The sequence below is a fragment of the Pistacia vera genome, unplaced genomic scaffold (assembly GCF_008641045.1).
Source record: "Pistacia vera cultivar Batoury unplaced genomic scaffold, PisVer_v2 Contig568, whole genome shotgun sequence".
Classification (NCBI taxonomy): Eukaryota; Viridiplantae; Streptophyta; class Magnoliopsida; order Sapindales; family Anacardiaceae; genus Pistacia; species Pistacia vera.
Genome location: NW_022196410.1, coordinates 472,202 through 616,288, shown reverse-complemented (window position 1 = coordinate 616,288; position 144,087 = coordinate 472,202). Strand labels below are relative to the sequence as shown.

Genomic DNA, 144,087 nt, shown 5'->3' with positions numbered 1-144,087 from the left:
TTTTAATGGTTCTCCAAGCACTCTAACTTGCATATATCATTCAAGAAACCTTCTAATACATTTTGTGAGCTTTCAACTTGTGATTAATCATTTTATTCATACCCTTGCTACACTTTAAACTTGAGTTATTGTGGATTGGGTTGTGAGTGAGCTTTAAACTTGTGTATCTACTCTTTGGGAAAGTTTTTCACTTGTATAATCATTCCTTTGTATTGTTTTGTTGATAGTGTGGTCCACTCTTGGGTTTTTGAGTTGAGAGAGAGGTTTAATTGACACGTTTAAAGTCAATTAGGTTGAAATGTTTGGGATAACACTTGTGTAAATGTCTAGTTGCATCTTGAAAGCCAACTTGTGTGAAGCAAAATCTTAGTCTTGGTTGAAGACTAAATGTGATAGAGGAAATTTTTCAAAGGAGATTCTTGAAGGAGTGGACGTAAGCCTTGGAGTGCTGAACCTCTATAAATCTTATGTTTGAATCTTCTCATCTTTTCTCTATTTGTTTTGTGCAATTTATTCTTTCATTGACATATTATAATTATTGCATTTTTTGTGCTTTTATTAAATTACATTAAATGTGATAAATCATTAATAGGATTTTTATTTCAGAATCAAAATAAAAAATTGACCATAATCTTTAGATTGCCTAATTCACCACACCCACCCCCCACCCCCAAGTCCATTTCGATCCTTCACTTTGATTTTCAATATCCCCATAAAAAAATTAACCCAAACAACCAACATTAACCATCAATCTACATAAATATTATTGTATTTGGTACAAATTGTAGTTATGAAGAATGGGTTAGATAGGGTTTCAGGGTTGTAGAATGAGTTTTGATTAAGGGTTTAAGGAATTGTGAATCGGGGCATTTTCATCTTTTAAAATTGTGTTAGATGAAAATTTTCTATTTTGTGAGATGCTTTTCCAAAATGGCCAGTTCTCAATTCTCACCCAAAAATAGAGCCAAATAATATAATTTCCCTTTAAATTTTGTAACTCCTATGCAATTTGTATGTTCTTAATACAATGATTTTATTAATAAGGTTTTCAAATCTTTTTAAACTCTAATAAGTTACGTACATATTTTATTTAATTTATCAGTTTGAATGAATTAAATTCTTTGCTATTACTAACTTGTAATTCAAATTAGTTTGCGGCGACTGATTTCTGAATTCAATGTATGATTAGTTTTTTCCAGATTTAATGACAGATTTATTAGAATATAATTATGACTTAACAGTCATATGTTCCAATATAAATTGAGGTGCTCTTCAGTAGTTGAGAGCTACAACCATATGCTCATTTTCTCTCTCTTTTTCTAGCTTGCTGCCATGAACACATTGTTATCTTTCCATTTCTCTTTTCGTTTGTTGTTCAAGAATTATGTATTTGGGTTTGTACCCTTATAGAATTTGGTTATTGCATCCTAGAGGTCTTATCGCTATTCAAACCTTGTTGCATAAGGATACTATCGTAGATGCAAAAAATCTACCGTTACGGAAATAAGGTATGATCTTGTGTGGTTGAGGCCACCAACAATCCGCTGTACCTGCACATACAAGAAAACAAGTGTAAAGAGAACAAAAAACACCGGGGTGGTGTTTGCCGTAGGCACTCCGACGGTCAAGTCAGAAAGGCTGAATGAGGCTAATTTAGTGAGGGTAATGAAAATAGAAGGTTACCAGAAGTCTAGTCAGAGACTATAACTACGGCTGTGATGCGAAGTTCTCAAGAGTGGGAACTACGGTGTTAGAAGGTGTAATCTTTCGTGTCTGTGGGAGGGTTGGCCTCTGTTTAAATAGTAGCTACAGGATCTTCGAGTCCTAGTAGGATTGTGAGTCTTTAGGAGTTGAGGTTTTGTAAAAAAGAAGAGCCGTTGACTCCCTTACCTTAGTGGGAAAGAGAGTCCCAACGGGTCTAAGATACGAATCTTAGACAAATTAGGATAATAATGGATCTCTTCGATAGAGTTCGGATAGTGCCAGAGTAAGTAGGCATCCCTGGGCTCCAAGTAGACCCTAAGTCCAGTAGGTGGTCTAGGATCAATGGGCTTGGACCTAGGCAAGCTGATGATGAGGTCCAAACGAATCGGGACCTTTTATTGATTGGGCTCAAGCGGTGAGCAACATGGCAGATATAATGGGCGGGCCTAATATGCGAACTCTATTGCAAGCCTAATCAGAATTGGGCCATGGCTCTGAGCTTTGTTGAAGGAGTCTTCGTTTTTAGGCCTATCTAGGTCGATGACATTTTTGGCCCTAACAGTTTGCCCCCCACTCTCTAAGTTAAGGAGTGCTCAGCTTAGAGAGTAGATGTTGCGTGAAGGTGTGCTTAGTCATCCTTCATGACTGACCGGTTGAGTATGTCAATGTGCTGCTTCTATTTATGGAACCAAATAGTATAGCTTTTATTGTAGGTGACGCACTCAGCATACCAGGCCGAGTGGGTGGGTGGAGGTGAAACACAAACATGCCCTTACTCGACGTATCTAATCGAGTGAGAAAGTGGAGTTGACCTTAAAAAACTCGCCCGGTGCATCGGATCGAGGGAAAACATGAAAGAATCTGTTAGAGGTGTCCTCACTCGGTATGTCGAACCGGGTAAGAATTGAGAAGATATGTGAAATGTCCCATGAAAGTGTCAACACTCGATGTATCACACTAAGTGGAATACGTTAGGGTCATTCTGGTGTGGTGCCTTCAGCTGATTGGTTGAATCCGAATGAGTAGGTGTATGCGCACTCCCTAGCACGTGGCTGGCTCATTCGGTCGGGCTAACTAAGTGATTGGATGCTCTATCACTTCTTGGTAGAATTTGTCACGAGGCCGAAGGGCCAGGGTTAAGTAATACTTCTGATCATTCCGTTTGGTCGGGAGGGCCGACTGAGTGGGTGTGAAATGTTAGAAGGTGTTTGCCTGTCTATAGGAGATGAACAGTTCATATATAAGAAACGCCTACTCGGTTAGGTTGGCTGAACGATTGTACTAGACGCGTACATCTAGTCATGTCTTTCGAGTGCTCATGGATTGGCGACACATGTGCTGTGGAGATCGCTCCTCTGTTTGGGTGAGAAAACGAAAAGTTGCTCTGTCCCGTAACCAATCTAAGGTCGCCATGTGTATCGTTTGCCAGCTTTTGTCCATAAAATCGATGAGGCGACTGTTTATCTTCATTTCGTCTCGCATTTTCTTTCTTTGCATTTTCTTCCCCTTTTCGACTTTTTTCAGCAGCGGTGGACATGCTTTTAGGGATTCCGACCATTTTCACGATAAATACTGGTTTCTTGCGCTGTTTTCCGTTTCCTTTCTTCTTTACTTTGTTTTTGTGGCATTTTTGGAGAGATTTGAGTGGAGTTTGGTAGAGATCCTTTTATCTTTTGGAAGGGTTTGAAAAAATAGGAGGTGTCGTGTTCCTTCGTTTTGAGTGGGGTAGATTCAGTGGCGACTTGGTTGTTTGGTTTGAGATTTGGAGTGAACGAAGAATTTATTTTTTGTCTGGGTTTGAAGGTTCTGGTTTTTCTGGGTTTAAGGAAGACAGAAGATGAAATTGATTTACGTTGGCTTCCCATTCGGCTCATCTCGGTCTGTTTGACCGGGTTGAGCGAGGTGGTTTGAGTGAAGAAGTTTGGTTTTTTTGGTAAGGGCTAAGTCACGTAGGTCGTTCGGTCTCCTAGATCAAGTGGAGAGGGAACTGAATGGCGGGTCTTGAGGTAGTAGGTATTTGGTCATCCTAACCGAGCCAAAAGCTTTTTAGAGGCAAAGAGTCAGATTGGTTTTAGAGCCTATCAGTCAGTCACTTCGGGCGAGTGGAGCTTTTGAAACTGAAGATAAGATTTGGCATTGGAGAACCAATCGATTGCCTGGGTCGATAGCTAAGGAGTTGAATGTCGCGATCAGAGTCAGGTGACTCGAGTGGGGCGGAGATGGAAGTTGGGAATGAGTATGAGAAGGCCCTAACAATGGTAGTGATGCCAGAGGGTGGAGATGTTCCAGTCGATATAACGAAGGGGGTGAATGTGGCTGCTCTCAGGCTGAGCGGTGCTGCTCTGAGTGACAATGATCTAGACGGGCAAGGGACGAGTGGGGATGGCTTAGATCATGCCGAATGGGTGGAGGCTGCTGATAACGTTAGAGGTCCTCTGCGTGTAAAATCAAGTGATGTTCGGACTGCACGAGTTGTTGTACTCCTATTTCCTAAAGAAGAGCGACAAAGATAAGGGTAGATACACTATCACTCTCAGGCATGATCGGACCGATCTTGTCACCGACCTTTAGTCAAGTGACAAGAAATGGAAGAAACGCTTTTTCTTCTTGAGGGGTGAAGGAGTCTTTGGAGAAAGAGGTCAGAGTGAGATACCGTATACCTGGCGGGCAACTGTTGAGGAACTTAATCTTTACTCGTGCTTTGATTATTAAAGTATTATTTTGTTTTTCCTTTGCAGATCCTGATTTCAATCAGGCCGGACAGAGTGGGGACGGGTTGGACGTGTAAACTAGAAAGGTTCTTGCCATTCCCAAGAAGCAGAGAGATTGACGAGTAATGTTGGACGAGGCGAATTTGAGAGCGAGTCACTTATGGGCTGGAGTTGGGGAAATTCAATGAGGTATCCGTTTCCCTTCGTTGAAGTAGACTTGGCTACTGCACTCATATCTGTTTAGTAAGTCAGGCCTAAACCCGTTAACTGTTAAGGAATTTACGATTGTAGAGATGCTTATGAAGAAGTTAACCATCTCGAGTGTGAGTGAGTCTATTGCGAGGCGTCGCGAAAAGAGAAAGAGGGACTCTTTGATTAGCTAGGAAATGAGGGTGGAGGATGTGGTTGTGACTCCACCTAGACAGCCAGCTGCGACCGGGGCTGGGTCATCCAAGGCGGTTGTCTTGGATGAGGAGACTGAGATGCTTACTTTTAGTATCCCAGCCTCTGCGTTAACCTATTCAGATGTCGCTTCCATGAGCAAGTTGGCTAATTCGTTCCTGTTCCCAGCGGATAAGAGTCGATTGAATCAGATAGGCGCGGTTGCGGCTGCTGATTGGGGGGTTTCTCACACTTTCTAGGTATGAACCAAGCTTTTATCTTACTGTACTTGTAGTGACTGACCATTGATCGGATGATTTTATTATGCAGGCTTTCACAAGTAGCCTGGACCTCAGGAAATCAATCGTGTCGCAGGAGAAGAAAATACAAGACATTTCTAAGTCCAACGCCAATCTGCGACACAGAGAGGCGACGGCCCAGAAGGCTGAGCGGGAAAGCCAGCAGCGAGTGCGAGAGGTCGAGGCCGAGTTGGCACGATTGAGGAAGGAGCTGGCCGAGAAGAATGCAGAAGTTAAGTCGTTGAGGGAATAGTGCCTCACCATTGCCGACGACATCATCATCAGGGCTAGAGAGAGCTGATGCTGGATTACAAGGTCGAGAACACTGCCCACTAGAACCTGGATGAGGACATCTAGCTCTTACGGGAGATGGAGGTGGAGGAGGCTGCTGGTCGAGTGGGTTATACGGAGAAGCAGGTCAATGATCAAGTATTTGACCTTGCTAGCCAGCCAGGATGGTCAGTTATCGATGATGTCGATGACCAGCTGCGGGGACAACTATTGGGGCTAGAGACAGGGTGACTAAGTCGAAGATGGGTGAGACGACTCGTACTAATGATGTGGGGCATGATGCCTCTTAGGCTTGTTTTTCCTTATGTATTTCTAGGGCCTGAGTTGCCTTTTCATGGCATATGTGCCTTTTTGTATCTGATACTTAGCCGTTTGGGGCTTTTATGTTTCAGCTTATGTTTCCATTTTACCTTTTTCTTCATGGATGGATAGATGGAATGTTTGTGGATGTATGGGGGTTGAACCCTCTTTCCTAGGTAATCGCCTCGTAGATGTATCTTGTCTAAGCGAAACATTGTAGTCGAGTTAGCATGGTGTGATTCAAGTGTGCAAACCAATACAGCCAGTTTGAGTCGACTGATTGTGTTTGTGATGTAGACAAAGCCAAGTGGCTGAGTTGCTAATGTCGCTTGAAGGTAATTTTATAGGACTGTGTCGGTATGGACCGACTGGACTTGTAAGCCATTGAGTTATTTTTGGTGTAAATTTGCATGAATTTTTAAGTCAGTTTTGACCTACTACATGTGTAAGTTGATGAGTCAATCTGAGCCGGTTGAAGGTGTGAGTTTGCGTGAATTGTTAAGTCGGTCTGTGCTGACTAAAGGTGTAAGTCGATGAATTGCTGTGTCAGTCTAAGCGGACTAACGGTGTAATTTGATGTTCTTAATTTATTGGTGCAGGCCATGAGGTCGAATGAATGTGAATTAGTCAGTGATGTGGCCGAGTCGCTGTAAACTGAAGGTAAATGCCAATATATCGCTAAATAGTTCTTTTATTGAATTCAGGCCATGAGGCCAACTAAAGGTGAGGGAGGTGGACAAACCCATTCATCCTTTTTAAAACAGAAACAAGAATAAATAATTGACATTGAGACAAATTGGACTAAAAAGAGTAGTGTATAAGGTGGATTGCATTCCAACTATTGCTGTTGTCTTTGCCCTTAGGGGTTTGAAGTCTGTAGGCACCATTTCTTACTTCCTTGGCCATCTTGTAGGGTCCTTCCCAGGTAGGGCCGAGCTTGCTAGAGTTGATCTCCTTAGTGTTTTGAAAGACTTTGTGGAGGACACAGTTGCTTTCTTTGAAAGTTCTTACTATGACATTATGGTTGTAGTGTCGAGCAGCCTCCTGCTGGTAGATAGCATTATAGATGTTTGCTCGCTCGCGTAGTTCATCGACTATGTCCAAGTTGTGACAAAGATTCTGGCTGTTGGCTTCTTCATCTGACCATTGGAGTCTGGTTGAAGGGACCGATACTTCAGCTGGGATGACTGCCTAGGATCCATATGTAAGGGAGAAAGGGGTTTCGCTAGTGGACGAGCGGCTGTTGTTCGAGAGGACCAGATGACCCCTGGTAGTTCATCTGCCGATGCACCCTTAGCTTTTTGGAGGCGCTTCTTTAAAGTTTGCATGATTGTTTTATTTGATGATTCAGCTTAGCCGTTCGATTGGGGGTTGCGAGGGGTAGAGAAGCTGAGCTTGATCTCCCATATGTCACAGAAGTCTCTGAAGCTTGAGCTGATGAATTGGGATCCATTGTCGGTGACTATTTCCTTTGGTATTTTGAATCTGTAGATGACATGTTTCTAGATGAAGGCTTTTACCTCTCGGTCTTTGACTTAGCCAAGTGTTTCGGCTTCGATCCACTTAGTAAAATAGTTGATGATCACCAACATGAAGATTCGTTATCCGGGTGCGATCAGGAGTTTTCCAACACTGTCCAGCCCCTACTTCATGAATGGCTAAGGTGTTAGCATGTGATCGGGTTTATGCAGCGGAAAAGCACAGTTTTAAAACAAATAAAAACCGATCATATGCTTTAATCCCAAATCTGGGTACAAATTATAATGTTTACAAGTTTTGCGTTACAACAATATGATAAATCCATACAAGGATTCAGAATGCTTACACACGTTTGGAGGCTCCTTCAAATATCTTTGATCACGCTCACAAACACTGTTCACATCAATACTGTTCACTGGCTACTGTTCATCGATACTGTTCACCGGACACTGTTCATCAACACTGTTCATGTGATTCTTCGTTAATCGATCCAAAGTAGGATCGCACTCACGAAAATCCACACGAAGACAATCCGCAGAACCCCTGATTATTTTGCTAGAACAATCAAAGGGCTTCAAGAATCAAGAAAGAAGAAAAAGAAATTTTTTTCTTTTCACTCAAGAGTGAAACGTGAGAGAGAGTAAAAAGGGTGGCTACGGTTTTTTAATTTTATTGAATGAATGAATTCCCCTCATGTTTTAATTTTAAGTTGCATTTATCTAGTGCAACAAATAAAACCCTTAATATTAAAATTAAATATAGGCAACAACCTCAGCAAATTTAATTGCACTGTGAGATTACCAAAATACATTTTCGTCCTAAAAGACGAAAATACCCTTCTCACAAATTGATTTTTAAATTATCTTCTAAGTGTGTGACCCGTAGGCTCCTCATCATATTGGCAGTGTGTAGTATCGCGATTAACACCAATTAATCATCTCACTACACACAAACCAAGATTGGCCCCTAGCAAGGCATCATGGCCACCCGATAGATTCGGATTCAGCGAAACCGTAGCCTGTAAACGGTATGGTTACCGTGCAATCCAATCCTTTCATCATCTGTTGTCTCATCGAGACTAAGGTATAGAAATAGTGTTAACCTCAGATGTCCTCGACATGTTTGTATTAAGTTAATGGACCAATGACCGGAATAATAAATTGGATTGAGCATCAACTCAATCCCACTGTGGCCACAAATTTATTGTCATTGCCATTTACTGAATTACGTAGTGAGATAACTTCTTTTGTATCCAGGAGTGATGAATCATTTGTTTATCCACCATAGTCTCGATACACTTCTCAATGTTGCTAATCACTACTGTATTGATAGTTCTGAATATAACTACGTTGGACTAGTGCCAAACTGCACCAATTGGTGCACAAGGCGCTCTGGTGATCTCAAGTCTAAGGATCACATGCTTCACCATCCGTTAGATGATTTATTCCATAGATACTTTGGTTACCATCCATATGGAATCCTCTAGTGGGTCTGTCCAGTGAACTTGCCTTTAGCAAGCACCCATGCGTTGCACTAGGTTGCCAGCAAACAGCCTTGATAAGTGAGATCAGTCACTGCCTTTCGACAGGGTCGTTCAATGCTATGACTTCCTTAAGGAGTTGGCCCTCGTATATGGTGAATCTTGCCGCTTTTGCTCTTAGGCGGCATGTTTTATTCTGTCAGCTGGAAGCTCATCGTGTTCCAAGTATCTGATTATTGGGGTCATCTAAGAGTCGGCTAGTTCTGTTAGTAAACGGTCCCGTATACCCAGCGGAAACAAAAAATTAATATAACAGGATCGTTTACATGAGCCAAGATCAAGGGTATAATTTTACAATTCATATTAAAGCAAGAATCTGCAGAAATTAATAATCTGTGTTTAGAAACCATACGCACGTTTGGAGGCTCCACCATGATTGTCTTTGAACGTTTTTGCTACCGATCCAAGTGTAGGATCGAACCCACGTAGTCCACACGAAGACAATCTCAAAGGAACCAAAGAGGTATTTGTTAGATCCTCTTTGGCTTCAAGATTAAGAAGAAAAGAAATCAAATTAAATTGATTTAGGCCAAAGAAAGGTTTCTGGCATGGGAGTGTCAAATGGGGGCTGCGTGTTTTTGTTTTACAAAGAAAAAAATCTGTTTTTATTAATTAACACACTTTTCTTTTTTATAGTAAAAACAATTTGCCCTAATCCCATACGGAATAGGCTTGGGCTTCAACCCAAACGCCCCATGTTGCCAAACACTCCCAATTTGATTTACCATCATTATCTCAATTAAAATCAATTAATATATATATATATTAACATTTAACAATAATGATAATATATTTAAATATGTGCGAACACACATTTAAACGTAATTTCACTTATTTAATTTTTCTAACAAATTAAATAAAGGCTACGACCTCAGCAAATTTAATTGCACTGTAAAATTACCAAAATACCCTTTCACCTTAAAAGACGAAAATGCCCTTCTTTCTTCTTGGATCTTAAATTGTCTTCTATGTGTGTGATCCATAGGCTCCTCATCATATTGGCAGTGTATAGTATCGCGATTAACACCAATTAATCTTCTCACTAATACACAGACCAAGATTGGCCCCTAGCAATGCATCATGGCCACCCGATAGATTCGGATTCAGCAAAGTAGCTACCTGTCAATGATATGGTTACCATACAATTCGATCCTTTCATCATACGTTATCTCGACGAGACGAAGGCATAGAAATAGTGTCAACCTTCGGTTACTCTCGATATTATTTATTCAGTTTCTGGACCAATGACCCGTATTATAAACTGGATAGAGCAACAACTCAATCCCACTGTGGCCACAGTTTTAATGTCATTGCCATATACTGAATTGCATCATAAGATAACTTTCTCCCATACCCGGGAGTGATGAATCCTCTGTCAATCCACCATAGTCTTGATACACTCTTTGATGCAGCCAATCACCACTGTATTGACAGCTCTGAAAAGAACTGTGTTAGGCTAGTGTCAAACTACACCAATCAATGCACAAGGCGCTCCGGTGATCTCAAGTCTAAGGATCACATGCACCACCATTCGTTAGAAGATTTGTTCAATAGACACTAGGGTTACCATCCATATGGAATCCTCTGGTAGGTCAGTCTAGTGAACTTGCTACGGTGTAATCGCCTACAGCAAGCACCCATGTGTTGTACCATATTATCACCAAATAGCCTTGACAAGTGAGATCAATCACTGTCTTTCGACAGGGTCGTTCAACACTATGATAGCCTTACCGTATTATCTGTGCCCTTACTTTAGAATAATACTAGGGCTACGGACGTTTCTAGAATGGCTACCTTATTTGCTCATATGGTTCTCACTATCAAGATTTGAAACACTTGATACCCTCGTCACAGTTCTACCATTCTAAGGACATATATCAATACATATTGCAATAATAATGATTTACGCGATATAGAATAAAATGCCTCTTATTGATTAATGAACATTATTACAAAGAGTCAATTCTACAATAATTGATTGGCTCTAGGGTATCTACTCTAACAAGTTTGACATCCATTACTTCCTTAGGCTCTTTCGGGTTGGGCAACTTGCTCGTTGGATGTTTCTTCTAGTCGGTTAGCCATTGGAGGAACAGTAGCGGGATGGATGACTGGGAGGAACCTTGAAAGGTTGAGTCGAGATTGGCAAGGGCATCAGCATGGGTGTTCTTTGTTCTTGGGTGTTAGAGAATTCTTCAAAGGCAAACTAGATTTCTTTGACCAAGTTCAAGTAAGTTGTCATCTTCGAGTCTCGGGCCTAGTAAGTGCCTTGCAGTTGGTTGACTACGAGTTGAGAATCATACTTTACCTCTAGCTTTCTTACTCCAATCTCCTTAGCTAGAGAGAGTCCAACGATCAGGGCTTCATATTCGGCTTCGTTGTTTGTGCACTTGAACCCACACCATATAGCCCACTAGATGATATCCCATTCTAGTGTAATAAGTACAATGCCGAGCTCGTTTTCATTCACATTGCTTGAGCCGTCCACTGAGAGAGTCAACTTTGAAGACGACTGGCTATTCATGCACAAGAGCTCTTTTTTCGCTTGGACGGTAGTGTTAGGAGTGAAATCAGCAATGAGGTCCGCCAACGCTTGGGATTTGATGCCAGTGCATAGTTGGAAGGATATATCAAACTCACTAAGCTCTACTGTCCATTGGGTGAGTCGACCTGATAACTCTGGCTTATGAAGTATCTTCTTGAGTGGGAAGAAGGTGAGGACGACTATAGAGTGGCATTGAAAATATGGTTTGAGCTTCCTAGATGCATGGATGAGGGCGAGTGCTAATTTCTCTAGCTGGCTGTATTGTGTCTCAACATCAAGAAGTGATTTACTTACATAGTAGACTGGTAGTTGCTTTGCATTGTCTTCTTGGACTAATATTGCTGAGACGGTTATCTCCGAGACTACTAGATAGGCATAGAGCTTTTCCCCAACCATGGGCTTGGAAAGAAGGGGGGGGGGGGGGGGGGGGAGGTTAGGTACCTCTTTAACTGTTGTAGGGCCTCTTTGTAGGTGGGGGTCCACTTAAATTCTTAGATTTCCTGAGTGCAGCGAAGAAGAGGTGGCACTTGTTAGCAGATTTGGAGATGAAACGGCTTAAAGCAGCTATACGCCTCGCAAGGTGCTGGACATCTTTGATGCAAGTTGGTGATGGTATGTTCAAGACCGCCTGGATTTGGTCATGATTGGCTTCTATCCCACTATGAGTTACCATGTATCCCAAGAATTTTCCTGACGAGACTCCGAACGAACACTTAGCTGGGTTTAGCTTCATATTGTATTTCCTTAGGATAGCGAATGCTTGGCAGAGGTGGTCGAGGTGCTGCTCGACCATAAGGGACTTGACGAGCATGTCATCAATGTATACTTCCATGGTGTCTTAAAGGTGTTCAGCAAACATTCTGTTGACCCGTTACTGGTAGGTGGCCCCGACATTCTTAAGGCCAAAAGACATTACTTTGTAGAAATAGGTTCCCCTCTCTGTGATGAAAACTGTATTTTCTTGGTCATCCCGATGCATCAAAATCTGGTTGTACCTTGAAAAGGCCTCCATAAAACTTGGGAGTTTGTGACCTACTATCGCATCGACCATCATGTCGATATGGGGGAGTGGGAAAGAGGCATTGGGACATGCCTTATTCAGATCTGTGAAGTCTATGCAGACCCTCTATTTTCCTTTCTTTTTCTTCACGACCACTACGTTTGCTAGCCTGTCAGGATAATGGACTTCTTTGATCAATCCGTTACTCAGCAGCTTGTCAACTTCCTCATTAATGACCCGATTGCATTCTGAAGCGAACTTCCTTTGCCTTTGCTTCACTGGAGGGTGATCGGAATCTACATGAAGGTGGTGGACGATTGCCTTAGGGCTAACGCCCGTCATGTCTGTGTGGGGCCAAGCGAAGCAATCCTAATTCTGCTTGAGGAAGTCTATAAGTCGTTCTCTTATCTCGGGCTTGAGGCAAGAGCCTATGTGGGTTTTTCGGTTGGGGTGGTCCGAATGTAGCTGTATTTCATCCAACTCTTCTATGGATGGTTGATCTGACTCGATCGAAAGGGTTGGATGGATCTATAATTGCTATGACGCATGACTTTTACCTTTGAAGGCATTCTTATAGCAATCTCTGGAGGCTTTAGGATTACCCTTGATTTCTCTTACTCCCTACTTTGTTGAAAACCTAATAGTTTGATGGAAGGTGGATGGGACAGCTCGCATATCATGGATCTAGGGTCGACCTAGGATGACATTGTATGGTGAGGGGCAATCAAGTACTAAGAAGATGGTTCGCTTGTTGTTTCCGCTGGCGTAGATAGGCAAAGCAATTTCATCGATGGTCTATTTTTGCTCAAAACTGAACCCGACCAGGATGGTTGGGCGTTTGTTGATGTTTGATTCATCCAGTCCCATGGCTTTCACTGCTTCAAGGAAGATGATGTTTGCTGAGGATCCCTCGTCTACGAATACTCTCTTGACCAGGATGTTGGTGATTTGAAGGGAGATGACCAGAGCTTTGTGATGAGGGGTAGCTAAGGTGGCTGGCTTGTCATCTTCAAACTGAATGATCTGGTTGGTATGTGCTCAAGGGGATGGATGGATAGACTGGATTTTCAGGTGATGGCTGGCTCGAGCGTAGCGCTTGGCTGAGGAATAACCCACCCCATCGATTTTCGACCCTCAAGAGATAATAGAGCAGAACCCCTTCGGTGTCGGTTCCTATGGAGCGGGAGATGTTTCTTTCAAGCTTTTTTGGTCTACTTTATTCTTTCATTTATCTATCAACAGGTCCTAAAGATGTCCTATCTTCAATAGTGTTGTAACTTCCAATCTTAGGGCGATGCAATTGGTGGTGTTATGACCATGGTTGCTGTGAAATTCCCACCACTTGGTCGTGTCCCTCTTTGCGTCAGGATTGAGCTTGGCTGGCCACTTTACGGTAGATCCTATCCCTCTCATGATTGCCATAAGCTGAGCTGGTTCAACGTTGAGGTTGTATTATGGAATCTTGAACTGGTTTGATCAGGATGACCTATTTGGGGCTTTGGTCGGCTGACGATCATATGGTTTTTTGATTCTACTTGGATTGTGGGGAAGGGGTTGATAATGGGGCTCAAACGATCTAAACTCTAGCCTTCTTACACTCCACCTTTGATGACAATTATCATATCTAGCATGCCTCATTTGGTTCGCCTTATCTTCCTCCTATCTGATCTGTATCACTGCTCTAGCCAGGGCGTCTTCCATTGTGGTGCAGCCAAATTTTGTCAAGTCTTTGTATAGTTCTCCCTCTGGGAGGAGACCTTTTCTAAAAGCATCTACAGTTGTCTCTGGATTACAGGATGGGATGAAGATTTTTTCTTTATTAAGTTTGCTGACGTACTCTCTCACTGGCTCCTCCATCTTCTGGTAAACCCTGTATAGGTCGATTGACAGTTTCTCAAGTTTTTACTGCTGGCAAATTGTTCAACGAAGGTGTCAGTGAACTGGGCGAATGAACTGATTGAGTTATTTGGAATGTTAGTGTACCATTAAAGGGCTAGACCAGAGAGGCTGGAGCTGAAGCTTTTACACATGCAGGTCTCCGTTAGTGTTCGGGGTATTGAGGCAGCAAACATCCACTACTTGTATGAGGCTATGTGGTCATCCGAGTCGGTTGTGCCATCGTAAGGCTTCATGCTTGGGATGGTAAATTTATGCGGCATCTTGGCTAGAGCATTTGCATCCACAAAGGGTGAATTGGCATAGTTGTGAGGTTGACTCTTTTTGGTTGGGATTGACACTCTAGGTATACGCCTCATCATTGCCTCTATTTCGGTCAATCTTTTGGCCAATATTTGTTGCATGGGTGAGGCGGGGGCCACTCGGTCAACTTGGTTTGTCATATGACTCGCACTCGGCATGTTTCGTGGAGTCAAGTCATGTGGGGTAGTTTGGTGAATTGTTCCATCGTGTGCCGCTTGGTAATTTGGATCTCCATTCATTCCCTCAGGTTGGATGGTTCCCACTATAGCTGATCGGGTGTTTCAGCCTGCATAGATGGTGAGAGATGTTATTTGGGTGTCACTCGGTCCGTGGGGATGGATGGACTCAAGTGGGGTGGACTGAAGGTGAGGGAGTCCACTTGACCCGAGAGGGTGAGTTGGGCTGAGTGGGTTTCGGGTATGAGTGATTGGTTGGAGGTGAGGCAAGATGTTGAGAGTAGGTGGTTCTTGTTACGGTAGACTTTGTGCTACTTGGATGCCTTGATCTTTTACCTGGGGTGGGTTGGTTGGGTGCGGCCCCTGTTTGTTGTCCCAATTTAGTTAGACTCTGGGCTGGGCCACCCACTAGCGTTGAATGGAGTTGACGTGACTAAGTATCTGGAATGGCCAATCTGTTATCTAGAGTCTGGAAAGATTGCATGGATGGAATCAATACGCGAAAACGATTGGGTTGTACTTGACAAGGCTGACGCTCAAGGTCAGAAAATTGACTCACATTTTTGACCCGGATGGAGGCGTTTTTGGTCTGGATGGCGGCGTTCTCGGCTTCCAATGCTGCCACCTTGTCTAAGTGTTGTTCCATAAGGGCAGTCACAGCTTCGAGTCTGGCCTCAAGACTAGGAGTGGTGTTATTTGAATTTTCAGCCATAGGGAGTTTCCTTGCGAAGCAGGGTTTGAAAGACGAATGATTGCCAAAGGCCCCACGGTGGGCACCAAATTGTAGATGCAAAAAATCTACTGTTACGAAAATAGGGTTTGATCCCATGAGGTTAAGGCCACCAGCAATCCGCTGTAGCTGCACACGCAAGAAAACAAACGTGAAGCAAACAGAAAACACCGAGGTGGTGTTTGATGTAGGCACTCCGACGCTCAAGTTAGCAAGGCTGAATGAGGCTGATTTAGTGAGGGTTAGGGAAAGAGAAGGTTACTAGAAGTCTAGTCGGAGACTATAACTATGGCTGTGATGCAAAGTTCTAAAGAATGGGAACTATGGGGTTAGAAGGTGTAATCTTTCGTGTCTGTGGGAGGGTTGGCCTCTTGTTTAAATAGCAGTTGTAGGATTTTCGAGTCTTAGTAGGACTGTGAGTCCTTAGGAGTTGAGGTTTTGTAAAAAAGGAGAGCCTTTGACTCCCTTACCTTAGTGGGAAAGAGAGTCCCAATGGGTCTAAGATACGGATAATAGACGAATTAGGATAATAATGGATCTCTTCGATAGAGTTCGGATAGTGCCGGAGTAAGTAGACAACCCTGGGCTCCAAGTAGACCCTAAGTCCAGTAGGTGGTCTAGGATCAATAGGCCCAAACCCAGGCAAGCTGATGATGAGGTCCAAACGAATCGGGACCTTTTATTGATTGGGCTCAAGCGGTGAGCAACATGACATGTGTAATGGGCGGGCCTAATGTGTGAACTCTGTTGCGAGCGCAATCAGAATTGGGCCATGGCTCCGAGCTTTGTTGAAGGAGTCTTCGTCTTTGGGCCTATTTGGGCCGAGGACATTTTTGGCCCTAACAGGTTTGTACCCTTATAGAGTTTGGTTATTGCATCCTAAAGGTCCTATCACTTCAAACCTTGTTGCATAAAGATACTATAGTAGAGGGGCAAAATTTTATGTTTAGGCAGTGCAATGTTTTGCACACCTTGATCGACTTTCATGATTCATTAGTTTCTATTTTCCAACACCTGCGTTTTCAATAGCCCAATCTTGGACAAATATGTTAATATTTATAAACAAGTGACAAGACACATGGCGTAAAGGAAGATAAAATCTCTAATAAACGATGAAGAGCTTGCCTTCCACTCAATGTCACTTTCTCACAACCTACCACCTAGGAGAACATCTTCTCTAATACACTTCATATAACCTACATCTTTGGAGAACATATTCTCCATCACTTCTCAAAACCTACAACACATTTCCATTACTTCTCACGTAATGTAGCCAAAATTTCACCAATAGTCACCATCTCACATGCCATTATGCCTCAAAAACCATGACGTGCAGCCTTGAAAATTCTTTCCACATTCAAGGACATACTATTGGAAGTGCCTCATCAATTATCCCATGAAATATAGAGGAGTGAAACCAATTGGGAGTATGAAACCACTTACAACATTTACCCATTAATTAAATTTGAATTTAATTCAAATTTGATGGTTACTGGTGGTTATTGAATAATGAACTATAGCCGTTGGATGGATACTTGGTGGACGTATCAGATTAATTGTTATTCTCTATATATAAATTGGTTCTCCCTCTACCCATAATAGTTTGTGCACTTTCTCCATCAATTTCAGAGTTACAGAAGTGGGGTTTGATGAATGATTTTAATTCCTTATAAGTGCACGAATCGATATCACAATATAGTGTGCAAAAACAAGAGTCAATCCCATAGAGATTTGTAAGCACTCAATTAATCTTAATATCCTATGCCTTAATTAAACAAATAAATTCAAGCACTAACTAAACTTAAATAACACTAATAAAAACAATTATAAACCAATGGACAAAAACCAAGGTATTTAGTTTCACCATAATAATTCAATTTTATGTCAATAATCAATCTATTGTTATCTCAATCCAATTTCCAGGGTTCGTACTTCCATTATTAAGGTATTACCGTATGGCGTCCGGAATTGACCTAGTTTTTTAGTACTAAACTAGCTAGGGCGTATAGTATAGTCTAATAATTAAAAATCTATTAAGATCAAGAGCACTTAATATCAAGAACCAATTTGTATTCGACAGGGCGTATGCACAAACATGAACCATTCATTTAAAAGAGCTATTCAAGATTAGTTAGGGTGTACAGTCTAACTTTGTCTCACACAATCCATTAATTAACATAAAGGTGATCAAGCAATAATATCAATTAAAGACTAAATTAATCACAATGAATGAAACTAGAATTTATTGGATTGATTAAACAAATAGAATTAAAAAAGACATAAAACCTTCATATTAGGCTACATTGGATCTCTAGAAAAGAATTTAGTTACACATGAATGTAGAGAAATCAAACCTTAAACCCTTCAACAAAATCAAGTACAAGAGAAAAGATGAAAACTCTAGGTAAGATCTCCTCTCCTTGCTTCTGTCAAAGTTGAAGTCTCTCCCACTTTAAAAATATCTAAAGACATCCTTTTATAGTGCTAGGGTTGTGGGAGAGTGATTGGGAAAATCCTATACAAATTAGAATAAGAAAATACAGTTCTAGGCGAAATAGAATAAGAGAATCCTAATGAAATTAGGATTCCTTCACACGAGCTGCAAAAATATATCCAAAATAGTACATGCTAGATTTTGAATCTGGAAAATTTGTGAACATATGAGTTGTAGTTATTTGAATAAGCTTTCCAAAGCTTCAAGAATTGTCCAAATCCAAGGTCTACAACTCATGTTATGGTAGAAATACTGAAGCATGCTCCAGAACCCATGTCTGCTTGTCTTCCATGCACTGACGTAACTTTAGATCATTTTTTAACTATTTTCTAGGTCGAAATGGATCACTACTCATGAAAGTTGTAGCCCTGTCTTTTAGATTTTAAACACCACTAGAATCTAGTCAATCGGAGTTGTGTAGCTCAAGTTACGCCAATTTTCGTGCAGTATTTTCACACACGTTGCGACACAAAAATTCTCCACTGTGACATAAAGTTTCTATCCAATTCTTGCAATTTTGCATCCTTCTTCCACCATAACACAACAAATTCTTGCCGCGATGGTTGTTTTGCGGATAATCTTAGAAAATTTATAACTTCTTCGTTTAGGCTCCGATTCTCAAACCGTTTGTCGTTGTACGATTCTGATTCTTTACTCTTCAACATGCATGCTCAAAATCCTCATTTTTCAGCACCTAAATACCTAAAAATTCATAAAACATACTCATAATTCTAGAAAACAAAAGAGATATAGTAATTAAGTAAAATTAACCAATCAAACCTAATTCCCACACAAAATACCCTTAAAATCACTAAGTATGAGTGCATTTCCAAGCACTCATCACAACCCCCAATTAGCTTCTTGCTAGTCCTTAGAAAGGTAAGCGATCTAAATATAATCTAGTTCTAACTAACCTAAACTAATCCACTTCTGTAGGTTCACACGATTGCATTTAGCGTATGTAATAAGCTTTTAAACCCTTAGGTCCCCCTAGTGGACAGGTTATAGTCTTGTAAGGGTTTATATCGATGTTATCCATAAACACCCAATAAATCCTAACTAACACGAACATTCACACATAAAATTAAAACAACAATTTCCAGATTAATCCATAGAAACATCTTAGAAATTGCATACACACATAACAAAGAGAACAATCAAACATCACTTCAATTCTAAGAACACCCTAAACATAAATTTCACCTTCATTCTCAACTCTCTAATCATCCATCAATCCACATTATGTCAATCCTAACTCCAGAAATAATTCCACGTGCAACATCCATAGACATAAACTTGATCCCATTAATTATGAAATAAGAGTAAAACTCTATAAAGACAAATTTCATAGGCATACCTTTCAAACATCTCTCCCCTAATGTAGAGCAATCACACAACTTTAGATCATTAAGATTTTATTAAGCCTGTAATGTTTAGACTAAGGTATTGGGTTATGAAAGAACGGAAATGAATCAAACAAAATAAGAGAATTAATTTTATTTTAATTCAGTATTAATTATATTAATGATTATGATATTTATATAATTAATTATTTTCAATGACTTGAATGAGAAATATTTTAATTATTAACACATTAATTTAATATTTTTTTAAAGTTAAAATAATTACTTTGATAATATAAATAAGAATAGTTGTTATTATTCCATATAATAATTTGTAATTTTAGATAATAAAATTAAATTAAGAACAATTTAGTGAAATAAAATTATAGATTTAAAATATTTTAAAATAGTTATTATTTTAAAATATATAAATTTATTTAAAATATATCATATTATATTTATCAATGACATTATACAGAATAATAATTTTAATATTAATAGTAGATTATAAATAAATTTCATAGCTATAATTTTTAACACAATAAGAAAAAAGGGTTAGTCCCAACTTCAGAATAAAGAATCCTATGATTCTTTATGGAGTTCTTTATCCCAATCATTTGAGATAATAAAAAAGAATTAGGATTAGATATAAAATATACCCAAATATAAGATTGGATTATTTTTAAAAACAAAAATGCTAATTGGATCAATTGATTCGGATCAAATAGGGATATATTTGACTTTTCATAGGGTGATCCATGCATAAAAAGACCTATTTGCGCTTGGTAAATTAAGAAGTAAAAAAGCAATTTAATGGTGAGACAGAGAATGAAATGAAATTTGAATTTCATTCTCTCTCTCATCATTAAGTCTGGAAATCAAATTCCAATGAGATATTTTCAAAATCTTGGATTTGTTGTAAAATATTGGATTTGTTACTAAGAAGATTTAAATGTTATAATAAATCAATTTGAAATACGTTTGAAAGTCCCCTTTTACTTAAGCACAAACTACACACTTGTATTTATCAATTTGAAATCATCTTGGCATCCTTTTATTTATCAATTAAATTCACCAACATAATTGAGTCAATTTCTACTTCCTTTTGAACTGTAAAGCAACGATGCTTTTTTTCTTTTTATATATATAATTAAAATAAATTGCATTACACAATGTTTAAGATATATCACTGGATTGAAAGAGATAAGGTTGTGTAGAAAATCTGATACAAAGATGAAATGGAATTAATTAGCAAATGCTTCAATTGGAATTTATTAAAAATGTGTGCCTTTAATAATCTTATAAAATTATCTCATTTGAATCTCTTCTAACGTACTATAAGAACAAATGTGTATAATGTGTGAGACTATCTTATGATTTTTTTTTTTAATTTTTCATAAGATCCTCTCATATTTTATTATATTTTTCTTATTAAAAGGTTTCAATAATTGATTTATTTATTTTTTGAAATACATGGATGCCAATTACGAAGACTAATAATCGATGAAGAAATATAATTTAAAAAAGAAAAAGACAAATAGAAAATGAGTAGGCTGAATAAAAGTTTAGAAAATTAGAATAGATTGCGACATTACATCTAGATTTGTAAACAATATTTTCATTATCATAGTATTTAAAGATGAAACGTCTAAACCTAACAGCATACATGATTGTGAATATGCAATTTTCACGTAATTGTTATCATTAGTCATCACAGCAACGTCATTAACCATGATTGTCTTGTTGTTCACATTTTAAGTTAATAATGCATGGATCGTATGTTACGTAAACCCAACTTTCTTTCTCATACTTAAATAATTTAATTCTACAATGAAAGCTACACACACTCTTAACCCATAAATACTATGTACTATATTTCCTTTCATGTCTATCTATAACTATCACTATATATATATTTTCACTATCGACAACTATTTGATTGTGAAAATTGAACATATCTTCATTCTTAACTAACAACAATACACATGAACCACAAAAGATTAAATCTTGAAACAACAGCAAGATTAAACAAAAGCCATCCACATGTGACACAAAGAAAATATTTCATTAAGCCATCAACATGATTAAAGAAAAGCAAAAACAGAAAATTGCAACAATTAAATCCAACATTTTTAAACTATTAATGCCCTAGAACTTGATGTATCATTCGAGATCTCAATTATTGGAGGGGCTGCAGACTGGGCTTCATTGAGTTCTTAAAAAAAATGGTAGCATTTGATGAGTTAGTAGAGTCACTTGAACGTATTCCATCCCAAAATGTGTTATGCATCAACAGAGAAGATCATCCAATTCTTTCTTGAGCTCGTCGAGTTGGTGCCTTCTAGTTTTGTACAATGTCTTGAGACCAACTAGAAAAGTTAGTAGAGAAGGTGTTTGTAGAATTCTTCCTTTAGTAGGTGTTTGATCCATTGGACTGTCAAGAGAAGAAGAAAAATGATAAAGAAAAATTGTTTGATCCGTGCGACTTTATACTGCATTATGTGGATGCAAATGTTAATTGCAAGAGCTTTGCATGTTGAGTTTTTTTTCATCCTTACCTATGAAAAGACTGGAGATTGGACATTAATGGAATGATTTGTTGAAGTTTTCTTGGAGTATGAATTGAAATGTTGAAGGAAATTAAAGTGGACGCGTGAAGGAGAAAAATAAATGACCAAGTAATGTGGTTGAAGCTTTTGTGTGTTGTGTGCTTTTGTTTAGTATTAGTATTAGATGGAGCTTCACTTTTTAAAAGTTCAAACGTAATACTTCTGCTTATTAATTGGTAGGAATTTTTATATAGCAAGTAGTAATTAGTAAGAAAAGAAAATGTTATATACATATACATATTACATCCTCCAATTATCTATTCTACCATATGTAACTTAATTAAACAATCTTAAATTCAAGTAATTATTTGAAAGATGTTACATAATCTATATATTTAAATTTGAAAGCCCTAGAAAAAATTGATCTCATGCATTATTTCTATGGAATACAATAATAATAATAATAATTTGACTTTGAAATTCAGTGTACATAAAATTTATTTTACATTATATATGTGTGTGTGTGTGATAAATATGGTATATAGTATTTCACTTACTATGTGGTTTTTTATATAGTGTATCAGATATACATGCCATATATGTAGTGTACTATATGTAGTATTGAGTATATATATATATATATATATACACGTTAACATGTAATTTGGTAAATGACATGATTTACCAAATAAAACCATACACATATATTGTTGAAATAACATGTTTGTCACAAATTTTACATAGTAGTATAACTTTCTATTTTTTTTAAATTTTTTTTAAGTATATAATTTTGTGAATCATAAAAAAAATTAAATAGAATATCTATATGTCATTTTAAAAAGTTGTCTTACTTGCATTAATAGTATAGCATTATATGGCTTACATGGTATTCTAATATGAGATTAGGGTTCGCATTATCTTTTAAGATCATTAACAATAATATTATCTTTTAAATAATATTATATTTTAAGACTATTAACAATAATATTAACGATAATATTTATCATAAAGTGAAACACAATTCTTATCAGAAAATAAATATTTATTCGGAAGTGTAACACAAAACATAGTTTCGATGAAAGAAGGAAAAGAGGGGCATATGAGGTTTTTGTAAATACCTCTAGGATCAATGGAAGAAGATACAAACCGATTTCCACCTTCAAACGAAATTGTAGTAAGTTAAAAACCTCTTTCAATGCGAAATTAATATTTTGCTGTGCTCCAAAGCAATAGTAAATTGAGCATTAAACTCTCAATTAATATGTTGACCATCACCCTCCCAATTAATAGTTTGTTGTGTTCCAAATCAAGTTTACATTGGGCACTTCTCCCTCAATTAATAGGTTGACCAACACAATATTTAATGAAAAGTTTGAAGGCAACCTCATGTGCATTATAAAATCGTGACACTCTTAACAATCTTTCAAATTTCTTTCTTGTTTTGATTTGCTTCTTACATCTCCCATAAGTAGCACATCTAACAAACGCAACTTAATGCTTGCAAGCCCAACAGCTATGGAAACCATGTACAAGAGCACAACATCGCAACTCCTAGATTTGAAAAATGAGATTAAGAGCTAATTTGTAGGCTCAATGAGGACTTTGAAAATCTTGTTGTTGAAGAAATGTTGCTCAATGAATTTCCCCTTATGGCCTCCTACGACATTTTTTTGGATGTAAACGATGCTCGACGTACTTATGACAATAATATCGGGAAGAATGTTGGGAATACTATTAACTAAATGAACTTTATGTTGTGGGATTAGGAAGCAGTTTAGTCGTCATGTTTTAGTATGTGTTCCTTATTGTTTTTGCTTGTGTTGATGTCATGTTTACCTTGAATAAAATCGATGTTTGTGTTTATTTCCATGGTCATGCATTTTTTATTTTATTTTTGCTTCAACCAGGTCTTATATACCCTATCTTCATTTACTTTGATTTTATATTTCATTTTAATTAGTTTTTGTTTGTTTATAATAATAATGAAATAGAAATCAATGTATTGTTTAATTTTTATGTTTATAATGAGCTTGCATAAATTATTATTATTTTTTTGTTTCTTAATAGGACAACCAAAATGTTTTTAATTTCTGATACTACAGTAAAAATGATTCATTTGTAAAGTTTAATCTTCTGGTGATAAGATTTGGTAGATGTAACTATTGCAGGTATGTTTTGATAATTGATATGAGGTGTATTGATAGTGCTATCATTATACTCAAAAGGTGTTATAAGTTCTTTTTGTGGTGTGTGGTGTTGGTTGGAGTTTAGGAAAATCCATTGGAAAGCATGATTTTCATAAAATTTTATTAATTTGGTTGAATGAAAATAGTAACTATGTGACGGTGATAGCAGTGGTTGGATGGCGACAATGATTTACAATGTATTGCTTGAAAGTCTATCCTTCGAATAATTACAATACAAAACAAAATACACTTCCAAAAATAACTTAATCAAGAGAAAACATCATTGAAGAATAGAGAGAGAGCATGCATACATGTTTCCAACAAACAATATTGCAATGTTTAGGAACTCGACCCGTCTACTAATCTAGCCAGAGAGCCGGGTCGCAATTCAAAAGGTCCAACTGGCCGATTAGATCAGTGATGTCATCATGCAGACATTAACATGACAAAAAAAATTAAAAAAATTCAGAATTAAAAAAAAAAAAAATACATTAGAATCATATAACCAAAGTTTACTACTGATTACATCAAATATATAAACATTCAATAAAATATGAATATCAAATCCATCAAAAAGACTTCCATTACAATTATGATCTATATCAAATACATAAACAAAAAGATATTCAATTCCATCATTTATTGATTTTGCTCTGCATTAACATTATCATCATCATCACCATCTACAAAAATTTCAGCAACAAATGAAAGTCATAAGTTAAAAGTTAAAACTTCTAATTTTAAATTAATTTAATTTAAAATAACTACCTTGTGAAGCATTTCCTAAGTTTGAATCATATTCATAATGATCACTGACACCGACAAGAATATATCCTTCTCTATAAAGTGTTTGTTCCAATTCTTCATAATTAAGATCACCATTCTCCTCTTCATTGTCAACCATCCAAAATTCAGTTTTTTCTATACTTTAATAATCAATAGGATCAACACTCATTTTAATTTCTTGTAAAACCTCCTAAAAGACCATACTTAAATTAAATATTAAAAGTAGGGGTGTTCGGTTCCGGCTATCCTACACTTTTTGAAGGAACCGGAACCGACGGTTCCTTGAAATTTGGAACCAGAATCGGAACCAACGGTTCCAGTTCCTAGGTACCTAGAACCAGAACCTGTAACAACGGTTCCGGTTCAGATTCTGGGTACCCTATAAAATTACAATGACCCCCCCAAAGTTTTTAAAATGGCAAAAAAACCCTTAAAAACTTACAAATCAACCCCCCCTAACAAAAATAAAATTACAAATTTTAAATTCAAAATTACAAACTCCATTACTTTGTAAAGGTAGATTCTCAAAAATCAAACCAACTTACTTTAAATGTTATGAAATATAAATATAAATGTATTCACATTACCTTTTCTACAAAAGTTTTTATTAACCCCCCTAATATTTAATTTATTTTATATTAGTCTCGGTTCCTGGTTCCGGTTCCTAACTATAAGAACCGGAACCAGAATCGAAACCGCACAATAACGGTTCCAAAAATTTGGAGCCGGAACCTACCCATTGACGATTGGTTCTGGGTAGGAATCGGAACCAAACCCAGGGTACCCGTCGGTTCCGGTTCCAACCGATTCTTTTGAACACCCCTAATTAAAAGCATGACATATAAAAATATCAATGAAAATAAGAGATAATACTTGAGTAATCCATAATTGCCAAAGATTGTACCTATTTTTCAAACGCAAGTTGTAATCAACAAAAACAAGATCATTCAATCATCGATGCTCCAATCTATTTTGCTTCTTTGAATGTATACGTTCAAAAACACTCCAATTTCGCTCACACCCCAAAGAGGTTGAAGTTTGGCTTAGAATTTGAATTGAAAACTTCTGAAAAATTGAAATACTATACCCATATGTCCTCCATCATTCATCTAATTGCAAATTAGGCATAAGAAATAAACATATTAATCTCATAAGTCATAACTCAAAAATCGGACTTAAAATTAAAAGTTTAAAACTGAGAAATTAATAACTATTACGTACCAGGTCGTATGGTTTTGGAGGTTTGAATGGCAAGTTCACGAGAAAAGCTTTCCTCACGGTCTCAAAATATCCTACTATCATCCACTAACTTTCACTTGCTCACGTTAAACATACTTGCTTTCCTCTCAATAACATCAAGGATGGAGATAAACTAAATTCACAGCATTCATTGGGATGCAAGAATCATAAAAGAACCTGCAAAAGCCATGTATGTTCTCCATTTAGCTTCTTTTCCCGCCAAAACAATCGTAATTGAGGGCTGAGACCCAACAGTAGTCCGTGGAGCAAAATAATCACCAATCCCAATCGGTCTATTTCTCTTAGTGTTTGTACATTGTTTTTATATCTTGAATCACCTTCATTAATGGTCATTTCTGATGGAGGGACCTCTTTACAAGTTTAACCAATCATGTCACCCTCAAACCCATATACAACAACACCATAAGGATATGCATGCTCACGAAAGTCAACTTTCTTTATTTTTTTCCCCAGTTTCTTTTATTGCCTCTTGCATTTGGAATGCAACATCATACGGAACTTTTGAGCACTTTCCAACATCCCCCTTTATTCCCGCGAGATATAGTTTCATTCGATAAATACCTCCACCTCTAATTGTCTTGCTACAATATAAACATGTTAATATCCTTCTTACATTTCCATCAAGGCTATCAACATGTGCCCATGCAACATCATTCCTTCCTCGAACAAATTGTCAGGAAGCACCCACGGATGTAGAATGATGCGTAGACACAGATGATGACATTCTTAGTCTTTATCTCTTCCCTGGCAACCAACAAAAACAATAAATAAAATCAATGTCATTCTTAAACTATAAGGTTAAGATAACATGATATCAATTTCAATTAACGCTTGTGCATACTTGCATGGGGGTCTTTTGAATGACTAATGGAGAGTAGTTAGGTGGATTCCTTAAAAAAAAAAAAATGTTTTTATAATAATGGATGGATACTTAGTTTAGTGGTTACCCACCCAAATCCATTATTTTTATTTGAGAATTTTTTATTAATTTATGTAATCAAGAAACTGAAAGCAACACAAACAGTTGAAATGCTATAGAAGTAAAGAAAAAGACTAAAGAAAGCAAGTAAGAAAAATGAATGGACACTATCATTTCATCAACTATGTATGATGTTGACATGCAACTCTCCCTAAGCTGCTTAATCATATTGCGGTTGGGTCCGACCCGCTAATCTAAACCCAGCTCCATTAACACCATCCAATCCTTGAGCACAAACAAAAAAATAGTAAATAAATCAATTATTTAATTAGACTTTATCTTTTCTATAAACAATTCTCATACTACTCGAATTTTCTTAATTTGAAAGAATCCTATTTTATGTGTTTATTATTATATGTATGTGATCAGGATTGAGATCTGACTGCAACTAGTAGAACAATATTATTTTAGCTCATAATTTCCTTGCTTATTCATGGTATAAATCCCAAGTTGTTGGTCATGATAAGTGATGAATTTAATCTCCAAATAATGAAAAAGTTTAATATTTTCTACATTAACAAAAGATCTTACTTTTGAAAGAGGCATAATTGAAAATATGGCAACAAAAGGAAAAGGCAAGGCTGCCTATACAAAACCAAAAGGAAAAAAAACAAAAAAAAAAACAAAAAAGCCCAACCCAACCCAAGAACCTCTAACCCAACCAGCAAGAGAAGGGGCCAACACCAAATCCAAAAACACAAACAATAAAAACGAAACAGTCAAAAACCAACCAGCAAGAGAAGGGGCCTAGTAGCACCAACCGCAAGCAGCAGAAACATAAAAATCCAAAGCAACCAGCAAAAACCAAACAGCAGCAGGAGAAAAAAGAACGCAAGCTTCAGCGCCATCAGCCAACACTCCAAAACAAACCAAATCACCTCATAAAAAATCGACATTATACATGAAAACTAATTTAATCGCAAATTCGCAAAAAGAGAGAGGGAAGAAACCTTTGACAGTGGAGTCCGGAGAGATCGAAGGCTGCAGAAGATTTGTGCGATTGAGTGGTTTCTTCAATCGATTTGTGATTCGATCAATTTGTGCAAGAAGAGAGAAGAACCAGAGAAGTTTCGATCAATTTGTACAAGAAGAGTGAAGGTTGCAGAGAAGAGAGTGAATATTTGAGCGAATTGAGAACGAATTTTGAGTTTAGGGTTCAAAAAACTAGTTTTTTATATAAGTGACCCAGTTTGGGGTCCAAACCGGTCCAACCGATAGGTTATTATTGTTTCATCAGACCAATGGAGGGCTCGGGTCTTGGTCCAACCGGTTAAACCGACCAGTCTGCGTTAGGTTCCTAATCATTGTAATATTGCATGGTTCAGAGAAGACTTTTTTTTTTTAATTAAAATAAAAAAGAGTACGTTGAATTAAAGTTGTCCTTTTTTTTTTTTTTTCTATTGGAAGTCATGCAATCCGCAAACGTTTAATTATATTAAAACGTTACTGTTAAGTGGTTAAACCCTGAATCATAACAACATCAACCAAATTAGTGACAAACAATAACCAAATTAGTAACAAAAAATAGTGTCTTTTTTTTTAAATAATAATAATAATGATAAATAAAAAAAATTACTAAGCCACTTAACAATAACCAAATAATACCCAAAACTCCTAAGATTCAGGAACATCAAATAATTTCACCCAAATCATTCAAACAAAAAATTTCATCCTAAAACCTTTGTCACTACTATAAGCTTATCCAATTTCTCATATCAATATTGGATAACTCTTGAATGATATTCATTGTCTGATTAATATCATTGTCTACATTTCTTATTCTTTCACTCATTTTGCCCCTCTTAAAATCCTTGTTAAGATTTGACATATAAATGTCTTGACTTATGTTCAGATCAAAATAACGTACATTTTCATTGACAGTTGCATGCTCGTTACCTGCACTCTGGTATTCCACCTAAAGAGCAAACCAAAATGTTTTTAAAATCTGACTCAAGTTAAAATGTGGTGTCAATGACACTAAACAATATCATATAGTGATTGTACCTGACTTGGAACAATTGAACTGGTGTTGTTTGTTGATCGACCTCGTCCTCTCCTTCTCCAACCTCTTACTCTACTCCGACCTTCTCCGCCTCGACATGCTTGCTGACTCTTGTCTACATTATTTTGGTGGAGTTCGCATCGTGATTTGTATCAATTACTCCATGGATGTCCACGACTCCGCGTCACAAATGGATCAAAGACAATTGTATTTCTTCCCCTATTGTCATCATCTAGTTGCCTCACAATAACGTCACCTGAGTTCTTTTCTTGCACATTCATCTTGTCATGCCAATTCAACAATTTTGCCTTCAAGTCTTCCAACCTCTTGTCCAGGTACTCCAATTTGTTCCTATTGTCAAGGAAACAATAATATGCTTTTTGAAATTTCTTATTCATCCTCCTATATGTTTCATACTCTTCTGTCATGTCTGGATACCCTCCTATGAAAAAGATATAGTTGTGTCATCGATAAACGTCTTTCCTCCACCTCCTTATCAGATAACGCTCATTGATCATGTTAATATCTTTCACAGACAATATCTTAAAAATATGGCAACAGAGGATTCCCTTTGATTCAAATTTCGTACAATTACATTAAAATTTGATAAGGAAAGAAAAATCAAACATTAAACTTTTGCTTGTCTGAATGAAACCAATATTGCACTAGGACTGTAAACCGAATTCATTTCCTGTTTCCAATAACTACAATGAAACCAAATTTTCAAAAGCTTAATTTATAATATGTAATTTCAGTAAATTATAGAATATTCAGGTTCCAACCTATATCACACGTAATTTTAGTAACATTTACTATATACTAAAGTAACTACAATATATTACTCATGTCATAACATTTCGTTAATGTTAGACTATAAAATATGTACCCTAAATTCATAATTAAGACCTATATCACACGTAAAAGACTTTGAAAATTTTGAAAGAAAGTAAGGATTATCACACATAATACTTTTGAAAAAGAAAGAAAAAATTTATGCATGAACCTGTAATCACACCTCAACAATTGTCCATCTTCTATAGACTCAACTTCATAAGTGAACTCCTTGTGATACTGGTCATTCACTATACATCTCTCTGTCACCTTGAACTTCTCAACACCATCTTCCTACACTTCCTCATCGATATGAGGAGTTATATTGTAGTACAACACGCTCCTTATCTCATCCTAAACAACCTTGAACATTCTGTTTGTGAATGCTTGTTGAAACTGCCTCTCCCATTCAAATTCAGAAATGCACTTAATCACTATATTTTTACTACTAAAATCAGCATAAAATTCCTTCTCCATCTTATCTCGCATAGTAATCTCGTATTGATCCCAAAATTGTTTAAGCGTGCTCATCAAATTCACGTACGCATCAAAATATGCATGCATGCCCTTGCTCTTTTGAGTTGATAGCTCTTTTGAGTTGATAGCTCTAGCCCAGAATATGTTGTTCAAATAGATTGGCACCCAATTCGCCCTCTCTCTGAAAAGCTTTGACAACCATTCATTTTCTTGCAGCCCATGCCTCTCCACGAACCCATTCCAATTGCTCTCGAACCTCTCAACAGTTAAGCTGTCATATTTGATAGCTTTAAACTCACGAACTACAGTACCATAGTCTACAACACTCTTAAACTTCTTTAGGACTTTGCACAGAATATGTCACAAGCAAAATCTATGAACGGTATTTGGCAGGACTTCTGAGATCGCTTTCTTGATCCTTTCGCATTGATGAACATTATGGCTTTTGGATGAACGTTTCTCATTACTGACAGCCAACAAGTGAACAACAGTTTAAAAGTATCAACATCCTCATGTGAAATCAAGGCACAACCTAATAGAATGGATTGTCCATGGTGGTTGATGCCCACAAATGTCGCGAACAACATTTTGTACCGGTTCACTAAGTATGTTGTGTCGAAGCTAACAACATCATTGAACTTCTCATAAGCAGCTTTGGAATAAGGATGAACCCAAATGACATTGTACAACCTAGAATCATTGTCAACATCAATCAAGTGAAAAAAATATCTATTCCATTGCTGCATCCACAAGAATAATTGGTGGATTAACTCAGCATCACCTTTAGCAAGTCTCAGCCTCTTTTTTTTTTTTTTTTTTTTAATGAAATTGCGACAATCCTTTGGCAAACATGTTGGATTCTCTGGCCTACCAGATTGGACTTCAAGCAACCTAATGCTTTTGCAAGGCCTGATCCCAACAATATCATTAGCCTCTAGATTTCTCCTCACTTCAGGATTCAAATTTCTGTGCCCTGCCATGAGTCTACACATTGATGGATCCAAATCATGATTGTGATTTGCCTGAACTTTTGTAACCTGCCACAGTATGTTCATGTATGAAAAAGCTTGTAAAATGTTTAAAATTAAGCAAAACTCTAGAATTGTTATTGATGTTATTGAAGCTAATAAGAAAGAAGAGTGTGTTGTTAGTGTTAAGACAATGAAAGTGCTTTTAAATTTATGTAAAAGCGCTAGCCTTGCTAACGAGACTTTGTGGGTATTGAGAAAATGCCTGAATTCAATTTAAGAGCTGATACTATCATGTACAATATAGTTATTAGGTTGTTTTGTGAAAAGGGTGATATGGTTATGGCTCATAAATTGATGAAAGAGATGGGTTTGATTGATCTTTACCCCGATATGATCACAAATGTGTCAATGATTAATGGGTTTTGCAATGTAGGTAGGTTAGAGGATGCTTGTGCGTTGCTTAAGGCCATGAGAGGACATGGTTATGCTCCCAATGCAGTTGCATATTCAACTCTTCTTAATGGAATTTGTAAGTTAGGGAGTATGCAGATGGCACTGGAATTGTCAGGGGAAATGGAGAAAGAAGCGGGGGATTGTAGTTCTAATGTTGTCACTTATTCATCTGTCATTCAGAGTTTTTGCAGAAAGGGTAGGGTAATGGAGGGTTTGGTTTTGGATAGAATACAAGCTCATGGTTGTGCTTCTAATCGTGTCACAGTCAGTACTTTGATTAAAGGCCTTTGCCTTGACGGTATAGAGGAAGCATATAAGTTAATTGATAAAGTTGTTGCAGGGGGTAGTGTTTTGCATGGAGATTACTACAATTCTCTGGTGATTGCATTGGTTAGGATTAAAAGACTCAAGGAAGCTGATAAGCTCTTTAGGAAGATGTTAGCTAGTGGCATGAAACCTAATGGTTTGGCATGTAGTGTTATGATTAAAGAACTTTGTTTAGAGGGATGAGTGGTGGATGGTTTCTACTTATACGAGGAAATTGAGAAGCTTGGATGCTTATCTTCAATTGACTCTGACATCCATTATATCCTCTTAGATGGGCTTTGTCAAGAAAGCCATTCGTTGGAAGCTTCAAAGCTTGCAAGATTTATGCTGGAAAGAAGAATTCGGCTGCAAGCTCCATATGTTGATAAAATAGTTACACACTTGAAGAAATCTGGAGACAAGGATCTAATTACATGTCTCACTAGGATTGGAGGGTGGTTTTATGCAAACAAACAAAAAAAATTTGTTAGCCTTGGGGGCTCCTGTTTGCTGTCTGAGAGCAGGGTTGGGATAGTAAAGTCAGAAACTGTTGAAATTAGAAGTTACTCAGGCTGGACTACTAAGTCACTTTCCAGATTAGCATTAAAAATGTGAAACTTGGAGCAGAAATGAAATAGTGTTGTAATTCCAATCTGAATATCAATTGGCCTAAAACTCATGATCCAGGTCTTAATGAGATTTCTATTCTACCCGGGCATGTCTTTATCTATCTATTTTTGTTCTGGTTCGGAGCTTGCTTTGAGGTAACTCTTTCTTTTTCCCCTGAGCTTACCTATTCTTAAGACTGCTCAGGCTAATCAGTTAATGGTTCTTTGTTTTGAAATTCTTCTCTGTTGCTACCTTTCAATTTATATTTTTGATCTTTTACTTGTTGTTTATTCTGGGGAGCAGGACAAAAAAAGTGTAGAGCTCTGTCAATTAAAATTTCTGTAAATCTGAAAAATGGATGAACAGCTTGATAATTGATGAACCAACAAGGATTGCATGATTGAAAAATATTTTCTTCCGGATAGTGGCTTGCTACTTTGTCCCAAGATTTTATGTTAGGCTGACAGTTTGTTGAACTAAACTAATGCTTAATGTCACTGTGGTCTACTGTGTTAAATGATGAACTGGTAAAATGCAGCTTCCTCCTTTTTTATTTATTTAAACAGTGTATTGGTGTATAGGACAATCGACTATGTTAATGTCTCTTGGGAAGTGCATGTTATAAAAAGTAGAGGACAAGATTATATTGGAGGTAATCTAACTTTGCGTTAGGCTTCACATGTGTTTCTTGAGAGTACTTGTTACAAACTGACGTTTCCAAATACATTTGTCATATTAATTTCATCAACACCTAGTATTTTGTTCCCTTGTTTGTGGATTCCTTTGGAAAAGAAGATGTGGGGAACCTCAACCACCCACCTCTCCTTGTTTTTTTGATTATTTGTTAAATCAAATTTCGAAGTTACAGTACATTATACTGTATTCTTTCCCAAATTAGAAGATTGATGAACACACTTGACCATGAAGTAACCACATCGCTATCTTGGTTCACAATTATGATTTCATGCCCTAATAGAATATAGGAGCTTTTGCCTACCCTTACTTTTTTTCATCAAATTCCTGGCTGTGAAGAATGTGATGCTGATTTATTTCCATAGCAAAGTAGAGGAGGTTTGTCTTTTAATGCCTATTTCTTTGCTTCTTTTGTTAACAAGACAGAAAGGGTTTCCACTTATTACTTTTACACTAAATGTTAAAGCCATCTTTATTTATTTTCATATACAAGGTGAGGTTTTATTTTTATCCCATAAGTTACAAGAGTAATACTACACATACAATATTTCTCATACAATATTATGTAGCAAGATATGATTGTCTAATTTAAAGTTAAAATTAAACTTTCACCAAATTACATCTTGCCACATAATATTGTATGAGAATGATGTATGTGTAGTATTATTAAAGTTACAAAATATATTTGAATGAAGATGATAGTTGTTAAAATATTGCCATCTCTATTTAAATGGATTTATAAATTATGATTATAATCTAATCACATTTGCAATGTGCAAAATAATTGCTTTTCCTTTTGTGTGATATTTGATTAATTGCTCACCTAAAACATTAAGAATTACTATCAAATGACATTCATTTTCGGAATGTGGGTGTTTATATCTGATTTAAAATTTAATTAGATTTCAATAAAGGTTTTTTTTTTTTCTTTAAATCTAAAAATATATTGAGAAAGTTTTACTTGATAATTGAATTTCTCACCTAACCACAAAATGTGGCTCTACTTACTCTACATTTATTATTTAAGATTTGATAAAATCCTTACCGAATTTCACACTTAGATATTAAAAACTAAGTTATCTAAATACAACACCCCATCCATCATGACTCCACCGAAACTTTTAAATCCAATTCCAATCTAACGGTCATTATTACATGTGGCCAATTCCCAATTACTACCTCAAAAACATACCCATACCCCTTTCCCATACTCTCATGACACGTGTCAATCATATATCTCGGTCTCACAGTTGCCTTTAAACATCGCAGGTTACTTTATCCCTTCCACCCCAAATCTATTCTTTGTAAATGGCAATCTCTCTCTCATCCGTTTCCAAAGTTTGTTACAGCAAAGAAAGGTGAAAGTGTAGAACTGAGGCTATTCTCTGTCTCCAATCTCAAGAAAAATATCAATTCTCAATTCTAGGGTTTGAGTTTGGCTTCCAAAATTCTCTCCATTCATCACCGATCGATCTTACCGCTATCTTTCCCGCCTCCTTTTTACCGTCCGATCAACCCCCGTTCTTGCAAAATATGATCTTTGTTTCGTCCGGAAAACTCAATTCGTTTGTTTCTCTATCAATTTCTTCTTTTAATCGCATTTCATGTTCAAGTTCAAGGCTTTGTCGATCAATCCTCTGAAAAGTTAGGGTTTTTTTGTTGTTGTTGTTTCGAATGATGTGAAAAGATTTTTTTTTTTGGCGTGTTAATTAATCATACCATCAATTGATCGTGTTTATTGTTCTCGATTGTGTGATTAGGGCTTCTTTTACTGTTTTTATTTTTCTGTGATTGTTTTCAATTCGGGCTTGTATATTATGTATATTGAGGAATTGAAAGGAGGAGAGGAGGCGGAGGTTGTCGTGGAAAGTGGAGAAGAGGAGACTTTAAATTCGTGTGGACAAAACGTTTTCCTTTCTGTTGGTAGCAAAATTAAGAGGGGAACCATTGTCGTTTCTGGGACGAAGAGGGTTTTGGTTGGTGCAGGAGCTCGTGCCCTCTTTTACCCGACTCTGCTTTACAATGTTGTTAGGAACAAGTTTCAGGCTGAGTTCCGGTGGTGGGATCGTGTTGGTGAGGTATAATTTCTTTAAATACGATTTTTTTATTATTTTATTTTTATGATATGGTTGAATTATAAGAGTAATACTACAAATACAACATTTTCATACATCATTTCTCATACAACATCATGTAATAAAAGATGATTGAGTGAAAGTTTTATTTTTAATTTAAATTCAGCTAATTATCTTTTCATACGTCATTTTTCATACAATATGATTCTCATAAAACATGATGTGGCAAAAGATAATTGAGTGAAAGTTTATTTTTAATTTAAAATCAGCTAATCATCTTTTACTATATTATGTTGTGTGAGAAATATTGTATAAAAATATTGTATGTGTAGTATTATGCGAATCATAATTGCTTTAGCTCGTGTATGATGATATAATCTCGGAGTTTGATGATGATCCTTGTTTTTGTACATTGATGGGTTTGGCATTTATGATAATCTCTCTTTTTTTGTATGCTTGGAAATTATTTAATTGTTTTAAGTTGCGCGGTTGTGTGATTTAGATAATATATTTAATAATTTCATGAACCTGGTGGATGAAGCGTAAACTAATGTATTAGTTTTTTGTTTTGATTTGTGGTTTTATGACTTTGTGTATTTGATTTTGTTTTAGATGATATGTCAATTCAGGTTCTTTATTACTTTTGAGGTATAAATTTTCTATGTATGCCTATGAATATTTGTCTAAAGGATTCTGAGGTAACACAGATTGTTTACCTCTTTTTATTGTCATTTTGTGCTTGCATTATGTGAGAACTTATTTTGCCCCTTTTTTACTGATTATATTTCTGGAGTCAAGATTATGAGAGTTTCTGAATTTTTTGAGTTATTTTGGATTTTTATTGTACGATTCACATTGGGAAGTTGTTATAATGTGGTGGTAAGCAATAGATACGTCTAATACTTTTATTTTCAGTTTTTACTGTTAGGAGCTGTTCCATTTCCTGTTGACGTTCCACACCTAAAGGGTCTTGGTGTTGGCGGAGTGGTCACACTAAATGAACCATATGAGACTTTAGTCCCAACATCCCTGTATCATGTGAGTTCTTTTATCAGCTTTTATGACATTCTGGATTTTTTGTTTACCTGTATTATACTACTTATATGTTATCTAAATGAGCACTGTGAGGCTTTTAAAGCTTACTTCTGTTCTTAAGTTACAGAGTCTCCCATTTTAATTGTTGCTAAGTTATGTTATATGAAAATTTTTAAGGTTTATGGTTTTGTTAGAAATGGAGCTGTAAGCTCACCAATCAAATAATTAATGCTACAATCTCAAGATCTCTCATATTTTATACAATTTGTTAACTTTCGTCCTTGATATTACTGGCTTTTTTCATTAAAATTCCTCATCCCTTTATCTAATCTCTAAATAATATTGATTGTTAATTAAATTTTTGATAGGCCAACGGTATTGACCATTTGGTGATTCCAACAAGAGACTACTGCTTTGCACCATCTTTGAGTAACATATCTCAAGCTGTAGACTTTATTCACGGTAAGGATAATTGGAAAGAAATGTAAAATTGTTGGTCTGAGTGCTTGATTCTTCATCAAGTTCCATTTGGTTGTAATGTTGGATTTTGTGCATGTATCAAAATTTGGAGGGATCACCTTGGACCACCTGATCAGACAGTTATTGATGATGCTTTGAATGTAAAATATGAAGCTAAATTTAAATCTGAAGGTCCAATATGTACTCATGTTCTCTATGTTTTTGCATTCTATCTGCTATGTGGAGTCTACCTAAGGTGGATCCTATGATGCAGTGACCACCTGATCAGACAGTTATTGATGATGCTTTGAATGTAAAATGTGGCTAAATTTAAATCTGAAGGTCCAATAAGTACTCTGTTCTCTCTGTTTGCCTTCTATCTGCTATGTGAGTCCACCTAAGGTGGATCCTATGATACATGTGCCTTGATTTTGTGGTCCATGCTTTGTATGAGGGTTAGAAGGATGCCTTTCCTGTGCAAGTTCTTTATTGTCTCCTAGATTCAGTCATCAAGCTAGTAACTGTTGTTGAATTTTGATCTGGAAATTATTAATTGTTCTGTCCATATCAGTTTTTCTAATGGGTCTTATTATATCTCATCTTTTTTTGTCTTCTCTGTGGAGGAGAAATAGAGTTTTAGAAGTTAAAATTTATAATTTGAAGTTAGATATGTTTACTTCATATTTTAACATATATTTTCCTCTAAGCAAATTATTTATCTGAACTTCCTTATGTTGTCTTGAAGAAAACGCATTGAGTAGCAACAACATATGTTCACTGTAAAGCTGGCCGGGACGTAGCACAACCATTGTATTTGTTACCTGGTAATGTTACTCATAAATTGCTTTTGCTTATTTGTTGGAGACTTCACTTTTCTGAAATTCTATTTTCTTTTTACTTCTAACTTTGAAACTTTTTTTATTTAGGTGCATCACAAGCAGATGACACCAGATGACGCCTATGATTATGTGAAATCCATCGGCCAAGGGTACTTTTAGCTTCTGCACAGTGGCAGGTACAAGTATCAACCACCTGGCAATTCTTTGGGGCCTCTAATTTTCCCACTATTTATTGAAGAGATCATATGTTTGAGTACACTAGATTGGATTTTAGATTTGGTGTGCACAGCGCCTATATAATGTTGCCATTTGTGGATCAGTTCGCCCAGGGGTCTATTTTTTTTTTTTTTTTTTTTTGTATCTTCTGATAACATTTGTTTTGTTGGTTATCATTGCAGGCTGTTCTGGAATACTACCCCAAGAGTGACAAGGCTTGTGTTTACGACATGTGGCTGGTCATTTCTTGAGAGCTCCACGTTCAATGACTGCGCAAGAACTTGTGGCATTGTGATAGCTCTGTAGTCATTGTAACAGAATCAGATCTTGACGGATATGACTCAAGCCTTGTTTCCATGATGTTGGGAGTGAGATATGGGCAGATCTGAGTGTGGTCTACCGAGTTCGAGTTGCTGGTCAAGCAGCTCTGGCTAGAATCTCATGCATGTGTGTTTCGTTGCCACACCCAGCAGAAGATTCCAGGAAATAAATTGGGCCGGGTAAGCAGCTGCTCAATAAGTGCTGATCACCTGGGAGGTATTAGTGTAGACATTCATGTCTACAGAGCTCACTGCATTTGCATATAAAGTTGTTTTACAAGTTTTCTGTCTTTTAATTTCCTTCCAGTATATAAAGTGCAATAATGTTTCTTTAGGCAGAACTTAAACTGTGTTTTTTCCCTGTAAATTGAGTCCTTTTCTTGAGTTAGATGGAAAGAAATTGAGGCAGTACAGCCAAGCCAATATGTTTTGCATTTTCTGTTTGATTTTTTTAACCTTTGGCCTGGGAATGTGGGCTGGAGGCTTTTCATCCCAACTATCATGATTTGCTCTTCATTGGCAGTGGCATTGTTTAGTAAGACTGTGTACATGACCAATAACGGTTATGCTTGACAACTACTAGATGTTAGGCTGCGAATGGTTAGGGCTCTAAGAAATTCCTGTAACTATCTTTAATCTGGTTATTACTCTGTTTGGTGCTTCAGGTAATAAAAGATATGAGGATGATACAAGGGTTATATGATTCGTCTTAGAGTTGTATTTTAGATTACTATGATAATCCTATTTTTCTTTCAATTTTACCCTAATAAAAATTCCAGACATAAATGCCCTCATTTTTGGTGTCAAATAACAATGAGCTCAACTTGTTGAATGATTTTTTTTTGTATGTAACTCTGTTTTCTGGTAGTTGTGTTGGTGCATGAGAGCGGTGATCTTAAGGTATTTATACAGATCCTGAAAACCAATTTTTTTTTTCTATCAATCTTGTTTTTAAAAGTAAGTTTTACGGGTAAGATGATATTAAGGAGATGTTTGGTTCTGATAATGTTTATTCCAAAAAGATAGGATTACCCTTGAAGAATAATATAAATATAAATTATTATTATAATTTGGTTCGTGTGGATTGTATTCCAGTTTTCCTCAAGTTACCGTATAGTTTCACATAGCTTAAGTACAGACAGCTCGGGCTTCTTTGTGAGAGCACTCCCAGTATTACAAATGATCTTCATCAATCATCAGCAGCCTCTAGCTATGAATTATATATTTTTCTAATTAAGGATGTGATGAAGAGTCAACGTCTGCATCAAGTATTCTGCAATGAAGCTCGTGACTGAGAGGGCCACCATATGATAAAGATCCATCAATACCAGTTCAGAAGATGCTAACTCATTCCCTTGCTTTGTCTTTCTGTTTTTGGTCACTCTGTAATTAAGGCTATGACTCTTTCTTCACTTTCCCTCACCAATGCCTGATCCTTCAAGTAAGGCACAACATGCTTCTTCATATCAGCTGTCGAGATTCCGAGATGACCTCCTGCCACCTGATGTACTTCACCCTTCCACGTCATCCAAGCTTTCAGTCCAATCCAATCTTCAGTGTAATTTTGTCTGCCAGCATGTATAGAGAACTGAAAATCCTCCTAAAACTTGAAAATTTACATGCCGTGTATGAAGCACAGAAATGAAAATGAATGATATCGCGATGCAAACTCTTTTTTTTTTTTTTTTTTTTTTTCAATACCTTTTGGGAGGTTGAACTGGATTGAAGGCTCCATCAGGGTAATATCCGAACCAGGGGTTTCCTTAGGTATCAAACCTTGTCATCTTCAAACTGTAGAAAGTAGAATCATAAGATGTGAAATAGAAATCCTTTGGCTTAAACGGAGAAAATTCTAACCAAAGAGAGGTTTTTTTTTTTTTTTTTTTCCTTTGGTTAAACCGGTAATGTACAATAGGGAAAGGAAAGTTCTTATTAATCACCATTATAAGCACCAAATTCTGCAAGCTACTGAACCGTTCCTTGTAAGTGGAGTTCCTCTGTCAGGGTGTTATTGTTAAGCTTTGGAAGAAACTTGCATTTACTCAAATATTGGAGATATCCTGGAAAGCATTAGTATAGATCAGGCTTTTGATTCCTGTTTGATTCATACTTATGGCTTCTTGAAAAAATTGAGAACACCAGAATAGCAATGAAAAAACTTCAGTACAACATCTCTCCGGTCTATCGATGTATACTACTCACATTTGGAAATTTAAGATATCCACTGGGAGCCAAATGGTCCTGTATTCCACATACCGAAGAAACAATGTCAGCCTTGATAAACACATCATTAAAGAATGGTGGGGTTAAACTTAAAAGAAGCTCACACAAGATCATACTTGGACATAGTCACTGTAGACTCTGACTTGATCAGGGTATCTGCAATTTTGCATAAAACACCAGACTGCAGAAGGACAATCCATATACCAATTAAGCTCAAGATAAGACAAGCAAAATTCTAACTGGGAATAAAACCGTTCCTTGAAAATTTTTATTATTTATTGCACATGTAATATGTGACTCATCAAGCCCTTCACACTTTCAAATTTTTTGCATAAAGCTCAGTTAACGTAATAGATTACCTTCCAAATTGAGTAAAGTAAAATAAGGATTCATTGATTACGGATATGCCAAATTATACCTGACTTCCCTTCCATTGAATCAATTACAGTAAATGATGATGGCAACAATACTTACACCACAGAAGGCACAGATGCAGTACCAGCATGAGGACCTCCTAAGGAGTAAAATTTTTACCTGTTAAAATGATTGATGGAAACTCGTCAAAAGGCCTGAACAATCTTGTTATCTAAGCCCGCTGGGATTACTCAGCTGAATCATGAGAACTTATGATTATCTTTTCTCAAAGTTTCAAGCGCATAAAAAGACTGTAAAGAAATTAGTAATTTTAGAAAATGTCATAAGAAATCAGTGTATGGTTTCAGAACTTCACAATAAATTGTTTCTTACTGGAGGACTACCATCGCAGAACTCAATCACACCACGACCTATTAAGTTACCCTGTTCAAAAAAAAAACAATAATAAATGAAACCAGTAAATACAAGTTTCCAGAAAATTTACACCAAGAAATATAAAAAATCTAAAAGGTAATTTTCTGCATTAAAGCACAGATACAACGAAAGAACAATAAACAGATTTTTCAATTAAAAAATACATTATCCTTTTCTTATCAACGTATTATTCATCTAACTATTCATGATTAGAAAAGAATAGAGAATCAGTTTTTTTTTACAAACTAAAACCTATTAGTTAAAATATTTGCACATAACATAGAGATGGAAGATCAAACCTCATTGAGTGTCTGTTATATATTGCTTCAATTCTGTAACCATGTAAACAACCTCAAAGTAGTTTTAAATTTCAATTCCAATTCAATTGGAAAGCTATGTTAAAAGATTAAAAGAAAGATCCTTTACTTTAATAAAAGCGACAATTATAAGAACTGTGAAATTGGAAAGCTGAAATGTTCAATGCCGATAAATTACCTGGGAGAGACCAACTATGCTGTAACCTTCTCTCAGTTCTTTCATTTCCTTCACCTATATGTAGAATACTTGTCAAAGGCAGATAGAACTACTAACGCGGACCAGTTGATTAACCCAACTAACCAGAGAGCTTAGTTACCTTGTCACAAACATTTGAGTCTGTAAAAGTAAAACACAGATCAGCCCCAATCAGTCACCTAAAAATATTACAACCAAAATGAAAAGCTTAGAAGCAATTATCATGCTTTTCCCTGTCTTCAAGAGGCTTAAACCAGGAATCCCATGTTCCATCCCCAACTTCTCTGCAGAATAAAATAAATGAAGCAATAGCATCACGTATGGGGAAAAAGAAAATAACAGTGTGGATTGTTTCTTCTGTCCAAGTTGTCACTTTAAGGAAACATCACAAATAACTACAATTGCTTCAAATTTTCCTCAAGTTAGATTAGAGTGTTAAATCAACTGATAATTGTCTCATAATCATCTATAATTGTTCCACAAGCATTATAGCACTAAAACAAGACTGGGTTCTAAAGACTAGTTACAATATACTTTAATGCATAATTAGAATTACATTAAGGCTGATTTAGCATGAGAATAAGGAACACTGATAACATACAAGCAATATCCTTTAACACCAGCAAGTTCGGCGAGTTGCTCAGTAAAGTGTTTCATTCCACGATTGAGCACTGATCTCCAATACCTGCCATTAAAAAATTAGACTAAACCAAGATGCTGAAAGCATTAAATATGAAAAAAACTAAAATTTCGGTTAATTAAACTACAGTACTGAATCTATTCTTGAACAATATGTTTAAAAAAAGATTTCTGGCACTCCATTAATTTCTTCTTATGAATGAAAAATTAATACTTAAAATTTTGTATGAATGCACAATTCGAAAGGCACATTTAATTCCAACCACACACAAACTTAGATACTTAATTGGATCAAATATGCGATATTCACTCTTTCAGGACAAAGTCGATCCAGATATATCTCAACCTTCATAATGAAACTGGGCAGTAATAAACATCATCTTACAAAACTTGAAAGTTAAATTAATCACAAAAAGGTTTGGCAGTAGATACAACATACTAAATTTCTCCAACAACAGGAATTCAGAAAACTCAAATTATTACGTTATTCAGTTCTTCAGCCAATAAAGGAAAGGCGATTGTCTACACATAGACCAAAAAAAAGTAAGCAAAACAAAATTCAGACTTCATATTACGATAAAACTAACACTCAAACCAAATTAATTAATTAAAGAGAGAGAGAGAAGTTACCATGGAGTCTATGAAGAACGGAAAGAGAAACTGGGATGAAAAAGAAGGCAAAAAGGGAGAAAAAGGAAATGGGTAGTGAGTGAAGAGCCATGTAAATACTGATATGGTTTATTGAGATCAGGGCTCTAAATTTATAAAAGTGAAAACAAAAATTCCAAGAAGTTAGAGAGGAAGTGTGTAAAGAAAAGAAGTGGAAGTTGGTGATTGGTGGGAAGGAGTTAAAGGGAGAAGGGACGAATCGTATTGCATTCATTATCATGCGTCGAGTTGTTGATTTGATTGCTTCTCCTTCTCACCAATGTGATTACTGAAATATCTGAATCGCTTCTTCCGTTTTGTATTTATGCGTCTACGGGTGGGCTGGCCGGCTGGGCTTCTCTCGCCTATGCCACTTACACAATTTATCATACGATTTCTGATTTTTAGCCTTTTTTTTTTTAAATTTATTTATTTAAACTAAGTTTAATCTTGAATAAAATTATTATATAAGATATTACAGGTTTTGACAAGTTTTAATTACTAATCCTAATAATTATATACAATTATTTTAATTTCTTACTTATATGATTATATTTCCATATTTACTTTTTTCCATCCAAATAATAATGGCTTAACGACATTTTTCCACCCACAGACTTTTAAAATGTCATTTTACTATCTAAATTTATATTCCAACAGAGAACAAAGAGTAAATTCAGTATAGACTGTTGGGGCTTTTAAAGAATGGAGGCTGATGAGTTTTTTTATGGTGGAAGGTTAGATTTTGGTGATTGGGATCGATCAAAATTTGACTTGAGAAGGGTAACTACACAAACCTTAATCCCTTGATTGCCGGTAATTGGCAAGGTCTACGGGAGTATGGTATAAGGGGTTTTGGTGAGTGATGATCAAGGAAGAGAACGGTGGTGATGTGAGATCGTAACAATGTTGGAATCGAAAATGGAATATAAATTTAGGTAGAAAAGTGGTATGTTAAAAGTCTGCAGATGAAAATGTGTCATTAAGTCATTATTTGAGTGGGAAAAAGTCGTTTATTCTTACAATTATCGGAAAATATATTTGCAAGATTGTCAAATCACATAATATTAATTTAAAATTAATTCATAATAACTATGAGGATGCAATTTTGATGGATAATTGGATTTTATTTTGATAGATTTGTGCCCTGATTAATTGGTTAAATTTTGAGGCTGCCTGATGTTGTGAGGAAGGAAGTCCTCTATGCTTTGATAATATAAACTACTCTCCATTCTGTTTTCTTGGGGCTGCGGACTTTTACCTTTTAGGAATACTTTCACTTGACTTCCATGTCACAACAGCTTGTGTTTAATTTCCATCTCTTTCTCCCTGTGTATGTGCATTGGAGAAATGTAGGTGCACTCCCCTTGAACAATTTCGAGCAATATAAAGATGAATATATTTTGAGATTATGAAATGGGCTAATTGCACTTAAAAGATTGTCTATGGCCCCCTTCAGTTCTCAGTCCCACGAAACTCTACTTCTAAAGGCAATTTTGACTTAACTCACTTTGGTTTCGCATGTTTAGGAGTCTTGAAGCATTGAATTAATAGGCCAAAAAATTGAAAAATTACAGTGTGGTTCACACAAGATCTTGGACTTTTGGGTGTTTGAGTGACACTTAATGAGGCGTTTTAAATCTTTTTCAATTGGGGCCAAGCATTTTTACTAATAGCCGGCCGCTTATCCCATTCCAATAGATTACCAGGACTTTTGCCATTGCTAGAATCAGCTACTACACATTTACTAAACAAAATCCATGACATGACTGTTAGATAATCTTTGATCTTATATGCGGAATTGACAAACTAAAGGGATCAAAATAAATAAAGGAGAAACAAGAAACCTACCTCCAGCCATTGACACTCTCAATCAATCACTCACTGTTCTCTCTCGCATTTTGACTCTTCTAAGCTCTCAGAACACTCAATATGATGGTGTGTTTTGTTTTTTGGTTGAGTGAGTGAGCCTAGGGACCAAAATCTCAATTTATAGCCAAACTCCCATCAAGCTTTAATGGCCAATCTTAATGGCTGCCATAACTCCGATTATAATGGTTGCAAAACGGATGAAACTGAAGCATAACGTGGAACGTTTGAAAATCTGAAACAACAAATGTGGACCATTAACGTTGCATGAGTAACGTTGGTGAAAATAAGTTTTACATTCTCTCACTTGGTCCACATGTTTAAACCATTATTTCATTAAAAAACAAATACACGAATCATGGCAACAGGTCCTCAAAAAATGAATATTATCTTCCATTTGTTACAATGCATTTGATTTCTCAAGTTTACTTTATTTATGGCAACCTTATTTAATGAATAAACCCTATATTTGTTCTTGGTCCTACTAATGAATTTTTTCAAATGAAATTAAGGTGCACATGAATATGAGAAAACATCACAATTAATGAGAGTTTCATTCAAACATTGTATATACAACTACATAGTGGAATCAAGTCCCATTTTTTCTACATGATCCTTAAATTTCAATGGTGGCATGCCTTTAGTCAAAGGATCAGCGATCATCGATTCAGTACTCATGTGCTCAATGACCACTTTCTTTTCCTTAATACGTTCTCTTATGGCTAAGTACTTAATGTCAATGTGTTTACTTCGACTTCCACTTTTGTTGTTCTTAGCCATAAAGACAACAGCTGAATTATTGCAGTATATTCTCAATGGTTTAGAAATGGAATCCATAACTTTAAGCCCAGATATGAAACTCTTTAACCATACACCATGTGAAGTAGCTTTAAAACAGGAAACGAACTCAGCTTCCATAGTGGAAGTAGTAGTCAAGGACTGCTTGACACTTCTCTAAGATACAGCTCTACTAGCGATTATAAAAACATATCATGATGTTGATTTGCGTGAATCAACACAGCCAGCAAAGTCTGAATCTAAATAACCAATTACTTCCAGACTGTCCGTCCGTCTATACATAAGCATGTAGTTTTTTGCTCCTTGAAGGTACCTCATCACTTTCTTTGCAGCTCTCCAGTGGTCTATACCTAGATTACTCTAATATTGTCCCAACATTCCAACAACAAACACAATGTCAGGCCTTGTACAAACCTGAGCATACATCAAGCTTCCAATAGTAGAAGCATATGGAATGTTCTTCATTTGTTCCCTTTCAAAATCGTTCTTTGGGCATTGGTTCAAATTGAACTTATCACCCTTCATAACGGGAGCCACACTTGGTGAACAATCTTTCATATGAAATCTCTCTAAAACCTTATTGATATAGGTTTCTTGAGACAGACCCAAGATACCTCTTAATCTATCTCTATGGATTTTGATGCTAATGACATAAGATGCCTCACCCATATCCTTCATATCGAAATTTTTAGAGAAGAATTATTTCACCTCATGTAGCAAACCCTTATCATTGGTTGAAAGCAAAATATTATCCACATATAAAACAAGAAAACATATCTTACTCCCACTACCCTTCTGGTATATACATTGATCCATGGGGTTTTCAATGAAACCGAATGAAGTAATTACCCCATGGAATTTAAAATACCATTGGTGGGACACTTGTTTTAGACTGTATATGGAATTCTTGAGCTTACAAACCAAGTGCTCACCATCACTAGAGGGAAATCCTTCAAGTTGTTTCATATAAACCTCCTCCTCTAGGTCTCCATTAAGAAACGACGTTTTCACATCCATTTGTTGCAACTCAAGGTCAAAATGGGCTACTAATGCCAATATGATGCTTAAGGAATCTTTCTTAGATATAGGAGAAAAAGTCTTTGTATAGTCGATTCCTTCCTTTTGAGTGAATCACTTAACAACAAGTCTCGCCTTGTATCTCTCTATGTTGCCTAATGAGTTTTTCTTTGTCTTAAAGACCCATTTACATCCAATGGCTTTTGCACCATCAAGCAACTCAACAAGATCCCACTCTTCATGGAACTCATCTCTTCCTTTGTGGCATTGTACCATAATTCTGACTCTTTGCAACTCATGGCCTGGGAAAAAGACTCGGGATTATTCTCGGCTCCAATATTATAGTCAGATTCTTGTAGCTACACTACATAATTACTAGAAATGGCTGACCTTTTAATTCTAGTGGATCTCCTTAATATTGTATTATTATCTTCATGAGAAGCTTGTGGTTCAACTGGATTTCAAAAGGTTCTGGTAATTCTTGAACTACTTGACCCACTGGAACATTGTCAACAGCTTGTAGAACTTCAATGATTGGCTGTTCAACATCGAGTTGTACTTAAGGGGTGCTATGAACTATGACCAATCTATCACTTAAGGTGGAAGGTCGATAATCTGAATGATCATGTTCAAGAACATTGTTTCTGATTTGATCGCTTCCACTAATCAAGTCATACTCAAGAAACTTGGCGTTTCTTGATTCCACAATCCTAGTGTTATGAGATAGACAATAAAATATGTACCCCTTAGACCTTTTAGCATATCCAACGATATACCCACTAATGGTCCTTGGGTCTAACTTCTTCTCTTGTGGATTATAGATTCTCACCTCAGATCGGCATTCATTCCCAAAAGCGCATATGTTGCAAACTCGGTTTTCAACCTTTTAATAATTCAAATGGCATCTTTGGGACAACCTTGGTCGGAACTCAGTAATATATACACAACCGTCTTAAGTGCTTCAATCCACAAGGACTTAGGAAGATTGGATCTGCTAAGCATACTCCTCACCATGTCTAATAGTTTGGTTTCTTCTTTCCGCCACACCATTTTGGTTTGGTGAACCAGAAATGGTATATTGGGCAACTATCCCATGTTCTTGAAGAAACTTAGCGAACGGACCAGGTGTTTGTCCACTCTCAGTGTATCTACCATAATACTCACCACCTCTATCTAATCTCACTATCTCAATTTGCTTTCCGCATTGTTTCTCTACTTCAGCCTTAAAGGTTTTAAACACATCTAATCATTCGTTCTTGTTATGAAGTAAGTAGAAATACATATATCGTGAGTAATCATCAATAAAAGTGATGAAGTATGTCTGACCATGTGAGTCCATATCTGGACTGCATATATCAGTATGTATGATTTCTAATATGTCTAAACTCCTACTGACACATTTCTTAGATTTGTTGGTCTGCTTTCCCTTAATGCAATCCACACATGTTTCAAAATCAGTGAAATCTAGAGTACTAAGTACACCATCATTCACTAATCTCTTAATTCTATCTATGGAGATATGTCCTAATCTCCGATGCCATAACATAGAAAAGTCCTCATTAATAATACACCTCATAGACTCAGTGTGAACATGCATTGAATTATAAGTGAATTGTCTTGTAAATTAATACGATAAAAGACCATCAAACAAAATACCATTCCCAACACAATCAGAATTATAAAATAAACTGAATGATGCGTTTGAAAAATTAAAGGAATATCCCAAAAGTACAAGTTTGGAAACTGAAACCAAGTTTTATGAAAAACTTGGAACATAGAAGGTCCTATCTAATTGTAATACAAAATTATTACTTAAAGTTAGAACACATGTTCCTATGGCCTCCACATGTGAGCCCATCTTGTTTTCGGATAAGATGTTTTGCTTACTTCCCACTAGTTTCCTTAGATTTTGCATACCCTGCAAGGAGTTTGCAATATGGATTGTAGATCTAGAGTCAATCCACCAGGTGTTAATATTAACATTAACCATATTAGATTCATAACAAACAAATGAGGTTGGATTACCTTTATCCTAAAGCCATTTCTGAAATTTGGGGCAATCTTTCTTCATGTGTCCCTTCTTTTTACAGAAGAAACATTTGGCCTCTTTTTTTATATCAGCTTGGGGCGGTGTTTTACCTTTCCCCTTCTGATTGGCTTGATGTTTGCCTTTCCGGTGCGTTGTTGCCAGCATTGTACTTTTACCAAGCTCTATCACAAGCCTTCCTTTTTCCTGAACACACATAGTCATTAATTAATTAATTGACCATTTGTCCTTATGTGTGTTGTATGAGATTTTGAATGGTTCGTACTGTTGTGGGAGGGTGTTCAGGATATAGTGCAGCAGGAAGGATTCAGACATCTCAACCTCAAGTTTCTTAAGTTGAGCCGCAATGTCCCTCATATTCATAATGTGCTATGCACACCTTTCACGCTAGTGAGTCTGATAGATGAAAACTTTGTGATTAGGGTGCTTGCCAATGCCTTATCTGAAGTGATGAATTGATCATCAATGACTTTCAGCAAGTTCCAAACCTTTTCATGCTGATCGACGGAACCACGTATACCAGCAAAAAATTTAGTCTTAATGAACATCACGCTGAGGAGATTAGATCGCTCCCATTGTTCATAAAGTGTGATGTCCACTAGAGTGGTGGTATCAGTGATAGCTGGTGGTTCGTCTTTCTTAATAGCATAGTCAATATCCATCCATCCTAAATGGAGGAGAATTCTCTCCTTCCATACCTTATAGTTATCACTTTTGAATTTAGGGATATCGCAACGAATATCAGAGAAATTAGTAGGTTGTGAAGTTGCATTAATTAAAATTGTTTATGTCAAAAACTTGAGGTCTAATTAAATAAATTTCGTATTTTACCAATGCAAAGTATGTAAGAATTGAATCTAATGATATAAAATTTGCCCGCGGGCTAAAATTTTAATTCAAGTAGATTCATGTATAACTTATGATAGAATTATCAAATTATGTTCTTAATTCATAATTAGTGGGTATATTATGAGAGTAATTTGATATTCTATCTTAATCTTTATGATAAAACTATCAAATTATGTTCCTTCTCCAAATTCTTGTGGGTAAATTAAGAAATATAATTTGATATTCTACCCTAATTAATTATATAAATATAGCAAAATTTATGGGATAAAATTTATTATATTAAGTATAATTAATTACAATTAATGTCTAAAATTCTTTACATGATCCTAAGCAGTCATAATATATAATTTTATTTAACTAAAGATGTTGTGACTAATCTCTAATTAATTAAAATTATATGGATCACAAGACATTATAAATTTAAGTTTTATGAGAATATTTCTCCAGCATAAGGAAATTCAATATAAAAATAAATTGCATAATTTAATCTATAACTAACATGTTATTATTATGCATAAAATATTGCATAATTTGCATAACATTTAATTTCATGCTTTTATCCATATATATTCATTCAAAAATTGCATGTATTAATTTAGGAAAGATATAATCAATTCATGAAAAATAAATATGAACATAATTAATTTAGGATTTTGCAGAGTTTAACTTATCTAAAAATGCATATGATTAAACCAAAATTAATATAATATGCATAATTATAATGAGCAAAACTAGACGAAGTATAAATAGCATTTTAGCAATTAAATCACAAAAACGTCAAGTTGCCTGTTGGGCTCAAGACCATACCTTTTAACTTGGAGATCATGGGTCCCAGAACCGCAAGATTTAAAAATACCAGAACCGCAAGATTTAAAAATAAAAAAATTATTGACGGGTAAACTACATGTCATTAATCTTGGGTAGGGCTGCAAACAAAAAGAAAAAGAAAAAAAAACCGAAAATCAGACCGAAACCGGTTTTACGAACCGGTTTTTTTTTTTTTTTAAAAAAGTTAAATCTAAAACCAAAAGGGAGAGAGAGTTAAAAAAATAAGAATTAAAAATATAAAAGACACTGCCTTTAATTCTTGCGGCACTGCATTTAATTCCTTGCCTCCTTGGAACTCTAGCCATCTTTAATTAAAATTTAAAAGGCTCCACTCACGTTTTCAAATACCCACCACCTCTCACAGTCCCCAGTTGGCCCCTACTTATCTTCACTCCTCCTTCTCCTACTATTACCAACACCATTTTTCTCTTCCACAAAAACCATTATTTCACGTTTTAAATCCAGATGCTAAGCTGTGTTTGGTTGTCGGCGACGTGCAGCAATCTAGATCGAAGCCTTTGCCGGTTGGTTGCGATCTGGTACCGGGAAACCATTTACACCTTCATCGGTAACAAGCTTCCCCACCACCATCCGCAATAGCGCAACTGCAAGCCTCTCTTTCCCACATCTATTCACCTATCCTTAACCAACCCACTCTCATCTCTCATTTTCTTTAACCATCGGATCTATAGCAAATGGGTTTCTTAGTTTTAAGTTTTTTATTTTCTATTTTTCCTTCATGAATCCATGATTTTCGTCTTGTAAATGCAACTAGGAAGTTAAAATATTGAGGAGAATAGTGTTAAAAGATTGGGAAGAAAGTTGGGATTATTTTGCAGTTTTGAATTTTGTTGATTCTTGTTGTGAGAATAATCGGAGATAGTGAATAAGTTATGTTGTGAAATTGTTCTGGAATTTAAGGCTTCGTTTGGTTCAAGATTGGGAATTCGTATTCTCAAAAAAGTTAAACATTAAAATACCCAAAAACCCTCGGCTCCGTTTGGTTCACAATTGGCTGTTTTTGGGAAAAGTTTTCTGAAAAAAAGTTGAATTGGACGGGTATTACGATGTAGGATTTATAAATTAATAAAATATCTCTTATATTTATTTATTTATAAAATACCCCCTATAATAAAATCTTAAAAGTTAACAAAAACACTCCTAACCCAATGTCAAATACGGACAGTCGGCCACTACTGTCGGAGGGTGGTCGGGTTCACCGTATTGGCGTATGACCGGCTGGATCTTGTCGATCGTGCGTTGATATAGCCTTTGCCGGTCAGATTTGGTCGTATTTTCTCGTCAACGATGACCAACAAACGGTCGTCGATGTCAACGATAACTGTTTGTTGGTCGTCGTTATAAACCGTTACGGCCAAAGATCTGGCCTTTTTCAGCCAGATCCACCGTGGATCTGACCGGAAAAGGCTAGATCAGCGCACTACCGGTCAGATTCAGCCGGTAGTGCGCCATCCTAACAGATTCCGATCATTTTCCGGCAGTGGTGGCCGGAAGCTGGTAAATATGAATTACTGGGGTATTTTTGTAATTTTTAAAAAAATATTTAGAGGTATTTAATTAAATTATAAAATTTAAGGGGTTTAAAAAAAGTTGAATAATATTGGGAGTAGTATTCTCGAAAATCAAAGTTTTTGGGTATTTTACTGTTTAACTTTTTTTGGAATACTAAAAGTAGTATTCCCAATTGGCAACCAAACGGAGCTCTCATTTTTTAGAATACTATTTTCAATATTATTCAATTTTTTTTAAACCTTCTAAATTTGTTAATTTAATTAAATACCCCTAAATATTTTTTTAAAAATTATAAAAACACTCCAACAATCCACATTTACCAGATTTCGGCCACCACCGTCAGAAAATGGCCGGAATTTGGTAGGATGGCGCACTACCAGCTAATCTGGCTGGTAGTGCGCCGATCTAGCCTTTTTCGGTCAGATCTACGTTGGATCTGGCAAGAAAATGTCAGATCTTTGGCCATAACAGTCGGTCACGACAACCAACAAATGGTCGTCGTTGGCCATCAACGACGACCGTTTGTTGGCCGTCTTTGAGAGCAAATACGGCCAGATCTGGCCTTTTGCCGACCAGATCCACCGTGGATTTGGTCAGAAAAGGCCATATCGGCGCATGACCGGCAAGATCCAGCCGATAAGGCTACTCCGGCCACCTTCGGTGGTGGTGGCCGACTGGGGGTATTCCGTATTTGAGGGTGGGTTGGGGGTGTTTTTGTTAACTTTTAATGTTTTATTATCGGGGGTATTTTATAAAAAAACGAACATAAGGGGCATTTTAATAACTTATAAATCCTACATCGTAATACCCACCCAATTCAACTTTTTTTTAACTTTTTTCAAAAAACTTTTCCCAAAACCTCCAAATTTTGAACCAAACAAAGCCTAAGATTTTGTATGAAACCAGTTTAAAACCGGTTAACCCTTTTTTAAACCGAATTATTGGTTCGGTTAAAAATCGGTTCACATGATATTCCAATTCGGTTTCGGTTCGAAATATTGTTTGAACCGAAAAACCGGTTCGGTTCAAAAAACACCCCATCCGGTTTGGTTAACCGGATTTCCACACCCCTAATCTTGGGCTCCAGTCAGCTTCAACCTTAGAACGGTTTTGAAACTGGATACCCAACCCGAAAACGACCCAATAGCCAAACCCGGATGGAAATCCACCATTTAAACACCAAAATGCTTGTTTCAAAGCCAAAAATGATAGAAATCCAATTTTTTAACATTTATTTGCATTAAAAAACAACTAAAAAAAAAAACTTTGATTTTGAAAACAAAAATTGCCATGAACAAAAAGCTTTAAAATTTATTTTGTAAAAAATCAAGGCAGAGGTATTGTAAGCTCTAATACCAAATATTAGATAATCTTTAATCCTATATGCAGAATTGACAAACTAAAGTGATCAAAATAAATAAAGAATAAACAAGAAACTTACCTCCAACCAATGATGCTCTCGATCACTTACTCACTGTTCTCTCTCGCGTTTTGGCTCTTCTAAGCTCTCAGAACACTGAATATGATGGTGTATTTTGTTTTTTTAGTTGAGTGAGTGAGCTAAGGACCAAAATCTCAATTTATAGCCAAGCTCCCATCAAGCTTTAATGGCTAATCTTAATGGTTATCAAAACTCTAGTTATAATGGTTGCAAAACGGATGAAACTGAAGCATAACATGAAACGTTTGAAAAACTGAAACAACAAATGTAGACCATTAACATTACATGAGTAACATTAGTGAACGTAAGTTTTACAATGACAATTAATGTTGCCGTGAAATTTACACTACTAACATTACTATATACCAAGATAATGGAGAAAGCCTCCTATTTCTTTTTAAGTAAAAGTTGTATTACATATACACAAGATAATGTAAGACAAAAATCTAAAACCATCCTTCCAAATTTGCATCTGAACTTTTCATCCAATGTTTGATTATCAAGGATTCTCAAGGTATAGCCCTGCTTTCACATCAAACCTGCTTTACAAAGATGAATTACTATCAATGTAAATTAGAGACAAGGTCAAGAAAGAAAGAGGTCATTCATATGGAGAAATACCCAAAGCCATTTATTTCTTATTTTCTTTATATTGATCCCATTTTTGCATTTACTTTTTTGTCCATGGACCAGTGATTTCTTTATAACATACTAGTGGCTCAACACTATTAGTAAATATCTCCTGTATACATTCTTACATTTTTATCCGATTCTTGTTTCACTGTTACTATTTTATTTGATTTTGGCACCAAATAAGTTATACACCTATAATCAGATAAGTTTTTCCCTATTTTATTTTAATTTTTTATATAGACACAAAAATAAAATTTTGAACATGATTGCAGATATATGAGCTATTGAGCTTTGTTATACAGAATCACTATAAGAAACAAGTATGGAATGAAAACCTCTAAGGAATTAATTATGAGCAAAAATAATGAAAACTTGCCTGGACGATATGGTATGTAATTGAGAAATGTTGTTTTAGACAGGCCTCCTTTTCCTTCAGAGTCTTCACATCCAGGCAATTCCCAAGTTAGTCCAAGTCCGAAAGTATTGTCAGAGATATAAGGACTATATGCAAACGGAATTGCAATTGTTTTCACTACGCTGCAAGACAATGGAACAGCCAAAGAAGGTTTCACAGTGTAAACAAAATGTGTAGAGCCGCTTAAACATGGAACTTTCTTGAAAGAAGGCGGAAGCCTAGCCGAACAATTGAGGTATGTGTAGTTCTTCACAACGTAGTAATAGCGGAAGAGCGAAGTAGAAAGATTGAGATTCAGAAAAACTTCATGTACACAATTTTTGGGGTCAAGAAGTTGGAGTTTTTTGGTATCATAAGAGATTGATTTCACAACCAAGTCACCATAAGATGGGAAGTGAATCATAGTGGTGTTTTCTTTGCAAAACAGCTCAAAACCACAGTGTTGAGGCAGCTGGCCTTTCAACCGAAAAGGGAAATGAATATCAGGTTCAGGTGTGTCATGACTGCATTTTACAGTAGGCCAGCTTGCTTCAATGGGGTTTGTGTTAGCATAGAATGAAGTTACAAAGAGAATGAAGCAGAAAAAGGAAGCCATTACTGCAAATGTCAAATAAACAAGAGCTTCAACTGCTAATGGTTGGTTTAAGCCTGCTTGGGTATTAGTATTGGTTATATTGTCTTTTTCAGTGAAGGCGCTGAAGCTCTTCTTTACTTTCCTTTTTCTCTTTTCTCTTTTTCTTTTTGCTGGAAAGAAGAGGTGGGATATTTCCAATTGACTCAAAAGAAACGAGTGCCTTGCAAGTCTCTCCAACCTTCTTAGTCTTGAGTATTTTTTGGGCAAGAAAATTGAGCGGTCGTAGTTACTGAAAGAGGTTTGATTGGGACTCAGACTAAACTATTTGCAAATGTTTTATGTAGAATGAAATCCATTGGTTGGGCTGCCGCTTTCAGATTTCCCAAGTCCATTCACCCTCAGACACGGTCTTTCTTTATTAAACCTTTGTTTAATATTTTCATCAAATAACTCGGCAAGATAAGTTTGTTTGTATTAACTTTTTTAGAATTATTATATTTTAGAAGTTTTTGGCCCTTAAATAAAGATAATTCATAATTGGGCATAAGTCTTAACATCCTCAGCTAAGTCATCTAATTTACGGCTTTCTTTTGAATTAGCAATTAAAAGAAGTAGGCTAGTAGCTGTGGCTGTATCTGTATCTGTATTTGTCATAAAGTGCTTTTGTTATTTGTGTCTCCAGCATCACCATTGTTCTTCAAACAAGGCACACATTTCTCTCAATCCCTCTGGCTCTGGTCATCCACTATCATCAACTTGTATCCTTATTCACCAATCAAATCTCACTCACTCAATGTTTTGAAACCCGACTTGGGGTGCCAAGGGCCGGGTCTCAGGTTGACCGGTCCAACCGGTTGAACCGGCATTCTGTCCATGATCCCAAAAATTTAAAATCTTGCAAAAACACTCTTAAAAAATATCAACCCCTACAGGTTTAAAATCTTACAAACACACCCCTACGACAGTTAAGGTTTTGATTTTTCTAACCAAATTCTGACTAATTCCGACGATCAAAATTCAATCCGACACCACCACCTTAACCACCAACCTCCACTCTACAAAACCCCTCTAACCCTGACACTTGGTAATGTCTCGCTCGCAAGTCGTGACTCGCGTATTGAGTTGATTTTTTCGACCAAATTCTAACTGATTTTGGCATCCAAAATTCAACCCTACACTACCCCTTGAACCACCGACCTCCACTCTACAAAACCCCTCTAACTTCGACGCTTGATAGCCTCTCCATCGCCGATAGTCAAATTAAGGATTTGATGAACAATAGAAAATAGTAAACAGAACCGAAGAAGGCATGGGTCACTAGTCAGACCGATCGAGTCCGGTTTTTAGAACATTTCTTTTTCTCACCAATTTCTTGCACATCAATCAGAGATTTTTCTCATCAAGCAAAACAAGGCAGCCAAAACCATATCCTAAATATGAAATATGATAAAAGGACTCGACAAGATTCATAAACCGATACACCCGTTTAATATGAATTTATCAACGTCGCTAGAATTACAAGGGTTACACATTAACAAATTGAATATTATGGTTGTAACAAGCTGAATGCTGAACATAATCATGAGTTAGAACAAATGTAGGCAATAGAAAAGAGATATCGAAGAGCTCAAATTAAACTGAGATGGTGGATTCCTTGATACACTACATTTTATACTACAATTACAAACAACAGTTAAAGACCCACGGTAGTCAAAAAAAAAAAAATAGGAATCGTTGGAAGGAAAAAAATCAAAGTAGTTCCTTTGCTAGCCTCACTGGTTTATCTTTTAGAAAAGCAACATCACTATTTGGTGAAGTCAGCAGATGATGATCTGCCTCCTCATCTTCGCTCCCAGCCGTTAAAGATGACACAACAGACTCTGGTCCATCATCATCTGCATTACAATAACAAATTGAATGAAGTTACAGCAATACTCATTCAAAGAATTTAAATCCCACACTTTCAAGGCTTCTCTCTAAAAAATCAACACAGAAGAATCAGATGTTTTTGGCTGAATACATCAGAGGACAGACTCAGATCCCCAAGTACTCTAGCCAAAAAATAAATCCACTAAACTGCAACCAAGCAGGATTGAATTAAAGACCTGAATCCACAAAGTATTCTGCACAATCATTCTCCCCATGTATGGGCAAGACAGGTTCATTGTTCTCAGGACCTAGAGGATCATGCCCAACAAACATCCTAACAAATCCTCAGCCTTCATTGAAAATATCACTAGTCATTCAAACCATTTACAAGCAGATCATAATTTCAATCGGTGACAACCATACGGAGCATCTTAGATCATTTAATCATGGTACTTAGATTTTCCACAGGGGAAATCCAGTAGCGCAAGAGATGATAAAACCAATCTATCATATAGGTAGAAAATGAATAAACTAAAATAGAAGGAGCTATGTTTGTGTTTTATCTGTCTCATTCTTTTTCCCTCAAAAGTGGAATAACATAAAAAAAATGAGCACAAAATTCACATGCCAACGCTTTATGACAGTCGATAAGTGAATTATTATAAATCAAAAGGAGAGAAAACAAGCAAAAATAAAAATGTTCAGGTAATAAGCCTCAGAAGCATATTTATCTGAACAAACTTACCAGAATAGGATGGATGATCGGGAAGATGTCTAACTGCAGTTATCTGAATGCTCTCTGGCAGCAGACAATTACAGAAAGAACCTGAAAATTCAAACAACAACATGATTATGTTAGAATAATCTGGTTACGTGCAAGCCAAAAGGTGCCCAATTACAAGGGCATGAAGTTAGACACTATGGTACCCTCAGATATGATGGTGCACAGTTACTTAACCATCTGGGCCCCAGTTAGAATGGAGATACTTCTTGACATATAATTTTCACTAACCTAATCGAGCCAGGCGATTTACCCATCCTGGAATAGGCTTTCCAGTTAGCTGCAAACAGACTTCCTCAGTAAAATGGTTGCAGTTCTTGGCAATCAAATGGTAGGTGTCCCCATGATATTTCCCAGAAATTTGTTCCATGAAGGATCGAAATTCCGAACGAGACATGTTTGTGCTGCCCAACAACACTGACCGCCTGAAAATGAAGCCAGGACAACTTCTTGGTTCCACCTCAAAAACTCCACTGGTAGGGTACTCATGGGCGCCAAAGCCGTATTCCAATCCATGAGCTGATAAAGACCAGGTAAATAGACATAAGAATTATAATCCAGAAGCAAGATACAATTACCTCAGAACAACATATTATGTGAACAAACCTCATATGGTGGTTAAGATAGCATCAAAAGGAACTTGTATATAATGATTACAACATGAGCCACACAACTCGCTTATGCTTAATTCTAATTGTTTTAACATACAGCTTAGGTTGAATGCATTTGTATAATCAACCTTTTGAATGAAGCTCTTCCACAGGGTTTCCAGAAGGTTGTGTGTAATAACTTCCGAGACCTGGCCTCAATAATTCCTATGTTCCCTTAAAATAAAAACATTAAGTTATTTTTTGTCTTTAATGGCAATAAATTATCATAGATAGCACCTTATAAATTACTCGATGCCTGTCGGGGGGACTGTGTTGAAGCTGGAACTCAAAGAGGCTTTTTTCCCTTAAATGATAAAAAGTACGTAGTGTACATCCAGCAGCAAGATCAATTACAACTGAAGATTCCTCTCGTGAAAATCTGAGCAATTGCATGTATCACTCTCTCAATATGCCATAATCTGAACCAGTATAGCTACTAATTTTACAAGCAGATCCTTGAGGCCTGAGAACCAAATTCCTTTGGCCTTTCATATTTCTTTACACATAGGATAAGAGATGAGTAAAGCATAGATGAGAGCAAATGGGACTTAATTTTTTCTTGAAAAATCTTGGCTAAATGCAACAAGAATAAGCGTAATCCATGTCGTAGCTTTTTCTGACAACCTTTCTCAGTTTAATGAATCATGGTTTTAAACAGTGACAGAGGTGGAATCAAATGCTTGTGACATGGACATGAGAAGTATAGCATGGCAAAAGAGGCACAGAGCTCATGTAGCATAGCTTCAATAGAACAAAGCATGTACTGTGGTTCTTCTGAGTCCAAGGAAGCAGAATAATATTGATGATATTTTAAATCCAACATCCCTTTTGCTTGTTAACAACTACACCTTTAGGCTATGAACCCAACCAATGTATAGATGCAGCCTAATCATTTCAAAAACCTTTTACTATCAGAACCATAGTTTAGATGCTATGTGAAAGAGGCAGAGCAGCTGAACTAGTTTCTAAAGCTCAACTGTGCCACAAATCTTGTTTATGTTTTGAGTTGAGGATGATTTTATTATCCTTGTTCCCAAATTAGCAGATACATAGTAATCCTTAGTCAGTTTTCAACATCAAACCAAACCCAACCACCAAACCCCCCACCCCCCACCCCCAAACCCAACCCAACCCCACAACCAACCAACCTACCACAGGCAAAGAAAAGCTTTGGTTCAGCCACTTTGTTTTTACACCCACATATACTATTTGTATCATCATTTAATATCCTATAAATAATCAACAAACTCAGAAATGCTTAGAAAAACAAAACCACATTTTAGAATTACAACAAAATTAGTTTGATAGTTCAAGCATTTGGCTACTTGTACCTTGATTTGTTATCAACTAAATTCTTCAAGTCAATTCTCAAACTGAATGGACAGCAACCTCTTGGCTTTATAAGACAGACTTCCCATTTTCATTGTTCAAGCAAAAACCATAAAAGCAAGCATTGTATCCCTTTTAAGTCATCTTACTTAGCCAGTTAGCCAAAGATACTAAACTAATGCATAGACACCAACATTCCCAGAAATTAGTATTACAATATCTTTTCTCAAACTCAATTTTCAAAAACCTCATCAACGCAAGTACTAAATGTGTGCCAGATAATCAATAATTCAGCAACCCAACTTATAGAAATCAATTTAACAACCACCATCAGGAAACTATACAAAAGCCTAATCTAAAATAAGCCACAAGTTATTAGGCAAATCCAACAATCGAAGGAAAAAAACAAATTGTTCAAATATGCACCCAAAAAGTAAAAAATAAATTGACACTATACAACACTGAAAACAGAAAGTCTACCGACCTTCAATACCAGAATGGAATATCCCAAGCCCAAACCAGTAAAGGTAGTTATTTACTGGTGTAAGGTCATACACATTGAGAAACAACGCTACACGATTGCTCCGACCGCTACTCTGCTCTTTTGTCAGACTGAAGCTTGAGCTTGATGAGAACAATCGCATTGTATTCAAACAATCACACCTCAAAGCCTCTAATTCTAAATCACCAGCTCATCTCAATCCACATTAAACCAAGAAAAGCCTAAACCAAAAAAAAATAAAAAATTGAAATCACTAACATCCACATTAGCTAATTAAAAACTAAAGCCACATTACCACAACACAGAAATTCCGTGTAGGGCTTCTACATGCAAAATCTCAATGCAAAAGATTAAAAAAACATAAAAAAAAATTTTGAGTTTCCTGTCTCAAACCGGTTGGTTGCTGAGGAAAATAAATAAAGGAAAACGAAAAAAAAAAACTTGAGAGGAGCTAGATTTCGTAAATTATGTTGAATTGGAGCCAAAACAATGGCTTTAAACATTTCGACGTGATCTCAGTAACCAAACAGAGGTAATAAAAAACAAATAAGTTGATAAAAATAAGAGAATTAAACCTAGAAAGCCTAGAGAAACTAAAAGATATAGAAGGAATAAAATTGTTAAAAGAAGTAAATCAAGATAATTATGTATGGTTGCAAAAAATAGATTGTGCGAGAGAGCTTACGAGAGATGAGTTGGAGGGAATTGAGCAGAGATCCAAGAGAGGAAGTGTTGAAGAAAATGAAGCAGTTTTTTTGGTGTCTTTTAGAAAGGGAAAGGAGAGACGAAGTGGGGGACTTTGAAGTTTATAGTTATTTTATTTAATTATTTATTTAGGTAATTTGATTGCTTTCTTATCTTCTATTTCACTTTTGAGTTTTGACCATTTGTGATTAGTAATTAATTAACCTGGGACAAGTGTAATTATTTGGTATTTAATGGGAATTATTATATGAATTTGTATATAATTACATAATTGAAAACCAAGAAGAACAAATAGACTTACCTTATTATAATAAACATATGGATATTTTGAAAGATGGGAAGCAGAAGGACCACAAATTGAGATAATAACATAAAAGAACTGGCCCACGGCTACGGGCTGAGGCCTGAGCCGCCCTCCTGGGATGGCTTTACAGAGATCAAATAAACAAGTATTTGATATTAATGAGATTAAAATTGATCAAGTTAATTTGATCATTATTGTCATCCATTTGATTTGATTTCACAGTAATTGTTGATCAATAATCAAAGGGCTTAAATGTAGTTATTATGGTACGCATTTTATTTTCACAACACAATTGCCTAACCACCTAATTTCCACCAAGTAAATTATACATTGGCTTCAATTATCAATTATTGTGGGGGGATTAATTAATAGTTTAAAGAGAGTTGGGTTTAAGTCCAATTGCCCATACAAATACAACCGCATTCCTCCCAAGATTTTCATCACATCCATACCCATACATACATTGAGAAGGAGATTGAACACAAACATTATTGGTAGCAAAAGAAAGAAATATGCAATAGCCCTTCATACAATAACCATATTCTGTATTAGAATACATATTTACATAGAAAAGTTATTTCTAATTACATTTTATACCATATATATATATCAGCTCAATTATGCAGAAAAGTGGTAGCACTCCACACTTGCATTGCACTCTCTCAGTGATTATACAGAAATGCAGCATTTCACTGCTTTAGTGCCTTTAACTGCTTGCACAGGTCGTGTCTTGTGCGTCAAAGTCGTTATAATAGAGGGAGGATGTCTGACCATCAAATGTAGAAACCAGTTGATGAGGGTATAATCCGCAGTATCGCTTCTTCAGCCGGGCAATGCATATATCAATTACTTTCTTGAACATGCAGTCTCCTTGGATGAGTGGTTGCTCCACAAACTCCGTTAAGGGCATCCACTGAATGATCACCAAATATAATGCCATGAAAAACCAATTATGTTTCTGCTCAAAGATTTTACTATTTCTTTCTAGAGGAAACAAATTCTGCTTGCATAATCTAATCTTCCAAAACCTTCAATATTAAATTGTATATTACCTTGGCTGCCTGAATTTCGAAATCGTCAACCTGAATCTCAGCTGACAGGGGAGTTAGCATGCAAACAAAGAACAAATCTGACTTCTCAAAAGCCAAATTATGGGCATGCCTGAAATTGAAGTTGCAGCAAGTTCAAATTACTATCGCAAGTTATAACCGTATTCTGGCTCCAGGTAATTCAAAGCACAGAACACTCTTTACGTTTTCCCAACACAACAAACTCAATTGTAAATGAATTAAGGTCATTACCTGAATGCTATCACTTCAACAAACTCAGTATCAATCTGTTAAAATAAAAAAAAAAAAAAAAATGGAGCTAATTATCTCGGAAAAGAAAAAGATTAATTATTTTGAAATGGCTGCTGATATCAATAGGCTTGATAAATAACCTTAGAAACAAAATAAAAATAGCAAATTTCTTACACCAGTTTCTTCCTTGACTTCTCTTACAGCTCCCTGGAAAATCTCCTCGGACTGATATATACCAAATAAATTGTTAATAAAAATAAAAGATAGGCACATAAAAGATATCATGCTTCTTTGATAGCTTTTCTCTTTTTATTTACATCGTAAGAGCACAGAAATGTGATGGTCTGAACTCGCAGATTGTACCTCATGAATGAAACCAGTTGGTAATTTCCAAAGATCAGCAAATGCTGGATTGCAGTATTTCTCTTGTACTACAAGAACCTGTGGAAATGTTCATTATTAAAGAAGCTGTATTCAATTAGATTCATGGCATGCAAACACAAACGAATTCAGCTATCAAACAAATTCAATCAAATTGCTCTCTATTCTAAGAGATAGAACATCATATTTTTTCCTACGAAGGAACTATACCTCATTCTTGTGATTGATGACGAATCCCCCAACCCCTACTTGATGAGTAGCATTAGCAGGTAGCAAGCAAGGCCCCTCAGGAATCCAGTAGGTTAACATCACATATCCAGGCTCTGCATGGTGGTATTGAAACCCTTCCTGTAACCAAATTTACTTACCTCAGATTCACGGATACAAATGTAAAGAGTGATTCATTTCCATCTCTACATAATTTTTTTCAAGATATTTCAATTTTTTTACCCAAATGGTTATCATGGCAATAGGCTCAACATAATTTATTCTACAGTTAAAGTTTAAAGTTTTGATTTTAAAGGAAGATAAAGTAAAGAGAATGTACCTTTACAGCAATTGGAACAAGTTCTGCTCGTTCCAGCGGCAACTTGAGCCAAACTCCCTTTTTTTGCTGTAGTTAACAGAGGCGGGGAGTATCATTAAGTTTATTTTTATTTTATTTTTTTGGGAACAAATTAACAATTTTAAAGACATTCTAGGGAAAGAAAGGAATTTTAAACAAGAAATTTTTAGCCATAGTGTTCTAAAGCTTCCACCACACACATAAAATATTCAAAACTATGAATATACAAGGGAATGTATGTTTGTTAGAGAATATACCCTCCTTCTCCAGTGGGAAAGAGAGAAACGAAGAATAGAAGAAAATGCATCAGGATTAGTTGGTAACCCCTCTGGATCAACAACAACTCCTTCATATTCATCATCAGAAGCTTCGAGTACTTTTGTGTTCCCAGAAAACAGAATTGAACTTGCGCCATATGCCCCATTAATCCGATAAACATAATCTTCTTCTACGAGTTTTTCTGGGTCACTTGAAGCAATAGCTTTCTTCGTCAAGTACGCATTCTTTGAAATACTTGAAACAGAAACCCTCGGAAAAGCTCCTGCTCACAAAAATAAAATAAGAAGGGGAAAAACAAGTCATTAATTCAACCTTCAACACAAATCAACAAAAAAAATAAGATATCTTTGAGTTTATAGATAAGCTTCTTTGTTCAATAGTTTGGCATTTTTATTGGTTAATTATGTACTGTTCCAGTATTTTACATACCAAAAATAAAAAGAAAAAAATAGCTCAAAACAGGACAAATACAGAACTGAACATTCTGTAACCTGACAGTGATTAGATTATATGCTGAGAAAATCAGTGAATGTAACCATATATTTGATTCTTAAAGTCTAAAACTTCAAGTCTTCAACTGTTTTGACTGTTTTTATCAACAAAATCATGTAAAGAAAGGAAAAAAAGATCTTTTACCTCTGCAAAAGCACAATTTGGGTGAAAATCTAACACCAACCCCATCTCTGAAACTTGAAAAAAAGCTCGAGTACGGTCTTCTACTGTGAGCTATCCCGGATACAGACTTGGAATCGAATAGTTTCAACTCCATTAATGACAATACTAAAATCTAAACTACGTTAAACCGAACCAAATCAACCACCACAACTTCACAATCAAGTACTGAAATCAACGTCTTAATTTATACTAACAAAATCCCAGATAAGTACACACAACACTCTTCCAAAATAACAACTTGATTTTTATTCCTTGACACGTAACTTTTATACAAGAAAAACCTTGGGATTCATCGTCATTCGCATTTCGGAACAAACTAGAGTTTGAACAACAAAGTAAAATACTTAAATAATTCTACAAAACGAACACATATATAAACTGACAACCCATTTAAAACATACTTAAGCTCGTCTTCTTATCCAATAAACCGAGATTAATGAAATGGTTATCTTGGTTGATATGTGGTGTGAAATGGACGTTACACGACTATGACACACAATGAAGGAATGATTAAGAAATAGTATACAGAAAACCTCCAATTCACTCACAGCTAAGGGAAGAAAACAAGGGTGGTAACTAAAATGTTTGGTGGGTTGCCAGAAAACGAAAGTAAAAAATAATAATGGTAATTAACGAACAGGATGACGAGATAGAGAGGAATGTAAGTGAATGTCTCCGTAGACGACTGAAGTTGGACTGTTGGAGGCCTTGAAGGAGGGAGAGTGTTTCAAACTAGGTCTTCTTCTCCAACGCGCTGCAAAGAGAGTGTGATTTTAATGGAGCATCAATCCGGATAATAATAATTTCATCCCTAAGACTTAGGGGGTGTTTGTTTATAACTTATTTGAGTTTATAAGAAAAAAAAATAAGTTAAGGAAAGATACTGTCTTTTTTTTCTTCTTAAAAATACTTTGCTTATAGATTAGTTTGACCAAGTATATTAACACATTATTTCTATTTAATTTTAAAATTTCATAATATATCCTTATTTTTATATTTCAAACAGATCAGGTTACTATAATATCCTTTTTAGTCATTTTAATAATAAAATATACTTATAAGTCACATTTTATCAAACGTATCAACTACTTATCAATCACTTACTTATAAGTACTTTAATAAAACACATAACTGCTTAAATTTCAAATAATTATAAACTCAAATTGGCTTATAAGTACTATCTGCTTATAGGCTAATTTTCATAACCTCAAACAAACACCCCTTATATTTCCAACCACAAGGTCTACAAACATCAAATTCGTGCAATTTTCACACATTTGATTAATTATTTTTGTATACATTAATTAAATATTAAGAATGATGTATTTTATTAATTAACTATTAATAATAACTTTGAAAATTAAACTAATTTAATAAAATTAAGCATTTATTAAATCAAGTAAAAGTTATACCAAGAATCATGCAAAAAAGAGTTCAGCAACAAGGTCAAAGATCTCAAAATACCTCTAGTTCTTTCCAATATTTTGATAATCTTAGAGGATTTGGAACTAATCTACCATAATACAAAATTGTTATTCTAGTTTATGTTGTATTTTCTTTTAATTTAAATGTGTTTAAATTAGTGTTAATTTATTTTGAGTTAAGTTTAATATTTGCATTTTAATGAAGTTTTATTATTAATTTTTCTTATTTTTTCAATTATATAATTATTATCAATTATAATTATAAATATTAATATAAATAATAATCAAATTAACAAAAACAAGGAAATAAAAGATATTTTGGTGTGGATGAATAGTTTCACACCAATTTTCTGTGGCTTTTGGTGTTTGATTGGAGTAAAATTTGGACACTATTTTGGTATTTTATACTAATTTGGCGTCTTCTTGGAGATACCCCAGAAACAATTTTCTGTTTTCAGTGAAGAAAAATTAGTGACATTTTGGTCCCCATAGTATGAATAACATTTTAGCAAACCTCAGGGACTAAAGTGTAACTCAAATGGATCAAAATGTTACTAAAAACTTATGCTGAAGTAAACTGCCATTTAAGTCAAACCTGAAATTTCATTTTCCGCATCAAAATATTTTGTAGGAGAGTATTGACTATTGAGCTAGCATATTCCTCGTTCCTACTAACAAGATGTATAAGGTTAAGCTAATTACTTTTCAATAGAAAGACAATTTAGCATCCAACTCATACAAGATATACTTAAGAATAAGCATGTTGCTCTTTATTCATACATAATTGTTTAATGACGGTGATCACCTCATGTTCTTGTAATTTTGTTGTTGATATTAATTAAGTTTGAATCAATTTTTTTTTTGGTAATTGGGGTGTCCAAAGAAGCTTATGCGTACCTCAACTAATTGTTGAGATCTATTGAACACCCTACAAGCCTAAAGAACCATGTAAAATACAATATTATTATGATAAGTGATCTTAAGATTTGAACCTAAGAATTCAAAGAATGAAACAAACCTCATTGATTGGCAGACCAACCCCTTAGGATTAGTTCGAAACAATTCATTACTTAATCAATTTATTATCATTAAGTTCTAATTTTGGGTTTAACTAGGTTGTTTTTAGAACCTATCATAAATATTAACTAATACCTATTAATAATTGTACATCACCTTTGCATCAATCCTTAAATAGTCTTACTTTATATTTCTATGTTTAACGATAAATTTGTTCAACATTAATTAATAATGCCATAAATAATAAATAGCACGGACCGCACGGTTATAAGTTTCCCAATAAAAATGACTGAGGAGTGTGTTACACGCGTTGCAAAGCGCGATTGGTAATGTGTTAATGCCTCTCAAACTTGAAATTGCGTGGACAGCATTAAATCACGTGATTTTCAGGTATCTGGCCGAGGCTTTTTAGAGATGCAATGATACTGTACTAATGAGTCCACGACAATATCATACATCTGAAATATGATTGGTAATGAATAATTAGAGTTTCTATCTTATCAAATCAGGAAAGATTTTGGTGCTTAAACGCATGGATGTGTTACTTAAATATAAGATATTATTAAACAATATAAAAAAATTAGTGGAAATAATGAAAGCCACGTGTGTGTGAAACGGACAGTAGTGGATAGAGACATTTAGGGAACCAAAGCAAGCCCATTATGCTGGAAATGGGCCCAGCTCTAACTAACATGTGTCCATTACCTATTCCAATAGTTACCTAATGTTCATTTTCAATGATTGTCTTTACAATCATCATTTTTTTTTTTTTTTCTTGCCTAGGTTATTCGTATCTCAATTAAGTTTTTAGATTTATGAAGTTGGTAGTGATAAATCCTCTCAACAATCATCTATTTTAACAATTTAAATAAATTAAATTCATGACCTCTTAAAAAATATATCTAAAAATTCTAATTGAACATTGGAGTATTTAGTGGTGGTTGCCTTCACATTAGTTTTTATTCATTTTTCACACATGCTCTTTTTATCTTGACGATTTAACTCTATTTTTTTTCTTTTTTAAAAAAAAAAAGATATTTCTTATCACCGAGTCACACATAGTGAACTTTAGGGCATCAAAATATTTCAAAATAAACTGAAAATCACTTTTATTATGGTATTTAGTTGAACTATAATATAAAAACTCATTTTAATTTAATCTTTACAACATAAAATAATTTAGGGAAACTAATTAAGCAACCCGTTTTTGGGTGTGGATTGAAAAACAACTCATTTACAAATGTATCACAGAGAATAGTCTTATTCTAAAATTTCAATGCTGGTTAGATTAAATTATTATTCTTTTTATTTTTGGGTTTTACTAGCTATTGATTGATTGTTTGTGATAATATTTGTATTATAAAGTCAACTGACATCCAAAGATTCCGAATTTATTAAAGAAAGAAATAAACTTGAATAATTTAAAGAAAGAAATAAACTTGAATAATTATTTTATTTAATTAATACCTTAGTAGTGCTTAATCTAATAAAAGTTTTACTTTTAATTAACCAGAAGATGAACTTTTAATTTTTAAATCTCACGATTTACACGTGACACTTTCAAAACCAAGACTATGTAATGAAAAAAGGCAGTTTCACGCATAAATTTGTCCTTATTATTTTGTTCTGACAATTCTAAATCATATGTATCACATGGTTCAAATGCAATATATATAAATAATAATAATTTAAAGATAATAACACAAAATTAATAATACATTATTTATTGCAATCTAATGTCGGAGAAGTTGGTAATTGCTATTAAAAATAATTACTTTTGAAATTTAAAAAGTTGATAAATTGCTATTAAAAATACCTATTTTTAACTTCTCATTTAAGTTCAATGCAATGTCTTGAATTACTAATAGAAAATGTGAAGATAGAGTTGTATCAAAATTTTGGGTTCTAATAACCTAAGCTTTATATAATGTATTTTCAATATTTGTAAAGGGAATTGATTTTTTGACATATTGGTTTAGGTTTAATTTTAATAACCCCTTAATTTTTCAAAATAATTGGTTATGTACTCATTTTAACGGGATACTAGCTAAATCACCCTTTACATTTGAAATTAGTGTTAAAGACATACCCCCCTTGAGGTTTTAGGAAATAATAGAAATTCCACTATTGTTAATGACCTGTAGAAATTTATATTGTTGAGAGTTCATAAATATTACCAAATTGCCCTCCTACCATTTATTTTAACACCTGAACTTAAAAATAAAAGGACTTATGTTATTTTCAAAACTTTAAATGAATTTTTGTTATTTTATCATTTCTTAGGGGGATTAATGTTATTAACCCTTTAAATTATTCAAAAGCCAACCTCAAAGCAAACACCGTTTAACACTCTTTAAAGTCGGAGGGAATATATGTCTTTCCAGAAAACTACATATATACCCCTCTCACGTTAAGGAATTTTTTAATCATGTTTATGTAAGGGATGAATTTAGAATAGTTTTTGAAATATAAGGGAGGTTTAAATTGATGCCCCTAAAATCAGTATCTAAGTGATAATATTTGAAAACATATGGGTGATTATGAAAATGAGTGAGGAATTAAAAACTCTAGAGTAGTTGTAAATTTGATGACTGTAGTATACCAAACGAGTAGAGGGCCCGGAATGATGCAATAGATTTGGAAGATATTTTGTAATGTCTTAAAATGACAACTTATGCCTCTTAATATAACTCCAAAAAATAGAAGGGGTCCTAACTCCTAGCCCAAAGGCCAATCCATCAAAGCGATTATCAATAAATATCTCGTTGATATTTTCAAGTCTTCCTGACCTACCATCACATTCTTTTCTTTCTAGTTTGTGACATTTTGAATCGTCGGTAAATTCATAGTTCATTACATATTATCATAATTAAATCTCTTAATCCGATGTAGATAAATATGTAAGATAGAAGTGTGGTGGGCATTAACTTTAACCCTGGTAAATTATCATCAGGTGATTGAACGGTTCGATAAAAATTTTTAAGTGTATTATTCAAGATGTCTTGAGTTTGAATCTCTCCTTAGGTGTTAATAAGGATAACCGCTAGAGGTCTCACCCGATCGATAATTTTAGGGTCCTGAAGATTAGTTGAAGTATGCGTAAACTGACTTAGATATCTTCGGTCATTAAAAAAAAAAAAAAAAAAATTATGATATCATGGGGGAATTGTTGATGTGGTACTACAACACATTACACATATACTAAATAGTTGTAATATTTAATAATTACCAATCATAATTAATTTAAAGATATAGAAGAGATAGAAAAGATTCACAAATGATATAAATTTTAAAAGAAAGGAATAAAAAAGAGTTTTTAAGATTAATTTCAACATGGCAGAGATTTTATTAGTTTTCCTTCATAGCTCTTGAAGGCACTGACTCAAAAACACAGATATAATCTCACTTTAATTAATATCTCACTGATAATGGTAAAGCCACAAACACAAACGCATTGCAAATGGTTATTGATACTTCACATAAATGGCTTAATTTGAGCTTAGCTCCTCAAGTTTACAGGCTATATGCCAAGTGAATAACTGAAGTATGGCTATGGCAGATAAATTATGAATGAAGAAGAGGGTAGTTGCAGCCAAAACCACACTCAGACTGTGTAATGGGGATTGACATGATCGATATCTAATCCTCTTAACTTTGCGAAGGACTCGACCTTGCCTTTCAGAGTATGAAGCTCCCTAAGTCTGCAGGAAATGAAAAAGATTAGTTAAGTCTTCTCAGGAGCATATTAATTTGTTAAAAGCGTTTTCGAGAAATTAGTAACCAACCTTGCAATCTCTGCGCGTCTTCTGGCTTCTTCAGCCATGATGTTAATGTCTCTGAAAGTGTGTTTTTCGGTGAAATTCTTTGCCTCTGTAGACTGTAGGCCATTGAGAGTTCTGTGTTCAGTTGCCCAAGCAGCCTCGCGTGCTTCCTTACCAAAGGCCTTTTGGGTTGTTAATGCAGTCTAACAAGATAATGAAACGAGGCCACGTTATTACCTCATGATGATATCCAAATTTTAGCAAAAGAATGAAGTAATGAGGGAAGATTTTGGCTTCACTCACTCTATTGTCATACACCAGACCCCAAGCTCTACCACTGAGTGCATATCGAACACCAAATTTGATAGGGTCAAGCAGCATGTAAGTCAAAACGTTATATAACCAAATAACACCAGTCCAGCCCCAACCAATCTTTTCGATTCCTGCAACGTCCCATGTTACCGTGGCTGATATTACAGTTGCAACCTGTCATGAGCATGCACCGTTGTTTAGAACAAAAGATCAAAGTTACTGAAGCAACTAATCTATATAAGACTATTCTTCTAAGAGGATACAGCTATATAAAGAAGAAAGTATACAAAATTACAAGCCTTACAGTTGTATTCGGAATTTAGCTAAGTGTTGACATTCCGATTGCTAAGTTTTACAAGAGATATTCAATATTCAAACAAAATGACAAAAATTCGTAGTCTGCTTACAAGTTGAGCAATGATGAAAGCAGCAACCAGAAGAAGTCCAGGTCTTTCAGTAAATGACCATCCTCTAGAGCGAGTCACAAATATTAGTGCCTGGCTGATGGTGCTAACTTGGAGGTAGACAGCGGATGCTAGCGGTGCAATTAGTTTATCCAGGGCAACATGATCATGTTTATCATATTGATTTTTGTTTAAGTTTCTGACATAGAAATGATTCTAAGATAACAGAGATCAAAGAAGCACGAGTTAGTATTTAGTACCTGAAGGTGGGATGGGCACCTTCATAACGCAAGGATTAACGAGAAAAGATAAATTACAAATTTCATTTACCGCAAAGAAATCGGTTTCATAGGCTGCCCAGAAGAATACAACAGTCATTAGGGCGAGGTAACATCCTATGACAATACCAGTTGCAAAAATTTCACTGAGCTTCCAACTGTCAGGAACTGGTGATGCCTTAACCCTGTCTTTTGATATTGTCATAATGGTACCTGTAAACAATAAATTCATAAATCAAGGAAATAAAACTGATGAGGATCAGAAATGATAATTTTTATATCATCCAAAAGCTGTCTTTCCATAAAAACTTAAAAAAGGTTGTGTTACGTTTACGCACCATCATTTAGGATAGCGATGATTAGTACCATGAAAGGTGGGAAATCAAACTTCCAGAAACAAGTGAGCATCATAAATCCCAGCTGTTATATAAAACCAGTTGCCAGTGAGAAGTATCACAAGTTGTGCAAAGATTCTAAGCGACTTGTCCTATGATTCTAGCAACCAAAGTTTAAAATTAATTTGGAAAGATATAAGAGGGAAACTGTATACTTACCACTATACGAATTGTGATAGATACTGCATAGATCTGGAAAAATAGACATTAATAGTGAGATATTCAAAGTTTTGGGGATAATGAACCTAAATTTATTTACTAAAGTCTCTACTTCCTTCTATCACAAAAAGAGAACTTTCTCTTACAGTGTAATTCTTCATTCTCTGAAAAATAGCACGGCTTGTTAAAACAGCACTAATGATTACACTCAGCCCAGGTTCTGTCAGAACTATATCTGAAGCACTTCGAGCAGCATCGGTTGAATCTGCCACAGCAATGCCTATGTCTGCTATCTTCAATGCAGGTGCATCATTGACTCCGTCACCAGTCATTCCAACTATGTGTTTTTTAGCTTGTAGCCGTTTCACAATCTCGAACTTATGCTCTTCAGAAAGCATGGAGTCAGCATAGGGAATATAAAGCAAATGTGCATGTCTCAAGCCATACGAACATATTTACCAGGAAAGACGCCAGCGAATCCATCAGCTTTTTCGATGAGTTCATCAACTGGTAAACCTTGAATTGCCTCATCCTTAGTTTCACCAAGCAGAGCCGATGAAGGATACATGTTTGTGCCCATTCCAAGACGTCTCCCTGTTTCCTTACCAATGGCCAGTTGGTCACCTGGAAACGGAACCCGTGGAGATCTTGTAAAAATCATCATAACTTGGTATGAAAACATGGTTTGAATGAAATTACTATTCTGATGGTAATATTGACCTATTTCACTGAGATTCAGCTAACAAAGTCTGAGGTGTTTCGTTAAACACTTGTTAAAGAAAGAATAGGATGAAAAAGATATTGGTTATACTATTTCACAAATGATTGGCCAGTTATTTATACAGACTAGAAAATTCCAACGAATTTTTTTTTAATGCAAAAAACATTGAACTTTGAATCCAATTCATCCAACAACAGCATTATTGGAGCAACTGAATCTGTCTTTGTTTATCTGATATTCACTTGACAGGAGGGTCATAAATCATATGTCTAGAAGGTATGAGTTCCATGGCATAGCAGCGGGGAAAGGAAATTTAATCAGCTGTGATACACACCTGTAATCATCTTAACACTAACACCCAGATCTAAAGCTCTCCTAATGGTTTCAGCACTGTCATGACGTGGAGGATCAAAGAGAGGAAGAAGACCGACGAATTCCCAAGGCCCGCCAGGACTGTCTTTGGTACCAGCAGGTACTTCCTGTAGATGAGAGAACTCTTCTTCAGTAAATGCAGTAAAGAAAAGAAATTCCAGGAGCATATAGTATTTTTGAATGCTAGACTACCTGCTGGGCAACTGCTAGGGATCGAAGACCACGCTCAGCAAATTTATCAATTATTGAATGGACCCTTTTTTCAATATCTGCTTTGTTCCATGCCAGATTAAGAATCTAGAATAGACCCAACACACACACAACCATGCAAAAGGAAGTTAATAGCTTGTAGGCTTATACTAAGTGATGGTGTGGTCAGTAACCGTAGTTGTAAAGTGATTTATTTCATACCTGTTCTGGTGCACCTTTGCTCACTCTATGCATTTTACCGGCTTTGTCAATGTATGTGAGTGCAGTCCTCTTATCAGTTGGATTGAAGGGAAGGAAGTGAACTTCAGTAATATCAGCTCGAGCCTTACAGTAGGTCAACAGAATAAAATCAACTCAGCTGAGGCTTATCAATGAAATAAACAATTAAACTACATCAAAAGTTTCAGTACTTCCAGGAAGCAACTAAATAATCACCAGCTAAAGTTTAGCAGCACCACTAACACAGGGCTTGTAAAGCAGCCCTTACATTATTCAAAAATTAATATTACTGGTTAATAAGACTTAGTACCTCTTTAGGATCAGCCAGCATTGAAACAATTGCAGCGTCAATGGCATCTTGATTCTCCAACCTTGAGGCTCTAGCAGCCATCAAAACAACCATATCCTTCTCAACACCATCAGCAAAAACCTGTAATGGAAGATTCCATGTCTTAAGTTCCAATTTTCCAGTTGGTTTTAATGGATCTCATAACTTATGCAGAAAATGAAGCTAACTCAAGGAGATGTTGAATAGACAATATGTTATTTGTACATCGGAGCCATACTTCAGATGAACTCCCTTTACGTCCCTAAACCCTTGCTTAAATTAGCAACATGAATCTTGCCACCAAAATCTGACCCTAAATTAAGTATCTTTAAGCATTTTGACCAAATAGTTCTTCATCATGTCATTGACTAACATAACAAAATCAAGAAATCAAAGTTCCCACCTCTACCAAATTTTTGTCCACCGTAAGTTTGTTGAGAGTTAAAGTGCCAGTTTTATCACTGCAAAGCACATCCATCCCAGCCATTTCCTCAATAGCTGTCATTCTTTTTGTTATGGCACCCTGCACAGGAAGTTAGAAATCTTTAAGTTGATCTCTCCCAACATAAGAATTCGGGAACTGGCATAATTTGACATTTTAACTAATTGTAACTTCACAGACCTGCTGAGATAAACGATGAGAACCAATTGCCATCGTGACAGAAAGCACTGTTGGCATAGCAATTGGGATACCACCAATAAGTATCACAAGAAGGTTGTCTATACCAATTCTGTAAGGCCTTTGCTGAAGCCCATAAATGACTACGATTTCAATAACCATCCCAAAAGCAATGGAGCAAATGCAGAAGTTTCCAATTGAAGTCAAGACCTGAAACCATCAAGCAAAATGAATTCTTGTCAAGTATCTAATCTGTTTGGTCCCATTACATAAGCATCATTTGTTTGGTTGTTAAATCTCCAAGCCAGAGGTTTAGATTCCAAAAGCATGCCAGCTTAATATTTTAACTGCCTATGAGCATTGAGTTCAGAATATTATTTAATTAAAAAGAGTTCTAATATCAACCTTCTGAAAGTGCCCAACATGTGTTGTATTTTCCACCAGATGAGCTGCCTTCCCAAAGAAAGTATGTACTCCAGTTGCAATGACAACTGCTTCAATTTCACCTTGCTTACATGTTGAGCCAGAATAAACTCCATCACCAGGACCTTTTGTTACTGGGAGTGACTCTCCTGTAAGAGCCGACTGCAAAAGAAAATAATATCACTACAACCCCAGATAAAAGTCAGAATTGACTTCCAAGAAACCACTATTCTTACAGTCACCTGACATCTTGTGAGATTATTAAACCGGAAATTATAAAATACTAAAAGAGCTCTATTTTGCTTGAAGTTTTAACTCAAAGTATTTATCTATGCCTGATTAATTTGATTTCATATATGCATCTCAACACTCATACACTAGTATCTAGCAAAGTACAGAGTAAGTTGTCAAGGTCTTGGCATGAATCATGAGTCAATACCTGATCAATTTTCAGAGGATCTCCTTCAAGCAAACGGGCATCAGCAGGAATAATGTCTCCTAGTTTGATACTGACAATGTCTCCAGGGACCAACACAGAAGCATCTTCCTCGCTCCAACTTCCATCGCGTAAAACCTGAGAAAGACAATTTGTTTTTTGGTAAGAGAAATACAAAATTCCAGGATTAAGGAAACAAAGAGTAAAGAATTAAAACAAAATAATTGATAGATTGCTAGAAAATAATTCAATGGAAAAATGCCAGGAAGCAAACCTTAGCCTTTGGAGCCAGCCGAGCCATAAGCGCTGCAGCAGCATTTCCAGCATTATTTTCCTCTATAAAACTGATGGTTGAATTGATAATCAGCAAAGCCGTGATGCCAAGGAAATCATGATAATCTGTACCCTTGTGCTGGAAAGCCATTGGTTTCATATAATCAATCAAGGATACAAATTCTTGGAGTGCAATCACATGTTTTCAAGTTCACATTTCAGTCATAAAAGAGAAGATATAGTCCTATGGACTTACCCCTCCATGAGCAAGAGCGATGGCCATAATTGCAGCTGCTTCCATAACCCATGACAGAGGATTCCACATAAAGCCCAAAAATTTGAGTATTTTACTTTCCTGTGGAGGAAATGATAGTTACAAATTCAACATAAATGTGAGATATGACAAATGAAATCACCTTTCAGGAAATACAAAGATATAGACAGAGAAAAGCAGAAACAAGTCATATGACACCTTTTTCTCTTCCAGTTTGTTATACCCAAAAAGCTCTAGTCGCGCTTGAACCTCATCTGAGTTTAGACCTTCTTTTGTACATTTTAGCTTTTCAAAAACTTCTTCAATCGGAATATTCTCCTGCATAGGCAATTCCCAGATTAGCATACTGAAAATGCAGATTTGCAACAATTTTTTTACTTCAACATAGTTCTGAGACTTGTATCCCTCATGTCCATCTAATCTAGCGGAGTCTATGCAAGAACATACATATTTTGCCTTCAACAATCCGAAAGACTTCCATCTTTTAAATTTTATTTTTTCAAATGTTATCACTAGATCAATAGAAATTGAAGATTAAATCCAACATTGGAGTTTGTCTTATTTTTTATCAAATCTTAGCAAAATTTGGTTCATATCCAAGGTTGGATTGCTGCTTGTTCATGCAAAGACAAAACGGAAACCTAAATATGCGATCTCTCTAATCTAAATCGCCACAAAAAACATACGAGGAATAACTTTTAACTTAAGTATGAGAATAACTCTGCTGCAAGAGGAATCAATATAACAAGATGATGAATAAAAAGTTTGTACCAAGTCAACAGTTTCGTTGTTGATAGCTCAAGAGCAGTTGATATCTTCTCCATTGTGTTTCTCCTCTTTCAACTCCCACCAAGCAGTCGATGTAGATAAGCTGCAGGATGAAACATATATCTTATCTCTAATACACCATCATACACAATTCATTTTCTTATAAGAAGAAAAACATAACCAGAAACCCATTTTCAATAATGCATAGAATTCCAAAGATTCATTTTTGATTTGAACGTTAATAGCTAGAAGATATTGAATTTTTTTGGGTTCCAAATAGTGCAAAATTTTAAATTTAATTTCTTTCAAGTATTTTCACAATAACCAGGAAGATAATTTGATCATAGCTACAAATCCCAGATTGCGTATTAATACAAACAATGAAAAGATCACCACCATGAACTAAATTATTCTTACATAATTCAATACCTTTTTTAATAGGACTGCACATAAAATCATTTTATCACTGGTTTGTTATATATCTTTTCAGAAGAACAAGTTAGAATAACATGTGGATCGCCATGATCACCACACCTACTCAAAGTTATTGAAATTTCGAAAAATAAAATATGAGGAGCTTCAGTATGTACCTGCAGTATAAACTCAAACAGGCGGTCCTTTACATGAACCACTAGAGATATTCAGGAAGCTCCAAGTAACCTTCTAAGAAACTGGAGAAGAAGAGTTTTGCATAGTTGAAAACACATCAAACGACTTGGAATATATAGCTGCATTGTAAATCCAAACAAAATGGGAAGACACAAGAAAGAGACTTGAAAAGAGGGAGAAGTAGAAAACAAAAGGTCGGCTCTGCAACTCCGCCGCCAGCATTACACAGCAAACTGTTGTTTCCAACATGGTTTCAGACTTTGTAATGATTGGAGGTTTTCGATGTTCACTTTAGTCTTTGCACATGCTCAATATGGCAAGTACCAATTAGGGAAAGGACTGTACTGCAGTCTTGTTTGTTTATTTGCTTTGTTCTTGCCAAAAACGGCAACCCAACAATCCGTACGTATAAAACACACCGGGATAAAACTATTCTTACAGTAACACTATATGCTATCATGTTTGAAAGTTTTTTTGTTTTTGTTTTTAATTTAAAGTCGCTTAAATTACGTGAATTCATATGAAAGAATATGTATAACGAGTTTTAGACTTTAAAGTTAATTCTGTAAGCAGAAAAATACTAACATAAAATACCTTTGTCCATTGCAAGGTGGTGTTAGATTCTCCCTCATTTCGTGCTCATGTACGATGGAACCAAGGTGTGGATGCGCAGGTTTCATTGGAGAAATCATATTATATGATGTTTATTGTTGAAATATTTTGTCCATTGCAACGCCACCAATGGATATATGTTTCGTACATTTGAATGACAGTGCAACTACAACATGATATGGTTTATTATGTTATGTATATGGTGAAGACGAACATATATTCCAAAAGAAATTCCAAAACTTTGACAATGGTGATGAGGTCAGGCCATGACAGATCCACCCCCCCTGGAAGCTTGCTTTTTATTGTCATTGTGATTTCAACAAGATGAACGGATTTGTCCGTAAGGCCCTGGCTTAACCTTTTGTCAATTGATTGCTTTGTGGACGTACGGAGATGAAAGGTCAAATATGTGTGATTAACTATAAATATATTATAATTTTTTATATTCATTTAATAAAATTATTATGAGATAAAAATGTTTTTATTATTATACTAACTTAACACAGAATGCTTCGTATTTATTTGATAATTTCGAAAACAATTCAAAAATAATATATATGGAATGTAATAATATTTTTTATTTTTTATGTATATATATATTGAACATATAATGTTAAACAAAAATAATTGAATTTTAATATATTTATCCATATCTCGGATTTGATTCTATTCCTTCAAAATTTATTCTTATAACCAAAGAATGGAATTCCTAACCTATTCTATTCTCATTACCATTACTATTCCGTTCCACAAAATAAACATTACATTAATCACTTACTTGTAATTAGTTAAATGTTTTGGGATATTTTGCTGTTCTCTCTCTCTCTCTCTCTATATATATATATATATATAAAGCTGAATACCTATGCAGGTTGTTCGCCATGTGACACATTTTGAAACTCATAGAATTGTTCTATTTTGACACGCAGGATTTTGCGGTTACTATGTGGTTGAATTTTATTGGTGATATTGTAGAGAGATATTAATTGTTGAATTGATATTTTAAATCCAAAGGTAAAAGCATACCTTTTGGAGTGACATGTATTACACCTGTTTTTTTTTTTTTTTTTTTTTAGCTCTAAAATTGTTTTATTTTGAAGCTCTAGAATTGTTATCTCTTATCACGTTGGATGTGTAGTTTAATGATATATTTTTAACTCTAAGATTCATGAATACCCATACTAGTTGTTCGCCATGAATACCCATACAGATTGTTCGCTATGTGACACATTTTGGAAGCTCTGGAATTGGTCCATTTTGACACATTGGATTGACAAGCCAGCCAAATAGTTTTATCTTGACACGTTGGATTGGTATTTATTGCTCAATCTATAATTATTAATTAATTAAAAAAATTGGAACAATTCTAATTATATAAGTGCATTGTATTGGAATTCTAAAGGTCTAACCATAATGACACCTTATATTTGTAATTGTCATGTGATTGAATTTTATTGGTGAAGATGTATAAAATATTAATTGCTGCACTGGTATTCCAAAGTCTAAATAAATAGATATAAAGATTAGATTACATAGGTGCATTGCATTGTTGTATTAATAATTAATAATAATACTAATTATATAGGTGCATTGCATTGACATTCTAAAGGTCTAACCATAAGGACACCTTGGATTTGTGATTGCCATGTGGTTGAATTTTATTGGTGATGATGTAGACAATATTAATTGCTGCAGTGGTGTTCCAAAGTCTAAATATATATACATAAAGATTGGATTACATAGGTGCATTGTATTGGTAGTAAAAGCATACTGTTTATTAATAATTATATAGATGCATTGTATTGACATTGCAAACCTTTTTTCGTATTCAGTTCATATTCAATTCGTATTTAATTGTGTTGACATTCGAAAGATCTAAATAAGGGGTTATAAAAGGGGCGTATGTTCAGTTGTGTATTATCGCAATATGTTAGTTGGTGCCAACAATACGTCTAGTATTTTGTTAATTGTTTATAGGTCATGTTAGTTTGTATCAATAATATGTATGTTCTTCATGATTTTATTAATCGATGATTTTTAATTTATTTATGTTTTTGTTGTCATTTACAGGTCAAAGATTCATGAATTGGCATGGAATAAAGGCAGGATGTCCGATTGGCATTGTCAAATGAGTTGTTATTGTGATTCGTTCTTCTGAACTGTAAGCATATCTTCTAGCTATTTTAATACGAAATGGTAAGTATATCTCCTTACTATTTTAACGGTTATTATTTGATTGAATGATTGTTTTTGTTCAGTCAATCTATTTGAATGATTAATTATGTTAGTCCTGCTGAACGGTAAGTGTATTCCTTAACAATTTTAATATGAAGATTAATTAACTTTTATTGATTTCGTTTTCAGGTAACAGTTGTTATACGAATGAATGATTGTTCCTTAACAAATCTTAACATGAAGATCGATTAAATTTTGTTATGTTTGTTTTCAAAGAAATCTTCATGTATTTTAGTAAGATCAAATCGAGGATGATCCTATTGTCAGCCGAACTATGAGCATATGTCATATCTATATTAGTGGAAACAATTCAGTTGTGTTGAATATGTTTTATGTAAAAACATTCGTGTATTTTAATTTGTTATATGAATAATTTATTATTTATGTTCTGTTGATGTGTGAGTATATATGTTAAATGAATTAATTTTGATTGATTCTGTTTTCCAATTAATAGGTGTTATTTGAAATATTTCTTATCAGTCCTACTATGATAATCTCTTAAATTTAGGTTAAGTAAACTATTTATTTTATCATCACACGCATTTTGGTTTCCACTGAACAATCAATATTAAATTGACCATAATTTGCTCAATAAAATTTTAATTGATGAGAGAATTGAATCTTTAGAAACTAGACAGACAGGGCTTTCATATGATATATTATACGCTTAATTTTGATAACTGTAACCCCATTGCCGAACCATTCCTTTCATCATCACACACAATTCGACTTCCACTAAACAGTCAGTAGTAAATTGATAATAACTTGCTCAATAAAAATCTAATTGATGAGAGGTTTGAATCTTTAGAAACTAGATAAACAGGGATTTAATTGGATATATTATACACTTAATTTGGATAACTGTAGCCCCACTTCCGAACCATTTCTTTTATCATCACATACATTTTGGTTTCCACTGAACAATCAGTAGTAAATTGACCATAACTTGCTCAATAAAATTCAATTGATGATAGGTTTGAATATTTAGAAACTAGACATACAAGGATTTAATTTGATATATTATATGCTTAATTTGGATAACTGTAGCCCCACTGTCAAACCATTCTTTTTATCATCACACACATTTTAGTTTCTCCTGTTTCTCCATTTTTACTGAATAGTTGGTAGTAAATTAGTCATAACCAGCTCAATAAAAATATAATTGATTCTAGGTTTGAATATTTGAAACCTATACAGATAGGGCTTTAATTTGATAATTATACACTTAATTTGGATCATCACATACATTTCGATTTCCACTGAACAATCAATAGTAAATTGATAATAACTTTCTCAATAAAACTCAAATTAATGATAGGTTTGAATCTTTAGAAACTAGACATACTGGGCTTTAATTCGGTATATTACACGCTTAATTTGGATAAGTGTAGCCCCACTTCTGAACCATTCATTTTATCATCACACACATTTCGGTTTCCCCTGTTTCTCGATTTTCACTTAACAATTAGTAGTAAATTGGCCATAACTTACTCAATAAAAATCCAATCGATGAGCGGTTTGAATCTTTGGAAACTAGAAAGATAGGGCTTTAATTTGATATATACACGATGAATTTGGATAACTATAGACCTGCGGCCGAACCATTCATTTTTTTATCACACATATAAAATCAATATATATATATTATATATATCATATCTTATATATATATATTATATATATATATAATATAAAGCTGAATTATCCATGCGGGTTGTTTGCCATGTGACACATTTTGGAAGCTCTAGAATTGCTTCATTTTGACACATTGGATTGACAAGCCAGTCATTGCTTTATCTTGACACGCTACATTGGTATTTATTGCTCCACCTATAATTATTAATTAATTAAAAAAATTGGAACAATTCTAATTATATAAGTATATTGCATTAGCATTATAAAGGTCTAACCATAATGACACATTACATTTGTGATTGTCATGTGGTTGAATTTTATTTATGATGATGTAGACAATATTAATTGTTGCATTAGTATTCCAAAGTATAAATAAATAGACATAAAGATTGGATTACATAGGTGCTTTGCATTATTGTATTAATAATTAATAATAATACTAATTATATAGCTGCATTACATCGGCATTTTAAAGGTCTAACCATAAGGACACCTTAAATTTGTGATTGTCATGTGGTTGAATTTTATTGGTGATGATATAGACAATATTAATTGCTGCATTGGTATTCCAAAATCTAAATAAATATACATAAAGATCGGATTACATAGATGTATTACATTGGTAGTAAAAGCATACTTGTTTATTAATGATTATATAGGTGCATTGTATTAACATTGCAAACCTTTCTTCGTATTCAATTCGTATTTAATTGTGTTGGCATTCAAAAGGTCTAAATAAGGGGTTATAAAAGGGGCGTACGTTCAGTTGTGTATTATCGCAATATGTTAGCTGGTGTTAATAATACATTTGGGCTTTTGTTAATTGTTTATAGGTCATGTTAGTTTGTGTCAATAATATATCTATTCTTCATGATTTTATTAATCGATGATTTTTTATTTATTTATGTTTTTGTTATTGTTTACAGGTCAAAGATTCGTGAATTGATATAGAATAAAGGCAGGATGTCCGATTGACATTGTCAAATGAGTTGTTATTTTGATTCGTTCTTCTAAATTATAAGCATATCTTCTAACTATTTTAATACGAAATGGTAAGTATATCTCCTAACTATTTTAACGGTTATTATTTGATTGAATGATTGTTTTTGTTCGGTCAATCTATTTGAATGATTAATTGTGTTAGTCCTGCCGAATGGTAAGTGTATTCCTTAACAATTTTAATATGAAGATTAATTAACTTTTATTGATTTCGTTTTCAGGTAACAGTTATTATACGAATGAATAATTGTTCCTTAACAAATCTTAACATGAAGATTGACTAAATTTTGTTATGTTTGTTTTCAAGAAAATGTTCATATACTTTACTAAGATCAAATCGAGGATGATCCTATTGTCAGCCAAACTATGAGTATGTGTCATATCTATATTAGTAGAAACAGTTCAATTGTGTTGAATATGTTTTCTGTAAAAAACATTCATGTATTTTGATTTGTTATATGAATGATTTATTGTTTATGTCCTGTTGATGTGCGAGTATATATGTTAAATGAATTAATTTTGGTTGATTCCGTTTTCCCATTAATATGTGTTATTTGAAATATTTCTTATCAGTCCTACTATGATAGTCCCTTAAATTTGGGTTAAGTAAACAATTCATTAACTTTAACTCCACTTCTAACCATTTTTTTTTTATCATCACACACATTTCGGTTTCCACTGAATAGTCAGTAGTAAATTGACCATAACTTGCTCAATAAAAATCTAATTGATGAGAAGTTTGAACCTTTAGAAACTATACAGACATAGCTTTAATTTGATATATTATATGATTAATTTGGATACTTTAGCCCCAATGTTGAACCATTCCTTTTATCATCACATACATTTCGGTTTCCACTGAACAGTCAGTAGTAAATTGATCATAACTTGCTCAATAAAAATCCAATTGATGAGAGGTTTGAACCTTTAGAAACTAGACAGATAGAGCTTTAGTTTGATATATTATATGATGAATTAGGATAATTATAAACCTGCTGTCGAACCATTTATTTTATCATCATACACATAAAATAAATTCAATTTTAGTGATGACAAAGGAAAACAAATATTGATATGTAGTTTTAATTATATTTGTTCTATCTCTTTTTGTTAATTTTTGGATTGATTTTGTTGTTTGATTTGTGGGTTTTACAATTATCGTTTTTCTTTAGGATGCTATCATCAAATGCTTTTTTTGCTATGAGTGGTGGTCAATTCTAATTGAAGCAAATGGATTTATGTCATAGGATCTTTATCATCATGACTTTCTTAATGCTTCAATTAAGTTTCTTTCTGATTATATTGTTAGAGTTATTGTTGCTTTCTATATGAGTTTTCTTCTCAACATTCTTAATTTTTTTTTATTTCTAAAATAATAATAATAAAAAGAATTCATTTTCTCTTCTCAACAATCAAAATCAATTTTTTTCTTTGGCTCTGCAAGTCTCTTGTTTAAAAGGTCACATTTTTCAACAAGGTTTCTCTTTCTTTGATTAATTTATAGACTTATCAATAATACCCAGTGGGTTATCTTACAAATTTTTTTGCTTTTCTTGACAAAGTTTTAAACTTTGATAGCAAATGTCAAATGATAACATATTTGAGAAGAACCATGATGATATAAACTTTAAGTTCAATTTGTGGATATTTTATTTATTGATTTTTTAATTATCAATTTAATAGAAAATGAACTTCAATATAGAAAATATATATTTAAAACACAAAAAAACCAATAATAATGTAAAAAAAAAAAATAATAAACATACCTGCGCAACGTAACTTGAAAATGAATATAAATTTTGAGTTTAAATAGTTAATCTTGATAATATTCAGGTAATATTAAATATCATACACAATTCACTACAAAATACTGACATCAAATATTGTTATGTAAATCTTCCTAATCTTTAACACACAATCAAGATAAAACAACCACAACAATACACACAGAATTACCGTGGTTCACCTATCCAAGATTGGGTAGGCTACGTCCACGTTGAGCTCCGGAATCAGAGGAGCTCGATGCACTAATCAATTACAATCAAGAGTTTACACCACAGATCAAAGATCACTCACTCAAGAATACAACACAACCTTTCCCGTAATCCTTCCTAGAGAACACAATCAGATTCCCTATTAACTTGAGAGTAAAACCCCTCTCACTTGAATGAAAAACAAACACTCACTCACCCAAATTCCAGGATTAAGGAAAACAAAGAGTAAAGATAAAACAAAATAATTGATAGATTGCTAGAAAATAATTCAATGGAAAAAGCCAGGAAGCAAACCTTAGCCTTTGAGCCAGCCGAGCCCTAAGCGCTGCAGCGCATTTCCAGCATTATTTCCTCTTAACTGATGGTTGAATTGATAATCAGCAAAGCCGTGATGCCAAGGAAATCATGATAATCTGTACCCTTGGCTGGAAAGCCATTGGTTTCTATAATCAATGCAAGGATACAAATCTTGGAGTGCAATCACATTTTTCAAGTTCACATTTCAGTCTAAAAGAGAAGATATAGTCCTATGGACTTACCCCTCCATGAGCAAGAGCGATGCCATAATTGCAGCTGCTTCCATACCCATGACAGAGGATTCCACATAAAGCCCAAAATTTGAGTATTTTACTTTCCTGTGGAGATGATATGTTACAAATTCAACATAAATGTGAGATATGACAAAATGAAATCACCTTTCAGAAATACAGATATGACAGAGAAAAGCAGAAACAATCATATGACACCTTTTTCTCTTCCAGTTTGTTATACCCAAAAAGCTCTATTCGCGCTTGAACCTCATCTGAGGTTAGACCTTCTTTTGTACATTTTGCTTTTCAAAACTCTTCAATCGGAATATTCTCCTGCATAGGCAATTCCCAGATTAGCTACTGAAATGCAGATTTGCAACAATTTTTTTACTTCACATAGTTCTGAGACTTGTATCCCTCATGTCCATCTAATCTAGCGGAGTCTATGCAAGAACATACATATTTTGCCTTCAACAATCCGAAAGACTTCCACTTTTAAATTTTTTTTTTTCAAATGTTATCACTAGATCAATAGAAATTGAAGATTAATCCAACATTGGATTGTTCTTATTTTTTTATAAAATCTTTAGCAAAATTATGGTTTCATATCCAAGGTGGATTGCTGCTTTGTTCATGCAAAGAACAAACGGAAACCTAATAATGTCGATCTCTCTAATCTAAATCGCCAAAAAACATAAGAGAATAACTTGTACTTAAGTATGAGAATAACTCTGCTGCAGAAGAATCAATATACAAGATGAGATAAAAGTTTGTACCAAGTCAACAGTTTCGTTGTTGATAGCTTCAAGAGCAGTTGATATCTTCTCCATTGTTGTTTCTCCTCTTTCAACTCCCACCAAGCAGTCGATGTAGATAATGCAGGAGAACCATATATCTTATCTATCACACCATCATACACAATTCATTTTCTTATAAGAAAGAAAAACATAACCAGAAACCCATTCAATAATGCATATAGAATCCAAGATCATTTTTGATTTGACGTTAATAGCTAGAAGATATTGAATTTTTTTGGGTTCCAATAGTGCAAAATTTTAAATTTAATTTCTTTCAAGTATTTTCACAATAACCAGGAATATTAATTTGATCATACTACAAACTTCCAGATTGCGTATTAATACACAACATGAAAAGATCACCACCGGAACTAATTATTCTTCATAATTCATACCTTTTTTAATAGGACTTGCACATAAAATCATTTTATCACTGGTATTGTTATATATCTTTTCAGAAACAAGTTTAGAATAACATGTGGATCGCCATGATCACCACACCTACTCAAAGTATGAAATTTCGAAAATATAAAATATAGGACTTCGTATGTACCTGCAGTAAAAACCAAAACAGGCGGCTCCTTACATAAACCCACTAGAGATATTCAGGAAGCTCCAATACCCCTCTAAGAACTGGAGAAGAAGAGTTTTGCATATGAGAAACACATCAAACGACTTGGAATATATAAGCTGCTTGTAAATCCAACAAAATGGAAACACAAGAAAGAACTTGAAAAGAGGAAATGAAGTAGAAAACAAAGTCGGCCTCGGCAACTCCGCCGCCACATTTACACAGCAAACTGTTGTTTCCACATGGTTTCAGACTTTGTTGATTGAGCTTTTCGATGTTCACTTTAGTCTTTGCACATGCTCAATATGGCAGTACCAATTAGGGAAAGGACTGTACTGCAGTCTTGTTTGTTTATTTGCTTTGTTCTTATGCCAAAAACGGCAACCCAACAACCGACGTATAAATACACACCAGATAAAACTATTCTTACAGTAACACTATATGCTATCATGTTTGAATGTATTTTTTTGTTTTTGTTTTAATTTAAAGTCGTTAAATTACGTGAATTCATATAAAGAATATGTATAACGAGTTTTGACTTTAAAGTTAATTCTGTAAGCAGAAAAATACTGACATAAAATACCTTTGTCCTTGCAAGGTGGTGTTAGATTCTCCCTCATTTCGTGCTCATGTACGATGGAACCAAGGTGTGGATGCGCAGGTTTCATTGGAGAATCATATTATATGATGTTTATTGTTGAAATTTTGTGCCATTGCAACGCCACCAATGGATATTGTTTGTACATTTGAAGACAGTGCAACTACAACATGATATGGTTTTATTATGTTTTATATGGTGAAGACGAACAATTCCAAAAGAAATTCCAAAACTTTGACATGGTGATGAGGTCAGGCCATGACAGATCCACCCCACCCTGGAAGCTTGCTTTTTATTGTCATGTGATTTCACAGATAACGGATTTGTCCGTAAGGCCCTGGCTTAACCTTTGTCAATTGATTGCTTTGTGGACGTACGGAGATGAAAGGTCAAATATGTGTGATTAACTAAATATATTATATTTTTTATATTCATTTAATAAAATTATAGAGATAAAAATGTTTATATTATACTAACTTACACAGATGCTTCGTATTTATTTGATAATTCGAAAACAATTCAAAATAATATATAGAATTATAATATTTTTTTATTTTTTATTATATATATATTGAACTATAATGTTAACAAAAATATTGATTTTAATATATTTATCCATATCTCGGATTTGATTCTATCCTTCAAAATTTATTCTTATAACCAAAGAATGGAATTCCTACCTATTCTATTCTCATTACCATTACATTCCGTTCCACAAATAAAACATTACATTAATCACTTACTTGTAATTAGTTAAATGTTTTGGGATATTTTGCTGTTCTCTCTCTCTCTCCCTCTATATATATAATATATAAAGCTGAATACCTATGCGGTTGTTCGCCATGTAACATTTTGAAACATAGAATTGTTCTATTTTGACACGCAGGATTTGCGGTTACTATGTGTTGAATTTATTGGTGATTATTTGTAGAAGATATTAATTGTTGAATTGATATTTAAATCCAAAGTAAACATACCTTTGGAGTGACATGTTACCCTTTTTTTTTTTTTTTTTTTTAGCTCTAAAATTGTTTTATTTTGAACTCTAGAATTGTTATCTCTTATCACGTTGGATTGTGTGTTTAATGATATTTTTTAACTCAAGATTCATGAATACCCTACTAGTTGTTCCCATGAATACCAACAGATTGTTCGCTATGGTGCACATTTTGGAAGCTTTGGAATTGGTCCATTTTGACACATTGGATTGACAAGCCAGCCAAATAGTTTTTATCTTGACACGTTGATTGGTATTTATTGCTCAATCTATAATTATTAATTAATTAAAAAATTGGAACAATTCTAATTATATAAGTGCATTGTATTGGAATTCTAAAGGCTACCATAGACACCTTATTTTTTAATTGTCATGTGATTGAATTTTAGTGTAAGATGTATAAAATATTAATTGCTGCACTGGTATTCCAAAGTCTAAATAAAGATAAAAGATTAGATTACATAGGTGCATTGCATTGTTGTATTTAATTAATAATAATCAATTATATAGTGCATTGCATTGCATTCTAAAGGTCTAACCAAAGGCACACCTTGATTTGTGATTGCCATGTGGTTGAATTTTATTGTGATGATGTAGACAATATAATGCTGCATTGGTGTTCCAAAGTCTAAATATAATACTAAAGATTGGATTACATAGGTGCATGTATTGGTAGTAAAAGCATACTGTTTATTAATAATATATAGATGCATTGTATTGACATGCAAACCTTTTTTCTATTCGTTCAATTCAATTCGTATTTAATTGTGTGACATTCGAAAGATCTAAATAAGGGGTTATAAAGGGGCGTATTTCAGTTGTGTATTATCGCAATATGTTAGTTGGTGCCACAATACTCTAGTATTTTGTTAATTGTTATAGGTCATGTTAGTTTGTATCAATATATGTATGTTCTTCATGATTTTATATCGATGATTTTTATTATTATGTTTTTGTTGTCATTTACAGGTCAAAGATTCATGAATTGCATGGAATAAAGGCAGGATGTCCGTATGGCATTGTCAAATGAGTTGTTATTGTGATTCGTTTTCTGAACTGTAAGCATCTTCTAGCTATTTTAAACGAAATGTAAGTATACTCCTACTATTTTAACGGTTATTATTTGATTGAATGATTGTTTTTGTTCAGTCAATCTATTTGAATGATTATTATGTTAGTCCTGCTGAACGGTAAGTGTATTCCTTAACAATTTAATATGAGATAATTAACTTTTATTGATTCGTTTTCAGGTAACAGTTGTTATACAATGAATGTTGTTCCTTAACAATCTAACATGAAGATCGATTAAATTTTGTTATGTTTGTTTTCAAGAAATCTTCATGTATTTAGTAAGATCAAATCGAGGATGATCCTATTGTCAGCCGAACTATGAGCAGTGTCATATCTATATAGTGGAAACAATTCAGTTGTGTTGAATATGTTTATGTAAAACATTCGTGTATTTTAATTTGTTATGAATATTTATTATTTATGTTCTGTTGATGTGTAGTATATATGTTATGAATTAATTTTGTTGATTCTGTTTTCATTAATAGGTGTTATTTGAAATATTTCTTACAGTCCTACTATGAATCTCTTAAATTTAGGTTAAGTAAACTATTTATTTTATCATCACACCATTTTGGTTTCCATGAACAATCAATATTAATTGACCATAATTGCTCAATAAAATTTTATATAGAGAGTTGAATCTTTAGACTAGACGACAGGCTTTCATATGATATATTAACGCTTAATTTTGATAACTGTAACCCCATTGCCGAACCATTCCTTCTCATCACACACAATTCGACTTCCACTAACATTCATTAGTAAATTGATAATAACTTGCTCAATAAAATCTAATTGATGAGAGGTTTAATCTTGAAACTAGATAAACAGGGATTTAATGGATTATTATACACTTAATTTGGATAACTGTAGCCCCACTGTCAAACCATTCCTTTTATCATCACACATATTTGGTTTCTTTCTGTTTCTTGTTTTTACTGATGTCTAGTAAATTAGTCATAACTTGCTACATGAAATCTATTTTATTCTAGGTTTGATATTTGAAAACTAGGATAGGGCTTTAATTGATAATTTATACACTTAATTTGGATAACTGTAGCCCCACTTCCGACCATTTCTTTATCATCACATCATTTTGGTTTCCACTGACATCAGTAGTAAATTGACCATACACTGCTCAATAAAATTCCAATTGATGATAGGTTTGAATTTTAGAAACTAGACATACAAGGATTTAATTTATATATTATATGCTTAATTTGGATAACTGTAGCCCCACGTCAAACCATTCTTTTATCATCACACACATTTGTTTCCTCTGTTTCTCCATTTTTACTGAATAGTTGGTAGTAATTGTCATAACCAGCTCAATAAAATAAATTGATTCTAGGTTTGAATATTTGAAACCTATACAGTAGGGCTTTAATTTGATAATTACACTTAATTTGGATCATCACAACATCGATTTCCACTGAACAATCATAGTAATTGATAATAACTTTCTCAATAAAACTCAAATTAATGATAGGTTTGAATCTTTAGAAACTAGACATACTGGGCTTTAATTCGGTTATTACAGCTTTATTTGGATAAGTGTAGCCCCACTTCTGAACCATTCATTTTATCATCACACACATTCGGTTTCCCCTGTTTCTCGATTTTCACAACAATTAGTAGTAAATTGGCCATAACTTACTCAATAAAATCCAATCGATGAGCGGTTTGAATCTTTGGAAACTAGAAAGATAGGGCTTTAATTTGTATATACACGATGAATTTGGTACTATAGACCTGCGGCCGAACCATTCATTTTTTTCTCACACTAATCAAATATATATATATATATATATATATATATATATATATATATATATATATATATTAATAAAGCTGAATATCCATGCGGTTGTTTGCCATGTGACACATTTTGAAGCTCTAGAATTGCTTCATTTTGACACATTGGATTGCAAGCCAGTCATTGCTTATCTTGACACGCTACTTGGTATTTATTGCTCCACCTATAATTATTAATTAATTAAAAATTGGAACAATTCTAATTATATAATTATGCATTAGCATTATAAAGGTCTAACCATAATGACACATTACATTTGTGATTGTCATGTGGTTGAATTTTATTTATGATGATGTAGACAATATTAATTTGGCATTAGTATTCCAAAGTATATAATAGAAAGATTGGATACATAGGTGCTTTGCATTATTGTATTAATATTATAATAATACTAATTATAGCTGCATTACATCGCATTTTAAAGTCTAACCATAAGGACACCTTAATTTGTGATTGTCATGTGGTTGATTTTATTGGTGATGATATGACAATATTATTGCTGCATTGGTATTCCAAAATCTAAATAATATCCATAAAGATCGGATTACATAGATGTATTACATTGGTATTAAAGCATACTTGTTTATTAATGATTATATAGGTGCATTGTATTAACATTGCAAACCTTTCTTCGTAGTCAATGCGGAAGGAAATTTAATCAGCTGTGATACACACCTGTAATCATCTTAACACTAACACCCAGATCTAAAGCTCTCCTAATGGTTTCAGCACTGTCATGGCGTGGAGGATCAAAGAGAGGAAGAAGACCGACGAATTCCCAAGGCCCACCAGGACTGTCTTTGGTACCAGCAGGTACTTCCTGTAGATGAGAGAACTCTTCTTCAGTAAATGCAGTAAAGAAAAGAAATTCCAGGAGCATATAGTAATTTTGAATGCTAGACTACCTGCTGGGCAACTGCTAGGGATCGAAGACCACGCTCAGCAAATTTATCAATTATTGAATGGACCCTTTTTTCAATATCTGCTTTGTTCCATGCCAGATTAAGAATCTAGAATAGACCCAAAACACACACACAACCATGCAAAAGGAAGTTAATAGCTTGTAGGCTTATACCAAGTGATGGTGTGGTCAGTAACCGTAGTTGTAAAGTGATTTATTTCATACCTGTTCTGGTGCACCTTTGCTCACTCTATGCATTTTACCGGCTTTGTCAATGTATGTGAGTGCAGTCCTCTTATCAGTTGGATTGAAGGGAAGGAAGTGAACTTCAGTAATATCAGCTCGAGCCTTACAGTAGGTCAACAGAATAAAATCAACTCAGCTGAGGCTCATCAATGAAATAAACAATTAAACTACATCAAAAGTTTCAGTACTTCCAGGAAGCAACTAAATAATCACCAGCTAAAGTTTAGCAGCACCACTAACAGAGGGCTTGTAAAGCAGCCCTTACATTATTCAAAAATTAATATTACTGGTTAATAAGACTTAGTACCTCTTTAGGATCAGCCAGCATTGAAACAATTGCAGCGTCAATGGCATCTTGATTCTCCAACCTTGAGGCTCTAGCAGCCATCAAAACAACCATATCCTTCTCAACACCATCAGCAAAAACCTGTAATGGAAGATTCCATGTCTTAAGTTCCAATTTTCCAGTTGGTTTTAATGGATCTCATAACTTATGCAGAAAATGAAGCTAACTCAAGGAGATGTTGACCAGACAATATGTTATTTGTACATCGGAGCCATACTTCAGATGAACTCCCTTTACGTCCCTAAACCCTTGCTTAACTTAGCAACATGAATCTTGCCACCAAAATCTGACCCTAAGTTAAGTATCTTTAAGCATTTTGACCAAATAGTTCTTCATCATGTAATTGACTAACATAACAAAATCAAGAAATCAAAGTTCCCACCTCTACCAAATTTTTGTCCACCGTAAGTTTGTTGAGAGTTAAAGTGCCAGTTTTATCACTGCAAAGCACATCCATCCCAGCCATTTCCTCAATAGCTGTCATTCTTTTTGTTATGGCACCCTGCACAGGAAGTTAGAAATCTTTAAGTTGATCTCTCCCAACATAAGAATTCGGGAACTGGCATAATTTGACATTTTAACTAATTGTAACTTCACAGACCTGCTGAGATAAACGATGAGAACCAATTGCCATCGTGACAGAAAGCACTGTTGGCATAGCAATTGGGATACCACCAATAAGTATCACAAGAAGGTTGTCTATACCAATTCTGTAAGGCCTTTGCTGAAGCCCATAAATGACTACGATTTCAATAACCATCCCAAAAGCAATGGAGCAAATGCAGAAGTTTCCAATTGAAGTCAAGACCTGAAACCATCAAGCAAAATGAATTCTTGTCAAGTATCTAATCTGTTTGGTCCCATTACATAAGCATCATTTGTTTGGTTGTTAAATCTTCAAGCCAGAGGTTCAGATTCCAAAAGCATGCCAGCTTAATATTTTAACTGCCTATGAGCATTGAGTTCAGAATATTATTTAATTAAAAAGAGTTCTAAGATCAACCTTCTGAAAGTGCCCAACATGTGTTGTATTTTCCACCAGATGAGCTGCCTTCCCAAAGAAAGTATGTACTCCAGTTGCAATGACAACTGCTTCAATTTCACCTTGCTTACATGTTGAGCCAGAATAAACTCCATCACCAGGACCTTTTGTTACTGGGAGTGACTCTCCTGTAAGAGCCGACTGCAAAAGAAAATAATATCACTACAACCCCAGATAAAAGTCAGAATTGACTTCCAAGAAACCACTATTCTTACAGTCACCTGACATCTTGTGAGATTATTAAACCGGAAATTATAAAATACTAAAAGAGCTCTATTTTGCTTGAAGTTTTAACTCAAAGTATTTATCTATGCCTGATTAATTTGATTTCATATATGCATCTCAACACTCATACACTAGTATCTAGCAAAGTACAGAGTAAGTTGTCAAGGTCTTGGCATGAATCATGAGTCAATACCTGATCAATTTTCAGAGGATCTCCTTCAAGCAAACGGGCATCAGCAGGAATAATGTCTCCTAGTTTGATACTGACAATGTCTCCAGGGACCAACACAGAAGCATCTTCCTCGCTCCAACTTCCATCGCGTAAAACCTGAGAAAGACAATTTGTTTTTTGGTAAGAGAAATACAAAATTCCAGGATTAAGGAAACAAAGAGTAAAGAATAAAAACAAAATAATTGATAGATTGCTAGAAAATAATTCAATGGAAAAATGCCAGGAAGCAAACCTTAGCCTTTGGAGCCAGCCGAGCCATAAGCGCTGCAGCAGCATTTCCAGCATTATTTTCCTCTATAAAACTGATGGTTGAATTGATAATCAGCAAAGCCGTGATGCCAAGGAAATCATGATAATCTGTACCCTTGTGCTGGAAAGCCATTGGTTTCATATAATCAATCAAGGATACAAATTCTTGGAGTGCAATCACATGTTTTCAAGTTCACATTTCAGTCATAAAAGAGAAGATATAGTCCTATGGACTTACCCCTCCATGAGCAAGAGCGATGGCCATAATTGCAGCTGCTTCCATAACCCATGACAGAGGATTCCACATAAAGCCCAAAAATTTGAGTATTTTACTTTCCTGTGGAGGAAATGATAGTTACAAATTCAACATAAATGTGAGATATGACAAATGAAATCACCTTTCAGGAAATACAAAGATATAGACAGAGAAAAGCAGAAACAAGTCATATGACACCTTTTTCTCTTCCAGTTTGTTATACCCAAAAAGCTCTAGTCGCGCTTGAACCTCATCTGAGTTTAGACCTTCTTTTGTACATTTTAGCTTTTCAAAAACTTCTTCAATCGGAATATTCTCCTGCATAGGCAATTCCCAGATTAGCATACTGAAAATGCAGATTTGCAACAATTTTTTTACTTCAACATAGTTCTGAGACTTGTATCCCTCATGTCCATCTAATCTAGCGGAGTCTATGCAAGAACATACATATTTTGCCTTCAACAATCCGAAAGACTTCCATCTTTTAAATTTTATTTTTTCAAATGTTATCACTAGATCAATAGAAATTGAAGATTTAATCCAACATTGGATTTGTTCTTATTTTTTTTTTAATTTTTTTTTAAAATTATGGTTTCATATCCAAGGTTGGATTGCTGCTTTGTTCATGCAAAGAACAAAACGGAAACCTAAATATGTGATCTCTCTAATCTAAATCGCCAAAAAAACATACGAGGAATAACTTGTAACTTAAGTATGAGAATAACTCTGCTGCAAGAGGAATCAATATAACAAAATGATGAATAAAAAGTTTGTACCAAGTCAACAGTTTCGTTGTTGATAGCTTCAAGAGCAGTTGATATCTTCTCCATTGTTGTTCTCCTCTTTCAACTCCCACCAAGCAGTCGATGTAGATAAGCTGCAGGATGAAACATATATCTTATCTAATCACACCATCATACACAATTCATTTTCTTATAAGAAGAAAAACATAACCAGAAACCCATTTTCAATAATGCATATAGAATTCCAAAGATTCATTTTTGATTTGAACGTTAATAGCTAGAAGATATTGAATTTTTTTGGGTTCCAAATAGTGCAAAATTTTAAATTTAATTTCTTTCAAGTATTTTCACAATAACCAGGAAGATTAATTTGATCATAGCTACAAACTTCCAGATTGCGTATTAATACAAACAATGAAAAGATCACCACCATGAACTAAATTATTCTTACATAATTCAATACCTTTTTTAATAGGACTTGCACATAAAATCATTTTATCACTGGTATTTGTTATATATCTTTTCAGAAGAACAAGTTTAGAATAACATGTGGATCGCCATGATCACCACACCTACTCAAAGTTATTGAAATTTCGAAAATATAAAATATGAGGAGCTTCAGGATGTACCTGCAGTATAAACTCAAACAGGCGGCTCCTTTACATGAACCCACTAGAGATATTCAGGAAGCTCCAAGTACCCCTTCTAAGAAACTGGAGAAGAAGAGTTTTGCATAGTTGAGAAACACATCAAACGACTTGGAATATATAAGCTGCATTGTAAATCCAAACAAAATGGGAAGACACAAGAAAGAGACTTGAAAAGAGGGAATGAAGTAGAAAACAAAAGGTCGGCCTCTGCAACTCCGCCGCCAGCATTTACACAGCAAACTGTTGTTTCCAAAGCTACACATGGTTTCAGACTTTGTAATGATTGGAGGTTTTCGATGTTCACTTTAGTCTTTGCACATGCTCAATATGGCAAGTACCAATATAGGGAAAGGACTGTACTGCAGTCTTGTTTGTTTATTTGCTTTGTTCTTATGCCAAAAACGGCAACCCAACAATCCGTACGTATAAATACACACCGGAGATAAAACTATTCTTACGGTAACACTATATGCTATCATGTTTGAAATGTATTTTTTTGTTTTTGTTTTTAATTTAAAGTCGTTTAAATTACGTGAATTTATATGAAAGAATATGTATAATGAGTTTTAGACTTTAAAGTTAATTCTGTAAGCAGAAAAATACTGACATAAAATACCTTTGTCCATTGCAAGGTGGTGTTAGATTCTCCCTCATTTCGTGCTCATGTACGATGGAACCAAGGTGTGGATGCGCAGGTTTCATTGGAGAAATCATATTATATGATGTTTATTGTTGAAATATTTTGTCCATTGCAACGCCACCAATGGATATATGTTTCGTACATTTGAATGACAGTACAACTACAACATGATATGGTTTATTATGTTATGTATATGGTGAAGACGAACATATATTCCAAAAGAAATTCCAAAACTTTGACAATGGTGATGAGGTCAGGCCATGACAGATCCACCCCCCCTGGAAGCTTGCTTTTTATTGTCATTGTGATTTCAACAAGATGAACGGATTTGTCCGTAAGGCCCTGGCTTAACCTTTTGTCAATTGATTGCTTTGTGGACGTACGGAGATGAAAGGTCAAATATGTGTGATTAACTATAAATATATTATAATTTTTTATATTCATTTAATAAAATTATTATGAGATAAAAATGTTTTTATTATTATACTAACTTAACACAGAATGCTTCGTATTTATTTGATAATTTCGAAAACAATTCAAAAATAATTGAATTTTAATATATTTATCCATATCTCGGATTTGATTCTATTCCTTCAAAATTTATTGTTATAACCAAAGAATGGAATTCTTATTCTATTCCATTCTCATTACCATTACTATTCCGTTCTACAAAATAAACATTACATTAATCACTTACTTGTAATTAGTTAAATGTTTTGGGATATTTTGCCGTTATCTCTCTCTCTCTCTCTCTATAAATATATATAAAGTTGAATACTCATGTGGGTTGTTCGTCATATAACACATTTTAGAACTCATAGAATTGTTCTATTTTGACACGTTGGATTTGCGGTTGCTAAATGGTTGAATTTTATTGGTGATGTTGTAGAGAGATATTAATTGTTGAATTGATATTCTAAATCCAAAGGTAAAAGCATACCTTTATGAGTGACACGTAGGACACTTTTTTTTTTTTTTTTAGCTCTAAAATTGTTTTATTTTGGAACTCTAGAATTGTTTTCTCTTGCCACGTTGGATGTGTGGTTTAATGAGATGTTTTTAGCTCTATGATTCATGAATACCCATGTTGGTTGTTCGACATGAATACCTATGCAGATTGTTCGCCATGTGGCACATTTTGGAAGCTTTAGAATTGGTTCATTTTGACACATTGGATTGACAAGCCAGTCAAATTGTTTTATTTTGACACGTTAGATTGGTATTTATTACTAAATCTATAATTGTTAATTAATTAAAAAATTTGAAACAATTCTAATTATATAGGTGCATTGCATTGGAATTCTAAAGGTCTAACCTTATATTTGTAATTTTCATGTGGTTGAATTTTATTAGTGATGATATAAACAATATTAATTGATGCATTGGTATTCCAAAGTCTAAATAAATAGATATAAAGATTAGATTACATAGGTGCATTGCATTGTTGTATTAATAATTAATAATAATACTAATTATATAGGTGCATCACATTGGCATTCTAAAGTTCTAACCATAAGGACAAATTAGATTTGTGATTGTCATGTGGTTGAATTTTATTGTTGATGATGTAGACAATATTAATTACTGCATTGGTATTCCAAAGTCTAAATAAATATACATAAAGATTGGATTACATAGGTGCATTACATTGATAGTAAAAACATACATGTTTATTAATAATTATATAGGTGCATTGTATTTACATTGCAAACCTTTCTTCATATTTAATTCACATTTAATTGTGTTGACATTCGAAATGTCTAAATAAGGGGTTATAAAAGGAGCGTATATTCAGTTGTGTATTATCGCAATATGTTAGTTGGTGTCAACAATAATTCTAGTATTTTGTTAATTGTTTATAGGTTATGTTAGTTTGTATCAATAATACGTCTGTTCTTCATGATTTTATTAATCGATGATTTTTAATTTATTTATGTTTTTGTTGTTATTTACAAGTCAAAGATTCATGAATTGGCATGGAATAAATGCAGGATGTCCGATTAACATTGTCAAATGAGTTGTTATTGTTATTCGTTCTTCTGAACTGTAAGCATATCTTCTAACTATTTTAATACGAAATTGTAAGTATATCTCCTAACTATTTTAACGGTTATTATTTAATTGAATGATTGTTTTTGTTTGGTCAATCTATTTGAATGATTAATTGTGTTAGTCCTGTCGAACGGTAAGTGTATTCCTTAACAATTTTAATATTAAGATTAATTAACTTTTATTGATTTCGTTTTCAGGTAACAGTTGTTATACGAATGAATGATTGTTCCTTATCAAATCTTAACATGAAGATCGATTAAATTTTGTTATGTTTGTTTTTAAGGAAATGTTCATATACTTTACTAAGATCAAATCGAGGATGATCCTATTGTCAGCCGAACTATGAGTATGTGTCATATCTATATTAGTGGAAACAATTCAATTATATTGAATATGTTTTCTGTAAAAACATTCGTGTATTTTAATTTGTTATATGAATGATTTATTGTTTATGTCCTGTTGATGTGTGAGTATATATGTTAAATGAATTAATTTTGGCTGATTCTGTTTTCCAATTAATAGGTGTTATTTGAAATATTTCTTATCAGTCCTACTATGATAATCCCTTAAATTTGGGTTAAGTAAACTATTCATTGTATCATCACACGCATTTTGGTTTCCACTGAACAATTAATAGTAAATGGACCATAACTTGCTCAATTAAAATCTAATTGATGAGAGAATTGAATCTTTAGAAACTAGACAGACAGAACTTTCATTTGATATATTATACGCTTAATTTGGATAACTGACCCCACTGCCGAACCATTCCTTTCATTATCACACACATTTCGGCTTCCACTGAACAGTCAGTAGTAAATTGATCATAACTTGCTCAATAAAAATCCAATTGATGAGAGGTTTTAATCTTTAGAAACTAGATAAACATGGATTTAATTGGATATATTATATGCTTAATTTGGATAACTGTAGCCCCACTACCAAACCATTCTTTTTATCATCACACACAATTTGGTTTCTCTTGTTTATCAATTTTTACTGAATAGTCAGTAGTAAATTAGTCATAACTTGCTCAATAAAACTCTAATTGATTCTAGGTTTGAATATTTGAAAACTAGATAGATAGGGCTTTAATTTGATATATCATACACTTAATTTAGATAACTGTAGCCCCACTTATGAACCATTTCTTTTATCATCACATACATTTTGGTTTCCACTAAACAGTCAGTAGTAAATTTACCATAACTTGCTCAATAAAACTCCAATTAATGATAGGTTTGAATCTTTAGAAACTAGACATACAGGTATTTAATTGGATATATTATATGCTTAATTTGGATAACTGTAGCGCCACTACCAAATCATTCCTTTTATCATCACACACATTTTGGTTTCTCCTGTTTCTCCATTTTTACTGAATAGACAGTAGTAAATTAGTCATAACCTGCTCAATAAAAATATAATTGATTCTAGGTTTGAATATTTGAAACCTAGATAGACAGAGCTTTAATTTGATAATTATACACTTAATTTGGATAACTGTAGCCCCACTTCCGAACCATTTATTTTATCATCATATACATTTTGATTTCCACTGAACAATTAGTAGTAAATTGACCATAACTTTCTTAATAAAAATCAAATTAATGATAGGTTTGAATGTTTAGAAACTAGACATACAGGGCTTTAATTTGGTATATTACACGCTTAATTTTGGTAAATGTAGCCCCACTTCCAAACCATTCCTTTCATCATCATACACATTTTGGTTTCCTCTATTTCCCGATTTCCATTTAACAATCAGTAGTAAATTGGCCATAACTTACTCAATAAAAATCCAATCGATGAGCGGTTTGAATATTTGGAAACTAGAAAGATAGGACTTTAATTTGATATATACACGATGAATTTGGAAAACTATAGACCTGCAACCGAACCATTCATTTTATCATCACACATATAAAATCAATATATATATATAAAGCTGAATACCCATGCGGGTTGTTTGCCATGTGGCACATTTTGGAAGCTCTAGAATTGCTCCATTTTGACACATTGGATTGACAAGCTAGTCAAATTGCTCTATTTTGACACGTTAGATTGATATTTATTGCTCCATCTATAATTATTAATTAATTAAAAAATTTGGAACAATTCTAATTATATAGGCACATTGCATTGACATTCTAAAGGTCTTCTAACCATAATGACACCTTATATTTGTGATTGTCATGTGATTGTCATGTGATTGAATTTTATTTATGATGATGTAGACAATACTAATTGCTGCGTTGGTATTCCAAAGTCTAAATAAATAGACATAAAGATTGGAATACATAGGTGCATTGCATTATTGTATTAATAATTAATAATAATACTAATTATATAGCTGCATTGCATTGACATTTTAAAGGTCTAACCATAAGGACACCTTAGATTTGTGATTGCCATGTGGTTGAATTTTATTGGTGATGATGTAGACAATATTAATTGCTGCATTGGTATTCCAAAGTTTAAATAAATATACATAAAGATTGGATTACATAGGTGCATTGCATTGGTAGTAAAAACATACATGTTTATTAATAATTATATAGGTGAATTGTATTGACATTGCAAACTTTTCTTCGTATTCAATTCGTATTTAATTGTGTTGACATTCGAAAGGTCTAAATAAGAGGTTATAAAAGGGGTGTATGTTCAGTTGTGTATTATCGCAATATGTTAGTTGGTGTTAATAATACGTTTAGTCTTTTGTTAATTGTTTATAGGTTATGTTAGTTTGTGTCAATAATACATCTATTCTTCATAATTTTATTAATTGATGATTTATTTATTTATTTATGTTTTTGTTGTTTTTTACAGGTCAAATATTCGTGAATTGACATGGAATAAAGGCAGGATGTCCGATTGACATTGTCAAATGAGTTGTTATTGTGATTCGTTCTTCTGAACTGTAAGCATATCTTCTAACTATTTTAATACGAAATTGTAAGTGTATCTCCTAACTATTTTAACAGTTATTATTTGATTGAATGATTGCTTTTGTTCGGTCAATCTATTTGAATGATTAATTGTGTTAGTCCTGCTGAACGGTAAGTGTATTCCTTAACAATTTTAATATGAAAATTAATTAACTTTTGTTGATTTTGTTTTCAGGTAACAGTTGTTATACGAATGAATAATTGTTCCTTAACAAATCTTAACATGAAGATTGATTAAATTTTGTTATGTTTGTTTTTAAGAAAATGTTCATATACTTTATTAAGATCAAATCGAAGATGATCCTATTATCAGCCAAACTGTGAATATGTGTCATACCTATACTAGTAGAAATAGTTCAATTCTGTTGAATATGTTTTCTGTAAAAACATTCGTGTATTTTAATTTATTATATGAATGATTTATTGTTTATGTCCTGTTGATGTGCGAGTCTATATGTTAAATGAATTAATTTTGGCTGATTATGTTTTCCCATTAATAGGTATTATTTGAAATATTTCTTATCCATCCTACTATGATAATCCCTTAAATTTGGGTTAAGTAAACCATTCATTTTATCATCACACGCATTTCGGTTTCCACTGAACAATTAATAGTAAATTAACCATAACTTGCTCAATAAAAATCCAATTGATGAGAGGTTTGAATCTTTAGAAACTAGACAGACAGAACTTTAATTTGATATATTATACGCTTAATTTGGATAACTGTAGCCCCTACTTCCGAACCATCCCTTTCATCATCACACACATTTTGGCTTCCACTGAACAGTCAATAGTAAATTGACCATAGCTTGCTCAATAAAATCCAAGTGATGAGAGGTTTGAATATTTAGAAACTAGATAAACAGAGATTTAATTGGATATATTATACGCTTAATTTAGATAACTGTAGCTCCACTTCCAAACCAATCATTTTATCATCATACACATTTTAGTTTCTCATGTTTCTCAATTTCTACAAAATAGTCAGTAGTAAATTAGCCATAACTTGCACAATAAAACTCCAATTGATGAGAATTTTGAATATTTAAAACCTAGACATATAGAGCTTTAATTTGATATATTATATACTTAATTTGGATAACTGTAGCCCCACTTTCGAACCATTTCTTTATCATCACATACATTTCAATTTCCACTGAACAATCACTAGTAAATTGACTATAACATGCCCAATAAAACTCCAATTGATTAGAGGTTTAAATATTTAGAAACTAGACATACAGGGTTTGAATTTGGTATATTACACGCATAATTTGGATAACTGTAACCTCACTACCGAACCATTCCTTTTATCATCACACATTTTGGTTTCCACTGAATAGTCAGTAGTAAGTTGAGCATACTTTGCTCAATAAAACTTCAATTGATGAGATGTTTGAATCTTTAAAAAGTAGACATATAGTGCTTTAATTGGATATATTATACACTTAATTTGGATAAATGTAACGCCACTTTCAAACCATTCCTTTTATCATCAAACACATTTCGGTTTCCCCTGTTTCTCGATTTCTACTGAACAATTAGTAGTAAATTGGTTATAACTTACTCAATAAAAATCGAATTGATGAGCAGTTTGAATCTTTGGAAACTAGAAAGTTAGAGCTTCAATTTGAAATATTATACAATGAATTTGGATAACTATAGGCCTGCGGTCGAACCATTCATTTTATTATCATACACATAAAACCAATTTAATTTTAGTGATGACAAAGGAAAACAAATATTGATATGTAATTTTAATTGTATTTATTCTATTTCTTTTTGTTGATATTTTTTTATGTTACATACATATATCGAAAACCGTGTAGCTTTAGTAAACCATTTATAATATGCCGAACCATTATTATTATCCTTGAAGGAAAACAAATATTGATATGTAGTTTTAATTGTAATTATTCTATTTCTTTTTTATAATATCTTTTATGTTACATACATATATCATGAAAAGAGTTTGTTGCAGAATATAACTATTTCATTTATTAACAAAAATATCAATTGATGTTTGATGCTAAACCATATGGCTTTAGTAAACTATTCATTTTATCATCATACACATTTAAGTTTCCACTGAACAATTATTAGTAAATTGACAATAACTTGCCAAATAAAACTTCCATTGATGAGAGGTTTAAATCTTTAGAAACTAGATAGACGGAGCTTTAATTTGATATATTATACGCTTAATTTGGATAACTGTAGCCCCACTGTCAAACAATTCCTTTTATCATCACACATATTTCTGTTTCTACTGAACATTCAGTAGTAAATTGATCATAACTTTCTCAATAAAAATCCAATTGGTGAGAGGTTTGAATATTTATAAACTAGACAGATAGAGATTTAATTTTATATATGATACAATTAATTTGGATAACTTTAGCTCCACTTCTGAACCATTCTTTTTATCATCACATACATTTCGGTTTCCACTGAACAGTTAGTAGTAAATTGATCATAACTTGCTCAATAAAAATCCAATTGATGAGTGGTTTGAACCTTTAGAAACTATACAGACATAGCTTCAATTTGATATATTATATGATTAATTTGGATAACTTTAGCCCCAATGTCGAACTATTCTTTTTATCATTATACACATTTCGGTTTCCACTGAACAGTCAGAAGTAAATTGATCATAACTTGCTCAATAAAAATCCAATTGATGAGAGGTTTGAACCTTTAGAAACTAGACAGATAGAACTTTAATTTGATATATTATATGATGAATTAGGATAACTATAGACCTGCTATTGAACCATTCATTTTATCATCATACACATAAAACAAATTCAATTTTAGTGATGACAAAGGAAAACAAATATTGATACGTAGTTTTAATTGTATTTGTTTTATCTCTTTTTGTTAATTTTTGGATTGATTTGTGAGTTTTGTGGGTTTTACAATTATCGTCTTTCTTTAGGATGCTATCATCAAATTTTTTTTTGCTATAGGTGGTGGTCAATTCTAATTAAAGCAAATGGATTTGTGTCACATGACCTTTATCATCATGGCTTCCTCAATGCTTCAATTAAGTTTCCTTCAGATTATACTGTTGGAGTTGTTGTTGCTTTCTATGTGAGTTATCTTCTCAACATTCTTAATTTTTTTTTTATTTCTAAAATAATAATAATAAAAATAATTCATTTTCTTTTCTCAACAATCATAATCAATTTTTTCCTTTGGCTCTGCAAGTCTCTTGCTTAAAAGTTCACATTTTTCAACAAGATCTCTCTTTCTTTGATTAATTTATAGACTTATCAATAATACCCAGTAGGTTATCTTGCAAATTTTTTTGCTTTTCTTGACAAAGTTTTAAACTTTGATGATAAATGTCAAATGGTAACATATTTGAGAAGAACCATGATAATATAAACTTTGAGTTCAATTTGTGGATATTTTATTTATTGATTTTTTAATTATCAATTCAATATAAAATGGACTTCAATATAGAAAATATATATTTAAAACACAAAAAAAATCAATAATAATGTAAAATAATAATAAACATACCTGCGCAACGCAACTTGAAAACGAATATAAGTTACATAAATTGCGGAAGGTCAATATAAATTTTGAGTTTAAATAGTTGATCTTGATAATATTCAGGTGATATTAAATATCATAGACGATTCACTACAAAATACTGATATCGAATATCAAAGACATGTCTACAAAAATAATATCAATTGTACAAGCTGATGATCCTGAAAATATAATTAGACCATATAATATTCAGGTGATCTTCTCAAGTTGGATGAATGATTTAATAAAATCTACTTATAATTGATATTAATAATTATACATGTACAATTATTAATTTTATCTTAACACAACTTTGTATATATATACAATTTATATTTACTTTAAAATTTGTATAATTTATCACTTATTATGTGTTAATCTAATTAGTTTATTTTGTTAGAATAAATTTGCTTACAATCTATTTAAAAAATATTGAATAAACATACCCGTGCAACATGCGGGTCTCATGTCTAGTTTTTATAAATATTTAAATTATATACTTCGGTTTTTCCATGGAATAATATTATATATTGTCATAGAATTGCTCGCCGATGAATGAAGTAGATGATAAACCAAAAACTTGTTAATCCGTCAGTATTTTAAATACTAAGATTGGGAGTACCACTAGCCATTGGCCTATATAAACATCACCAATTAATCTCACGCTAACTTGATGATACATTCAAATGCGTAAACGTAAGCCCTAAATTTTAACATTATTTCACAACATATTTGATGAACCTCCATTCTCTTTACAAGTCCCAATAATTTTATTAAAAAAAAAAAAAAAAATTGTTTATTTTTTATTCTATTAGCTTCTATTAACAAAGGAGACGACCATTATAGTGGAAAAAAATATTTGGAATAAACTAATATTATGAGTAGGTTTTAAAGAGGAAGTCTCAAGTATGAAGTTGTAGAAGGAGTTATGAACGAATTTAGATTTAACCTGTGAAAAAAAAGATATTTTCACTCTGGAGGAAAAAAATAAATAAAAATAGATGATAGGGTTAACAAAAAGATTTAGAAAATAAAAGTAAAAAGGGATAATATGGGAATGATATATTATATATTTGTAATTATTATGAATAAATGTCGATGTCTCTTACAATTTTATAACTTTCCAATCTTTCATCTTCTTTAACTCTTGAACTTTTCAAGTTCCACAATTTCAAAGCATTTTATTAGTTTTTATTTCATTTATAATATTTTATAATTTTGAGACTATAAATAGATATTTTATGAAAGATGATGAACACTCAATCTTATAATAGAAAAGTATTGGTTCTATTTCCCCTCAATCACCTTCTCTCCTCTTAGTTTATTTTATAATAGTAATTACATTTTAAAAACAATTTTAATTATTATCGGGGTTTAAAAAGAGATTAAGTGAGGCTCAAGGGCCATTAGGCAGAGTTCATTTGAAATTTGATATGAAGGCCCAGCAAGATTGTGTGTTCGGTCAGCAGCCCATCTACGAGTCAAGTCAAAGTCAAACTTCAACAAATTGTGCACATGCATTCTCACACACCTAAATCTAAATTTGACTATACTTGTTTCCACTTTCCAGACCACCCATTACATCCAAATTTGACTACTTGACTACATTTACTCCTTATCTCAAAATTCTGTTTCTTAAATTAATCAAACCTTTTTTGTTTTTTTCGTAATTTTAAATATATAAAGTATTAGACTTTTTATTATAAATAGATCACTTAAAATGTAAAAGTTTCATATTTAAAAATTGAAATTCCATTTATCTGGTTATTTAAAAATTGAAGATGATAACTAGGTAAAAATAACTTTATTCGGTTGATAATTACAGTACAATGAGAGAAAAGTGAAAGTCAAGAGTTTGACTGAAATATTAAAAAATATAATGACACTTTTACCCTTCAAGACCAAACCAATATCTGATGGTTTTGGAGACAAGAAAACAAGCATTAGGGTTACATAGGAAAAGTTACAGAGATAAGGTGTCGTTATCAGGAAACATAAGAAGAAATTTTAAAAATTAAAAAAGGGGTGTGGTGTGCTGAGCAAGTAAATGGATGGAGATTTGAGGATTAACATCAGCCAAGTTCATATAGTTTAGACTGAGACCCCACATGTTCAATTGAAAGTCAACTCAAATTGTAAAAAACTGAAATGTATTCCTTTGATTTATCCATACAAAGAGGCTAAAGATTCCAATACCGTCATGACCAGTAAAAAATATATATTCTATCGTGATCAGACTGTGACAAACCTGGTTAGGAGGTTAGAGATTTTAATATGAATTCATATAGCTATTCAAACAGCATTTAATATATCATTAATGCATCAAAGAAAATTCTAAATGGAGTGAGATATATTCATTTGACTTTTTAAATTATTTTAAAATTCTATTTTGAATATTCAAAAATTCCTAAACACACAATCATATAATTTGATATCTAGAGATCATACACGAGGGTATTATTGTCCTCACAATTATTAGATGAAAGCAACAACTTTAATTATGTTTAATACGTATTATCAGGATCAAATGATAGTTCTTAGAATTTCTTGAGGGATTTATAGAGCAGGTTCATTGAAGAGAACCAGAGACACCAACTAGATTAAACTTTAAAGAAGAGTATTGAGGGGTCAAAACCAAACCTATATGAAGCTGTCTTTTACATTATATTGGCAAGACTTTGTCTCCTTTTCAGAAAACAAAAACACCCATCTGGATTTTCTTTGGCTTTGTATATCAATAGAAATGTTTCATATCAGTCACTCTGAGGAAGACAGGCTGGTTTTATGAAGGGTTGAATTCAAATAGAACTAACAATATTCCATCTTTCTTTGAATTTGTTTTAAATCTTACTATTTTTCTTTATTTAATTTAAGAATTCATATAAAAATTAAACTTAAGCTGTAAAGACAGAATCTTGATCCGCTTTTAACAAAATCACCTGGTTAATTTACTTTACCTTCCTTAATAATTGTCAAAGACACATCAAGGAAGGGTAAAAATAAATACAAGTTATTCAGATTTTAAATTCATCAAATTCAAAGTCAAATGGCATACGACATATCAACCAACGGGACAAACTGAGAAACACATGTCCTGTTCATCTATCTCTTGCTTCACGTCACAACCATGCAGAAAAAGTCGTAATTTTTTTTATAAAATTATACAAATCGATTACTTGGTCATTCAGAGAGAAGACCTATTTGATTAGTTTTGGTGACTTTGACTGATCTGCAGGCCAGATACATTAATTAAGTTTAGGAAATATTAATATATAATCTTTAAGTCTTTTTTGTTCCAGAAATCAAGGCTGATATCTTGTTCTGTTCAGAATAGTTAAACAATGTCAATGACCTTATCTTTTTCTGTTTGTTCATTTTCTTTTCAGATTTGAGATAAGTCTTTTACATACCTGCTCATCATCAACTGCCAACTGCTAATTAATTTATTTATTGTATTCAGATGAAACCCAATAATAACTATTTACCAAGATCTATCTACGTCTACACTGCTACTAGTTTCGTCATGCACAAACCTGAGGCTGGATATCCAGTCAAAGCTACAAGAATAAGCAGGATAAAAATAGTGACTATCACTATAATCGAAGAAGAAAAATTACAGCCCAAGAGCTTAATTTATTAGTCTTATACAGAAGCTTACAAAATGATGAGTACATGTACATATATAAAAGGTAGCAGTCATGAATTAATTAACAATAGTTGGAGAGCAAAGTGAGTGAAGTATTTTGTACTCCATTACATTCAGTCAAAGCTACAGAAGAAAATGAAGATCGATGATGATTGAGGCCTGTAACACACATGCAGTTTAATCTATTTCCAGTTATGTTTTAATATAGGTAACATACCTTTCAAATTAATAAAATAGAATTATATTTTAAATTGAACACTGTAGAAAACATTAGACATGGTTGATTAATTCAAACTTGAAGCAAGTTTGTTCTCGTTACCACCAAGGCAATTAACATAATCTTAATCCTCAACGCTATCAAATGTAAACACTAATTCTAAATTAAACCTATTAGTTAATAAATGATTCACTCTTTGTATATATAGAATTAGAGCAAACGAGATGAGAGGGGTTTTGGAAAGGGAGATGAGAGGATCCTGATAGTGGTGTTGGATTGGTCAATTGACACAAAATCAGGCCAGATCAGGCTTGAACGACGGTCGAGTGGGTTTGGTGGGTGGTTGTGGTGGTGGTGGTGGTGGCTAGATGGTGATCATGGTTGAGTGGTGTGAAATAAAAAGTGAAGGGTAGGATGACAATAGCATAACTCAAAATCTAAAATTAACTTCCAGTATTAGTTTAAGGGTAGGAATATGGAATAAATGCAACTACGTGTATGAATCTATGATTTGGCTAAACCTAGGATGGGAACATGTCGTTTGCTTTTTAGAATTATCATAAGAATAAAGATAGGCTGACAAACAAATCTTACAAACTTTCTTTTACAAACTCGATATGGTAGTTAAGTTGACAGCTCTCACCACACCCAAGACATTAAATGATTTTAACTAAACACGGACAATCGTTTTTTAGAGATAAACGATTATTCCTTTATAAGAAACGATCATTCCTTCACAAGGACCAACCATTCTTTGTGAAGGAATGGTTGTTCCTTATGAATGGAACAACCATTCCTTCTTATGAAATAGTAAAGGAATAACCGTTCTTTATGAAGAGAACAATTACTTCTTATGAATGAACGATCGTTCGTCTATAAAGAAACATCATTCATGTTTAATCAAAATCGTTAGTTGACGTGATAATGTAAACTCATATGTTATATCGGATTTGTAAGATTGTATAGTATTACCCTTACCATAATGCTATGTGACACTTTAAATCAATGTTATATTATTGTTGAAGATGAATATAATAAAATTTAATTAGATAAAAGTCATAAAATTAATTTTTGTAAACTTATACAAACACAAGTATTTAACAAATATTGATATTATTTCTCGAAGAAAAATGCTATCCTTACAAACATTTATACAAAAGGGGTTATAAAGTGATATTAATAAAAAAAATAAATTAAAAAAACGAAAAAAAAGAGAGAGAAATCATAAAAATCAAGGATGAGAATTATCTTTGAATGCCATTTTTGTATATGTCACTGTAAAACTAGCACCGCCCTCCCCGAAAAGATGACAATCTATATACATTCCCTCCAAAAATTCCACGTCAGACAAACACTACTACAAACTCAAAACAACCCATCACAGAACCATTAACTGCGGGTAGCCCAACGGCGGGTGAGGCGATAACGGCGACAATAGAGGGACGTTAAAAATTCCCTTCACATCACCCTCCAACTCCATATCCCACAATGCTCTGAAGCTCGACGGGGTCCACGGACTATCCTTAACCGTCTCCACACTTTCCGTTTTAACTGCTTTCATTTGTTTCTTCTCTTCTTCCTCATTTTCACCCTTTCTTTTCCGCTTTCTCCCACACGCGCTGGCCTCGACGCGTGTGTCGCACTTTCCAGCCTCGGCTCCCGAGTCGCACTTGCCGGCTTCCAATGGAAAGTTAAGGATAGCTTTTGAGCCGCGTAGCTTGAAGGCCGCTCTATCGTAGGCTCTGGCGGCTTCAATGGCGGTGTCAAAAGTCCCCAACCAGACACGTGATCCTCTCCGGTTAGGATCCCGGATCTCCGCCGCGTACTTTCCCCACGGCCTCCGTCGAACGCCTCTGTAATGCTTTGCGTCCTCCACAACGTCTGAACTCGCCTGTTTGGGTTGGGTTTCTTGGTTACTAAAGTGGAGCCACTCGGTTTTGTTCGGGAGTGAGATTTGTAGAGAAGGTTTTCGAGTGGCTTGAGAGGTTGAATTCCGAGAAACGTTTGGCTTGGATTCGAATTCGGAGTTATAAATATTCGATTGAAATTGAGGCTTGACGTCAAATTCAAAGAAATCGCCAGCCAATTGAGAGAATTTTGGCGAAACATGATCGCTGATTTGAGGTTTGGTTTCAAATTCAAAGAAAGGGGACGTGTTGAAGCAACTATTCGAGGAATTAGAGCTAGAAGCTTGTGAACTTAAACAAGAATCGGACACAGAAGTCGAAACTTTAGATTTGACTTCGTTTATCCACTGACTCATATCAAAATTCGAATTATATCTCGCCATGGGAGAGTTTTCACCAAAAAGTTGTCGCTCGATGAACTCAAGCGCTGATATTTCATTAGGCGTGGCCATAGAAACTGAGCAAGCAATCAAGCGGTTTAGGAAAGCTTTAAATCTTGAAAACTCTGAAGAGTTTGAATGTGGAAGTGGAAGTGGAAGATTTTGAATACGGGAAAGAATGAGAATGACAACGAATATATAGATTGGACATTGTAATGTCAATCGCGACTTTTTCCAACGGAGCTTTTAAGCGAGAAGGAGGAAGGTTCGTTTTCACATTTGTTTATTGACTTTCATGTTTCTTGTTTCATGTCAACCATTGGATCAGTGCAGATGAGGTCAAAGAAAGCATCGGACAGCTGATGGTAAAGGTACACTTTTGGATTCGTGCATTATGTATTTCCTGTTTTGTTTGATTGTATTTAGTCTTGTGTTTCGAAGATGGTTCATAGAGTGACGTTTGGATAGAATATTAAAAGGAGTATTGAAATTTAGTGGATAAAAAAAAAAAGAAAATATATGGTGCATTGAATTAGTTAATTTATGGGGTTAAAGAGAGTGAAGACAAAGCTACGCAATTTGCAAATGGGTTGTGATTTGGTCGTAGCTGTTGACAAGGCACCGCTTCTTTATGATTGAAGCTGGTCATATATTTCTAGGTTTTGGATTAAAGTTGCATAGTGAAAAACATTAGACTTATCAACAAACATTAGATAACTTTATCAACTAATATTTTTTTATTCTTTTTTATGACTGGGGTGTCGGGCCAACTTGTGCACAAGAACTCTAATGGTCACCTTATTAGGGATCGTAAGGACTCGAACTCGGGAGACTATATTAGATTTTTTCTTGCTCTTTACCATCAAGGAGATTCAAAATTAAGTATCATGCTAGATCTTCCTTTGCTTTTTATCATCAGGCCACTAAAGGTTTTTATCAACTAATATTTAATAACTTAATCAAGTCTAAGTTTCATTTCATCTCTATCTTTTGATTTTGATTTTGATTTACCTGGTTTCTCCATTTTACTCCTAATAAATTCAAACCCTTTTTCCTAGAATGATTCATATTAGATTTCGTGCCTTGAATGTCAAAGAAGAAAGATAATTAATATGTTTCTTTATTTATGGTTGATTAGTGAGGTTATGGGTTATGAGCAAGGACTTGTTTCATAGTCCAATATAGATATAATATACTCGGAATGAATTTCAGTCTAGTAAAATTCCAGAGCCAGATGCATAACTTCTTGATTTCTTTTGCCTGAGTCAACATTTTAAATTAACTTTTGGAATCCATGGTTCATCTAGCCTTTCTTTTTTTTGGGTTTTGTTTCATTTATCTGAAATGCTTTATACCATCTTCATTAGGATTTAGGCTTTAGAACTGTGGAACTGTAACCTCCCTTGCCTAATTGTGTTGTACCATTGAGAAGGTGCAAGGGAGGCATTTCTTTTGATTCATTGCTGACCAAGCATGAACTAGAATATTTCTTTTTGCTTGTGGCTTGGAAATCCCTAAGGTAGAAGCTGCTTGTGATTTAATGCTACTTTGACGTTATGTAAAGGCCAATTAATGTATTTAAAAAGCGGGAAACAGTCAATTGTGCGTTGATGCTGTGACTTCTTCAATTCTTTCTCAACCAATCTCAAACCCTAACCACACTCATAGTTAATATGATTTGAGAATGATTTGAAAAATTCCTAAAGTATCTTTTCAGTTTCAAAAAGCAATTGAAATTGAAACTTTAACCAAGTCCAAGAATTTGTCGTACTTAAGTAGATTAATAGTGAAAAAATCGCGTTGTATACTTTTTGACAGTGTTCCAAAACATGGAAGCTTGGAAATGTTATAGTGACTATGAATTATTAAAATAGTGTTTAAGTGGCAATTGGAGTTGTTCTGTTAACCATACATAGAATAACTCTAGCAATTTTGATGCATGCATATTTACTATATTTCATGGCTTAATTATATCATCAATTATCTTTAGTTCTCTTATTGCTACGCATAAATTGGAGCATTTGTTTCGCTAAATCTGCAACAGTAGTTTTTTCAGCTAAACTTCTATGTATGAACCCTAAATTTAACTGCATAAGCTTACAGCAATAGCTTGTCTTGTGTGTCTAAGCTGAACCTGGTGCTCAATCTCAGTGCGCATAATGAAAAATCACATTTAATCATTTAGAGCATCAAAGAGGTTGCACGGTTGCATTTAACACAGGAAGGAAGAGTGGAATGTTAAATGCATAATAGTTTACAGTTTTTTCCCAGGATAAGTTTGAACCACTATTACTGAAATTACGCCCTATCAAAACAGAATAATTGGCCAAGAGGAGTCAATAATTGTTTAGTTCCCATTGAAATAAAATAAAAAAATTGTATCAATGTTGAAAAAATTTCCTGGAAGGTAATTTTTCTGATTTGAAACTATAGTATTTATTACTTCTTGATGAGGTTTGTTTATATATTCCCTTATCATTGATTAATAAATGACACCAACAGTAGTATTTGTACTCTTACTAAAGGGTTTATGATCTTTGAGGGATTTTGAATATAATATAAACTAATATGTGCTGAACTTAGGGGGAAACTTTTCATCTCTTAATGGCATATTTGCTCAAATTAACTCTAATGCTTTGGAAATTTTTATCTTCTTTATGTCACTAGAACTCAACAAAAACTTTATACATCAGCTGCTCCTTACTAGGCATTTGGTACATGTAATGAATAAAAAATAATAGTGTCCATAAAACAAATTTTATACTTTCCGAAATTGACAGCTAATGTGAATCATATTACTGTGGAATTTTTCCCTGTTACTAGTTTTTGGAAGGACAAAAACAAACATGTAGAATGCTTTGGAATAGATCATCTTCTAGAATGTATCTGCAAAAAAAAAAAAAAAAAAAAGTAAAAAATCTCCATTGCCAGGAAGAAACTTTCTTAGGTGGCAACGAAGGTAATATAAATACCTTCCAAACTTGGAATTTTTTTTTTTTCCTGTTATATAGATTATTCCAATATCCCTTGGTTGACTGCAACTAAAGTTCACGTGTTTTGTTAAATACTTCTTCAAACAAAAGAAGATGTAAGGTGCAATTGCAATGTCAACCCTAATGTGAAATGTCAATTCAACTGTTGTGTGATAAACGATAATTCTGACTGGCTGCGTTTAGGGGTATCAATTTCAACCAAAAATAAAAATCATACTATTGAATATTTAGTTGATGTTGAACCTTAAACCTATCTTAATCGATACAAATTATTTTTTCTTTATATTTAAAACCTTTTCAATGATTATAAATGAGCATACTTTTTTCATAAGTTGACTCAAATGCACATGGTAACTTGGATGGAAATCTTTGTTGCAAACCTCATATAAAGGACTTTGTGGTTTGTCAAATTTCTTGGATTATTGATTAATTGTTGCAATTAGTTAACAAGGTAGTTAATTAGTTTTATAGTTAGTTAACTGCTGTTATGGTTAGTTAGAAATATTTAACTATGGTTAACTTAACCATAGTTACTGCAGATTGTATATAACTGTAATAAACACTTGTACAGTTAGTTTTTGAGCTGAATAATAAAGAAATTCACTTTACTCTCTCTGAAATGAACTCGATCATGGTATTAGAGCAGTGTTTTAAGCTGCGAATTGACAAACTTCAATCGAAGAATCAAGCTCAAATAGAAGCTGTATGTGTATCATCTTTTAAGACCGGTTGATCTTCGTCATCAATTTCTTCCTTGAGTAAACTGGTTTTCTGCTAAATCAATTCTTGATTAAGTTGATTTCTTCTATCTTCGTCATCAATTTCGTCCTTGATTAAACTGGTTTTCTGCTAAATCAGTTCTTGATTAAGTTGATTTCTACACATATCTTAAAGTCAATCGATTCTACATGTCGAATGTTACTGACTTAGGTTCGCCTCTGTACATTCATCCGTCGGACACCCCCAAGTTCAACTCTGATTTCAGAACAACTTACTAGAATAGAGAATTATGGGATATGGAGTCGTGTGATGATAGTCTCTCTAAGGGCGAAGAACAAATTGAGGTTTGTTGATGGATCTTGTGAGAAGTCAAAATTCAATGAGTCTTTGCTTGCACAGTGGGAACGTTGTAACTCCTTAGTTTTGGTATGGATTTTTAACACTGTGTCGAAGGAGATATTCAACAGTATTGTGTACTCTACCAGTGCGCATCAGGTCTGGCAAGATCTTCAAGAACAATACAATAAAATCAATGGTATGAGAGTGTTTGGTATTCACAGAGAGATAGCTAATTTGGTACAAGGAACAAAGACGATTGCAATTTATTACAAAAAATTGAAAACTCTGTGGGATGAACTGAGTTCGTTGGTGAGTCTGCCGCCACCAGATAGTGAGTCAGCCAAGGCTTATTTGGCTCATCTCAACCAACAAAAGCTATTACAGTTCCTAATGAGACTTAATGAATCATTTGCCTTGGTGCGAAGTCAGATTTTGTTGATGGTTCCTCTGCCTTCAATTAAATAGACTTGTTCGATAATGAGTCAAGATGAGAGTCAGAAGGTATTGACTAGATTCAATCATAATACCGAAGTTACTACAGCACTGTACTCACAAGGGAATCAAAGGAATCAAACTCAAAATTCGAAATACAAAGGAAAGAAACCCTACATAGAATGTGACTATTGTCATATTGTTAGGCATAAAAGGGATACTTGTTACAAATTGCATGGCTATCCTGCAGATTTCCAGTTTAATAAAGGAAAGTCAGGGTCGAAGGTCAAAGCTAATCATGTTCATTCAAGTCAAGAGTAAGTGTTGAACACTGAATCTGCACCCGACAATAACAAAGGAGGAGCTAATCTAGGCAATGTCTTGACTCCAGAACAGTATGCACAATTGCTTCAGCTATTGGGAAATGAGAACATGGGAGCACCATCTGCTAATCTGGCAGGTAAAATCGTTTTCTTATACTCAAATTGCAATAGTGCTGATGACTGGATTCTAGATTTTGGTGCTACTGACCATATGACCAATAATTTTCAAAATTTTGAGTCTTCTGTTGCTAGTAAACTATCCATAGCTAGTTATGTAGGTCTCCCAAATAGAACAAAAACCTCAATTGAACATGTTGGTTCTGTCAAATTGCAAGAAAATTTGTCTCTTGAAAAGGTTTTATACATACCAGATTTTAAGTACAATTTGATGTCAGTGTCTAAATTGGCTACTACCGGTCAATGTTCCATGACATTTTATCCACATTTTTGTGTTATCCAGGATCTTTGGAGTGGCAAACTGAAGGGGATTGGTAAGCAATGTTAGGGGCTATTTCATTTCATACCAATTTCAAAATTAAAATTGTGTTTTTCTGATTTTATTTCAACTTTAGGAAAGGGCTTAGACATAGAAAAGTTTGATTGTAATAAATTGTCAGTTTACAATTCTATCAATGTACCTATTGATTTGTCAATAAAAGAACCTTTTCAAGCTAAAGATATTGTTATCTGGCATAGAAGGTCAGGACATGCATCTTTGCCAATTCTACAAACATTACATCATGGACTTAATGATCAGCACAAGTTTCATTTTAATGTTTGTCTTGTAGCTAAACAAACTAGATTACCTTTTGCTTTAAGTGAAACAACTACATCACATGTTTTTGAACTGCTGCATTTAGATGTTTGAGGCCCTTGTAGAGTTGCAACCCAAGGTAATGCACGGTTTTTTCTTACGATTATTGATGACTTTATGCAATTCAAGTTTGATGTCTTTCAAACCTTAAAAAACTTTCTGCATACGGTCCAAAATCAATGCAGTCAAACACCTAAATATATTAGAATTGACAATGGCTTGGAATTTTTCAACCAACAATGTCATGATTTGTTGTCTAGCTTAGGCGTTGTACATCAAAGCACTTTTGTCTACACTCCACAGCAAAATGGAGTGGTAGAACGCACGCATAGACACATCCTTAACATAGCTAGAGCTTTTAAGTTTCAATCTCATATTCTAGATTACTTGTGGGGCTATGCAGTCAAAGCAGTTGTCTATATTATTAATAGATAGCCTACCAAAGTTTTGAATGGTTTTTCCCCTTTTGAAAAATTTTATGGTCACAAGCCTAAGTTAGATTGAAAGTTTTTTGCTGTTTGGCATATGCTACAAATCTGCCTGTCCAGGATAAGTTTGCTCTAAGATCCATTCCTTGTGTATTTCTTGGCTATTCCTTTACTAAGAAAGGCTATATACTGTATAATTTGCACTCCAAAACAGTATGTGTCAATCGAGATGTTATATTTCATGAGTACATTTTTCCGTTTCTTTTACACCAGTCCACTAAACGTCCTTTTTTTCTTGAAAATTTCATGGAAGAAGAAGTAAATACATCCTCTGATTCAATTTTGCATACTACTTCTACAAATGATCTTCATGAGACAGAACCAACTACACTTAGTTCTTCAGCTTCCCATTCACCCTCTTCTGTGCCTAATACACCCTTACCTTCTCACAACCAAATTAGAAAGTCCAGCAAACCCATTAAACCTCCTATTTGGACCACTGATTTTGTGTGTCTTGCTTTGTCCAAGTCAAATCAGACATCTACTGTCAAATATCCCATACACAATTACATTGCCTATACTAATCTTTCTTCTGCCTACCAAAAGTGTCTATCCAATATTTCTGCTATCATTGAACCCACATCCTTTACCCAAGCATCCAAAGATCCCAACTGGATTAAAGCTATACAACAGGAAATTCAAGCTTTGGAAAGAAATGGACATGGTCTCTAGTTCCCCTGCCTCCTGGTAAGATTCCAATAGGGTGTAAATGGGTGTATAAACTTAAGTATAATGCCGATGGGACTTTGGAAAGGTATAAGACTAGATTAGTGGCCAAAGGGTTTACTCAGCAGGCTGGAATTGATTATGAGGAGACATTTTCTCCTATAGTGAAGATGGTGACAGTGAGCTTAGTCTTGGCCATTGCATCCATGGAAGATTGACCTCATTTTCATTTAGATGTTGACAATGCATTCTTACAAGGAGATCTTCAAGAGGAAATGTACATGCATTTACCGCAAGGTTTCTCAAATCAACCTGACAAGCCCTTAGTTTGTAAATTTTACAAGTCCTTATATGGCTTAAAACAAGCCTCTAGGGCCTGGAATACTAAGCTCACAAATGTCTTGTTGATAGGTGGTTTTCAGCAATCCCCATCGAATCACTCTTTCTTTTTTAAGAAACATAATGGGCACATTGTTATCTTGTGCATGTTGATGACTTGGTCATCACTGGCAGTGACAGTTCCCTGATTCAAGCTACTAAGGATCTCTTACATTCTCATTTCAAGCTAAAGGACTTGGGCTCTCTTAGATATTTTTTAGGTTTTGAAGTTGCTCGATCCTCCAAAGGTATAAGTCTATGTCAAAGGAAATATGCTTTGGAGTTGATAGCTGATTCGGGATTAGTTGCTGCCAAACCAGCTTTGGTTCCTCTTGATCCTCATCTAAAACTCACTAATGTAGAGTATGATGTAGCCTTTCCTGGCCAAAAAGATCCAGTCTTAGTTGATCCCTTGGTATATCAAAAATTGGTTGGAAAATTGCTTTATTTGTGTCTCACCAGACCTGATCTCAGTTTTGCAGTAAACCTCCTCAGCCAATTTATGCACAAACCTAAACAATCACATCTCAATGCTGCCCTTAAGATTGTCAGATATGTGAAAGGGTCTCCAGGTTTGGGTTTATTTTTCCCAGCACATGACTCCTTGTATCTTCAAGCATTTTGTGACTCTGATTGGGCTTCTTGCCTTATGACTCGTAAATCAGTGACTGGTTTTTACATTTTCTTGGGAAATTCTTTTCTGTCCTGGAAATCTAAACGTTAAGTTACAGTTTCTAGAGCATCCTTTGAAGCTGAATATCATGCCATGGCATCCACAGTTTGTGAAATTATTTGGCTTACCCAGCTTCTGCATGACCTTGGTTTCTCACTATAGCTGCCGATTGCCCTTGGCTGTGACAATCAATCAGCCATTTTCATTGCTTCCAATCTTGTGTTCCATGAATGGACGAAGCACATCGACATTGATTGCCACATTGTTCGTACAAAGATTAAGGAGGGTTTGGTGCATCCTATCCATGTTCCCACACAAGAGCAGCCTGCTGATTTGTTTACTAAGGCTGTTCCTACTTCTCTTCATCGCCATTTATTGTCTAAGTTGGGGGTGCTTGATATTCATCACCCACCGCCTTGAGGGGGGTCTTGGATTATTAGGATTATTGATTAATTGTTGCAATTAGTTAACAAGGTGGTTAATTAGTTTTATAGTTAGTTAACTGCTGTTATGGTTAGTTAGAAATATTTGACTATGGTTAATTTAACCATAGTTACTGTAGATTGTATATAACTGTAATAAACACTTGTACAGTTAGTTTTTGAGCTGAATAATAAGGAAATTCACTTTACTCTCTCAGAAATGAACTCGATCAAAATTGACAAGCTCAAGGCTCCCATAAGTTGTGTCATGACTGGAGCTTGAACTTTGACTGTTAGTCCTAATGATATATTATTGTAGCTTTTGTAGTTGATCATTTGATCTGGCACTTCATAGACCCTAAGAATTTTTTTAGTTTATTTTTTTTTTTTTGCGAATAACATAAATAGTCTGCAAATTTGTTTGTTAGATATTCGAGGCAAATTCCTGGGGTTAAATATCTTTATACATTAATCAGAATTATTTCCACCTCAGAGTCAATTCCTGAAACAACAAATACTTTCCATGCTTAACAATTTTCGAGTCTTGGAATCTCCTGAAACAACATCTTTAAACATAGCATGTTTTAGAGTATTCTTGAATTCAGAAACTAATACGCTCATAATTTTTGGGGAAACACTCTTAAGGTTGACCTTGAGGCTTGCTATTGTGGGAGCGGTTCTGTTTTGATTTCCTCAAAGTCCAAGAAGGGTCATGGATTACACAAACAGAATTTTCTTTTCTTGGAGACCCTTGGAACTGTTAACCAATTTTAATCATCAAAGGGAAGCAGCTTTCTTTTGCTCCAGAAGCTGTTTCTCTTCAAAGATTGACCTTCCTAATAACTCCACGACAAGTCCTTAGCGGCATTCTGTTGATAATACCCACAAGCTAGAAAAAGAATTGCTCCCAATGTTGAGGCCTGACGTCAACTATCTAGTATCTTTTCAAAAGCATTTGCGCTGATACAAACAAGTGGTGCAATTGGACCAGTTCAAACATTTTATACTGTTCAGTTCTCAGATTATGATATCTGTAGCAAATCCTTTCTGTAGATGATAATGTTATTTACATATCTTTGTTACTGATTTAGCATTTATGTTTTCTAATCATAATTAAAGAAGGTCATGGATTTTAAGCTTCCTTAGAGGCCTTGAAATAAAGGTTCGGCTTAAAATGCTTAATGTGGAACAGTGGAAGTGCCATTTTGATATGGTCCATCCTCAGTGATACTGATATGTGCTAATTAATATATGTATAGAGAGAGAGAGAGAGAGAGATTTCATATAACATACACATGATTTAGATGTCGTCCAATGATAGAGAAGGCCCAAGTAATTTGTATGTCCAGATTCTTATTGGAGGTTGTAAAAAGCTTCAGGATTGATGCAGCATTGTGGAATAGGTAACCATTGTTTTAGCTTTAGCTTCCATTTATCATCTCTTATTGAAACTCATTATCTTTTTGTAACACAGGTGTGTTTAGGATATCTTTTGCTTCAGGCAACTTGATTGCACGCATTGATCAGCTGCATTTAGACTATCTTTGGTTGTGCACAATGGTCCAGTGTGTGGTCAAGATTTTCTTTATTTTGCACTTTCCTGTCATCTTTGTCCATCTGAGGTATGTAGACCTTTTGCTAAAGTTTAACGCTAGTAGTTGTTTATTTAATTTCAGGTAATGAGTATTTTACCCAAAATTTTATCAAACAAACATTTTCCTTGAATTTTCAATTATTAGAGTTTGTATAATTATGCATGGCTGAATTGGCAATGCATCAAATAAAATACACCCTTTTAATGCTTATAAAATTTGAACTCTTGATAGTACTATTCTTCAGTTGAAGTAAATTTTCTGCAATGTCATTTTATTAATATTATATTAAGTTTATGAAAATTTTCTTTTCATTTCAAGGTGTTGTTCTATCAGTTACAATATTCTTGCTTCAATATAAACCCTAAAATTCGATACTCTTGAAATAGTGGGGTATTAGTTTAGCAAATCTATGTGGATTTCTGATAAGAAAGTAGCAATGTTATGCTAGTCTCATCATCTCTTGAAAGGATTGGCATCTTTCTCTGCCATTTCCCCTCAGGTTGCTTTTTTCATTGACCATGCAGCAATATTAGTAGGAATCCAAAACTTAAACAAGTCCCACATTTACATCAGCAGGAACACACATAATCTTGTAATGGGATTTTGGATTGTGTTTCTTCTTCATCCGACCTTCTAGCAATTCTCCAAACTGTTAAAACATTGCTGTTTCTTTTTTTTTTTCCTTTTGGTAAACAAAGGTCTTCATATCCATCGGTAGAATGGTGGTCTTATCATCTTTGGAGAGATTTCACTTAGGCCAAGTTCATTACATTACTTGTCTGAGATATATAATAATGTATAGTTACTTATGGATCCAAAACAACCAAGGCTGGGGCCTAAACAGTGTGCGGTGCAATTCTTTTTGAGCTTCCTCTATCTGAACCCAAATGGGTCTTGGAAAGAAACCATTAAGGGATTGAAATCTTGGAAATACTGAAGGAGAAAGGGTAGTCACTGAGGTATTAATATGTACAAAGGATTGGAGGAGAGGTAGTTGCAATCAAACCAAATACTAAAACTTGACTGTTTTGTTGTAGGATATAAATGATTTAGATGACTAGAAGCTCAGTCCATGTGGATGCTGGAACCGTTGGCTGTTGCATAAAAATGAGGAGAACATAACAAATAAGTGGAAGCTTTTTAATTGTGGGCCACAATTCAATCACGATTGGGTCAAGCCATGACCCGATTTGTTTAGAACTATGGATCCAGCTATTAGTTTCTCATGATTTACTAGATGGTAAATGTGAGCAGTTGTTTGTAGTCATTGAATGGTTTAGAATGTGAATCCATTAAGATATTACTCTATTAGTTTATGAAGATGTATTATTATACCATAACCTAATTATGTTGTTAATATTCATTAAGTATGGCCAATGCCATCATCCATTTTAATATCAAATAAAAGTATTAGTATATGGATTCCATACGGCTCGCCTCATATCATACTGGTCATCAGTCAAATCTCTTTATTTTATTATACTTGTACATCTTTAATTCATCATCTAATGTATAAACAATATTATTGATTATTTAAATATTTCTGTTGGAGCCTGCTATATTCTAATTCAACCTATTGATTAAATAGTTTGAATTCAACATTCATGTAATACTAAAAATTAAATTATAAACACTGCTGAGTCAGACCTTTGCTTCACAAGAAAAGAAGCTACCATGCAGCCTCTTATTTTAACACGTGCACTATTTCATTATTTTATTTCAATCATTTTGACGACAATTCTTGTCGTTTGGTGAAAAAATTGAGTCTAGTTTTGCGGTGCAGTGCACGTTTTGGCGGTTGTCACGTGTGACGAGGATAGAAGGATAATGGTTTTTGGTCAAAGTCACATTTGAACAGGATGGTCAAGTTTTGCTGACGTCTCTTTTTATTTCTTATTTTCTAGTTCGCAATAGATAATGAAGGTATGAAACAATTATTTTGTAACAAGATGGTCAAGTTTTGCTGACTTCTCTTTTTATTTCTTATTTTCTAGTTCGCAATAGATAACGAAACAATTATTTTGTAACAGGATGGTCAAGTTTTGCTGTCTTCTCTTTTTATTTCTTATTTTCTAGTTCACAATAGATAATGAAACAATTATTTTGTAACAAAACAGAGGGATGGTTGATATCTAGCTCTCATATAACAATACAATAAAGATTGGTTCACAATCTAATCTCTCAAACTGTTTTTTATAATCCCGACGTGGTAGTTCGCAATTGGTGAGACAAGAAAATTCATTAAAAACCAATTACAAGCTGTCACATTGGGGTTGTGAGAAAAAGTTTGTGAGATTGGATTGTAAGTGTAATATTATCCATAACAATATGTTTTATAAAGAGTAAGCGACATGTTCTCAACCAAGGTTTCGTGAAATGACAAGTTTTTATCTCTGGTTTTATAAATTCCGGATTCCTACCCTTGTAACAGTCAAAAGGTAAAATAGTCATTTACACTACATTAAATCTAAAATGAAATTGAAAAATTTCAAATTAACTCTCCACATCTCAAATTTTTCTCACTAGCACCCTTTTTCTAAAACTCCTTTCTATCGCTTCTTTCTCCCTCCCTCACCATAACCTCTTATTTCTCTCCTTAACCAACAACCACTAGCCACTCAAATTGTTTGGGGTGATTTGAGCGGCAAGTGGTGTGTGGGAGAGGGCGGGAGATGGTTGGTTGGTGAGAGGTTGGGTGGGGAGGTGCCGACAAGTGCCCACAAGAGGATAGGCTACGCATTGGGGCGCGTTGGAAAGGTTCGCACGCTTGAGGCGGGGAAAAACTGAGTGGGGCAAAACGTTAAGCACTTGGTGTGTGCTGACAAAGGAGAAGCACATGGTAGTCGTTGTCAAGGAAAACAACCTAGAAAACATACACAATCAATCACCAATCAATTAATAAGCCCAATCATCCTAAAAAATCATCAAATCGAAACCAAATCGATGGAACAAATAACCTAGTCGTGGTGGTTGGTGGCAAGTCACAACTGATGATTGGTGGGTTACCAAGCATCGGGATTAGGGGGGTTTTGTAGAGTGGAGGTCAATGGTTCAAATGGTGGTGTTGGATTGGGTTTTGGCTGCCGTTAACTGTTAGTCGTTCGAATTTGGCTTAAAACAACGAAACCCTAACTTTGCGTTGGCTAATGAATGAGGGGAGAAGAGGCTTGGGGGTTTGGTCAATGGAGGTCGCATAAGCTAGTGGTGGGGTCAAGGAAGGCCAACAACGTTGGATTTGAGCAGATGGTTGGGTGGACGCAGTGGCTAGGTGGTGGTGGCAATGGCAGTGGTTGGGTGGTTGGAGATGGGATGATGTGAAAGTTGATGAAGAGAGTGTTATTGAAATAAATTTAAAAGTAAGATAATTATTTTTATAATTATACTAATTTAGGGGTTAGAAAGTAATTTATTAATTTATTTGTCAAGGGCAATATAGTAATAACATCTTCTGCATATGTGTCAAAAGACTTAAAACCTAAAAACCGTTAACGGTGCCTACTTTAAGGGTGTGAATATGAAATTTATAAAATAAGGGATGAGAACTTACTATTTCGTGAAACCTTGGGTGGGAACACATTGTTTACTCTTTTATAAATTTATTATTATTATTATTATTAAGAGTAATAATGAGAATAAGATAAATAGAAAGTGGAGTGTGATTTGAGGCCAATAGAATAGAGAAGAAAACAGGCGGGTGTCAAGAGTAAGGAATAAGATTACACCTAATCCCAGCATGATCAACATCTAATTATAAATTATTATAATAATAAAGAAAACAGGAGAGATGGAAAAGTCGACAACTAGAAGCAGCATTTGCAAGTTGATCATGGTGGGACACCACCAACAATGAATATCATAAGTTAAGAGATTGACTTTACCCTTATCCTTTGTATCAATATGTCTATAAACAATGTATTTGATTTTTGTGTTCTATTCCGACCTATCCCAGATGCTTCATCCATCATAATTACCATGTGTTTTTTTCTTTCTTAAAATTTGATCTCAAAATTAAAACTTTAAATTACATCATTAGAATAACGTAAGATATTATGAAATCATAAAAATAAATACAAACTCTCTCTTCTTCAATAATGTACAAACAACTAGACAAGTCGACACAATAAACGACAAACAACGTCGCTGTTTTAACAATGATGACGTCACTATAAAGAAAAAATAAAACCACGTGATATATATCCCCTCCTCCTACTTTACAGTATACACCATCACCATGGAAGTTTCAAAGAAACCAAGTTCCATTTACATTATTATTATATTATTCCCTCATTCATGCACCTACCCTTCCTATATATTTCCCTCTTCTCTTTAAATTCCAAAAATTCCCCTTCCCCTCACAAGCACAATAATCAAATCTCTTCTCTCCTTTCCTCTCTATACCCAATTCAACCAATTATAATGTACGGACACAGCTTTGCCCAATCTGATTTTGCAATTTTAGACTCAGTTCGCCGTCATTTACTCGGTGAATCCGACCCTGGACTCACTGTTTCAACCGCTACTTGTAATTCCACTGCCACTGCGCCTCCTCCTACTGCTACTGCTTATTGCCGGAGTTCCAGCTTTGGCTGCTTGGACCCTTGTTTAACTGACACCTGGGGGGATCTTCCTTTGAAGGAAAACGATTCCGAGGATATGCTTGTCTACAATTTCTTGCGGGATGCCCTCACTGAAGGTTGGGTCCCCGTCCCACAGGAGGTTACAGAAAGCTGTCAGCTTAATTTTCCGGTGAAGGAGGAGCCTTTTGTGGCCCCCGAACAACAGATTACAGCAACTCCTGCTGCCACAGCGGCGGCCCCTGCTCCGGCGGTGGCTGTCCCTTCCAAGGGAAAGCACTACAGGGGAGTTAGACAGAGACCCTGGGGGAAGTTCGCCGCAGAAATTCGGGACCCGGCGAAAAATGGAGCCCGGGTTTGGTTGGGGACTTTCGAGACGGCTGAGGATGCCGCTTTGGCTTATGACCGAGCCGCTTATAGGATGAGGGGTTCCAGAGCTTTGTTGAATTTTCCTTTGAGGATTAATTCTGGCGAACCAGAGCCGGTTAGAATTACGTCGAAGAGATCATCGCCGGAGCCGACTTCTTCATCGGAGAGTAAGTCGCCAAAGAGGAGGAGAAAGGTGGGTGGTGGTAGGTCAGCGGCGGCTCAAGCCGGGTTGGAAATGGGATGTGGAGTTGCACAAGTGGCATCGAGTACACGTGTGGAAGAATTAATGGTTTTATAATGGTGAGGTGGAAGATATTTTGAGTGACTCAAAAAATTGATGGTATCCGGAGTTGTATGTAGTGTATGAGGGTATAATCATTTTTTGGGTGACCAAAGTTTTGGAGCTTCTTTTCTTTTAGGGACAAAAATAAATTAGTGATGAGTTTGTTTTGGTTTGTGAATATACAAAAACTTGTTTTTTTTTTTAATTGTTTTATGAAATTAAATATCTCCCACTGTTTAAAAAATATTTCATTCTTTTGTTGGCCACTTATATTGTCTTTGATTATTAAGAATGCCAATTATAAAGCACAGAATTTGAAATCCATCTAATTACTGCTCAAAATTCAATGACATGAAATGTGTCAACTTGAAATAGGAGCTTCAACATTTTCCATATTTATGTCTTAATGTTTTGGATTATATTAAAAATAGATACGAGACTGTTATGTCTTGCTTTTACCGTTTTCATCTCTTAAAAGATGTTTAAATCAAAGATGGATTCGATTCTAGTTAGTAGTTAGATTGTGCTTGAGTTGAGAAGAAGATGACCCCATCTCTTACTGTTTATTAAAAAACAATTATAAGAATAATACTGGAGGTATTAACAGATTTTACTAATCAGTGTATTAATCTTTGTTAAAATCATACATAGTATCCGTACTATGCTTTAAGTTAGTACACTGATTAGTAAAATCTGTTAGTACCCATAGCATTACCCCAATTATAATAAGACTCCATCCATAGTTTACTGTAAAAATAATATGAGTAATAGTACATTTATACCACTTTTTTATACCATTTTCATTACATCATAATGTAGCATATATCAAATGCCGAGCAACCATTCTATTAAAGATTTTGCTTAAGGATAATCGTGCTGGAAAAGACTGAAATGCCCTTGAAATTTTTTATCTTCTCTTCTTCGTCTTTTTGGTCTCTGTTTTCTTCCATCTCTTTATTTTCCTCTCTCTTATTCTCTCATGGATTTTGCCAGAATTCAAATGGTAGAAGGGTAAATTTTATTGATTATGTTTACTCTAATTAAAATTAAATTTCCTAAAACCTCTCACAAGATCTCTTTCTTGTAAAATCATCTACACAACCACTTCACAGTCCAGTCCAATCTCCCCCATCCTCCACCGTTGCAAACTTCTCAAAACCACCAACAAACACATCTTCGTAACCTTGAAGAATTTTTTCAGAAGCGAATATCACCATCCTTTGGCAGCCAATAATTCCCTCTTTCACCCAGCAAACCCACTCACCCCATTCACCTTGCTCCCATCCCAACAAACCCACCTCACCCTTTCCTCATGTCCAACAACCTATCAACTCGCCCAACAACCCCAAAAAGACATCATCCGCAACCACTTCACCGCGCAAAACAACCTGCAGCTCCGTAATCCTCAGTAAAAAATCAGAATAGTCACAATCAATTCTTTTGGGCTTTTTTTTTTTTAAGAAAATAAAAAGGAAAAAAGAAGGGGTGTGGAGATCTTTGTGCCCTGAGGGGAAGGGTAGAAACGAACGGTGGTTGTGGATTAGGGACGGAGAAAGAGGGGATTATTGGCTGCTAAAGTAAAGAGGAAGATAAGGAGATGAAAACACAGACAAAGATGAAGATAAAAAGGGTTATCAAACTTTAAAGGACATTTTAGTCTTTTACATCACTGTTATCTTTAACAAACAGAAATCTTTAACAGAGTTTAACCAAAAATAATTATTTGTTATTTTCTAACCTTTTGAGTATCATATTGTCTTTACGGTAAAATATAGATAGGTGCATGTCGTTTGCCCATTATAATAATAAATGCAACTTAATCAATTATAATAATAAATGTAAATTGATCAATTAACAATAATACTATACTTATAAAGATTTTCATACAAAGTGAGGTGACAAAAAATAAATGGAAGAGTGAAATAAAAAGTCAAATTTATTAAATTTATTTTTTATCATATCATTTTGTATAAATATCTTTGTAAAATTTATTTATAAGTGTAGTATTACTCATCAATTAATTTCGTCTAAACATAATTGAGTTCAATTAATACGACTTCACATTTGATCTGGCCTTTTAATTTGTGACCACAGGTTTATTCGTAATCGTTACAAGAGTAACGAATTGAAGGTGACATTTTGGATAAGGTGATGGAGACAAGTACAACTAGCACATTGTCTAATGACATGGACTTATAAACCACTTCAAAATATTTATTTCTTAATATAGCTACACCTATCGTATTCTCATTCTCAACTGTTAACCTATTATTTCCCTTTAGGGATACATGGTAGATATTGTTTATTTGTCAAGTTATTCAAGACTCAAAGATCCTCTGCATTAATAGCAAGAAGACAACAGCCCCCAAAGTGGGTCGTGTCAACCACAAACAGAAGGTGGGGCTGCCCGTGCGGGATTCTCAGATTGTTATATGGTCCAACTTACAACAGCTTTGCAATTGAAAATTTGACTTGACTACATGAGAGGATTGATTATTCAACATTTTCGGAAGACCTCTTTAAAAAATGCCTTCATGTTATGATATTTTTCTGACTTTTCTACTTATGTCGTTGTTCCTTCATTTATTGTCTAATGTAACTACATTATACAACTCAAATGGTGTGAGTAACAAGACAAAAATGGTGTATGAAGGAACATCTGCTCAAACATCGTTCAAACCTGTTTAACTTTCAATACCAAAAGGGGTAACTGTCATTCTATACTTTTGAATTGAAAGGGTGCATTCCAAATGGCTTTTTGTCAAAGTTAGGGAGGCATGCCAAGAAAACATTGAGCTGCACATAATTTTCAATTTTTACCTAAAATGTTGAGCGAGTGATTTCCTCACTATAACAACTTTATCTTGCTAGAGTACCAGAGGGAAAAAAAAATCATAAACAATATTAGGATCAAGATGCTATTGAGAACACCATAAAATATCACAATATGGTAAAGTTACGGTGAAATGCGTAATAAGACGGCATCATATTTTTCATTACATTTACAATTTTGCAAGTGCGCACTAAACAACCATAGGAAAGTTGGGTTTGGAAAACTCATGTTATAATATCAGCAGGCTTGTGAGTTTTCAACATACAACACTGTCATATTGCAACTCTATAATCATTAAAGAGTACTTTAAGCACAATTCTGCATAAAGTTTGAACAAATTTTGGCTGCAACAGTAGCTTGGATTTGTTCAATCCGGACTAAATTAAAACAATAAATAATTTTAGCAATTGCTCTTGCATATTAAGATACTAATCTAATGGGCTAAGAAAATCAGGCAAGCAACTGGAAAGAACATCAAGGAACTCATAACATTGAAAGGAATTATCTTTGGTTCTTAAAAACTAATATCTTGGCGACCATCTCCTGCAATTGGACAAGTAATGAGATTTTAATGACAGAACCAGAAAAAACATGGCGAGCAATGCATCCATAATCAACTTGATTGTTCATCCCAATATTCACTCTCAAATTTTTACCAAAGTGAATGAGATAAAGGACCTTCTAATTAAGCAATGTAAATAAAGTGAATAGATGTTAGTTTAGTCCTTAGTTCAACTAAAATATCCAGCTCGGTGCACAATGTGTGAACTGAAATACCTCTTTGATCGGCTTAGATCTTCTTCATAGTCCATTTCGCCATCAAACTCAGAGTACAAAGATTCTTGATGCACTCGAAACTGTTTACTAGCCTGGATGTTTTGTGAAACTTCAGTAAGCATATAAGACAAACTGACCAAACTATTGCAGCAAGTACAAATTACTTTGCTATGTATGCAAATACTATGAGAAAAACACTGCGAAAAGATGCAGGGAACTAATCATGAAAAATTGGACAGAGAAATATTAAGGAGAGATGAGAAAAAAACCTATCCCCAAAATTCATAAAAATAAGGTGTTTTTAAAGCTTTATGAAAACAATTTCATTCCAAGCCGTCTATTTGGCTTTTGAAACGGATTTCTTTAACAAATTTGTAAAACATGAAGTCAAGAATCACAGATAAGCAAGTTTCAAATTCTTCCAATAAATTATCACCACTCTTCAAAGTTTTGCACCTTCAAAAGCCACTTTTTCTTAAGCCCAGGCCATAAGCTTAATCTAATATCTTATAATAACTATATAGGAACTAAGCTTCTTATGTATGTGCTGAAGTAATTTCATAGTTTTATTTAACCATCAATTATAGAATGTATCTGAACAGCAAAACCGCTTTAAAGGGAATCAACTAATTGTAATCTTATCATGCAGAACAAGTTCAAAATAGAACTCTTGTACGTAAGTTGAATGCCAAAAATTACTTCATTTATGATAAAGGAAACTTGTGCAACCAATGTCAGTAGACGAAAAAAATCTAAACTTCCATAGATTAGGAGGTTAAATGCATACCTAAAAGCCATAGAAGCTAGCTTACAAACAAGAAGTTGGCAGACGATTGATTGTACTAACCTTGTGATGGAGGGATTTCTTTGCTTCTTGCAGCCGACTTTTGACTTCCTTCTTGTGATTTTTATCCGCTTCAGACATCATTTCAGCCCATTTAATCTTCTCTTGAATTGTGGAAAGGAGATTGTCTGAATTGTCCAACCTAAAATTTAAAATTAGTAAATCCTTTAGACCTTAATGAGACATCATGGAAACCAATAATAAATCAAAGAGAGACAGGAAGAATGTATAAGAAATAGAGAGAAATTTTATAGCTTTAGCTCATCATGAGATTAACAAAGCTAGGAATCACATATGATAGAGAGAAATTTTATAGCTTTAACTCATCATGAGATTAACAAAGCCAGGAATCACATATGACACAGCTTACTTCATAGATATAAAATCATTCTCTACCAGTCAGTACCCAGTTATAGGCACTGGTAAGGTCCAATCCAGGTTTAAATTCAACAAATCAAATAACAAGATATCAGTTCCAAGGCATTCAGAAACATAGTATTGTGTGAAAGTATATATTAGCAATATTTTGTTGAAAATAATGATCACTCATATCTTTATTAATTTACGTTTTACAGGAGGAAGAGGTAGAACTAAATCAATGTAGGATCCACGCAAAAGTATGCCAATCTTCACTAGCATTATTTCCCTCTCTGCATGGAGACCACAATAGCCAATAAAGTAACACTGAAAAGCTCATCAGATTACTTTTCTTTTTCCGCTTAAAAGGTATACGACAAAACATTTCTCCACTTCATTCATACTTCCCTAATTCAACATTTCTCCAATTCATTCATACTTCCCTAATTCAACATTTCTCCAATTCATTCATACTATCCTAATTCAACATTTCTCCTGGTGTAGGACCCTAAGAGGCAGAAGTTGGTCATGTCTGTAACCTTAAACATCTTTGCAGGAAGTTCTCACTATCACAGCTAAAAAGATGCACACCTGTGCTTCACAGTCTGGAAATGATATTGCATATGGTATACAGCTTCTTGCACTTTTTGGTATATCCAGCCCGTTACTTTTTCACCAGTAGTGCAAAGGAGCAAAAGCAGATAGCACATACATTGAATCTCAACCAATTTAAAGTAGCTGATCATTAATCAATAAATTTTAAAATCGAGTCATCATCACCCCATTCTACCAGGGGTATTTATAAGCTAACACAGTCCAAAAATGTACTCATATGGGGCAAACCTCACTTTCTTTAAAAAAAAAATTGCACTGCAGAGTCCTAGTGAGTAGTGAACATGGATTAAGCACCACTAGATAAAAAAATTTTGGTAAGACATAATAGGCATATTGATACACACAAGAGAGATGTTTTTGACAGTCATTTTTAACACTGCACCAACTAAGATAATCAATACCGTAACTTGAACTTGGATAGATAGTATTGAAAAGAGAGTGAACTGAAACATACCAATTTGTTAGCTTCTGCATCATGCTGTCAAGTTGGCCATGTCTCAAATCCCTCCCTGCCGCAAATTGCACCTACAAAGTTATGAAATCACTATCAATCACTGAGTTGTCCACATTAATTCTTAAAGGAACCCCAATCAATAAAATTTAAAAAAAATTAACCAAGGTGAAGAATTCAACCTCAAAGGATCTTCTTAAATGATCCAACTTCCCTTTGACTATGCCCTACAGAAACCATTTGAAGATAATCAGAATTTCTCCTTATAAATGGAAAAAGCAAGTGGCAGTATACCAAAGAAAGAAATACAGATTTACCAGATCTTTCGGAATGAAAAGGTCAATCAAAAGTAATACATGGAGGTCAAACATAAGGATACAATGTGGTCTCGTAAATTGTATCAATATATACACCAATTTTAAATGATTTTCATATTGTCATTTTTGTATACCAGTTTAAGTAATCAACTTATATTATCCTTATGAAAAACTTAATATTCACATATTCAAGTATGCACTATGCAAATCTCTCAAAATAAGATTCTTAAATGACTGGTTAGTAAATCTTTTCAGAAATAAGACAAAAGGACCAATACACCCACTAAATTGTATTCGTGATGGCTTCATGCTTTAGTAAAAGCCGCAGAAGAGCAGTAAGAAGACCTACCACATACATGCAATCATTGATAAGGAAGTCTTCAAGTTCACGCACGTTAGCAACCTCAAGTTCTTGTAGAAGTTGATCATATGAGAGAACCTAGGAGAATGTTCAACCATAGCTTCAGCAAAATTTTGCACAGATCAAACAGCATATAATTTTCACAAAAGAATGACAAAAAATCCAACATATTATTGGTCGGTCTTGGCATGATATTTATAAATGGGCAGGAGTAGAACTCCCAAAAGCTAGCTCAAAGTAGAAGACTGCCCAAACCACATATGAACACCATAACAGCCCAATAATCTGCTGATGTGGGACAAATGCAAATTCTAACACCCTCCATCACGTGTAGTGTCCAGGGCTGGGTTTTAAACCCAACATTGATTGCAAGCATTTGACTCTAAACAAAATGCAAATTCTAACACCCTCCATGGTTTAAGTAAAACTCACTTCTGAAAGCTAGCTCAAAAGAAGAGTGTGCTCAAACCACATATAAACACCATAACAACCAGCAACCTGACGATGTGGGACAAAGCAAATTTTAACAGATACATCGTTCAAAGATTTTCCTTCTAGTTGTGGCACAACATTGAAAAATTCATAAATTAGATTCAGAATAGATCAAGAAATTTCAAGGCTAAAATTAAAATTCTCCAACCCTAAACCCTAAACCCTAATCACAAAGACCTATTCTATTTCTTGCTGAATGAAGTAATAAATAGAAAAATTAATATTACACCCCATTCTGATCCCAGTTAATTTTTCAAGTCTTAACTTTATCGTTGTATGTTATTGGTCAAACGGTGCCAAAATGTCAGAAAAATCAGTGTAATTGAGAGATGATACATAAGAATATATAAAAAATGAAAGACTGATTGTGTCTTATTTTTTAGTCTTGTTTGTGTCCCTTTTTTTTCATTTTTATGGTGAGTAAAATGGCTTGACAGCATTAATATAAGATTGCTACTTTTGCAACAAGGCCGATAAAAAATAACCAAAATGAAATTAAGTCTCATAAAACAAATGCCAAAAAGTCAACGTTACCTATGTGCAGAATCAAATTTTATTAACTCCCATGAAAGCACAGATGCCATCATTCTGGAGAGTCAGGAAAATTGACAAATCTAGTTCTCATGAAAGAGCAACATCAAGCAACCAGAGATACAGAGCTCAGGAATAGGTTAACTGGATACCTTATTGGTCTCAGCAAGAGTAAGCACGCTAAGTTGTTTAAGCTTCACCACTTGAACCGGTACCAGCTGTGGTAGACGGGCTGCATTACCTAGGTAAATATACAAACAATTAAATCCACTAGTAAGAAAAATTGTGCAAGTTAAATGTCACCAGAGCAAGATAGACAGAAAATCAAAAACTCCAAAAGTAGATGTTTAAGTAATTAAATATAACAACTTAAAGAGACTGATCAAAGATATTAGTGTTTGTGTCATGATCCTCTTCCTCCATCATATACAGCCTACCATATCTAGTCTCAATGTGTCATGTCAGCTTGCTTAAAGTATATTTACAGGCATTTAATAAGATTTCAACAATTTTTTGTAAAATTAAAACAAAAAATTAATGTGTCATTTTTTCAAGATATTAGGTGTATTGTTTTCCTGAAAAAAAAGAAAAAAGAAAAAAAAGAACTAGTTCTTAAAGAGCTACCAAATAGCAAGAATTATTCATTCATTCTCTAATTAGCATTACTATGCAAAAATAACAAATAAGCAAGCGAACGCACACAAATACTTATATACGTATGTATAAAATCTACTAAGAATATGGCTTCCAGTTAAAGGGTACATTAAGGAACACTGACGCTGAGAGTCTAGATCTCATACGGATTTAGCCATAATCCTATCTTGTTTAAAATTTCGGCACTGTGCTCTAAATGGATAGTTTTCAAATCTATGAACCTCCAACTCTTTCTTTTTGCAAAAATAGTGCTACAAAGAGAACGAAAAGATGTAAAAAGGTTTCTTACTCTTGTAATCGGTCCATGTACCGTGAACAAAAAGCCGTAGCAATTCAAAGTAGGTCGAATTTTCCGTTCCCTCAAGCTGCATTTAAACGAATAATTGTTTAAGAATAATCAGAAAAATACAATCTACAACATCAATTAAATTAAGAATATCAAGTACGAAAATTCTGTTTAATTGAATGAATAAAAAATTCAAACCTGGAGGAGGTTGGGGACAGCTAGAATCTCGGAGAAGGCGAAGAGAGAAGGGTGAGAGGTGGCTTCGACAATGAGATTAGGCAAAGAGGAGAGAGTGAGAGTGGAAGCTTGCTTTACAAACTGCTCTATCAATTGCGGTTGTTTCTGTTCTATCTCCATTGTTAACAAAACACTGAAGCTTTGGGGGGAGATGCAGAGACGTTTTGCTCCAGATTCCGGTGCGTATATATAGGTACGGGTTATTTATATAGAGTTTTTACATGACGTATTGCAAACGTCCGCCTGGAGATAATGGGCAGTTGGGCTTGGGCACACATATAGTTTAATTTGGGCTTAGGATCTGAGTCCACTCTGTTTCCAGCCTTCTTGTATAGCCTAAAGTTCCAAGCCCACTTAGGATCTGAGTCCACTCTATTACCAGCCCTCTTGTATAGCCTAAAGTTCCAAGCCCAGTAAAATTTTCGCTCCAGGAAAGTGATTTTTAGCCCCCTGGATTAGTATCCCCCATTTTTAAATATGTATATTTTGTTTTGACAAGTTTAGCCTCAATTAAAAACTAGGGGTAAAGGCTGCTTGTCTATTTATTACTTGTATTTCAAGTATTCAAGTTTACCAATAAGATAAGAATACTTACTTTACATTTTGAACCACACAAAAAAAAAACTATTTATCTCAGAGAAGTCTAGTGAAACTTATGGGAAAATACCAACGGTTGCTATTGTATTTGTCAAAGCAAAATAGAATATGTTATATAGAATTAATTAGTCAGTTGAATATTCAGCAATTAGTAAATCGTTAATTTGGAATACAATTTTGAAATATTTGATTTATTAGATTTTGAAGTGAAATTTTTTAATATATTTTTAATTATAAAGCAAATTTGTACACTGTTTTATCCTTTTCTCAAACACTAATCGATGGTGTAGATGGAGGTTCTTTCTTCTTCTCCTCACGAATTTTTAGTTCCTCTTCATTTGCAACAACCAAATATTCCGTGTATTTAGATTGGAAATAATTACCATGACAGAATCCATGATATCAAACAATGCATCAATGACATCTTTGAATTTTTGTCTTGCAGTATTTAAATTCTCTAAGTTAGTGCGAACATTAGGTAGAATCTCTTTCAACTCCAACGGTCTGTTAGCCATTGCGGAATCAACAGGAAAAAAAAAAAAAACAATGAAATTCTATAAATTTATGAAAACGCTACAAATACAGACTTCCTTATAGTTATATAGAAATAAACACAACAAGACGGGTTAAATGTGAATATCAAATGAACCACTGACAAACCAGTAGACAATTTCTAATAAATAAAGAGATCGATTGAAATTTGTAGGTTTTTCTTTTTTTATTTTGCCCTTTATATTACACAAAATATCTATTACCATACCTTAAATTTTTGGAAATGAAAATGTAAGAGCTCTTGAGAGAGTTTTATCATTTATCCTTTATCCAAGTTCTTACCATGCTTGGTGGTGGAATCCAAAACCACCGGCCATGCCTTTACGTTTTGGAGACCCTTGGTTGGTGGCGTTGCCTTTAAGCCTTGGGAATTTGGCTTCTATCTTGTTAGTAATGTTCCATAGCCGGTGGTGAAGCCTTTACGCTTTGGAAACCATTGGCACTTATCTTTAATTTGTAAGTTATTATTTGTTGTGTCTATTTTCCATTGGCTAGTGGCGTAGCCTTTAAGCTGTGGATTGTTAGGCTATTATCCTTTATGTTATATTGTGTATTTTGTGTGTGTTTTGTGTTGTTTTAAGTGTTGTTTGGACTGCTGATTGGAGTTAGTTGTGTTATCATTTGCTATTGCTAGGTTAAAGCATTTTTAACTCACTCTAAGTTTCCGCGAACGCATCAAGTTGAACCATTTGCACCAATTTAGAGTGAGATATTAGCAACCAATCTTCAAACATGCAAGAACACACCAAGAACAATTGACCAAACCAACACACTCTCTTGCAAAACTCGGCCAAACAAGTAAGCACACAAAGAAACCCATAAAGTAACTTAACAAACAAATGAGCTAAAATACCCAAGGCCTAAAGGACGAACCACCAGCCAGGGAAAATCCACCACCAACCCTTAGCTAAGATTGGATAAAGGAATCAAAAACACATTCGCAAGAGCTGAAATTTTCGTTCATGAAGTCTGAAAATACAAAGGGAAAATTCGGCCTCTTATAAGTGGCCTTACAAGTTGCCCTAATACAACATTCAATCTAGGCCATCCATGTGGCACAAAAATAAAGATAAAATCAATCAAGACCTTACATGTGGCAGTCAAGAGAGATGTTAGTTCAAACGAATTCAAAGCTACATGGAAATAAGCAAAAGCAATAAACATAAATAAATCTTAAACAAATTCTAGGAGATTTCAAAAACATGTGACTTTCCATTTCGGGAAAGGGACAAGGAGCTGCCAAGTCTTCCATCCTTTTTTTTTTTGCCAAATCGAGTATAGAGTGTGACAGCTCATGTGTTTCCTTGTTCCCTTGCATTCAATGCTCCCCGCATGGTTCTTTGATTAATCCTCGGAATATTCCTTGATGCTTTAGTCTTTTTTGGTGGGAATAATCCAAATAAAGGAATTGGGCTCAAGTGTTGGGTTTGATTTACCTTGGGCCATTTGAGTCCACCTTGTACCAATTTACTTTCTTAGGCCAAATTCTCACTGAGGGTTTTGTCCTCTTTGGCCGAACCTTCACAAAGGTTTTTGGTTGGGTTTGATTTACCTTGGGCCATTTGAGTCCACCTTGTACCAATTTACTTTCTTAGGTCGAATTCTCACTAAGGGTTTTGTCCTCTTTGGCCGAACCTTCACAAAGGTTTTTGACAAGTGTAATGGCCTGATTTGTATAATCCTTTTGGGTTGGAAAGGATTTGCCCTCAAAGCTGCAAGGTGATGATCCTTCAAGTACGGAGACAAGTCCCCAATGTTGAATGTAGTCGATACTCCACTAAATTCACTTGGTAGATTGATCTTGTATGCATTGTCCCCAATCCTATTGAGGACTTCAAAATGACTATCGACCCTAGGTGCAAGTTTGCCCTTCCTCTTTGCTAAAAACCTTTATTTTCTTAAATGGACCCAAACCAAATCACCTGGTTGGAAATGAGCTGGTTTTCTATTCTTGTTGGCCCTTTTTTTGTAAGCCTCATTAGACTTTTCTATTTGCACTCTAATGGATTCATGAAGCTTCTTCATTGCCTTAGCCTTTTCTTCTGCATCCAAACTGACTTGAACATCAATAGGTACGGGAATCAATTCAATTGTAGTGATAGGATTCATACCATAAACAACCTCAAATGGAGTGTGGCCGGTTGTTGCACTTGGCGAGTGGTTGTAAGCAAATTCAGCGTGTGCAAGCTTGATATCCCAATCCTTCATGTTCTTGTTCGCCATTGTGCTAAGGAAAGTCCCCAAAGTTCAGTTTGTCACTTCGGTTAGGTTGTTTGTTTGGGGATGGTAAGATGTGCTAAACAATAGCTTGGTTCCAAACTTACTTTACAAAGTCCTCTAAAAGTGACTAAGGAACTTAGTGTTTCGGTCCAAAACAATGCTCCTAGGAACCCAATGCAACCTCACTATCTCGTTGAAGAACAAGTTAGCCACACTTGAATCATCTTCGGTCTTGTGACAAGGGATGAAATGAGCCATCTTTGAGAACCTATCAACTACCACCATAACTACATCTTTACCCCGCTGAGTTCTAGGCAAAGCTACCACAAAATTCGTACTTAAGTCCTCCCATGGTTGATCCGGAATTGGTAATGGAGTGTATAGGCCAGGTTTGAAATGACTCTTGGCCTTTTGACATGTACCATATCTAGCAATAATGGCTTGGACATCCTTTACCATATTTGGCCAATAAAAATGTTCCTTAATGATTTCTAAGGTCTTATGAACTCCAAAATGACCAGCAAGGCCCCCTCCATGTGTTTCCCTCACAATCAATTCCCTATAGCTACCCTTAGGCACACAAACCTGATTGCCCTTAAAAAGGAACCACTCTTAAACCGTATAATCCTCAAAGCTACCCTTCTCACACTTGGCCATAATCAATTTCATGTCATCATCATTTGCATAACATACTTTCATCAATTGAAACCCAAGTATTTTTGCATCCAAAGTAACAAGTAAGACATACTTCTGTGATGAAGCATCTGCCACCACGTTGTGCACTCCTTGCTTATATTTGGAAACAAAGGAAAAGGATTGCAAAAACTCAAGCCACTCGACATGTCTAGAGCTCAACTTATGCTGCCCATTTATGAACTTCAATGCTTGATGATCTGAGTGAAGAACAAATTATTTGGACCTTAGGTAATGGCTCCAATGAACTAAGACCCTCACAATGACATATAACTCCTTGTCATATGTGTTCTACCTCCTCCATGAGCCATTTAACTTTTCCCTAAAATAGGCTATGGGATGCTTGGATTGAGTAAGGACTACCCCTATTCCAACCCCACTAACATCACACTCAACCTAAAAAACATGGTTAAAATCGGGTAAGGCAAGGATGGGTGCCATGATGCATTTGACGATGGGTGCCATGATAGTGCTGAAATTTGGTACAAACCGCCTATAAAAAGAGGCTAATCCATGGAAACTCGTAACCTTGATTATGGATTTCAATTGGGGCCAGCTCTTGATTGCTTCCACCTTGGATTCATCCACCATTATACTCTCCTTGGACACAGCATAACCTATAAACATAATTTGGGTAAAAAAGAATTCACACTGAATGTTTTAAAAACCGGACCGCTCCTTGACCCAATTAAGGGGCTAGTTCTTGGGTTGATCAGTCCAATCGGTCGGTCTAATCGGTATACAGCAGACACATCTTTAAACAATTACGATAAGTCCGTATAAGTTTGAAAACTAGTAAACACACCCCTAAAATTTACCCATGAGTCTTTTTAAGTTTGAAATAAAGCAAACACACCCTTGTAGCTTTTATTATTAATTATTTTTTTCTCTCTCCCCGCCACTTGCTTCTTGCTTCTTTCTTCTCTCTCTCCCTGTCACTTTCTTCTTTCTTCTATCACTTTCCCCTCTCTTTATTGTAACTTTTTTGTCTCATCTTCTCTTTCTTCTTCCTTTCTCTTTCTCCTCTTCTCTTTCTTCTTCCTTTCCCTCCCCCTTACTTCACTTGATAGCCAAGAAGGCCTTGGCCACCGCTATCTGGCCAAATGAGGTCCAAATTGGATCAACCACTTCTTCCTTCCCCTACCTTAACTTTTTCATCTTCACTTTAACAAAGAATGAACCCTAAATTAGAGAGCCAAAAACCATGGTCTAGTGATTAGGGATTTAGAATTAGATTTTACTATTGGAGAATAGTTAACCCGATTTTGCCCTAAAACTGGTTGGATCGACGGGTTGCTATAGTAACACCGGTCTAATTGTGGGTCATATCGAGTGAATTCATATTGCTAGTTGTTTATCCTGATCGGCCTGGTTTAGTGGTCGGTTCTTGGTTGAACCGGTTAAATCAGCCAGGTCGGGCTAGGTTTTAAAACACTACTCACACTTCTCAATCTTTGCATACAATTTCTTATCTCTCAAAGACTTGGAAAACTTGCCTCAAATGTCCCAAATGGTCTCTCTCACACTTACTATAGACTAGAATATCATCAAAGTACACCACAACAAACCTCCCAATAAATGATTTCAAAACCTCATTCATTAGTCTCACGAAGGTATTAGGTGCATTGGACAATCCAAATGGCATGACCATCCATTCAAACAAACCAGCTTTGTCTTGAATGCCGTCTTCCACTCATCACCCTCCCTCATTCTAATTTGATGATACTCATTTCTAAGATCAATCTTTGAAAAGACATTAGAACCATGTAACTCATCCAACATATCATCAAGCCTAGGAATATGATACCTATATTTGATGGTAATACTGTTTATGGCTCGGCTATCAACACACATTCTATAGTTTCCATCCATTTTAGCACTAACAATGATGACATCGAACACAGACTCATACTCTCCCTCACATACCCACGGCTAATTAACTTGTTTTTGTAACTCTTTGGACTCTTTCGAGTTACATCTATGGGTTGGCCTATTGGGTAAAGGAGTGTCGAGAGTGAGATCAATTTGGTGTTCTATCCCTCTCAAAGATGGTAAGCTAAGGGGTAATTCACTAGGGAAGACATCATGAAACTCCTCTAATAAGGGTTGGACTAATGGGTGGGGTTTGGTTTCATTCTCACCATTGTTCCTCCTGGTTATAAGTAAGGCAATGATTGGTTTGTGTTTGTTCAATGCTCGCTCAACCTTACGACCACTCAAAAATAAGTTTTCTTTTTTTTCCTTGGTCCTAGGTGTGGGCTTGTGTATTTGGGATGGCTTCAAGGGTGCTAGGGTAATTGTTTTCTCCTTAATCTTAAAAGAATAAGCATTTCTCTGACCATAATGCGTAACCCTTTTATCAAATTGCCAAGGCTGACCCAACAACAAGTGACAAGCATCCATTGGAGTCAATCACACATAATCTCATCAATGTATTTAGTACCAATAGAGAAAGGAATAATGACCTATTTGGTAACTTGGAGAGTGCCACCATTACTCAACCATTGAAGTTTGTACGGTGGTGCATGCGCCAAGATGGGTAGGCTTAGCTTTTCCATAAAGGTTGATGATGCTACATTTGTATAGCTCCCACTATCGACCATCAACGTGCATACAGTTCCCTTGATGGTACAATGAGTGTGGAAAAGGTTTTCCTATTGCTTTTCATTAGGATTGGCTTATGTGTGTAACACTTTCCTTATCACCAAAATGTTTCCACTATCAGTTTCTTCTATAATCTCTTCTTCACTTTGGGCCACTTCTTCCTCCATACCCTCCTCTTGTATAGCTTCCTCAATCTCTTCAATTTTCTTAAGAGTCATCACTCTTTGGTTTGGACAATTGGCTTGAAAGTGCCCATACCCACGACACTTGAAACACTTCTTATCATTCTGGTCTTGCTTCACAACATTAGGTCTGGTCTCAGGTGGCTCTACCACTTTCTCCTTTCCCTTATCTTTGTTGAAAGCCTCGATTTTGGTAAAGGAGGAATTCCCATTGAAGAAGGAATTTCCCCTGGTGAAATTTTTTGTTGCCGTGGCCTTCATGGTCTTTTTTTGCTTCTCCATTGTAATGGACATATTACAAACATCCTCAAAATTGCAAAATGTCTGTAACTCCACCATATGGGCTATCTCTTGGTTAATCCTCCCAAGAACCTTGCAATTGTTTGTTCTTTAAGTTCGGGCAGATCACTCCTCATCATTTGTCACTCAAAATCTAATATACTCTCCAACACTCTTGTCCCCTTGCTTAAGAGTGTTTAATTTCAAGTAGAGGTCTTGTTTGTGATTTTCGGGCAAGAACCTCTTATTCATTAACTTTCATAACTTCTCCCATGATTTCACCTGACTCTTCCCCTCTTTAGCCCTTTGTTTCTTAGTATTCTCCCACCATAATGAAGCATAATCCTTAAAGTTTAATATGGCCACCTTGCATCTCTTCTCATTAAAATATTCTTTATAGTCAAATACCCTCTCTATCTCATTCAACCAATCTAAGAACTCATTCGGATTCAAACTACCCTCAAATTTGGGTATGTCGATTTTCAGTCCCCTATCATCATTCTAAACCTTTTACCTCTTCTCCCATTCATCTCGGACGCATTAGAATCCTTATCAAAGTTAATGGGTTCTTTATAAAAATCTGCTCGTGAGGGTGTTTTAGGGGGTGGTTATGGTCTATAATTGTTTTGGTTTGGGGGAATGGGGTCCTGGTTTTGGTGTTGGTCTTGAGCTCTCAATAATTGGACAATCATGTCCATTTGCTTTTTAAGCTCATTCATCTCTTCTCGTAGTCTAACGTTGGCAAACTCCCATGGTGGGGATAGTGAAGGGGAGCTGGTATTGTTAGACATAATTGTGCCTAGTGTATTTATGGCGTGTAGTGAGTGTTTGGGGTTTAAAATGGTGTGAAGAAACTCAAAACTCAAAATCGGCGGCAAAGAGTTTCTTTAAGTTTGGTTTGGGTGTGAATGTGTAATGGTGAAGGCTTGGATAATGTTTAAGGTGTAGGATGGATGTTGTTTGTATGGTTTAAAGAATGAAAGAGCACAAACTATAAACCCAGGGCTAACTTTAAATTTTCCATCCAACAAACACAAATCTAAGCAAGAATAAAGTGAAAGAAGGAAGAGATCTCACTCACCAACCCAAGCTCTAATACCACTTGAACCGTTTACACAATTTAAAGTGAGATATTAGCAATCAATCTTCAAACATGCAAGAACACACCAAGAACAATCGGCCAAACCACCCTACTCCCTTACCAAACTCGACCAAACAAGCAAGCACACAAAGAAACCCACAAAGTAACTTAACAAACAAATGAGCTAAAATACCCATGGCCTAAAGGACGAACCATCAGTCAAGGAAAAGCCACCGACAACCCTTAGTTAAGATTGGATAAAGGAATCAAAAACAGTTTCACAAGAGCTGAAATTTTTGTTCATGAAGTCTAAAAATACAAAGGGAAAATTCGCCTTTTATAAGTGGCCTTACAAGTTGCCCTAATACAACATTCAATCTAGGCCATCCATGTGGCACGAAAATAAAGATAAAATCAATCAAGACCTTACATGTGGCGGTCAAGAGAGATGTTTGTTCAAAAGAATTTAAAGTTACATGGAAATAAGCAAAAGCAATAAACATAAATAAACCTTAAACAAATTCCTATGAGATTTCAAAAACATGTGACTTTCCATTTCGGGAAAGGGACAAGGAGC

The 144,087-nt window shown here is 34.6% G+C and overlaps 8 protein-coding genes and 3 pseudogenes across 9 annotated transcripts; 3 read left to right on the top strand and 8 right to left on the bottom strand.

The window, feature by feature from the left end:
- The first annotated feature begins 31,315 nt into the window (after positions 1 to 31,315).
- Positions 31,316 to 32,607, top strand: LOC116108720 (annotated as a pseudogene).
- Positions 32,608 to 34,992: 2,385 nt separating this feature from the next.
- LOC116108719 lies at positions 34,993 to 38,505 on the top strand (annotated as a pseudogene).
- A 1,111-nt stretch (positions 38,506 to 39,616) lies between these two features.
- On the bottom strand, positions 39,617 to 45,837 carry LOC116108718 (annotated as a pseudogene).
- Positions 45,838 to 54,346: 8,509 nt separating this feature from the next.
- Positions 54,347 to 55,237, bottom strand: LOC116108717 (RING-H2 finger protein ATL22-like). The gene has a single exon (XM_031394943.1). The coding sequence runs from the start codon at positions 55,073 to 55,075 to the stop codon at positions 54,347 to 54,349; it is 729 nt and encodes a 242-aa protein (XP_031250803.1). The 5' UTR covers positions 55,076 to 55,237.
- A 1,442-nt stretch (positions 55,238 to 56,679) lies between these two features.
- LOC116108746 (deSI-like protein At4g17486) lies at positions 56,680 to 60,424 on the bottom strand. Its single transcript, XM_031394985.1, has 4 exons — positions 60,168 to 60,424; positions 57,936 to 58,223; positions 57,669 to 57,749; positions 56,680 to 56,949 (listed from the first exon to the last, which is right to left on the bottom strand). Exons 1-4 carry the CDS (start codon positions 60,325 to 60,327, stop codon positions 56,804 to 56,806), a joined length of 675 nt encoding a protein of 224 aa, XP_031250845.1. The 5' UTR covers positions 60,328 to 60,424; the 3' UTR covers positions 56,680 to 56,803.
- Positions 60,425 to 61,719: 1,295 nt separating this feature from the next.
- LOC116108727 (nudix hydrolase 8) lies at positions 61,720 to 65,112 on the bottom strand. The gene is made up of 9 exons (XM_031394957.1): positions 64,357 to 65,112; positions 63,699 to 63,982; positions 63,424 to 63,489; positions 63,087 to 63,224; positions 62,859 to 62,936; positions 62,670 to 62,720; positions 62,496 to 62,530; positions 62,247 to 62,355; positions 61,720 to 62,107 (listed from the first exon to the last, which is right to left on the bottom strand). The coding sequence occupies exons 1-9, from the start codon at positions 64,487 to 64,489 to the stop codon at positions 61,901 to 61,903; spliced, it is 1,101 nt and encodes a 366-aa protein (XP_031250817.1). The 5' UTR covers positions 64,490 to 65,112; the 3' UTR covers positions 61,720 to 61,900.
- A 5,328-nt stretch (positions 65,113 to 70,440) lies between these two features.
- On the bottom strand, positions 70,441 to 76,812 carry LOC116108745 (ATPase 11, plasma membrane-type-like). The gene is made up of 21 exons (XM_031394984.1): positions 76,792 to 76,812; positions 76,219 to 76,338; positions 76,003 to 76,101; positions 75,748 to 75,885; positions 75,477 to 75,611; positions 75,020 to 75,199; positions 74,618 to 74,824; positions 74,399 to 74,518; positions 73,978 to 74,097; positions 73,650 to 73,772; positions 73,431 to 73,535; positions 73,201 to 73,345; positions 72,605 to 72,769; positions 72,292 to 72,530; positions 72,146 to 72,178; positions 71,930 to 72,011; positions 71,644 to 71,804; positions 71,317 to 71,529; positions 70,901 to 71,083; positions 70,622 to 70,800; positions 70,441 to 70,537 (listed from the first exon to the last, which is right to left on the bottom strand). Exons 3-21 carry the CDS (start codon positions 76,069 to 76,071, stop codon positions 70,441 to 70,443), a joined length of 2,694 nt encoding a protein of 897 aa, XP_031250844.1. The 5' UTR covers positions 76,072 to 76,101; positions 76,219 to 76,338; positions 76,792 to 76,812.
- Positions 76,159 to 96,223, bottom strand: LOC116108716 (plasma membrane ATPase 1-like). Its single transcript, XM_031394942.1, has 15 exons — positions 96,122 to 96,223; positions 95,526 to 95,626; positions 94,948 to 95,067; positions 94,732 to 94,830; positions 94,477 to 94,614; positions 94,206 to 94,340; positions 93,749 to 93,928; positions 93,347 to 93,553; positions 93,128 to 93,247; positions 92,707 to 92,826; positions 92,379 to 92,501; positions 92,158 to 92,262; positions 91,928 to 92,072; positions 76,399 to 76,451; positions 76,159 to 76,338 (listed from the first exon to the last, which is right to left on the bottom strand). Exons 2-15 carry the CDS (start codon positions 95,577 to 95,579, stop codon positions 76,159 to 76,161), a joined length of 1,779 nt encoding a protein of 592 aa, XP_031250802.1. The 5' UTR covers positions 95,580 to 95,626; positions 96,122 to 96,223.
- Positions 96,224 to 110,409: 14,186 nt separating this feature from the next.
- LOC116108731 (ethylene-responsive transcription factor 5-like) lies at positions 110,410 to 111,657 on the bottom strand. Its single transcript, XM_031394960.1, has one exon. The coding sequence runs from the start codon at positions 111,548 to 111,550 to the stop codon at positions 110,570 to 110,572; it is 981 nt and encodes a 326-aa protein (XP_031250820.1). The 5' UTR covers positions 111,551 to 111,657; the 3' UTR covers positions 110,410 to 110,569.
- A 13,951-nt stretch (positions 111,658 to 125,608) lies between these two features.
- On the top strand, positions 125,609 to 126,725 carry LOC116108724 (ethylene-responsive transcription factor 1A-like). Its single transcript, XM_031394946.1, has one exon. The coding sequence runs from the start codon at positions 125,612 to 125,614 to the stop codon at positions 126,560 to 126,562; it is 951 nt and encodes a 316-aa protein (XP_031250806.1). The 5' UTR covers positions 125,609 to 125,611; the 3' UTR covers positions 126,563 to 126,725.
- A 2,849-nt stretch (positions 126,726 to 129,574) lies between these two features.
- Positions 129,575 to 135,422, bottom strand: LOC116108738 (COP9 signalosome complex subunit 7-like). 2 transcript variants are annotated; one of them, XM_031394972.1, is made up of 9 exons: positions 135,264 to 135,422; positions 135,069 to 135,144; positions 134,278 to 134,366; positions 133,091 to 133,180; positions 132,607 to 132,651; positions 132,428 to 132,498; positions 131,005 to 131,143; positions 130,158 to 130,249; positions 129,576 to 129,923 (listed from the first exon to the last, which is right to left on the bottom strand). In XM_031394972.1, exons 1-9 carry the CDS (start codon positions 135,420 to 135,422, stop codon positions 129,902 to 129,904), a joined length of 783 nt encoding a protein of 260 aa, XP_031250832.1. In that variant the 3' UTR covers positions 129,576 to 129,901. The 2 variants fall into 2 exon arrangements, with proteins under 2 accessions (XP_031250831.1, XP_031250832.1); XM_031394971.1 differs by having other exon boundaries at positions 129,575 to 130,249.
- Positions 135,423 to 144,087: the final 8,665 nt, after the last annotated feature.

Bases quoted from the DNA above. Each gene is read 5' to 3' on its own strand.
- LOC116108738 (XM_031394971.1), bottom strand. From the start codon at position 135,422: ATGGAGATAGAACAGAAACAACCGCAATTGATAGAGCAGTTTGTAAAG. The intron at 132,499-132,606 runs GTTGAATTCTTC...ATAACTTTGTAG, and splicing joins ATTTAAGAAGATCCTTTGAG to GTGCAATTTGCGGCAGGGAG. The intron at 130,250-131,004 runs GTTAGTACAATC...CAAAACATCCAG, and splicing joins AGAAATCCCTCCATCACAAG to GCTAGTAAACAGTTTCGAGT.
- LOC116108717 (XM_031394943.1), bottom strand. From the start codon at position 55,075: ATGGCTTCCTTTTTCTGCTTCATTCTCTTTGTAACTTCATTCTATGCT.
- LOC116108724 (XM_031394946.1), top strand. From the start codon at position 125,612: ATGCACCTACCCTTCCTATATATTTCCCTCTTCTCTTTAAATTCCAAA.
- LOC116108746 (XM_031394985.1), bottom strand. From the start codon at position 60,327: ATGCGATTGTTCTCATCAAGCTCAAGCTTCAGTCTGACAAAAGAGCAG. The intron at 58,224-60,167 runs GTCGGTAGACTT...GGTCTTTATCAG, and splicing joins ATTCCATTCTGGTATTGAAG to CTCATGGATTGGAATACGGC. The intron at 56,950-57,668 runs GTAAGTTTGTTC...ATTGTAATGCAG, and splicing joins CGATCATCCATCCTATTCTG to ATGATGATGGACCAGAGTCT.
- LOC116108745 (XM_031394984.1), bottom strand. From the start codon at position 76,071: ATGTGGAATCCTCTGTCATGGGTTATGGAAGCAGCTGCAATTATGGCC. The intron at 73,773-73,977 runs GTACTAAGTCTT...ACCTACTGTAAG, and splicing joins TGCTGGCTGATCCTAAAGAG to GCTCGAGCTGATATTACTGA. The intron at 72,012-72,145 runs GTAAGTATACAG...TTTATATAACAG, and splicing joins CTATCACAATTCGTATAGTG to CTGGGATTTATGATGCTCAC.
- LOC116108727 (XM_031394957.1), bottom strand. From the start codon at position 64,489: ATGGAGTTGAAACTATTCGATTCCAAGTCTGTATCCGGGATAGCTCAC. The intron at 62,721-62,858 runs GTACAATCTGCG...GGTATATATCAG, and splicing joins CAACTGGTTTCATTCATGAG to TCCGAGGAGATTTTCCAGGG. The intron at 62,356-62,495 runs GTAATGACCTTA...CTTCAATTTCAG, and splicing joins GTTGAAGTGATAGCATTCAG to GCATGCCCATAATTTGGCTT.
- LOC116108731 (XM_031394960.1), bottom strand. From the start codon at position 111,550: ATGGCCACGCCTAATGAAATATCAGCGCTTGAGTTCATCGAGCGACAA.
- LOC116108716 (XM_031394942.1), bottom strand. From the start codon at position 95,579: ATGGAGAAGATATCAACTGCTCTTGAAGCTATCAACAACGAAACTGTT. The intron at 92,827-93,127 runs GTGGGAACTTTG...CTTCCATTACAG, and splicing joins TGGACAAAAATTTGGTAGAG to GTTTTTGCTGATGGTGTTGA. The intron at 92,502-92,706 runs GTACTAAGTCTT...ACCTACTGTAAG, and splicing joins TGCTGGCTGATCCTAAAGAG to GCTCGAGCTGATATTACTGA.